The sequence below is a fragment of the Neomonachus schauinslandi genome, chromosome 7 (genome assembly GCF_002201575.2).
Source record: "Neomonachus schauinslandi chromosome 7, ASM220157v2, whole genome shotgun sequence".
Taxonomy (NCBI): domain Eukaryota; kingdom Metazoa; phylum Chordata; class Mammalia; order Carnivora; family Phocidae; genus Neomonachus; species Neomonachus schauinslandi.
Genome location: NC_058409.1, coordinates 24,442,410 through 24,585,812, shown reverse-complemented (window position 1 = coordinate 24,585,812; position 143,403 = coordinate 24,442,410). Strand labels below are relative to the sequence as shown.

Sequence of the window (143,403 nt, the reverse complement as noted above, 5' to 3'; positions counted from 1 at the left end):
CAGCTGCCAGTGAAATGGCAGCAGAATACTACGAGGTAGATGATATGAGCTGTCAGTCGTAAAGATAAAATGGCCAGTGATTTTACCAGCAAAATGAGTTTATTGGGGAATAGCAGAGGACTTGCAATCCAGGACAAGCAAACTATGGCAAACCGTAGGCAAGTCCAGAGAACAGAGGACAGGAGCTTGCTTTTATCGAGGGCAAGAGGAAATTGGGAAGGGCTGTGTTAAAGAAAAGTCCACTGGAGGAGAGTGAGGGTTCAAGCTGCTCATTGGACGACTGGGGCAGTTGCTATTGTGAGGCAAGAAGGAAATTTTCCTTCCTCCTGCTGGGATAGTCAGGTAAGCTTCTTCCTATTGAGGAACAAGGTGCTGGTCTCTGTGTAGGGGTCTGCAATTGATGATGAGTGGCAGTGTGTGGAAGCTCCCCCTTCGGGGTTTCCCAAGTCCATTTTAGATGCAGTTCCCTTTATTTTCTCAGAGCTGATATGGAAAGATACCCGAGATAAGTATCCAAGATACTTGGACTATAAACAAGGTACAGAACAGTATATATAATATGCTATCATTTATGTTAAAAAAGAAGAAAAGGGGGTGCCTGGGTGGCTCAGTGGTTAAGCGTCTGCCTTCAGCTCAGATCATGATCCCAGGGTCCTGGGATCGAGCCCCACATCGGGCTCCCTGCTCTGCGGGAAGCCTGCTTCTCCCTCTCCTACTCCCCCCACTTGTGTTCCCTCTCTCACCGTGTCTGTCTCTGTCAAATAAATAAATAAAATCTTTAGAAAAAACTAAAAAATAAAAAAGAAGAAAAGGAATAATGGAATTTTTTTGGAAACAGAAATGATCCATAATAGTGGCTCCTTTCTAGGAGAACTGGGTCAGAGAGTAACTGGAAATTTGTTATTTACTCTTTTGTGTCTTTTGAATAAAGTCTTTTTTTTTTTTTTTAAGATTTTATTTATTTGTCCAAGGGAGAGAGAGAGAGAACACACAAGCAGGGGGAGGGAGAAGCAGGCTCCCTGCTGAGCAAGGACTCAGATGTGGGACTTGATCCCAGGACCCTGGGATTATGACCTGAGCCAAAGGCAGATGCTTAACTGACTGAGCCACCCAGGCATCCCTTGAATAAAGCTTTTAAAATTGCTATGAATTAGGTAAGTAAGCATGTTTGAGAAACTGCAAGAGGAAGGTGCCAGGTGTACTCAGTGCTACAGATCAGAAGCAGCATCTTCAGCAGGACGTTAGCTGTATAATAGCGTCTGAAACACGGGAACTTGCAAGACAGTGGTCTCCCAATTAGTGGACATGACGGCTCTTCAAAGGTTATGCAGGAATAGATAGGTAATCAATTTCTAAGTCATCAATGTTCATATATATAATTTTTCAAAAAATAAATTTGTATGAGAACTTGCCTGCTCATTCTCCTTTTCCACTTCCCCTTTCCTCATGTGTAGAAGCCTAGACATTTTTCAAAATACTGGCGTTTGTACTAAGAAAGTGGATAGCTCTTAATTATTGGAAGCAAATTCTTTTGGACTTTTTTTTTTCCCAGCAAAATTGAGGAAGGACCTAATTGGCCTACCAATTTAAAAGTATTTTTTAGGGGCAAATGGGTGGCTCAGTCAGCTAAGCATCTGGCTCTTGATTTCAGCTCAGGTCATGATTTCAGAGTCATGATACTGAACCCTGCATTGGGCTCCATACTGAGTGTAGAGCCTGCTTAAGATTCTCTCTCTTCCTCTCCCTCTGCCCCTCCTCTGCCCCCCAAAATAATAATAATAATAATTAAAAATAAAAATAAATAAAAGTATATTTTAACGATACACCTTTGTGACTTGTGGACTACATCATTGGAGGTATTCAAACAGTGACGTTGCTACAACAAAACTCTGTTCCGATCTACCTATTTAGGTTAGGAAGGCTTCTTAGGTTAAATCTATAAAAATTAAATACAGGAATTGAATTAATGCTGAACCTTGTCACAACCTAGCAGTAAGATCCAGGGATACATAAACTAGAAAAACAATCAGTGTCATTAAGAGATGCATTTCCAATAAATTTACTTTGATGTGTAATAATTATTAAAATTTGTACTGTATTTCTATATTGTTTTACTTTAAAGATTTTATTTATTTGTTAGAGAGGGTGGGGAGAGGGTGAGAGCACACAAGCAGGGGGAGTGGCAGAGGGAGAAGCAGGCTTCCCGCTGAGCAGCGAGCCCGATGTGGGGCTCCATCCCAGGACGCTGGGATCATGACCTGAGCCGAAGGTCAGGTCAACAACAAAAAATTGTTGACCAGCTCTATCTGGTTCAGACGCTTAACCGACTAAGCTACCCAGGTGCCCCTGTATATTGTTTTAATCAATTGTATAGTAATATTGGTAATGGTGACTCAATTCAGAAGGTTTTTTTAGAGAGGGAGTGGGGGAGAGGGGGAGGGAGGGGCAGGTTATAACAAGAAATACTGGGCTCTGTACATGTCACGAAAGACAAAGTGTTTCTCCAATGTAAGACACTCTGGGGGCTAACTAAAGGGTTGGTCTGAGCTGTGTATAATCACTCTATTAACAGGACCTTTTTTCCCCCTCATGTTTATCAGCATTGGAGAAACTAATACAGAAAGGAAGACCAAGAAAAAAAGGTATGTGTGGCTTAAGAGTTTTATATGGATAATAAATAATACTAGTGGGAGGGATAGGAAGAGTGATTTAAAACAATAGTGATAAAGTTTGGATCTGAAGTCTCTCATTTGTAATTCATGATTAAGTATCATCCTTATTTCCTGATATGTTCCTCTCATTACCTGAGTGGAACATACTACCTTCATTTCTCCTTTTTCTCCGACTTTCCAGAGGCTTTATACCTGGAAATAGTAAATAATTTCTCTTAAAAATCTCTCTTATTATATTAGAATAGGAAATATTATTAGACTGGTAAAAAAAAAAAATTGTTGACCAGCTCTATCTGGTTCAAAGTAAAGATTATGAAACATTTACCATGCTACCTGAGGTTTAAGTAAACCCAGTTGTTACACTACAACTTTATTCTAACATTATTCATTCTGGAGCATAATGGAGTAGGAATGCTTAACTGCATCCAAGAGAGTTAAATTGCTAAAGTAGGAGACGTTGTGGTTGCCGCGGGATTTCTCCAGTTACGCAGTCCCCCGCAAGCAAAGCTTCACCGTGTGCATGTAGTTCGCCCATGCAGTTGCTTTTAACCATTCTGTTCCATGTCAGCTTCCCGTGCATATAACTAACTACTCGTTGTCTAATAGGTCTAAGAGTGTAACCAGTTCCAGTAGCAACAGCAGTGACAGTTCAGCCAGTGATTCCTCATCCGACAGTGAAGACACGTCTACCTCATCCTCCTCCGAGGACAGTGACACCGACGAAAGCTCCTCCAGTTCATCATCTTCATCCTCATCCACAAGCTCCTCCTCGTCCTCTGATTCAGACTCTGATTCCAGTTCTTCCAGCAGCAGCAGCACCAGCACGGAGAGCAGCTCTGAGGACGAGCCACCAAAGAAGAAGAAAAAGAAATAGAATTGCCCCATCGCTATTGGACTGCTGGACTGCAAACATTAATGTGATTCTCGAAAGAGAATTTAGAGTATGTTAAGGCCAAATAGATTAATCGGTCAAAATTTCTGGAGTTCAAAAGTTTCTAAGTGTTTTACATCATAAGAGCATAAAGAGTATTAATGGATTATATAAAAAATATATATATGTGTGTGTGTATATATATAAAAGACTTTTTTTATTTTAAGGGTAAATCTTGTTTTTCTTTTTTATCTTTAATATATATCTCTAAAACTTAAAGCTGAATCCAGTAAATCTGTTCTTGGGATGAAACTTATCTTTTCTCCCTGTGAAATAAATGCCATACTTTGTTATTTGTTAGTGCTATGTATCAGACATGTTTTCAGGATAATGCATCAGAATATCTGGCAGTGAATTTCTAATGCTTTTGGCTGTGTGTTATTATATAAGATTTAATACATTGTTACTACAAAATTAGGAGCGTTCCTCTTAATAACTCTGCCCTATTTTTATGCTTATGTTCAGAAAGTTATTCTGACTTCTTGTCCTAAATGAAAAGCTCAAGAAACCTATTAATATCTTTATACCTTTTGGATGGTACAAATGTCAAGTTATTGTGTTATATCATTCATTTTCTTCTGGTTCTTAGAGTTACTCTTTTTTTTTTTCAAGTAGGCTCCACACCCGGCGTGGAGCCCACTGCGGGGCTTGAACTCACAACCCTGAGATCAAGACCTGAGCTGAGATCAAGAGTCCAATGCTTAACTGAATAAGGCACCCAGGTGTCCTGTAAAGTTACTCTTTTCTGAGGAAAATCAATCTGGAGGAACCTAAAAAGGAACGAAAATTCTGAAACTACTTAGGAGTCTAATCTTGGTGCCTTTTGATAAATGCTATGTATCAGAAAAGAGTCATTTAAAAGCCTAACTTAAGGTAAAAGTGATATAAATATCTTTGTGTGTTATTACACTATAAAAGGTAGGAGAGGAAAAGAAAGGAAGAGAGGTAATTTTAACAGAAAATTAGGGCGATGTTGGTTGCCTTTTATTAAGCTTTTCTAAGCTTTCATAAAGATTGCCTTTTATCATTTTTGCAATTGTGGTATGATGGTTTATATGGCAGCTGGTCACATATGACACTCTACTGCGTAAATATAAATGACTTGGATTAATCTGGCGTGTTTACATAGCATATACACAGTTGAAATGTAGCATGAAAGATTAAAGAGAAATACTGCACAATGTTTCTTAAAAGTAAAATTCTCTGCTGTAGTGAAATTCTTTAGTTTTCGCATGACATCATTCTGTGATGTCTTTTAAGCTTTTTGGAAAGAGGTATCATTTGTAGAAAAATCTTGATTTGGGCTAAGTAATGGGTTTTTAAAACTATGAATGTTGTCTTTTTTTATATTTTTATGAGAAAGTAGTAGAAAATTGCTTTTGAAAAAATGGGCTTCTATTTAACTGTTGAAATATACGTAATAAATACTGTAAGTTTGAGGAGCCTGTAATTCCTTGTATGTTTTATAGAACCATCTGCTTTCAGTGATTGTAAATAAACTCTCAAAACATCATTTCAGAGGCTCCATACAGAACATATCAATTGACAGGTAGATTTAATAAATATTTAGGACATATTTTACAACGTTGGTCATCTCCGTAAGGGTTTTTTTAGCAGTTAAAAAACCTGGAAGAGAAACGTGTACATAGGTTGCAACACTTGCAATTAAATAAAACTCATCATTTGTGCTCACAAGCTTAAGCATCTATTATCTCTTTGCTGTTTTAATACGAGCTCTTACTCCTTTTGAGGGTAAGGACATTTAAGCAAATTCTAATTATTTTTACTATTCTCTTACAAGGTGTCCCCGGAGAAGTGCAGGAGGTAGGAATTCTATTCTTTACTAGTCACACAGTTCAGTCATAACAGAATCAATGGCAAAGTAGAGTCTAACTTGCACAGAGTTTTTTCCTGTCTTGCCAAAAAGCAAAAATGTGGAAGTTGAGTCCCCGGCAAATGTATTAAATGTCTTATTTCTCAACCACAAGCTTTTCAAGAAAAGTCATTAGATCATAGGTTTTTATTCCAAAACATTTCATTAGTACTTTATCCTGCAATTAAAATATGGTTATAGGCCACACGTTTAGCCCTGGTAATGGAAAAAAAGTACAAAGAAGGTATACTTCATAGTTTTACTTATTCTTTTAACTTTTTATTTTGAACTGATTGTAGGTTTACAGAAAAATTGCAAAAATGTTACTGTTTCCATATATACCTCAACCAGCTTCTCCTTATGTTAGCATCTTCCATAACCATAGTTCACCAGCTTTCCCATTCATGTCCTTTTTCTGTTCCAGAATATTACCCAGAAAACACAGTTACTTGTAAGTCTGCTACTGTCAATAACAGTTCCTTAGTCTTTCCTTGTCTCTCATGCCCGTATTACTTTGAAAGAATGTTAATCAGTTGTTTTGTTTGATGTCCCTCAATTAGGGTTTATTTGGTGTTTCCTTGTGATTGAACTGAGGTCATATTTTCTGGAAGAATATGACAACAATGAAGCTGCGTCCTCCACACTATCACAGGATTCCTAATGTCAGTGTGTCTTATTATTGGTTATGTTGACCTTGATTACTTGCTTAAGATGGTTTCTGTCACTTTTAAAGTTCCCTTTTTACTTAATAGGTACTTTGGGGGAGATGCTTTGAGGCTATGCAAATAGTTGCTGCATACTCACCCTCTAGTTTTAGTGGGTCTCGTCTACAATTATTACTGTGATGTTTTGCAAGTGGTGATTTTCTGTTTTTTAAATAAATATTATTTTATTTTATTTATTTGACAGAGAGAGCACAGCAGGGGGAGGGGCAGAGGGAGAGGGAGAAGCAGGCTCCCCGGCTGAGCAGGGAGTCCGATGTGGGGCTCGGTCCCAGGACCCTGGGATCATGACCTGAGCCGAAGGCAGACGCTTAACGACTGAGCCACCCAGGCACCGCACCACAGTTTCTGTTGTTGCTGAAGCTGTTCCACCTTTGGCTATGAGGAGAGCTCCTTCAGGATGACTCCTTTATTCTGTAAACAAATCCTCATCAGTTTTTTGTGTTTGTTTTTTTAGTATTTCCTTACTTTCTGGAACCACAAGATGTGCCAGACTTCATGTTCCACGTTCAGGTCTCCCTGACCCATCTTTGGAACCAACCACATCTCCAAGGGGCCCTTCCTGGTTTTTAACTGAAGAATGGTGTTCAGAATCCAAGATCTGGGTGTCTTACTATGTTTTATGCATTTGAATAACAGTGTCCTAATGTAGTTAGACAAGGCATGGAGCCTTGCCATTAGCTGGAGGAAAGAAGGAGTTGTCACCTTCAACCTTTCTCATCTACCTTTACTTTTACAGGACTTCCTCAGAAGCAATGCTTTCTCTGACAACAGATGGATGAGGCAAAGTCTTTAATTAAAAAGTGTCATCAGGGCACCTGGGTGGCTCAGTCAGTTGAGCGTCCTACTCTTGATTTCAGCTCAGGTCGTTATCTCAGGGTTATGGGAACAAGCCCCACGTCAAGCTCCAGGCTCAGCATGGAGTATGCCTGAGGTCTCTGTCCCTCTCCCTCTGCTCCTCCCCACACTCAGGTTCTAAATAAATAAATAAAATAAATATATATTTTTTTTAATTTGAGAGAGAGCACACAAGCAGGGTGGGGAGTGCAGAGGGATAGGGAGAGAGAATCTCAAGCAGACTCCCTGCTGAGCACAGAGCCCAACACAGGGCTTGATCTTAAGACCCTGAGAATACAACCTGAGTCCAAATCAAGAGTTGGCCGCTTAACTGACTGAGCCCCCCAGGGCTTAAAATCTTTTAAAAATTGTTATTATGGCCTCCTTTCCCCCACTATAATATATCTAAATTCAGAATGGGCCAAATAGCCATTTTCTGACACCAGACTCAGTTGGTGACAGAAAGAAAATGTCATATATGCATATGACCATACTGCCCTACCTTGGATTATGGTGCCTTAATCGAAAGAAGTTGGCCCAAAGCACTATTTCCAATTGTAATTTTGTATGCTGCCCTGCAAGTTTTTACACCCTGGGCAAATTGTGCCATAAAAAGATTTAGATGTGTGTGGGGGGGTGTGTGTGTATGTGTGCACATGCATGCACATGCGTGTAATAAAGAGGGACAAATGCATGATATAAGAGGAAAAGAGAAAACAAAGCCAATATGGTACCCGGGCCGCAGACATTCTTAGATGAATTTTTGGAGGGGGTACAGGTGGAAGTTGAAGACCTAGAAGTTGCCAGTGTTCTTAAAAAGTCTTCCACGTACCTTCAAGGGTATTTGTGCTTGCTCTTCAAGGTAATTTGTAATATCAACCATAAACATGAGTAGAACACCTGTTTGGAAGGTACTGTACAACGATGTGTAAATAACACTTCAACAGTGGTTTCCTTGGAGCTCACTATCTAGTTGGGGAGACCAGGCACACACACAAACATCAACAATGAAGAGGACTTTCAGTTAAATGTGGCAAATTGAACCCATGTGTTTATTACCATTCCTCCTGAAATCCAACTAAAATGGCAGAAAAAAACAAACATAAACCCGTAAGGCAAAGAGAAAAGGACAGGAGATGAAACACGAGAAATGACAGCTATTTTAGAAGCTCTAAAGTTGATGGAACAGTGGGTGCCCATGTAAACCAAGCAAGGCCAAAGTATATGCCAGCAGTGATGGAAAAGCAATACGAAGAAGCCGATTTGTGCCGCAGAACTCTGGAAAGTGTCCAAACTTGGCACCATACACTTGCCAGCCAAGGTGCAGGGAAGGCTTAAAGACAAAAACACTGCTGGAAACTTTATGTAAAAATCTGCGCCTCTGTGGGGGCGCCTGGGTGGCTCTGTCAGTTAAGCATCTGCCTTCAGCTCGGGTCATGGTTGCAGGGTCCTGGGATCGAGTCCCAAGTCGGACTCCCTGCTCAGTGGGGAACCTGCTTCTCTCACTCCCACTCCCCCTGCTTGTTCTCTCACATTCTCTCTCTCTCTCTCTCTCTCTCTCTCTCTCTCAAGTAAATAAATAAAATCTTGGGATGCCTGAGTGGCTCAGTCATTAAGCATCTGCCTTCACCTCAGGTCATGATCCCAGAGTCCTGGGATCAAGCCCCGCATCAGGCTCCCTGCTCAGTGGGGAGTCTGCTCCTCCCTCTGCCTGCCCCTCCCCCTGCTTGTGAGACCTCTCCTCTCTGACAAATAAATAAATTAAATCTTAAAAAAAATAAAAATGAATAAAATCTTAAAAGAATATGCACTTCTGTGCACTCCTATTCATCTGTCCTAGTGGTTTGTTTCATATATAATCCCTTTACTGCAGGATTTTACAAATAAAGGGTAATGAGCATGTGTGTTCAATCTGCCCTGATTAAAGAGCATTATGTTAATTTAAAATTAAATAAAGGGGGCGCCTGGGTGGCTCAGTCGGTTAAGCGCTTGCCTTGGGCTCAGGTCATGATCTCAGGGTCTTCTACTCAAGCCCCACTTTGGGCTCCCCGCTCAGTGGGGAGTCTGCTTCTCCCTCTCTGCCCTTCCTCCCTGCTCATGCTCTCTCTCACTCTCTCAAATAAATAGAGTCTTTTAAAATAAATAAAGAAAAAGATGGCTTCTGTACTAGGCAAATCCATAATAAAATCTTGGATCACAAAACACATAAGCCAATGCCCTTAGATATTTGCACAATCCCTAACTAGTTAGTTGTCTTGAAGGGAATTATGAGTATGTGGACAAAGGAGAAAACACTCATTCATGCAAAATTTAACAGCTATTGCTAAGTACCTGTCTCTGTCCTCCAAGAATTCACAGGCTATTAATACACAATTACAGATATTGCTTAAGTGATACAAAGAAGTTGCTGGAGAGCTTAGAGTCTGAAACAATTGCTAGGAAGAATTTGGATAATATGCCTTTCACAGGAGGTGTATTTGAGAAAGATTTGGTGGGCATGTTTGTGTGGGACACTGGCAGGGGAGAATGGGATTGCTGTATTCCCAAGGCTATTATATATCAGGGTAAGGAATTTGTATTTTAGGGGTGCCTGGATGGCTCAGTCGTTGAGCGCCTGCCTTCGGCTCAGGTCATGATCCCAGGGTCCTGGGATCGAGCCCCACATCGGGCTCCCTCCTCGAGGGGAAGCCTGCTTCTTCCTCTCCCACTCCCCCTGCTTGTGTTCCCTCTCTCGCAGTGTCTCACTCCGTCAAATAAATAAATAAAATCTTAAAAAAAAAAAAAGGAATTTGTATTTTATCTGGGAGGTGACAGGAGAGCCTCACATTCAAAAAAGTTAAAATCTTTTTAAGAATGTCAAGACTGGAAGTAGAGAAACCAATTGAGTGACTTGATCTTAAGAAAAAGCCAAGCCTCAAGTCTCCACTAAACCAAACTGTGACCCAAATTCTATAATCTCAGTTTGTTTGAGATGGTTTAACTTTACTTTTGCTTATTTTTTTTTTAAGATTTTATTTTTAAGTAATTTTTTCTTTTTTTAAAAAGATTTTATTTATTTATTTATTTATTTATTTGAGAGAGAAGAGAGAGAAACCGCATGAGAGGGGAGAGGGTCAGGGTGAGAAGCAGGCCCCCAGCTGAGCCGGGAGCCCGATGTGGGACTCGATCCCAGGACTCGGGGATCATGACCTGAGCCGAAGGCAGAAGCTTAACCAACTGAGCCACGCGGGCATCCCTACATTTATTGGTTTAATACCTTTAACATTAAGTTAAAAGAATGAGAGATACTATTGCAGTTGTTCAGAAGAGAAATGAGGATCACTCCTGGGGACTTTGTCATCAGAACCTTGACACAGCGACTTGTCCCCACCACTAAGTCTAGAAAGAACTCACCCCTTTATGGTAGAGTCTATATTGTGTGATTTTTGTGCGCTTGCTTATAATTTATGCAAACCCAGGATATTTACACACACCCAACGCATTAACAATGAGAATGGAAAGGAGGTAACAAATATTACAGAACTTAGTGATCAGTTGATTACAGTGGAAGGGTGTACATGGGAAAGTTTCCAGCCAGATCTGTTGTTTGGATAAATATTGAAACAAAAATATCCATTCTAGTACAACTATAACAATAATAGCAACTACAACCTTGACAAATATAAACTGACCCTAGCAATGGGAGAAAGGTCAAACAATTTTTATTAACATAATGGAATACTATCGTTTCTGATAGTATTTTTTACAGTGACTATAGATTTTTACAGTGACTAAATTGCTAGCAACTTTCATATTTTGGTGGTAAGATTATAGATGACATTTTTTCTTTCCTTTCCAATTTCTCTTTAAAACTTTAACATGGATGGAGCTAGAGAGTATACTGCTAAGTGAAATAAGTCAGTCAAAGACAAATACCATGACTTCACTCATCTGTGGAATTTAAGAAACAAAACAAATAAGCACAGGGGAAAACGAGAGAGCGAGGGAGATGAATAAGAAACAGATTCTTATCTATACAGAACAAATGATGGTTACCAGAAGGGAGGGGAGCAGCAGGATGCGTGAAATAGGTGGTGGGGATTAAGGAGTGCTCTTGTTGTAATGAGCACTGGTGATTATAATAAAAAACTTTTAAATACACTTTATTGAGGTGCATTGACAGAGTAATCTGCATATATTTAAAGTGTATAATCTGACCTATGTGCACACTCATGAAATCAACACCATGAAAAGATAATTAAACCTCATCCCCGAAGCTCCCTTGTGTCCCTTTGTAATCCTTTCCTCCCATTCCTCCCAGTTTACTGACCCCTTACCCCTCAATAATCCCCAGACAACCACAAATATAGTTTCTTTAACTATAGCATAACTTGTGGGGCACCTGGGTGGCTCAGTCGGTTAAGCGTCTGTCTTTGGCTCAGGTCACGATCTCGGGGTCCTGGGATCGAGCCCCATGTTGGGCTCCCCACTCAGTGGGGAGTCTGCTTCTCCCTCTGCCTCTGTCTCTGCCCTACCCTCCTCCCCGCTGGTGCTCTCTCTCTCACTCTCGCTCTCTATCTCACATAAATAAATAAATAAAATCTTTAAAAAAGAAACCCATAGCATAGCTTGCATTTTTTTATATTTTATATAAATAGAATAATATAGTATGTTTTTGGTCTACCTTCTTTCTCTCAGCATAATTATTTTGAGAACCATTCTTACATCTATCAACGGTTCCTTCCTTTTTAGTAATGATTCATATTCCATTGCAGATACATGAAATGTATTGATCTATTCATATATTAATGGACATTTAGACATTTAGACTGTTCCATTTGGAGGCTATTACAAATAAAGGTGTTGTGAACATTCACGTACAGGTCTTTGCATGAATATATGTTTTCATTTCTCCTGGGCAAAGTCCTAGGGGGGATGATTACATATACTATGAACCCTAAAGCAACAAATAAAATGACAAAACAGAGAGCTATAGCTAATAACCAAAGGAGACACATGGAATCCAAAAATAAAAAGAAAGTAAAAGAGAAAAAAGACAACAAAAATCAAATGGAACAATTAGACAAAAAATAAGATGATAGATTTAAACCTAATCACATCAATACTCTCATTAAATATAAAGGGTCTAAACATTCCAATCAAAGGGGATTATCAGATTGGATAAAAGAGCAAGACATGCTGCCAACAAGAAATGCACAAATAGATATGCCAACACTAATAAACAGAAAACTAGAGAGCATACACTATATAACAAAGTATATATCAGAAGAAAATATCACCAGGGCTAAAGAAGGTCATTTTGTATGATAATGTGGTCAATTCATCAAGAGGACATGATAATCCTGAGTATCTGTGCACCTTATATTAGATCTTGAAACTATACGAAGTAAAACCAATAGAAATAAAATGAGAAATAAACAAATCCATAGTATAGAGATTTCAATATCCATACTCAATAATTGATAAAACAAGTAGACATAAAATCAGGAAGGATAAAGAAAACAAACAACACAACCAATGAACTTGATATAATTAACATTTATGGAATACTCCTCCAACAATAGCAGAATACACAGTCTTTTCAAAGTGCACCCAGAACATCCACTAAGATATGTTTACCAAGGTAGCCCGTATTCTTGATCATAAATCAAGTCCTAATAAATAGAAAAGAATTTAAATCATGCAAGGTATGTACAAGGCACATCTGACCACAGCAGAATGAAAGCAGAAATCAATAACAGAAACATCTTTAGAAAATCCCCTGGTGAATGGAAACTGAATAATACATTTCTTTTTTATTTTTTAAAGATTTTATTTATTTATTTGAGAGCGAGAGAATAAGCAGGGGAAGGAGCAGAGGGAGAAGGAGAAGCAGACTCCCCACTGAACAGGGAGCCCGATGCGGGGCTCGATCCCAGGACCCTGAGATCATGACCTGAACCCAAGTCAGAAGCTTAACCCACTGAGCCACCCAAGTGTCCCTGAATAATACACTTCTAAACAACCCATGGGTCAAAGAACTCAAAAGGAAAATGAGAAAATATTTTTAACTAACCAAAGATGAAAGTAAAACATACCACGATTTGTGAGATGCTTCTAAAGCAGTACTTCAGGCAAATTTATAGCACTAAATATTAGGGGAAAAAAGAAACTTCTCAAATCCATGACTTTGGCTTGCACCTTAAAAAACTAGAAAAAGAAAAAAAAAATCTCAAAATGAGCAGGAGAAAGGAAATAATTAAGATCACAGCAGAGATCAATGAAATAGAAAATGGACAAACAATAGATAAAGGCAATGAATCCAAAATGATGGTTCTACGAGATTAGTCAAATTGATAAACCTCTAGCCAGACTGTTCAGGATAACATAAAGAAGGTACAAATTACCAGTATCAGGAATGAGAGAGATGACATCACTACGGATTCCACAGATATTAAAAAGACGATAAGACAATAGTATAATTTTATTCATTTAATAAATTAGTTGAAACAAAAATATTTGAAAGCCAAACTAACAAGTTTCAACCAAGAATAAACAGATGACTTGAATACTCATATATTTATAAAGATAAAGAATTTTCCCACAAACAAAACTCCATTCTTAAAGTGTTTTTATACTTTTTTTTTTTTTTTAAGATTTACTCATTTTAGAGAAAGAGAGAGGGTGTGTGAGCAGGAGGAGGAGCAGAGGGGGAATGTGAGGGAGGAGGGGAAAGAAACTCAAGCAGACTCTGGGCTGAGCGTGGAACCTGACGCAGGGCTGATCCCACGACCCTGAGATCATGAGTCAGATGCTTAACTGAATGAACCACCCAGGCACCCGTGGCTTGAATCCTTGTACACTTACTGAGACTTGTTTTATGATGTGGAGTATGGACTACCTGGGTAAATATACCTTTGTAGTGCACTTTGAAAAGAATGTATATTCCACCATTGTTGGGTGGAGTATTCTATAAATGTGAATTTACACAGGTTATGCATGTGAATAAAGACTGAAAATGAAATTGAACCAATATAAAAAATTAGATTTGGGTGTTCATTAACGGGTTTTTCACCCATGCAAATTGCTTAAAATCATTACAAACATATGAGAGAAAATTATGGTTTGGATTGGTATAACCAGCCTCTAAGATGGTTCCCAATGATCCACCTTTCCTATTATTTGTGCCCTGTAGAGTCTCTCCCCACAGTGAATCAGGGCTAATCTAAGTGACCAGTGGAATAATACAAAAGTGACTGTATGTGACTTCAGAGGCTAGGTCATAAAAGGCATTACAGCTTCTGCCTTGTCTCTTGAAACACTCACTCGGTGGCATGAGGATACACAGGCAGCCTTGTAGAGAGACCCCAGTGGAGAGGAACACGGTCTTCTAATGGACAACCAGCAGCAACCTACTGTCACGTCTGATGCTCCATCCCCAGTTAAGTCTTCAAATGACTACCACCTCTTCAGAGACCCCTAAGCCAGAGCCGCCTACCAAAGCCACACCTGCATTCCTGACCCACAGAAATTGTGAGAGATAATAAATGGTTACTATTGTTTTAAGCCACTAAGTTTTGAGCCATTTGTTAGGCAATAATAGTAATTTAAAAACCCTAATGCTCATATGTTTTAAAGTAAACATTTATTAAAAGACCACATTTAAGTTTTTGCTCAATGTTCATCTCCTTCGAGAGTTTTTTCCTGGCCAACCTAGCTAAAATAGTACCTGCACTCATTCTATCCCTTTTCCTTTTTTCCTCTTTGTATTTATACCTGAGAGTTGATCATATACGTGTGTGTATTTGTGTGTCTTGTCTTCACTAAAATAGAAGCTCCATGAGGATAGGGACTGTTTTGTTCACCTACTGCCTCTATGTCTAGAATGCTTATAATGCTATCTGGTAAATGATAGGCACTCAATAGATAATTGTTAAGAAGATGAATAAATAAATGATAAATAAGATCATTAATATTTTCATTTGCCTTAATCATTTACTTGGACTTCATTGCTGGGGTGGGGTGGGGGTGATGGGCATATGGAGACTATGAGCCATGAGCAAATTTGTGTTAACTACTTACTATTTGCATTAGAATCATTACAACAAAACATGTTTTATGAAATGAAAAATAATGTTTATACCTGTGTTTTTTGTTGATTCACTTCAAAAGGCATTGTGGTAGGCAGCCTCTAAAATGGCCTCCAATGACTCCTCCCTTTTGGTATTCATGTCCTTGTACATCCCTTCCCAGATGGAATAGCGCTGACTTATCCAACTAGTAGAATACTCCAGCCATTGATGTGACTTCTGAGGCTAGAACATAAATGATACTGAAAATTTTAAATGGGCTCTCTCATGACAGCTGAATTTCTTCACAAAAAAGAAAAAAAGAAAAGGAGACTATAACCAAAGTAAGTTCCTAAGTGAGTCATTTGCCATCCAAGCAAGGAAAGCCATTTATTGATGGCAGGCTCATTAAATCATGTGTGATTGCAGCAGTCAAAGAAATATAGCCAGAGAAAATAAACTTATTTAAGATTATTAGCCTTTCCATTAGAACAGTTGCTCAGAGTAGAAGATATTAAGACCAACATCAATAGTCAATTAAGAAACAAGGTAAGTGATGTCAACTGGTTTTCCTGGACTCTCTTATTTTTTTTTGTAATAGTTCTTGAGATGTAATCATCACACCATACAATTTACCCATTTAAAGTGTAATTCAGAGTTTTGCAACCATCACCAGAATAAATTTTAGAATATTTTTATCACTCCAAAAAGAAACCCTGTACCTATTAGCAGTTTTTACTCATCTCTCTCCTAACCACCCAGTCACTGGTAACTGCCAATCTCTTTCTGTCTTTAGATTTGCCTGTTGTGGACATTTCATATAAATGGAATTATATAATATGTTGTCATTTGTGGTTAACTTCATTCAATTAGCAAATATTTTCAAAGTTCATCTATCTATAGAATAGCATGCATCAGTATTTCATTTTTTTATTGCCAAATGATGCATATCCTATTGTATAGACATACCACATTGTTTATCCATTCATCCAGTTGGACATTTGTGTTGTTTTCCATCTTTTGGCTATTATGAATAATGTTGCTATGAACATTGTGTACAGGTTTCTGTGTGGACATATGTTTTGAATTCTCTTGTGTACATACCAAGGAATGGAATTTCTGGGACATATGGTAACTTTATGTTTAAACTTTTGAGGAAGTGTCAGTTTTCCAAAGCGGCTGTAGCATTTTACAATCCCAACGGCAATTTGCGAGTGTTCCAATATCTCCACATTTTACCAACACTTGTAATTATCTGTCATTTTTATTATAACCATCCTCATGAGTATGAAGCAGTATCGCATTGTAGGGTTTTTTTTAATGTTTAAATTTTTAAATTTTATTTATTATTTTTAAAATTTTATTTAAGTATCATATGATCTCACTGATAGGAGGAATTCTTAATCTCAGGAAACAAACTGAGGGTTGCTGGAGTGGGGGGTGGGGTGGGAAGGATGGGGTGACTGGGTGATAGACACTGGGGAGGGTATGTGCTCTGGTAAGCGCTGTGAATTGTGCAAGACTGTTGAATCTCAGATCTGTACCTCTGAAACAAATAATGCAATATATGTTAAGAAAAAAAAAAAAAAGAAGAAGAAGGTAGCGGGAGGGGAAGAATGAAGCGGGGGAAATCGGAGGGGTAGACGAACCATGAGAGATGATGGACTCTGAAAAACAAACTGAGGGTTCTAGAGGGGAGGGGGGTGGGAGGATGGGTTAGCCTGGTGGTGGGTATTGAGGAGGGCACATTCTGCATGGAGCACTGGGTGTTATGCACAAACAATGAATCATGGAACACTTCATCTAAAACTAATGATGTAATGTATGGGGATTAACATAAGAATAAAAATAAAATTAAAAAAAATTTTATTTAAATGCAATTTAGTCACATTGTGGTTTTGATTTGCATTTCCCTAATGGCTAATGATGTTGAGCATCTTCTCATGTGCTTATTGACCATTTACGTATCTTCTTTAAAGAAATGTTCATTCAGATCTTCTGCCTACTTTGGAAAAACTGGGTATTTGTCTTTTCACTTTCTTGATGCTGTTCTTTGATGGACAAACGTTTTTGTTTTTTGTTTTTTTTTTGATGGACAAACGTTTTTAATTTTTATGAAGTCGTTTATCTTTTTCCTTTCATTGCTTGTCTTTTGGGTGTCATATTCTTTTAAGTTTCCTAGACCTAATTCCAACAAGGAAGGGGTTCCCCCACACCCAACACCAAACAATTCTTGGACACCTGGTGGATGTCCAAGAATTCAACTCAACTCTGACACTATCTACCCCGAGACAGCATCAGATTCCACACATTAAGGGCTCAGTCCTACAAGATGCCTTCTATCCCCCATTCCAGATGCCAGACACAAGCCCCAGGCTATTACTTGTGCTTCTGACCGACCAGCTACAGATTGTGGAGGTTCTAAATAACCTCCTCCTTCAGTTCTTTTAATAAGCTAGAGCAGCTCATGGAACTCAGGGAAATAGTTATGTTTACCAGTTTATTAAAGGATATATATAAAGGATATGAATCAACATGCAGATGAAGAGATACACAGGTCGAGGTATGGGGTAAGCAAGCAGAGCTGCCACGCCCTCTCCAGGTATGCCATTCTCCCCCAGAAGCTCTCAGAACCAGTACTTTTGGGTTTTTATGGAGGTTTCATTGCATAGTGATGATTGATTAAGTCATTGGCCATTGGCTGATTCAACCTTTCTCCCTTCTGGGAGGTTGGGGAGTAAGGGGTTGGGGGTGGTACTGACAGTTTCAACCTTCCAATCACATACTTGGTCCTCCTGGTAATCAGCCTCCATCCTTAGGTGAATCCCAAAAGTCACCTCATCAATAAACAAAAGACACCTTATCACTCTCAACACTTAGGGAATCCCAAGGGTTTTGGAAGCTGTGAGCCAGAAACTGCGCACACAAGCACCAAATATATAAGAAATACAGTTGGCCATTCATATATAAATATACATTTAAATTATAAGTCACAATATCACACTATCTAATAAACCACTGCCTAATCCAAGTCTTAAAAACTTATGTCCATGTTTTCTTTTAAGAGTTTTATAGTTTTAGCTCTTACAATTAGATCTTTGATTCATTTTGAGCTAATTTTTGTGTATGGTATGAAGTAGGGGTCCAAATTCATTCCTTTGTATATGGATATACAGTTGTCCCAGCACTCTTTGTTGAAAAGACCATTGTTTGCCTATTGAATTACTTTGGAACCCTTGTTGATAACCAACTGATGATAAATATTAGGAATTATTTATAATTTCTCAATTGTATTAATCCATGTTGTCTTGACGCTTGATAAGCCCAGGGATGTTACGCCATACTGTCAGTTGTTTCTTCAAGGAATCAGTGTTGAGTTTGAAGTGACTGAAGAATTAGCCTCTAAGAGTAGTCTGAGAATATTTTCTTTTTTTTTTTTCAAGATTTTATTTATTTATTTGTCAGAGAGAGAGAGAGAGCATAAGCAGGGGGAGCAGCAGAAGGAGAGGGAGAAGCAGGCTCCCAGCTGAGCAAGGGCCCTGATGCGGGACTCGATCCCAGGACCCTGGGATCAGGACCTGAGCCGAAGGCAGACACTTAACCGACTGAGCCACCCAGGCGCCCTGTGAGAATATTTTCTACATGTGAGAATATTTTCAAAGAAGGTGAGAAAACACTAATTCAGTATAACCTGAAGTTGATTGGATAAGATGTGTTACAATTGATGGTACTAATACGTGGGGAGCAGGATGAACAGATTTACACAGTTTTTGAAAATGTAAGGTGTCTAAAGCCTTGTGGCCAACATTTGAATTTATCATGTGTTATTGAACGAACAGTGTCAACAATGAACTTCATTTGTTCCTCTGGACTTAACCATCATGAGTTCCAGGAATTTCTTTCAGAAATAAACCTGGATATCCTGACTCTGCCACACAGTAGTTTCATGGTTTAGTAGTGATCAAAGTATTGTTGTGATTGTTGGAGCTCAGGACACAGAAATTTTTTTAAATGATGGTAAAATAATAAAACGTAAAATTTAACATCCTAACCATTTTCACGCGTCCGTTTCAATGGTATTATGTGCCCATTGTCGTGCAACCATCACCACCATTGCCAGTATCCATCTGCAAAACTCATCTTGCGAAACTGAAACTCTATACCCATTTAAAAAAAAGTCCCCATTCTCCCCCTCCCCAAGCCCCTGGCAATCACATTCTACTTTCTGTCTTTATGAATTTGACTAGTCTTGGTACTCATAGAAGTGGAGTATTACAGTATTTGTTCTGTGACTGGCTTATTTCACTTAGCATAACGTTCTCAAGTTTCATCCAGGTTACAGCATATGTCAGAGTTTCCTTCCTTTTGAGGTTGAATAATAACCTCTTGTATGAATATACCACATTTTGCTTATCCATTCATTCATCAATGGACACTTGGGTTGCTTCCACCTTTTGGCGATTGCGAATAATGTGAGATGCAAGTTTTTATGAATGAGAACTGTCCTCCTCCACTGTTGAACACGAAATGGTTTGGAAATTAGCTTTTACTGAAGACTCAATAATGCTTCTTAATGAGTACAACCTAGAATTAGAAGGCACACTGTTCATATGTGAAGACTTTTACCGCAGCAAAGTTATTTAAGCAACAGTAACTTTTTTTGAAGACAAGTGATGTCAAATTGCTTCACACACTTCCTGTGCTGTCAAAAGTTACAAAGAGAGGGGCACCTGGGTGACTCAGTCGGTTAAGCGGCTGCCTTCGGCTCAGGTCATGATCCCGGTGTCCTGGGATCGAGTCCCACGTCGGGCTCCCTGCTCAGCAAGGAGTCTGCTTCTCCCTCTGCCCCTCACCCGCTCGTGCTCACTTGCTCTCACTTTCTCTCTCTCTCAAATAAATAAAATCTTTAAAAAAAAAAAAGCTTAAAAAAAAAGTTACAAAGAGAGGTAAAATGTGCATTACCACCCATGTTTGCTGCATATATCTTTTCTGAGCTCAGTGCCTACAGAGTTTTCTGGACTTCACTTCAGATATAAAGGAAATTTTCATATTTCAAAATCCACTTATCTGTGCAATTAAGGACCTCCCTTTCAATCTTCAGTTAGAGGTGATTGCCCTTCAAGATAATGATTTGCTCTAAGGCATATATCAAGAGAAGAACTTAGTGAAGTTCTATACATTTTTTCCCTAGAAATGAATATTCCTTTTTTTTTTTTAAGATTTTATTTATTAGAAATAGAGAGTGAGTGTGCACTCTGGAATCAGGACCTGAACCAAAGGTAGACGCTTAACAGACTGAGCCACGCAGGCGCCCCAAGACATGAATATTCTTTTTTTTTTTTAAAGATTTTATTTTATTTATTTGAGAGAGAGAGAGAATGAGAGAGCACATGAGAGGGGGGAGGGTCAGAGGGAGAAGCAGGCTCCTCGCCGAGCAGGGAGCCCGATGTGGGACTCAATCCCGGGACTCCAGGATCATGACCTGAGCCGAAGGCAGTCGCTTAACCAACTGAGCCACCCAGGCGCCCCAAGACATGAATATTCTTAATTAATATCATATGCCAACGGATATATATCAGTATCTGGTAGTACCTATCTGTGTGAAAAGGTGTTTTCCAAAGTGAAATAGAATTTCATTGCAGATCAGCATTAACAGATGAGTATTTGAAAGCACTTTTTTTTTTTTAATTGTAAGCTCTACACACCCAATGTGGGGCTTGAACTCAAGACCCCAAGATCAAGATTCACATGCTCTACCAGCTGAGCCAGCCAGGCGCCCCTGAATGCACTTCTGGTGATACGAAACACTAACTTTAAATGTTATCTTCACTCCCTGCCAAAAAAGAAAAATTGTTATCCTCATTAGTAGACTTGAATTACAAAGCTTACTCAATCACTATATTTTGAATTTTATCAAAAGAATTTATGGAAAAAATTAAATTATTGTTTTATACCTACATAAAATCCCCGATTTTGCCACTTGGCCTGCAAAGCCTAAACCATTTACTATCTTGCCTTTATGGAAAAGGTTTGCCAACTCTGGAGAGAAAGTGAAAGAGCTCAAGACCAAATCTGTATTCAGAAGTCAAGAAAAGGTAAAGGATCTCCTGCAAATGAGCCTGAAAAACAACATCCAGGGGGTTAAGAGGGAAACTCGAGGGTGGGGCATCTCTAAAAAATAGCAGAAGTGTTTCAAACCAGAGAGAATGGTCAGCGTTATTAAATGCCACTAAGGTAAAGACAAAGATTCAACTTTTGAATTTGGCAGCGTGGTCATTGTTGGTGTTCTTGGTGAGTGGTTTCAGTGGCATGGTGGTAGTGGACAAGACAGAGAGGAAAAGGTCGGGAAGATGAAATAATACATAAAAGTATTCAGCACTGGGGAGCCTGGGTAGCTCAGTCAGTTGAGCGATCGACTCTTGGTTTCAGCTCAAGTCGTGATCTCATGGGTTGGGAGATGGAGTCCCCCATCAGGCTCCACACTCAGTGGGGAGTCTCCTTGAAGATTCTCTCCCTCTGCCCTTCCCCCGCACATGCAGGAGCGCACGCACGCACACGAACTCTCTTTCTCTCAAAAAAAGTATTTAGCATCGTGCCTACCACAGAGTATATACAGTAACTATCATCAAAGCAGACATTGTTGGTGCCCCATCTGTCTTCTCTTGCCTCTATCATTTCAAAACTGTTCAGATGTTCCTGATTTTGTTTGCTTGAAGACTCTCTTGCTGCTGGAGTCGGCTCTGCTCACATGCAACAGGCTGGAGCTGCTGGTGAATGAACATCCCCAGGAGCGGCCTTCACCAGTGACCTACAGGAGTCGTTGTATAAATAGTCCAGCTCTCTCATCCCCCAGAGGGGGAACTCTGAGGGATGTGTTCTCCAGTTTTCTCCCCAGTCCCTAGTAGTATTAAAAGTGGGAAATCCTGGCACTTATGCAATTTGAAACAACTGCCCCCAGAAATTTGATTTGTCGTTTTGACACTTGAAATAACAGTGAAGATTTGGATTGATCATGGCCCCAGATGTTAATGGTCTCCAGCTCAGGTTGAAGAATAACTATGAAGTGAGACACTGAGAACTGAAACCATCTACATCCACAAGAGTACTGTCAGCATTAACATAATGTAATTATTTTATTGTCATCTTCAACATAGCTACAATTCCAGGAACATTTTAACCAGGAAGAGAAAAGTTGCAAGGAGCTTTCTTGTTCATTTCAGGAACTTCTTAAAATTCCATTTATTTATTTATTTATTTATTTATTTTTAAAAGATTTTATTTATTTATTTGACAGACACAGCGAGAGAGGGAACATAAGCAGGGGGAGTGGGAGAGGGAGAAGCAGGCTTTCCGCTGAGCAGGGAGCCCGATGCGGGGCTCGATCCCAGGACCCTGGGATCGTGACCTGAGCTGAAGGGAGACGCTTAACGACCAAGCCACACAGGCACCCCTTAAAATTCCATTTAAATGAACATCAGACTGCTCCGCTTTTCAGTAGGTGACTTTATTTTTTAACTTTTTTTTTCTCACAGTGCTGAATCTTTTCTATTTTTGCAGTAGATGACTTTAAATGACTGCGTACACTGTGATAAGCAAAATAGCGGCCCCCCCAAAGATGTCCATGCACTAATCCCTGGAAACTTCGAACATGCTATGTTACATGACAAAGGGAAATAGGGTGGCAGATAGAATTAAGCTGCTAATTCAGTCGACCTTAAAATAGAGAGATCTTTCTGGTTTATCTGAGTTGGCCCACAGTAATCACCAGGGTTCTCAAAAGTAGAAGAGGGAGGCAGAAGAGAAAGAGTGATGTGATTTAAGAATGTACTCACCCAGCAATTGCTGCCTTTGAAGATGAAAGAGGGTACAAGCCGAAGGAGGTGGATAGCCTCTAGAAGCTGGAAAAGGCAAAGAAAGGGATTGTCTCCTAGAGTGTCCGGGAAGAAACAGCCTTGCCAACAACCTGGTCTTAACCCAGCAAGATCTGTGTCGGAGCTCTGACTTATAAAATTATCAGATGATAAATTCGTGCAATTTTATTTTCATTTATTTATTTATTTATTTATTTTGAAAGATTTTATTTATTTATTTGACAGAGAGAGACACAGCGAGAGAAGGCACCCAAGCAGGGGGAGTGGGAGAGGGAGAAGCAGGCTTCTCGCTGAGCAGGGAGCCAAACATGGGGCTCAATCCCAGGACCCTGGGATCATGACCTGAGCCGAAGGCAGACGCTTAACGGCTGAGCCACCCAGGTGCCCCAATTCGTGCAATTTTAAGCCCCTAAGTTTGTGGTAGTTTGTTAGAGCAGCGATAATAATGAATACACTCTCCAAGATTCTTAAAAACACTTACTTTGCTGTGTCCACTAATCCTAACCTATTATGTCATGATTGTCACCAAATCCTAATCAAGCCTCCTGATTGAAGAGCCCCCTTAAACCAGACCCCAAAACCTTCCCCCTTGGAAATGTTACTGAGACTGTCAAAATACTGATCTCTGTTACCCGTAAATAGTAAATTCAGTTTTGCCTATCACCATATTGTTTGGGTGGTATTTTTTGGGAGGGGAATTTGACAATTGTTTTATCCATGTGCCTAGAATAGTACCTGCTATATATAGGTGTTTAATAAATGTTTGATTCATAATGAATGAATTATGAGTTTCTAAAGTAATATATAATGATATTTATGTAGATGAAGTTGTGACTTGGTATTTCCTAAACCTAGATGTGACTCTCAGAAAATAATTTTAGGGGCAGCTGGCTGGCTTGATCTTGGGGTTGTGAGTTCAAGCCCCACGTTGGGTACAGAGATTACTCAAAAATTAAATCTTTTTTTTTAAATTAATTTAAAAAAATCATAAATTTAAAGCCTGAATGAAACTTTGCACATAGATTTTTATATCAGCTTTATTCATAATCATTAAAAACTGGAAACTCAAATGTCTTTCAACTAATGAATGGATAAACAAGCTATGTTATATCTATATAATAGATTACTGCTCAGCAATAAAAGGGAATAAATTACCGATACATGCAACAACAGTGGATGAATCTCAAAGTCATTGTGCTAAGTGAAATAAGCGAGATTTAAAAGGCTACAAACTGTATGATTCCATTTATGTTATAGTCCGGAAATGGTAAAAATATAGGGAAAGAAAGTATATCAGTGGTTGCCAGGAACCGGGGTTGAGGTGAGGGGTTCACTACAAAGGAGAATGAGGGAATGTTTTGGTGTAATGGAAATGTATGTCCTGATTATGGTGATAGTTACACAACTGTACACATCTGTCAGAACTCATTAAGAAGGATGCATTTTATTGTATGAGAATTGTACCTCAAAAAGTGACTTTAAAAAAAACAGAATTCGGGCACCTGGGCGGCTCAGTTGGTTGGGCGACTGCCTTCGGCTCAGGTCATGATCCTGGAGTCCCGGGATCGAGTCCCGCATCGGGTTCCCTGCTCGGCGGGGAGCCTGCTTCTCCCTCTGACCCTCCCCCCTCTCATGTGCTCTCTCTCATTCTCTCTCAAATAAATAAATAAAATCTTTAAAAAAAAAAAAACAGAACTCAGGGTGTCTGGGCGGCGCAGTTGATTAAGTGTCTGACTCTTGATTTTAGCTAAGGTTGTGATCTCAGGGTCGTTTGATGGAGCCCTAAGACGGGCTCTGTGCTGGGAATTGAGCCTGCTTAAGATTTTCTCTCTTCCTCTCCCTCTGCCCCTTCCCCTTCCCCCTGCCCCTCCCCCTTCCCTCTGCCCCCTGCCCCTCCCCCTTCCCTCTCCCTCTGCCCCTCCCCCTCTGAAAAAAATTTTAAAAATAAAAAACTTAAAAACCAGAACTCTACTCAGAATTGCTACTGAACAATACATATTGAATACTTTAAAATCTTTCATGTAAATAAAACAATCATATATTTCTTTGAGGTTTTTTTCTCTTACAGCTATATGGTTATTTTTTACTATTTCTCCATTCTGTGCAGTTGACTTACATTCTAGAATATAAAAATAGAGACAGAAAATTCACTGTTAAATGGATGCATCTGATTAAATAAAATGATAAGAGTTTTAAAATGTTACCTATTGAGAAATACTTCTAGGATTTTTTTCTCTCATTGCTGATAGGGAAGAAAATTCTTATTCGCAGAATAATGCCATAGAAAAGTCTCCATTTTTTAAAAAAGATTTTACTTATTTATTTGAGAGAGAGACTGAGAGAACGAGTGGGAGGAGTGGCAGAGGGAGAAGCAGACTCCCCACTGAGCAGGCAGTCCAATGTGGGACTCCATCCCAGGACCCTGGGATCATGACCTGAGACCAAGGCAGATGCTTAACAGACTGAGCCACCCAGGCGCGGAAGTCTTCATTTTCTACCCTCAATCCCCCTTTTTTGTTTTTTAGGTAAGGTCCTCACTTTGTACTGAAAGGTTATCAGGTGCCTGGGTGGCTCAGTCGTTTAGCGTCTGCCTTTGGCTCAGGTCATAATCCCAGGGTCCTGGGACCGAACCCCACATCGGGCGCCTTGCTCAGCAAGGAAGCCTGCTTCTCCCTCTCCCACTCCCCCTGCTAGTGTTCCCTCTCTCGCTGTCTCTCTCTCTGTTAAAAATAAAGAAAAATCTGGGTGCCTGGGTGGCTCAGTTGGTTGAGCGACTGCCTTGGGCTCAGGTCATGATCCTGGAGTCCCGGGATCGAGTCCCACATCAGGCTCCCTGCTCAGCAGGGAGTCTGCTTCTCCCTCTGACCCTCCCCCCTCTCATGTGCTCTCTCTCTCAAATAAATAAAATCTTTAAAAAAAAATAAAGAAAAATCTTTAAAAAAAAAAAAGGTTATCATGATCCTTTACAGAACAGAAAGCATATCATCATTTGGTTAGCATTTGTTCCGAGTAACATTTATTCCAATATAAGTAAAGGAACTTCCTTGTAAAGTTTATTTAATATCAATTTGCATCTTGAAACTTCTTTAATTATTGGTTTTTTTTTTTTTTTTTTTTTTGACAGAGACAGAGATAGCGAGAGCAGGAACACAAGCAGCGGGAGTGGGAGAGGGAGAAGCAGGCTTCCCCTCGAGGAGGGAGCCTGATGTGGGGTTCGATCCCAGAACCCTGGGATCATGACCTGAGCCGAAGGCAGACGCTTAACGACTGAGCCACCCAGGCACCCAAAACTTGTTTAATTATTGTATAAAATGATAAATAATCTTCCTTTTACCCCTTTTCATCCCCACTCCCTCCCAATATAGCCTTGTAAATCTTCCTAAGCCAAATTTGAAAGAAAGCAAATAAAATTGGCACAACTTCTATGGAGGACAATTTGGCAATATCTATCAAAATTAACAATACCTTTTGATCTAAAGGTTCCAGTTGAAGAATTTATTGGTATCGTTGCCCTTTGCATGGTGTAATTAGTTATCAGTTGCTGCTTAGTTTGTGATAATATTGGCTTGGCAACAATCTAAATGTCCAGCCATGGGGATTGACTAAATATGATATTTGCATACAATGGAAAATTATACTGCCACTAGGAAGAATGAAGCAGTTCTTTATGTAGTGATATGTGATGATGTGTAGAAGCAGAAAAATGTTCACCTTTAGCCCAGAGAGGTGACCTATAGCCCGCATAGTTTAGATAAGGATCAAACAGGGGCTGACTGCTCCATTTTTAAAGGGTCTCATGACTGCCTGTAAATCTCACTGATAGTTAATATCCAGCCAAATGATAAGCACCAGAGAAATCTTCCAAAACTAATCTTACTAGTAGAAATTCGAGGAAGATGTTTATGATGTAATACTCCTTGCACACCCTTGAGCTCTAAGCAGATCACCCCTGGCTTCATACAACAAAAGTGCAGCTCCTTGCCCACAGCTCCTGTTCTCATGCTATAATAATAAGCACCTTTTTGCACCAAAAACGTCTCAAGAATCCTTGACCATTTGCTTGTGGCCCCACATCAATATGGAAAGATATCCAGGATATTTTAAGTGAAAAAAGGAAAGAACTTAACAGTATATATAGTATATTATCTTTCCTGTAAAAAGAAGTACAACTGTTTTTTTTTATTTTATTTTATTTATTTATTTGAGAAAGAACATAAGCTAGGGGAGGGAGGAAGAGGCAGGGAGCCCAATGCGGGGCTCAATCCCAGGACCCTGGGATCATGACCTGAGCCGAAGGCAGATTGCCAACCGACTGAGCCACCCAGGCGCCCCTGTATAACTGTATTTTCATGTTTATTGATAACATCTCTTGGGAGGGATACATTAGAACACGCATAAATATATGCTAAATGATTGCCTCCAGGACTATGGCAGCTGAAGGGCAGGGATGGGAGCAGGAATTCTTTTTCACTCTATTTCATCAGAGTGCTTTTTGAATTTTGCATTAGTATACTTCCTCATTTTATAGACATATAAAGATAAAATCTATACAGATATAAACAGTGAAGCTTAAAAAATAATAGGTGGTCAATTCAGAGTTTTAAAAAGAAAAAAATTATATTTCTATTGATGTTGGTGAATTACCATTTGTTAGGGCTGATGAAAGCATTTTCTTTTTTTTAAAAAAAAGATTTTATTTATTTATTTGAGAGCAAGGATGAGAGAGAGAGAGAGAGCGCGCAGGTCCACAAGCATGGGGGAGGTGTAGAAGGAGAAGCAGACTCCCTGCTGACCAGGGAGCCAGATGAGGGACTTGATCCCAGGACCCTGGGATCATGACCTGAGCAGAAAGCAGATGCTTAACAGACTGAGCCACCCAGGCACCTGATAAAAACATTTTCATACGCACATTCCTCATAATAGTTTATCACAAAGCTCCTCAAAAACCTTGAACCTTATCAAAAGCAATCTTCAAAATGCTTTTTTCAAAATTAGCAGAAAGTAAACAAAACAAAATAAGACAACACAGCTTCCTGAAGCTTCCTCACAGAAAGAAAACAGGTGAGAGGCAGGAGATTATAAAGTGTTTTTCAAATGATGAGCCAGAGGTAGTTTCTCTGAACAATTACCAAACTGGGTTCTATGAGACCCTTTGAAAATCCTGTCTGGTCTGTAACTATTATTTTACCCTCAATTAAATTATAGCTTGCCCTGACGGGCAGGATGTTAAGAGATGAAGGAAAGTGTTGAAAATGATATCCTGAAGAACAGTCTTAGTGGCAGAAAATGTTTCGATGACGAACAAAAAGGGCTGGCGAGGCTTCATGGGAGAAGCTCAAGGGAGGTTCCAAGCATCTTCCTGCAGTGAGTCCCTGGAGACTTCCTTTCTCTGCCGACCTGTTGAGGGCCGCTGGCCTCGGGGCACCGACGTCAGCACCGGGAAGCCGGTCTAGGGGGCTTCGGGTTCGGCCAGACCCCCGCCAGGGGCGGACGGCCTGACCCCCGTCACCTGAGCCCCAGAACCGGTCCATCCGGCTCGGCCCGTCCCCGCCCTTCCGAACCTCGGTAGCGGCTACGTGCACAGGAGGGTGTGATCTGCAGGCCCGGTCCTGCCCGACCGCCCTGCCCTGCGCGGCCGCGGGACCCAGGAGCTCGGGCCCAGGCCACCGGGGCCGGTGCTCCGCCTGTCCGGGGTCGTCCGACCCGACAGCCGCGCACGTCACCGCCCCCGTGTCGCCTCCCGTCACCGCAGGCCCCGCGGCCCCGCAGTCCCCCAGCTTTTCTGGCGGGGAGGGGCGAGGCGTCGCCACGTGACGCCTCGCCCCCGCCCGGCCCTGGTCACGTGGGTGGCACGGCCGCTGCGTCAGTCACAGTCCTGGCTGCGGGAGCCGAGTCGCCGTCGCCGCCGCCGCCTCCAGCGGACGGGGCGGGGATCCCGGTGCCAGGTCCTCGTCGGCCCGCCCCTGCCGCCTCAGTCGGCCGTCCCGGGCTGGGCCCGACCGTCATGGAGCGGGGCGGGACCTCCGCCTGTTCCGTGTGAGGCGCGTCGCCGCCGCCCCCGCCTGCGCCTTTCCAGCCCTCCCGAACCCCCGCCGCCGCCCGGAGCCCCTCGCCCTTGGCAGCCTGTCGCCGCCCCCCCTCCCCCCGGGCGGGCTCGTATGCGCGTCCGGTGAAGGTGCAGGCCCGGCGCCGCCGCTGCCGCAGCTGGGAGATGGTTCGGGCCTAGCGGAGCAGGGATTGGAGGTGAGACGGGCCGACGGAACTGACTGAGGGCCGGGCCGGGCCTGGCCGCCGGGTGGGGGTGGGGGAGACGGAGCACAGGGTCCGCCTGGGGGCTCGGGGAGACCTTCCAGGCCAGGGCTGCTCGATCCGGCTTCGCCCCTCTTCTTCCCGTTTCACCCCCCGCCCTCGGAAAAAAAAAATAAATAAATAAGGCTAACCCATCCTAACAAATATTCCCAGAAATCCATCGTTTCGCCGTTTCTCCTTTCCGCTTTCGTTTCTTAATTCGTTCCTGCCCTCAGAAAATTCCGTCGACTGATTTGTTACTTTTTAATACCCTCTTCAATTGGAAGTTATTTCTAGTTAAAGAGAAAATGGGCCTAGATTCTGGCTATCATTACCCAACTAGTTCTCGCTTTCCCTCTCGCGATCCTGCGCACGTCTCCCCCCCACCCCCACCTTCTCTGCAAAAAAAAAAAAAAAAAAAAAAAGGAAAAAAATTTTCCACTTTCGTCTAGCGAAGGGGATTAACTAAAAATGAGAAGGTGGGGGGTGTAATACTTGAATACCCCCCATAACTTCGCAATCGTTCTGTTATCCCGATAGCTCGTATTTGGATATTGATGTTTAGGCCTTTCCTCCAGCTTGCCTGTGCCCGGGGTTAATCTCGTAATTGACGTCAGTGCTTTGTTCCTTCCACTTTGCTGTTCCTTCCACTCTTTGAGGATGGATCATGGGGTATAGGACTTTGAGGAGTATCCTTATTGCTTTTTCTCTCACAATAGGTATCATTTATAGGAAGCTGAAAGTACAAATCTGAAATGCTCGTGTGTGGAGTTCAAGTAAGACGAAGAGTTCGATTTAGGGTTCTCGTAGTCAGTTGCAATTCAGAATTGTACGATCTCTTTCCTGATGGCCTTATGGAAATTTTAACCTAAGGCCAATCCCTTTTCCAGTGACCGGTATTTGTCTTGACGGAATCTAAGCTGTAGGTGTCTGTGAATAAGATGTTTGTAAATGTGACGTTTTAAAATATGTGTTGATTTTTTAGGACTCAGGTGTTAAAAGCTCAAAGCTTTGTTTCCATATTGATTCTGCAAAGCTTTGTAAAGTGCTTTTTTAAATTTAACTGTACTTTGACTTATCAAAATTGAAATATTTATGAGAATTTTCTTAATTTGGCATTTGATAAGGAGCCTTTGTGGCCTGCGAATCTGCTTGGAATCATCTTTGGTCATATGTGCATAAAGAAGTGTTGGCAAGTGGCCACTTGGTTTTTAACAAAGCTGGCTTCTTTAAATTTCTCAGGTTTATTTTCCTTATTCATCACTGCATCTTTCATTCTCTAAACATTTAAAAAAAAATCCTCAAGAAGTTATTTTTAATTATCTTTTAGAGTCACTACCTGGACGCAATATATGTATTTTTTTAATATCACCAGTTTCATTCAGTTTGTGGTGGCTTGCGTGCTGATGACTTTGGTTTTGTTAGCTCTGCAGGAACAGTAGGCAAATTCTACTTTAAATAAAATTTTGCGTCAAGTGGGGACAAGATAGCGTGTCTGTGAATGACCCAACCTTTACTGTCTGGTTAAAAAAAAAAAAAAATCTTAGCTATGTTAATTGGAAAGTGCTCTACAGTTTTGGGGTGTAAAGATGATTGTACAGTGCTTTGGTGAAGCTCTGTAATTAAGAATTCCTAAAGATATAATATTTTCATTCAGATTCACTTTCTACTTGTCAGATGACATATATTCTCTGTGTTCTTGAGTTATTGTATGCTGTTTGTAACAGTTGATACATTCGCCTTTTGTATTGTAATTTTCTTATAGGTCTCTTGTAGTGTGTTTAGAACACGAACTGTATATCTCTCCATATCCTCCCCAGTATTTTACACAACTATTAGGTTGAATTTGAATATGATATCCAACCTAAATTTCACAAAAGGGTAATCTAAAGAAAACTATGAGCAAGTGATCAGTATTTGAAGGGGAAAAGGTGACTATCAGCTGCAGAAGATGACAGAAGATGAAGCCTTCTAAAAGTTGTTTATTTTACCTGTTTTGAAGAGTTAAGGTAAATGTCATGGCTTTATGTGTACCTGAGAGGAACAAAGAAAACAGGTATTTCTTCTTTTGTGGCCATCTACTGGTTTAGAATGGAGTCCAAAATGTACGAGGCCTTCTCTTCATAGTATTTTTCATAAAGTCTGAGAGGTGTTCTTATAAGTATTGAAGACATACTTGGACAATGATCCAGAAGTGCAGTGTGTACTATAAAAGTTGATGACTTAGGTTTTATTTTTTTATTTTATCTCTATTCTCCAGTAGCTTACTATTAAAACTTTCCTTGTGTCAACTATACTCAAAAAAAATTTTTTTAACTTTCCTATATAAGGTACAGGTTTCCCAGCTTTTGAACTCCCAATCCTCATTATATTTTACTCATTTCCTTTTTCATTTCCTCTGATTAGTTGGAATGATTATGTTTGATTTCTGGGAGGGTGTGTGCCAGTCTTAGTTATTGTGAAATAAGGTGTAGTCAGTGATTAAAGACTGCTTAAAGCTAACCTCACTCTGCTTTTTCCTTTGCTTTAAGAAAAGCACCCCTACTTGAAGTAAGTTTTTATACTCATCTAGGTTGTTTGAAGTGATACTCTAGTACATGGAAGAGGATGTAATAAACATGACAGTTACTGAGTTTTGGCTGGTCATCTGCATTCCTGTTTGTCTTGATGTTCATTTTCACTAGCATCATATCCTAAGAATTTTAATGGTATTGGCATACAGAAAATATTAGAACCACTGAATTCATTTCCAAAATATTCCTGAAGCATTTTAACGTTGGGACTACTTATTAATTCTGTTTTTGAAGGAAAAAATATTAAACTCTACCTTCTTCAAATGGCTAAAATTCAAAACTCAAGAAACAAGTGTTGGTGAGGATGTAGAGAAGGAGGAACCCTTGTGTGCTGTTGGTGGGAATGCAAACTGGTGTGGCCACTGTGGAAGACAGTATTTCCTCAAAAAATTAAAGATAGAACTATCCTACAATCCAGAGATTGCACTACTGGGTATTTACCCAAAGAATTTGAAAACACTAATTCAGAGGGATATATATACCCCTATGTTTATTGCAGATTATTTGCAATAGCCAAACTATGGAAGGAGCCCACGTATCCATTGATATACATATATATGTATGTGTGTGTATATATATATGCATATGTATATATATCCATTCATATATATGTAGACGCACACATACACAATGGAATATTACTCGGCCATAAAAAGGAATAAAATGTTGCCATTTGCTATTTGCAACAACATGGATGGAGCTAGAGGGGATAATGCTAAGCGAAACAAGTCAGAGAAAGAAAATACCATCTGATTTCACTTACGTGGAAATTAAGAAGCAAAACAAATGAACAAAGGAAAGAAAAAAAAGACAACCCAAAAAACAGACTCTTAACTCTAGAGAATAAGCAGATGGTTACCAGAGGGGAGGTGGGTGGCAGGAATGGGTGAAATAGGTGAAGGGGATTAGGAATGCGCTTGTCTTTTTAAAACATTTTTATTTTAATTCCAGTATAGTTAACATATAGTGTACTGTGCAAGAGGAGTGCACTTGTCTTGATGAGCACCTGAGTAATGTATGGAACTGTTGGATCACCATATTGTATACCTGAAACTAATACAGCATTGTGTGTTAACTACAGTAGAATTAAAAAAAAAAAAAAAAGAATTGGTAGATACAACTAAAAAATATCTACCTGCTTCATCAGCTATACTTTATTTAAAAATTTGTAACCTGAGGCATGTTCTGAGGGAAGGCATTTCATGTAACTTTACCTCGGTTGGAGTGCCAAATAAACCATGGTGGTGGCTTTTAGGTGGGTAGACAAAGCTTATTATTGGGTACTATTTTAAACTGATTTTTTTCGATTATTTCCTAGGATGGGTAAAAGAACCTTGTGCATTGTGTTTCCAAAGTTATGTGTGTGTGGTAGGGGAAATCAGGGATTGACATGGATAGATTGCCCTAGAAAGCCAGTATGGTTTTGCTACCAGTTACTGTCGTGACCTATCCTGGGACTGTGTTGCCTGGAGCTTAAGGGCTAAATGGCTGTCATGATTTTGTTAAGTTAGAGATGCCTAGTGGGTTATGATTTTTCACTTTGACTTTGCTTTTCTTCTCATTATGGTAACACCAGTTTTATGGAGAGGTGAGTATAAGCCAGTGCTCTGCATTGACAGGCCTTCCCACCTCTTTGCAGTTGCTTCCATTTCTTCCATCTGGAATATCACTTTTCCTTTCTTGTTCTCTACCTGTTAAAATTTCATTGTCTTTTAAGGCCTGGTGCAAATACTGTTGCCTTCCTAAAGTTTTGCTTGACTGCCCTCCCTACTCCTTTGGCACCTAGCACCTTTGAATCCCTGCATCACTCTGTTATCTCTCTTATTTGTTTTGTTAACTATGGGACCATAGCCTGCTGGGTGACATCCAGCACAGTGTATCAGGGAAGACATCTTAGTAAAATAAAGACTGTTTAATACTGTTTCAATATGTATTTCTTAAAGAATAAGGATTAAAATAATAATCCAACCTTTCACTGAAGAAATTAATACTAATTCCTTAGTATCATCATGTATCTAGTCAGTGTGCAAATTTGCCTGATTACAGTTTTTGTTTTAACAGTTTGTTTGAATTAGGAGCCAAATGAGATTGTATCTTTTTGTTCTTATTCGTGTTTCTTTTCTTTTTTTTTTTTTTTTTTAAAGATTTTTTTTTTTTTTTTTTTTATTCATGAGAGACAGAGCGAGAGAGAAAGGCAGAGGGAGAAGCAGGCTCCCAAAGAGCAGGGAGCCCAATGCGGGACTCGATCCCAGGACCCTGGGATCATGACCTGAGCCGAAGGCAGACGCTTAACCATCTGAGCCACCCAGGCGCCCTTTATTCGTGTTTCTATACATTTGTTAAAGAAGCCATGTCTTTGCCCTATGAGAATTCTCACCATCCAGATTGTGCTGATTACATCCCTGTGGTTTCATGTAATATGTTCCTCAGTCCCTTTTTTTCCTGTATGTTAGTAGTTACATCTAGAAGCTTAATCTGATTGAGGCTTGAATTTTTATTTTTAAGTAAACTCTGTGCCCAACATTGAGCTTGACTTAAGGACCTTGAAATGAAGAGGCACATGCTCTACTAACTGAACCAGCCAGGCACCCTGAGGCTTGATTTTTTTTTTTTTTTTTTAAGATTTTACTTATTTATTTGACAGAGAGAGACACAGCGAGAGAGGGAACACAAGCAGGGGCAGTGGGAGAGGGAGAAGCAGGCTTCCCGCAAAGCAGAGAACCCAGGGCGGGGCTCGATCCCATGACCCTGGGATCATGACCTGAGCCGAAGGCAGATGCTTAACGACTGAGCCACCCATGTGCCCCTTGAATTTTTTTTTTAAATGGCAAGATTACTTCATGGGTAGTGTTGTGTACTTCCTCTACACTCTTTTTTTTTTTTTTAAAGATTTTATTTATTTATTTGACAGAGAGAGAGATAGCGAGAGCAGGAACACAAGCAGGGGGAGTGGGAGAGGGAGAAGCAGACTTCCCGCCGAGCAGGGAGCCCGATGTGGGGACTCGATCCCAGGACCCTGGGATCATGACCTGAGCCGAAGGCAGACGCTTAACGACTGAGCCACCCAGGCGCCCCTTCCTCTACACTCTTAAACCTTCAGCCTGGCTTCTCATCTTACCAGTGAAGTTGCTATTACCAAGGCCACCTGTGACTTCTGTATTTCCAAATTGCATAGTCATTGCTTACTCCTTTACCTCTTCTCTGCTAGCTTTTGTTTTGTTTTAAAGATTTTATTTATTTATTTGAGAGAGAGAGGAGAGAGCATGATCAGGGGTAGGGGCAGAGAGAGAAGGAGACTCCCCACTGAGCTGGGAGCCCAACATGGGGCCAGATCCCAGAATCCCAGAATTATGACCTGAGCTGAAGGCAGAAGCTTAACTGACTGAGCCACCCAGGCACCCTCTGCTTGCTTTTGTTAACCGTTTTCTCCTTGATACTGTTTTCTTCCTTGACTTTTATGATTCCCTTTTCTGCCTTTCTGCCTACCAGTTGCTTTTTTGCAGACTGTTAATTCTGCTAATCCCTTGATATCGATAGTTCTGGATTTTAGCCTTGGCATTCTTGATTTCACTCTTGTGGGTGATCTCATCCATTTATATTGCTTCAGCTACCATCTTTAAGTGTTTTGTGGGAACCAGAACTCTTTCATTCAACTGAATACCTCCCTTTAGATTGCTCGTAGGGACGTTGTTTTAGTTAGGAGAGTGACATACATAACTTAAGCAAAAAAGAATTTGTTGAGAACATATCAGGTATCCAGTGAATTCTAAGAAAGGCAATCAACCCATAGGAGGACAGCTGGAACTCAGGAACAGGTGGATCCAGGGGCTGCAGATGTGGTTAGGAATATCTCTTTAGGGACGCCTGGGTGGCTCAGTTGTTAAGCATCTGCCTTCGGCTCAGGTCATGATCCCAGGGTCCTGGGATCAAGCCCCTCATTGGGCTCTCTGCTCTGCGGGAAGCCTGTTTCTCCCTCTCCCACTCCCCCTGCTTGTGTTCCCTCTCTCGCTGTGTCTCTCTGTCAAATAAATAAAATCTTTAAAAAAAAAAAAAAAAGGAATGTCTTTATTGCTCAATAGATGCTCTTTGTGTGTTCAGTTAGTTCTCCCTTGTTACAGACCAACTTTAACACTTATTAATGTCTTTTGAGTTGTAAATTTTACATCTGTTACTATCAGAGACTGTCTTGACTCTCAATCCCAGTTCCAGGAAAAGGACTCATTAGGTTATATGTCCACCTCTGGACCACAGGGGGCTACACTGTAATAACATGCTCTAACTGCAGCATTCCAGAGAAGTGGAATAAAAGGCACTCTAAAACATAGTTGTCCCCCTCATTCATTCCATGGCTATTTAATACACACACAGCCCTACTTTTTCTTATATTTATATATTTAGTATTTTTTAAACATACTCTTAACTATCTGTATATACCAGCAAATACCCTCAACTGTTCAATGGAGACAACCCAAATTCTATCTCGCTAACACGTCCAGAGGTCATTGTTCTCTGAGTCCAGATTCGAAAGGTGATATCCTTCATTAATTGGGTCTAGATATGCTTTGTCAGTGTCTGAAAATTATGGGCTAAATACTAAATTTAATCATCCCAGACACAACTGATACACAGTTGTGGAAGAAAAAAACAACAAAACTAAAACTCTTAGGGAGGGGATGGGAGGGGAGAGGAAGGCATCATTGTTCCAAAACTAGTACCATATCTTGCTGGGCAGGTACAGTGTAAGGTAAATGTTAAAACCAGCCAGTTACATGGGCCTTCATTTGTTGACCTACTTCCTTGCAAATGGAGTGAGTTCTTTGGTAAGCCAAATGAAGATTTTCAGTTCTGTCAGCTAGGATTATTTTCCTTGTCTATTGTCTTAAGTTAAGGTTAACACTGAGGATATCTAGAAGGAGTTTTATGGGAAGGCAGTTATGTGTTGTGTTATGTATCCTTAGCACAAGGATCAGTAAACTACGGTTAATAGGCCCAGTGCTCCCTTTTGTATGGCCTGTGAACTGAAAGTGGTTTTTATATTTTTAAATGGTGAGAAAAAATCGTAATATTTTGTGGCCTGTGAAAATTATAGGAAAGTCAAATTTCAGTGTCCATAAGTAAAGTTTTAGTAGAACACAGATAACATACCCATTTGTTTCTGTATTGTTTGTAGCTCCTTTTGCTGCCACCATGACAGAGTGTGGTGACTGTAGGGCCTACAAAGCCTAAAATATTTACAATGTGGCTTTAAAAACGTTTGTCAACTCCTGTCTTAGCAGATCTGTGGTGGGTGCTTGGGTTTGAGGACTGTTTTAGGATTGAACAGTTAGTTACACAGTCCCTATTTACTGTGGTGGTAGTTAGGGTTTTTTGATTGTAGAATGTGTGTGTATGTGTGTGTGTGTGTATGAATAGATATAAATAAATTAAATATATATATATAGGGGCGCCTGGGTGGCTCAGTATGTTAAACATCTAACTCTTGATTTTGGCTCAGGTCGTGATCTCAGGGTTGTGGGATCAGGCCACATCAGGCTCCACGCTCAGTGGGATGTCTGCTTGGGATTCTCTCTCTCCCTCTCCCTATGCCCCTTTCCCCCACCCCATGCACTCTCTCTCTCTCTCTCAAATAAATAAATAAATCTTTTTAAAAATATGTATATATGTACGTATAAAGCAGGTGTGGTCTGGGCATTGGCTTAGCTTTAGTTAGGGATTCAGACTTCATTGAACCCTTCAACTGTAACCTGAAGGTAGCGTAAACAGGGGCAAGAATTTCCAGAAAAGCTGGGGGAGAGGTAAGGCTAGAAGCTGATCAGGTAGTTTCTAGAAGTGTTCATCATGTACAAATTAACTCTACAAATTAATCCTCTAACCCCCAAGTCTTCCACTTTTCCTGCCTTGGGGAAGGTAGCACTATCATTGCTTTTTCCAGAAACCTGCAACTTGTCCTTGATTCCTCTGTTTTACTTGTCACATCTGGCTGGTTCCAAGATTCTACTTCCTTAACATCTTTGAATCTAAACCCTTTCTCTACAATATCTACATTTCTAGTATTACTGCCTTAATCCAGGCTTTCATTTCTCACCAGGATTGATTATTCCAACAGCCTTCTCATTTGCTTCCTTACTTCTAGTAAAATGATCTACTCCACCCTGTATCATAGTAGTTTTTCCCTCTAAAATACAAGTCTGATTTCATCACTTATCTTCTTAAAACTCCTTAGTAGTGTTTGATTTTCTGTAGTATTCTTCTAACAGAGATTCTGCCAACATTAATGAGTTTTATGTTAACTTCTGAAGCACTCCTTTTAGCCAGCTACTCCCTTAGGAGTTTGTTGCTATGTTTAGATTTTGTTTATGATTGTGTGTGTGCCAAGTTATAATGCATTGTACTAATGATTTTGCTGTGGCTCAGACAAGGAGAGATGGTAAATAAAACTGGATCATGTCATGGTAGGTTGTTAATATAGGCAGGCCAAACCCAAAAGAACCCTGGCATTGTACTTAGCCTCATGTTTTCACTGTGAAATGTATCTGCTGGATCCCCTCTATATAATTAATCAATATGAAACAGTTTGTTTGCAGTATCAGTGTTTTGTTCCAAACCTCAGCAGTGATTGTATTAAACACACATTTATGTAGATTTCAGTAAGGTACTAAACCACAAATGGACTAGATTGCCAGAGTTAACAAGTGAGGCTTCTTTAAAATTGACATTTAAGGACTGCTAGCTGGTATGGTAGTATGTGGTTTTATTTCCCTAAACTAGGAAATAAACATTTGCAGTTTAAATCCATTTAGTATAACATATTTGTAAGCATTTTCTTCATTAGTATTATTGAAGTCCTGTTATAGAAGTGGTTTAATAATATAGAACCAGACCTGAGACGGCCTGTTCCAGGATGGAATACATCAGTGGTCTAGTTTCTACAAAATAACATAATCTGTTACATTAATGTTATTTTAAATTTGTTTTGTATTTAATTTTTAAAATTTCAGTTTTACAGTTGCATAAGAGCTATAAACATAAAGAGTTCATACCTAATTTTATATTTACTATTGTTAACAGAATAAAGTCCACATTCAAGATCTAGGAGATTGTGTTTTCTTTGAATAGTTTAGATCTGAGAAACAAACCCCACAGGTCTAGTCTGCTCCCATATATCTCTCCAGTCTTACCTTTTTTTTTGTACTCCCCCAACCCTATTTTCCAACTACACTTGATCTACCTCTTTTCCGTGTGTGTGCTGTGCTCTCTCTTCTGGTGGTTGCACTAGTTCTCTCTGCTTAGAACCAACCTCCCTCCCTCTCTTCCCTTCTTCCTACCTTACCTTCCTCCTTCCCTCTGTCCATTTTTCTCTAGTCAGACTAGCTGCAACCAAATCTTGGAGATGAGGGTTACTTTAATTTTTTTTTGTTTATATCCTTGGCATTAGCCCAGTGTCTGGCACAGTAAACACATTGGTTAAGTAATTGTTGAATGAACTAGAATGTTAATATGTACTTTATATATAGTATAGGTCTATACTGAAGAGATAGGTTTTAAAATCTGAATTGTTAAGCCTTCAGAATTCCTTCCGAATTCTGTTTAAATATGTTACAAGTCTGAATTAGAAAATATTTTGAGGGGTGCCTGGGTGTCACAGTCGGTTAAGCATCTGACTCTTTGTTTTAGTTCAGGTCGTGATCTCAGTGTCGTGAGATCCGAGCCCTGCGTTGGGCTCTGTGCTCAGCATGGAGTCTGCTTGCAACTCTGTCTCCTTCCCTTCTGCCCCTCCCCAATGTGCAGGCGCGCTCTCTCTCTCTCTTAAATAAATCTTTGTTAAGAAGTAGATATACTTTTTAATCTCACTCACAATTTGATCTTTCAAAGTAAATATTCTTTGTGCCATGATAAATAACTCAATTTATGAGTTTCTGTTCCAATGATTAAAGAGCAATAGCCTTAAATGGCCTTAACCTTCTTAAAGCAGTATTCCTGTTTACATTTTAGTAGAACCTTATTAACAGAATATAAGGTAGGGGTGCCTGGGTGGCTCAGTCGTTAAGTGTCTCCCTTCAGCTCAGGTCATTTTCCTGGGGTCCTGGGATGGAGCCCCGCATCAGGCGCCCTGCTCAGCAGGAAGCCTGCTTCTCCCTCTCCCACTACCCCTGCTTGTGTTCCCTCTCTCGCTGTGTCTCTCTCTGTCAAATAAATAAATAAAATCTTAAAAAAAAAAAAATTCTAACAGAACATAGGGTAGTTAGGACTGGGGCTGATTTAAATTCATAAGCTTTGAGCATAGGCTTTTTTCATTCAGTACATTAGCTTTTTCCCTCCCACATTTATTTTTTTATTTTTATTTTTTAAAGATTTTATTTACTTGACAGAGAGAGACACAGCAAGAAAGAGAACACAAGAAGGGGGAGTAGGAGAGGGAGAAGCAGGCTTCCTGCCGAACAGGAAGCCTGATGTGGGGCTCTATCCCAGGACCCTGGGATCGTGACCTGAGCCGAATAACGACTGAGCCACCTAGGTGCCCCCCTTCCACATTTTTTATAGTATTCTGAGGAACTAAATATATTTCAGGAAATCCAGGTACTTTGTTACCACCTGTCTTTCACATGTGCAAATAATGATGAAATTATTGAGGTAATTCCTTTTTAGTGTAAACTCCATGGAACCTTTGCTGTATAGTGTTTTTAAACTTTTGTTTAATGTGCTATGTGCCTTTTTAAGTAAAAAAATTGCTTTTATTTTGCAGTTTGGACTTGTATTATTTTCTTTTGGCTTCCTCAGGTACTATAAATCTAAGCAGCCTCATAGTGCTCTGTTGAACAGATAATTTCTTTCTGGATGTTGTAGACTGAAACATTCAGTTTTTACACCTCAGTTTGCCAAGTATGATTCTGAGATTTTACAGTCTAGCACTTACATTTGGTGAACATTTGAAAGTACAGGGTTTAAGTAAAAATAGAAATTGATCATTTCTGTACTTGTGTTTTTTTATCTTGAACATATGTTGTTTTCCTTTTAGATAAACTCTTGTAGAAAAATTCCTTTAAAAGCAACAGAATTCATTTAGTATCAATATTAATGCTTTTATTGGATTGATAATATATTCAATGCGGTAAAAGGAAGGCCTACTCTCTTCTTTTTTTTTTTTTTTTTAAGATTTTATTTATTTGAGAGAGAGAGAATGAGAGACAGAGAGCACGAGAGGGAAGAGGGCAGAGGGGGAAGCAGACCCCCCCCGCTGAGCAGGGAGCCCGATGTGGGACTCGATCCCGGGACTCCAGGATCCTGACCTGAGCCGAAGGCAGTCGCTTAACCAACTGAGCCACCCAGGCGCCCTGGCCTACTTTCTTCTTGGTACCAGATATAACCAAAAGTCTTAGGAAATGGGAGACTATCTGTGGGTAGAAAACGAGGGGTGACATCCTCTTCTGAAACCCAACTTTTAGTGAGTATTCCCACTGACTTTTTGACTCTTGGGACAGTAACGCTACAGTTGTGATCTTTATAAAATTCATCACTTGTTTTGAGTATCTGTTGTATGCCTGCCACTCTGTAAAGCACTGGAGGGGAAAGAGGGGTAAGTTCAAAGATACCTATAGTTCTTACTTTCTTAGAGGCTTATAATAAGGAGATGACTAGGGAGGGCAGATAGAATAGCAACAAATAATCCTAATGTAAGGCAAGTGTTAAGTGCCAAATGAGATACAAAGAAATGCTTTGGGAAGTAAGTAATTTTAGTGACGGAGGAACCTTGGAGGGCTTCTTGAAGGAAGTGGGATATGTGGTAAACTTTGAAATGTATGTATTTAGAAATGGGGAGAAGGAAGGACATTCTAATTAGAAGGACTAGTTTGAGTAAAGATCTGGATCTGAACGTGTGTAGGTTATTTTCAGGCTCAGGTAAACCCTGAAGGTGTTATAGAAATGGCTGAGAATTGAACTGTGGGCAGTTTTAAATCCTGGGATGAGAACTTTGGACTTAGATTTTTCATAGAGCTTGGAGTTGTTGATGACTTTTAAGCAGAAGAATGTCTTGAGTAGGTCTGTTTTATGAAGATATAAAAGTAATTATCAATGCATACATTACAGAAGTTTCCAATAAGAGACCTTTGTGGGTTTTAGATATTTGCGTGCTTTTAAAGTAAGAAGCTGAGTCAAAAGGTTGTTTTCTTCTTTATAAAAGGAACTGTAAGCTCTCAATTTTAACTATTCTCTCCGCCCATTTATTCATCTTCCAAGATGAAAATAGACTTCTCAATTTATTTGTCCATATGCTTTGGTAGTAACAATTTTTGAGACAAGTTTAAACTAGTTAAATTTCATTTACATGTATCTCAAATATTAGAAAAGCACAAGAAGTATATTTGATTTGGTTTTGATTCTAAAATAGCTACATGGCGTGTAAAACCGTGCAGGACTACTAGGAGAAGAAGCCTGTAGTATTATTATTGAGAGAAACATTATCTAAAGGGAGGCAGCTGCTTACAAGTAATGTGAATAGTCATGTGCTTACCCTTAAGTGTGAGCATATTTGTATATGTAATAAACATTTCTTTTCTTGAATTGAGGTTTAAAGTTGTCTAATATTTTTATTTTATTTTATTTTAAGTAGGCGCCACACCCAACATGGGTCTTAAAGCCACAACCCTGAGATTAAGAGTCACAGTCTCTACCAGCTGAGCCAGAGAGGTGCCCCTGACCACTGTCTAGTGTTTTAAAAAGAATAGGTTTATCAGTAATCAGTTTGGAAAATACTGTTTCAAATTAGTTACTGCACAGTTGAATGTCTGCTTGATAATGTAACATACATTGATCGTGGTACTGTTTGGCCCCTAAGGTGAGGAAATAAAGTTTTGCTGTATCAGCAAAAGCTTCGAGAGGAAGTGAATTGAGTTAGTTATAGAATCAGGTTGTATAGCTTGACAGGTGAGTAAAGAAATGTGTTTCAATTCTGGTTGATCTAAAATAATGCAAATGTTGGGCGCCTGGGTGGCTCAGTTGGTTAAGCGACTGCCTTCAGCTCAGGTCATGATCCTGGAGTCCCGGGATCGAGTCCCGCATCGGGCTCCCTGCTCAGCAGGGAGTCTGCTTCTCCCTCTGACCCTGCCCCCCTCATGCTCTCTATCTCATTCTCTCTCTCAAATAAATAAATAAAATCTTTAAAAAAATAAAAAAATAAAATAAAATAATGCATATGTTAAGTGTCTGCTGAATTAAAATTTTTTGCAGATGGTGTCTGATTTTAGTGTAATTATGAGTATTAGTTATTCCAATTTTGAAATACTGGTATTTTGTAGTATCAAGTAAAGACTATCATGATCTTCAGGTATTATTTTGTAGTAAGTGAGATAACTTCCTTTCTAACCAGGCCATGAGGTTCATTAGTTTACTTACTCAAGTCATTGTCCACTAGGTTATGTTTTAGGTATGCATTGCTGCACACAATACACATTCCCTGATCATCATCTAGTGGGAGAGGAAATATTAATGACCATCAAAAGAAGTGTATAGTTAATTGTGGTAAAGTACTATGAAGGAAAAGGGAGTTGTCTACATGAATTTCCTGAAGCTGAAAAGAGCACTACAAATTCAAATAAATAAATAAATAAATACCGACCGACCCTTGGTGGGAACTGGGAAGGGAGGGTCGTAAGATATAAAATAAATCTGATGAGATAGGTGGGAGTCACATCAAGTAGGAAGTCAGATCATTGCTTTGTAGGCCGTATCAAGGACTTAAAGTTTATCCTAACGTAAATGGAAAGCTTGTTAAGAATTTTTAAGCAGGAGGGGCGCCTGGGTGGCTCAGTCGTTGAGCGTCTGCCTTTGGCTCAGGTCATGATCCCAGAGTCCTGGGATCGAGCCCCGCATCGGGCTCCCTGCTCTGTGGGAAGCCTGCTTCTCCCTCTCCCACTCCCCCTGCTTGTGTTCCCTCTCTCGCTGTCTCTGTCAAATAAAATCTTAAAAAAAAAAAAAAAAAAAAAAAAAAAAAAAAAAAGAATTTTTAAGCAGGGGTTGGGTGACCCGATCTGGTTTGTGTTTTAAAAAGATCACTTTGGCTGCTGTATGAAATACGAATTAGCTAGAGAACAGGGGAACCAAGAATCCAATTAGAAGGCTGTAGCCTTTGTTCAAGCTGTAAAGTGATGACTTGTTTTGAACAGTGGCTGTGGGGAAAGTAGTAAACAGATAAATTCAAAATATATTTAGGGAGGGGACGCTTGGGTGGCTCAGTTGGTTAATAGGCATCTGTCTTCTGCTCAGGTCATGATCCCAGGGTCCTGGGATCGAGTTCCTACAAAGGGCTCCTTTCTCCGTGGGGAACCTGCTTCTCCCTCTGCCTGCCGCTCCTCCTGCTTGTGCATGCTCTCTCTCTCTCTCTCTCTCTCTGACAAATAAGTAAAGTCTTAAAAAAAAAAAAGGGCACCTGGGTGGCTCAGTTGCTTAAGCAACAGCCTTCAGCTCAGGTCACGATCCTGGAGTCTGGGATCTAGTCCCGCATCTTCCTGCTCAGTGGGGAGTCTGCTTCTCCCTCTGACCCTCCCCCTCTCATGCTCTCTCTCTCTCTCTCTCTCTCAAATAAGTAAATAAAATCTTTAATATATATGTACTTTGCATATATATTAATATATATATATTCAAAGAACATGAACAAACAGGTTCTTTATCTCAAAAGAGAAAGTGTGATAATAGTGCATATTTGGGTATTTTTATTGTAGGAATATAGATAGTATTTTTTTTTTTAAGATTTTATTTATTTGACAGAGAGAGACACAGCTAGAGAGGGAACACAAGCAGGGGGAGTGGGAGAGGGAGAAGCAGGCTTCCCGCAGAACAGGGAGCCCAATGCGGGGCTCAATCCCAGGACCCTGGGATCATGACCTGAGCCGAAGGCAGACGCTCAACGACTGAGCCACCCAGGCGCCCCTATAGATAGTATTTTAAGCCATGAGATTGAAGGGAAAGAATGTAGACTGAATCAGAGTAAGACCCATGGCTGAGCACAGAGAAGTACCGGTTTCTGAGAAGTTTGGTAGGTAGAATGTGAGGAGACAGAGGTGATGGGATAAGTGGGAGGGCTGGGGTTACAGAAGCCAAGAGTATATTAAGGAGCCAGCCTGGGTGTTTACTTCCTGCCTTTGATGCTGTGTTGCGGTCCAAGTTGAGTGAGCTTTGGAGGTATCCAGAGGAATTCCAGTGTTTGCTGCAGTAACCTCATCAGCCCGCCAAGAGGGTGAACATTTGACTTCCACTTGAATTAAATCGAATTAAAAAAAATATATTTTATTTATTGAGAAAGAAAGAGCATGAATGGGGGAGGGGGCAGAGTGAGAAGCAGACTCCCCACTGAGCAGGGAAGTAGAGAATCACCAAGAGTCCTTTTGAGAAGCTTGGCCATGAACGAGAACAGAGAAGAGATAGAGTGATATCTGGAGGAGAGATACAGGGTTGGGGAAGTCTTTTTATTTTTTTAAAGAAGAATATGCTTTTTTTTTTTTTTTTTAAGAAGAATATGTTTGAATGCTACTGGAAAGGATTCATGAGAGAGGGAGAAGTTGAAGTTGCTAGGGAGAAGTCAGTAATTGTTAAAGATCTAGGAGAAGATAGCAAAATGGGCATACTTGTTCTTTCACAGGAGAGAGAGAAGTTCTGTTTTTTAACCAGAGGAAAGAAGAGAAGGGATGCAGATACTGGTAGTTCGAGGAAAGTTGATGATTGATAAGAAGATTTCTCTCTTATCTTTTTTTTTTTTTTGAGAGAAAGGGAGGGGTAAGTGGGGAGGGGCAGATGGAGAGGGAGAGAGAGAATCTCAAGCAGGCTCCATCCTCAGTGCGGAACCTGATCCTGGGCTCCATCCCACAAACCCATACAAACCCATGAGATCATGACCTGAGCCTGTATCAAGAGTCTGACACTTAACTAACTGCGCCACCTAGGCACCCCTCTCTCTCATCTTTAATGTTCTATTTTTAGTCTTTGTCCAGTAAGACAAGGTCATTTGTGGAGTGCAAGTTAGGAGAGAGAGTCCTAGGACTCCATGAAAATATTTGTGAGGAATAGGAAAGAGCATCCATCTGCAAAAGATAGTAAAATTTTGGGAAGCTTTGAGGGCGTAGTTGAGAGTGAGTTATGAAAAATGATTATGAGAAATTCAGATAATATAGATACGATGAAGAAAGCACAAGTAGTATAGAATTATCTTTACTTCCATGTGTTTCATGACAGTATTTTATTTTATTTTATTTTTTTTAAAGATTTTATTTATTTATTTGAGACAGAGAGAATGAGATACAGAGAGCATGAGAGGGAGGAGGGTCAGAGGGAGAAGCAGACTCCCTGCCGAGCAGGGAGCCCGATGCGGGACTCGATCCCGGGACTCCAGGATCATGACCTGAGCCGAAGGCAGTCGCTTAACCAACTGAGCCACCCAGGCGCCCCCATGACAGTATTTTAAACCTAAAGGCTGTGGAAGTCTCATGACTGATGTTGGGGCAGAGGTCTTTCTCTGCAAAATAGTTTTGGGACCTGATGTTTTGTTACTAGTGGCTTTGATCTCCAGGTGTACAATCTTTGTTTCCCCGCCTTTTAGGAATTAACCTCTTCAGATTCATTGTGATCTTAGCTGAAGTCTCATTTAGACTTTTGGAGTTTAAATCATTTGATAATCTGGTAGTGGAATGGCTCTGTTTATCAGCAGTGTAGTTCTAAGACAATAATTGAAAAAAACCGTCATAATAGGTTCTGAACACCACTTGTAAGAAGCAAGTTAAAGGTCACATTTTACTTTTTAAACTTTTTAAAATAAAAAAATTTAAGGTGTGCCTGGGTGGCTTAGTTGGTTAAGTGTCCGACTCCTGATCTCAGCTCAGGTCTTAATCTCAGGGTCGTGAGCGTGGAGCCTACTTAAAAAAAAATTAAATTTAAAATGCTATAAACTAATACATGTGTTTATTAAAAGATTACAGAAGATAAATTTCTGGCTCATTGGGAATGCACATTAAAACTTTACTGTGTGCTTACTGTAACTTTTATTGTAAAAGATATGTAACACAAAATTTATTATTTTAATCATTTTAAGAGTATAACTCAGTGGCATTAAGTACATTCACAGTGTTGTGCAACCATCAACACTGTCTATTTACAGAATTTTTTTCATCATCCCAAACAGAATCTCTAAGCCCATTAAACCTAATTCCCCATTCCTCCTTATCCCCAGCTCCTGGCAACCACAATTTTACTTTCTCTCTGAGTTTGCCTTTTCTTTGAACCTCATGTAAGTGGAATCCTATAGTATTTGTCTTTTTCTGACTGGGTCATTTCACTTTGTGTAATATCCTCAAGGTTCATCCATGTTGTAGCATGTCAGAATGTCCTTTTTAAAGGCTGAATAATGTTCCATTGTATGTATATGCCACATTTTGTTTATCCATTCATCTTTTGATGGGCACTAGAGTTACTTCTTTTTTTTTTTTAAGATTTTATTTATTTATTTGAGAGTGAGAATGAGAGAGAGAGCATGAGAGGGGGGAGGGTCAGAGGGAGAAGCAGACTCCCTGCAGAGCAGGGAGCCCGATGTGGGACTCGATCCTGGGACTCCAGGATCATGACCTGAGCCGAAGGCAGTCGCTTAACCAACTGAGCCACCCAGGCGCCCACTAGAGTTACTTCTACCTAGTGATTGTTGTGGATAGTGCTGCTGTGAACATGGGCGTACAAATATCTGAGTTCCTCCTTTCAGTTCTTTTGGGTATAGACTTAGGAGTGTAATTGCTGGATCACATGAAATTCTGTGGTATACTTTTTGAGTAACCCCCAAACTCTTTTCCACTGCAGCTGCACCATTTTACATTCCCACCAGCAATGCACAGGGTTCTGATTTATCAACATTCTTACCAACAGTTGTTATTTTTTTAATTTTAATTTTTTGAAAATAGCCAAAAGGTGTGAATATGCAGTTCACAGAAGAAGAACTATAAATGGCTAAGTAACACACAAAATAGGTGCAATCTAACTATCAGGAAATTCAGTATCTAGCAGTTGACTGTGAGGGACTATCTGTGTGTGATTCTCCATTTTATCCCTAGCTCCTAGCACAGTGCCTAGCGATAGTAGATAGGCTCATATATTTGTTGAGTAAATGAAATTGGGTTTTTGCCCTCTTGGATTGGTGGCACAATTTAAAAAGACTCCAAATGCCTAGGATTGAAAATGTCATGATTAAAGTGCACAGTCTTGTATTTTGTTGGTGGGGTTGTCCATTGATACAGTCTTTTTGGAAAGCAATCTAGTGATGTACATTAAAAGGGTATAGCATGTACCCTTTGACTCCGCAATTCCACATCTAGAAATTAATCTGAAACTAAAATAGTTTCATATACAAACGTTCTGTAATGTTTGTAATACTAAATTCTGGACATAACCCAGTTATCTACTAGGTGTTTTCTGGTTAAATGAATACTATACAGTCACTAAAAGAATGAAAAATCGTATGTCTTAATGTGGAATTAAGTTCATTGTTTATTAAACTTATTCTTAAATAAGAATTGTATGTGTAGTAATTTTTGCATGTATATGACTATATATGACTCCTCACACTATTGTTTATTTCAAGGGAGTGAAATTATTGGTGACCTTTAATTTCTACTTTATATTAACCATATTAGAGTTTTTGAGAAAGAGTATTACTTTTATAGTTGGAAAAACAAAACCATTAATGTTTATCTCTTTTGAAAAATGCGTAGGTGGAAGAATACGCCTTATTCACATTTATAGAAACAGCCAAAACATTTACTGAGGGCCAAGAAAGAAGATACAGCTAAATAGGGAGACCTCCTATTTCTTGTGTATGAAAACTGCATATTCACATTTCAGTTTTCTGGTGTTTAGCTTGTGAGAGTGTTAGTTGTCACATTCTGATGTTAGTTGAGTTAGTTGTATCTAATTTTTATCTGTATGCTCAGCACCTAACAATTCTTTTTTTTTTTTTTTTTAAGATTTTATTTATTTATTTGACAGAGAGAGACATAGCGAGAGAGGGAACATAAGCAGGGGAAGTGGAAGAGGGAGAAGCAAGTTCCCCGCCGAGCAGGGAGCCCGATGCGGGGCTCGATCCCAGGACCCTGGGATCATGACCTGAGCTGAAGGCAGACACTCAATGACTGAGCCACCCAGGCGCCCCAGCACCTAACAATTCTACTTCTGAATTTACCCTAAAGAAATAATGAAGTGATCTCAGTCATATTATATATGTTGTGTTGCATCTACTTATTCTCATATAACAGCAATTATGGAAATTCCTCCAAGTTCATTGGCAAAGATATACCTCATTTGTTTTAATATACTATGGTTTGTTTAACTGTTAACTATTTTTCTCTTCTAATTATTTTCAGTTGTTTTACCACTAACAGTGCTTCAGTAAACATCTTTGTAGGTAATGGCAGTATAAGCCATAAGCTTATGAGGCTGCTGGGTTGAAGGGTTTTTATATTTTTTCTTTTTTTTTTTTAAGATTTTATTTATTTATTTATTAGAGAGAGACAGAGAGAGAGGGAACACAAGCAGGGGGAGTGGGAGAGGGAGAAGCAGGCTTCCCGCTGAGCAGGGAGCCCGATTTGGGGCTCGATCCCAGGACCCTGGGATCATGACCTGAGCTGAAGGCAGACGCCTAACAACTGAGCCACCGGGGAGCCTCCCTTTTTTTTTTTTCCTGAGTTTGAAATATCACTTCACCATTTTAATGAGTATGTCATTTTAGAGATTTTATTTATTTATTTGAGAGAGAGCGCGTGAGCACACAAGCAGGGTGAGGGGCAGAGGGAGAAGCAGACTCCTTGCTGGGCATGGATTCCAATGCGGGGCTTGATCCTGGGACTCCAGGATCATGACTTGAGCTGAAGGCAGACGCTTAACCGACTGAGCCACCCAGGCGCCCCAATGACTATGCCATTTTTGAAAAATACTTGGCTCTTACTGTTGTTATTAAATAGAACATTTTATTTGTTTTCAAATTATTTTTATTTTTTTAAGTAATCTCTGTATCCACTGTGGGGCTCCAACTCAAAACCCTGAGATCGAGAGTTGTGGGCTCCACTGACTGAGCCAGCCAGGCACCCCTAGAACATTTTTTTAAAGATTTTATTTATTTATTTGAGAAAGAGAGAGAGATCACAAGCAGGGGGGAGTGGGAGAGGGAGAAGCAGACTCCCCACTGAACAGGGAGCCTGGTGCAGAACTCGATCCCAGGACCCTGGGATCATGACCTGAGCCGAAGGCAGACACTTAACCAACTGAGCCAGCCAGGTGCCCACCCCTAGAACATTTTAAATAAGACATTCTTTTCTCATTGAATTTGATTTGTTACCTGTTAAAATCCCGTGTATCTTTGAGTTTTTTTCTGGCTTCTATTTTTCAGATCATTTTGTTGATTTCTGTGCACTATCATGCTATTTTGATAATGATGATTTTATAGTAAATATTAATATCTACTATGACAAATTCTTCTTGTTCTCTCTCCAGTGCTAAGTATATGTCAGATGCTTATTGCACATTTATTAAGTTAATAAATAGACTTAATATTAAATCTTGCCTTAGATAAATTTGGCAGGCCTCTTTACTTTAGGGAAACTGAAGCTTGGCATGTTGATGGTGTCCCTTGCTAGCCAAGAATAGTATTACACTTTCTCAAGTGTAATAAACAGTGACGTAGAGGAGGAGTTGAGAATTGGATGATCAGTTTGAACATGGAGATAGGAAGGGGCACATGTTAGACATGAGAGAAATACTTTAAGCCCTGAGAAGAGACAGTTTATCTGATAGTAAATCCCAAGGCTGAAAAATGCTAGAAAAGACCGATAGTACTCTACTATATAAACTTTCTCACCCTTTCCGTCTTTTATTTAAAAAAATTTCAAACCTATAATATAGTGTATGTCTATATTCCTTTCACCTGGATATACCACTTGTCAATATTTTTATTGTAATTGTTGCTGCTGCTCCATTATTCTTGTCTGTTTGTCCTCTCCCTCCTTCCTGCGCCCCACCCTCCCTGCATGCAAGCACACACACACACACTCTTCCTCTCTCTCTTTTTATCACTCACTATCTGCACACACTAGATCTATATTCAGATGGATGCTGAACCATTTGAGAGTTGCAGATCTGATGATGACATTTCACCCATGTATGTTTTGTACATCCTGAGAACCCAGAACATTCTCTTATATAACCAGATACAATTATCATAGTTCAAAAACTAAGCATTGATATGATTATCTGAAATACCATTCATATTCAGGTGTCCCAAAGTTTCCCTATAATGCCCTTCACAAACAGTTTTTCCTCCCTAGATACAGTATGTGTATCATGCATTGCCTTTAGTTGTTGTCTCTCCTTGAATATATAAGAATATAGAAGAAATCCCCAGCCTCTTTTTTTGTTTGTTTTCATGATACAGGCATTTTTGAAGAGTCCAGGCCAATTTTGCAGACTTAAGCTTTGTCTGCTTGTTCCTGATTAGATTCAGGTTAAATTTTTAGCGGAAAGAATACCTAGGTGGTGATACATCTTTAGTGTATCGCATCAGAAGGCACATGATATCATTTTATCCCATTATTGATAATGTTAAGTCTGATTGCTTGATTAAGGGTATTGTTTCCTGTACTTCTCTATTTTTTTTTTTAAAGATTTTATTTATTTATTTGAGACAGAGAGAATGAGAGAGAGCACATGAGAGGGGGGAGGGTCAGAGGGAGAAGCAGGCTCCCTGCTGAGCAGGGAGGCCGATGCGGGACTGGATCCAGGGACTCCAGGATCATGACCTGACCCGAAGGCAGTCGCCTAACCAACTGAGCCACCCAGGCGCCCTGTACTTCTCTATTTTAAAGATTTTTTTCTAATAGTCTGTGGGATGATACTGAAGATTCCATTCCCCCCCAACTTTTTGCCCAGTGGTTTTGGCATTTATTGCTGGGTTTTTTTTTTTTTCCCCATTGATGATTCTGGCCTCAATTATTACTTTAATGGTCACAAAAAAAGTGATTTTCTAATTCTTTTATTTCTTCTGCATTTATTAGTTGACATTCTTCTCTAAAGAAGGGCATTTACTCCCTGCTTTATTTCTCTTCATTTTATTTTTTTGCTATTATCACTCTGGACTCAGGGATTTGTGTTTTTTGGGGGGTTTTTTGTTTGTTTTTTAAGATTTTATTTATTTGAGAAGGAGAGAGGAGAGAGAGCGTGAGAGAGAGTGCATGTGCACAAGCCAGAGCACAAGAGCGTGGGGGAAGGAGAAGCAGACTTCCTGCTGAGGAGGGAGTTCCATGCTGGGCTCAATCCCAGGATGCTAGGATCTTGACCTGACCCGAAGGCAGCTGCTTAACCGACTGAACCACCCAGGCGCCCCTGTTTTTTGTTTTTTAACTAGGCTCCATTCCCAACACGGTGCTTGAAAACTCATGACCCCAAGATCAAGAGTAGCACGCTCTACTGACTGAGCTAGCCACACGCCCCCCAGGGATTCTTTTTTTGCTCATTTGGTTATATTCCATTCTTGTCTTTATTTTGATGCTCATGTTTCTAAAGCTGACTGGTGAGAGCACCTTCAGTCTGGTTCCCGTGCCCTTTTGATGTCTCCATCTGTTTTTGTGAGTTTTCTTGCTGTTGAAACAAGATGTTTTAAGATCTCTTCGGACTTCCTCTGCTGCAGCCTTGGAATGAACTATTTTTTCCAAGAAGTCCTATTCCACTTCAGTAGGAAATGATATTAGAAATCAGAATTTGGGGGGCGCCTGGGTGGCTCAGTCATTAAGCGTCTACCTTCGGTTCAGGTCATGATCCCAGGGACCTGGGATCGAGTCCCGCATCGGGCTCCCAGATCAGCGGGAAGCCTGCTTCTCCCTCTCCCACTCCCCCTGCTTGTGTTCCCTCTCTCTCTGTCTGTCTCTGTCAAATAAATAAAATCTTTTTTTAAAAAAAATCAGAATTTGGGTGCTGAGCGTGCTTCTTTCTTCTGGTGTGTTCCTGCTCCTAGACTCTTTCAGTGTACAGAAATGGAGACTGTCTGTTTCTCTCGATCGGTAGATTGATAGAGATTTTTTAAAATACAAGCATGTGTTCATAGTACTATTTCTAGCTCCTAATCCCCAAAAGTTATTTTTCTCCCTATTCCTTTGTATATTTGTATCCCTCATCTCTCATAGTAACATGCTTGGATCCTCAAAAATCTCAGTATACTCATTTGCTCCATTTTGTAGCAATGAAATTGCTACACCATTATGCTACACCATAGAATGTTGTTTGTAATAAATGTATCAACTTAACGTAAGTACTTGATGGGCACTTAAAACAATTTACCTTAAGTAGAAGGAGAACTCTCCTTTCTACTTGCTAATATTCTTTTAAAAATTATTTTTCTGGTAGTCCCACAGATTTTGTTTTGTTGTAGCAATTAGCTAATTTTAACCGAATTCTTCTTCATTATAGTAGTTGCAGATGTCCTGAGGGAAATGTTGTGAAATAGGTTTGCCTATACAACAAAGATATACCTCAAACTGACTCATTTAAATTTCATGTTAATTTTAGGGGAGCTCACATTGATTACTGGAATTATTGCTTTGTGGGAAACTTTGTCTTAGGCAGATACTAATGTTTAAAGACATGGGAGAAAAATGTGGATCTGATAAATTAGATGTGAAAATAAGGCAGATCAGAAAAAAATTAGAGAATAAGAGCTACAGCTGGGATATTGGTTCTTATAAGCAGTCATTTAATTTTGTTCTGCTTCTTGGCAGTCTTTTTAAAAGGAATATTCAGTCAGATGACTTTCATTGTTTAAGAATAGAGAACACTTTTTTATTGGATTATAGGAGGAATTTTATTGTGGGAATCAGATCTATTTCTACAATAAATGTACAAGTGTTTCTTTTTTTTCTGTAAAGATTTTATTTATTTGACAGAGAAAGGCACAGCAAGAGAGGAAACACAATCAAGGGGAGTGGGAGAGGGAGAAGCAGGCTTCCCACTGAGAAGGGAGCCGAATGCAAGGCTCAATCCCAGGACCCTGGGATCATGATCTGAGCCTAAGGCAGACGCTTAGTGACTGAGCTACCCAGGCACTCTGTACAAGTGTTTCTTGCATTATTTTAGCACTTTAATTAAATCATAGTTTAAGGAAGGCATTTCTTTTTTTAAGGAATTGAATTTAGGAAATGCAAGGAAATTAGTATTTAATATGCCCCTTAGACTCTTAGGATACAAATAACTTCACATGCAGCGGCACCATAGTTGCAGAGGTCTATCTGAAACCTGATTGTTAGTGATATACACTTACTAGTTGGTTCAAGTGTACTGGAGGATAATATACGTTCTTTGGTTTCACTCTCTGAATACCAAAGTATAGATATTTTCTAGTATTTATTAAAGAAGGAATCAAAAACTTTTTTTAAAAGATTTATTTATTTATTTTAGTGAGAGAGAGAGCGAGCAAGTGGGGATGGGAATGGGAGGGAGGGGCAGAGAGAGAGTCCCAAGCACAAGCGGGGCCAGATTCATGTACCTGAGCTTGGATGCTCAACCGACTGAGCCACCCAGGCATCCCGAAAGAATCAAATACTTTTTGTGCTTCTGTATGGTGCTAAGTACCAGGGAGACCAAAGAAAGCACATACTATTTCAATACCTCAAAATAGCTTATATTCTTGTCTAAGTTTATTAGAATATTATACATATAGAAAAAGCTGAAAATTCATTTGGAACAGAATATTTTTAAAATATTAATTGCTTTGATAGTAAATTTTTACTTTTGAATGTTTACTTGCACTGTTCTAACCACCTAAGAATCCTCAAGAGTATATTGGTTTTGCTGTCCATTCTTTTTTTTTTTTTTTTAAGATTTTATTTATTTAAGAAAGAGAGTGCACGAACAGTGTTGGAGGGGGGAGTGAGGAGGGGCAGAAGGAGAGGGAGAAGCAGACTCCGCACTGAGCAGGGAGCCTTACACAGGCCTCAGTCCCAGGACCCTGAGATCAGGACCTGAGCCGAAGGCAGATGCCTACCTGACTGAGCCAACCAAGCGCCCCTGCTGTCCATTGTGATTTTATAGTTACAGTTTCTTTCCAATCTTGATTTACTTTAATTTTCCGACTAGATTTGATTTATGAATCATAAGGCTAGAAATGCTCTACAAGTATAACCTGGTTTTTTCCTTCAGTCTCCACCAGGGCTCCCTGTGTCCCTGGCCCCTCTTCCCCCCAGACAAAACCAAGATAGATGGTTTACTCTAACTCCAGGGAAGAATGTTGCAGAGTCCCTGGTAATCCCTTATCCCAGGGTTCGACAACCTTTTTCATTATTATCTATTTAACCATAAGTCCCTGCCGCTATAAACAAGCTATCTTCTTTAGTTTGTTCTTAGTGAAAATACCACATGCTGTAATGTTTATAGAAATGACACCCTCATTTTCTCCTCCATTCCAAAAGACTTTCTTTTTCAGTACAGTTTCAACTACTATTACTAACCCAAGTTAATTTTAGATTCTATTACTGAAAGCCTCGGTTTTTGCCATTTATTGAGGTATTGATTGAAATATTACTGTATTTAGAGCAGAAATATCGTTTTTTAGGGAATCTAGAGCAACAGCAAAGCTGAGGTCAAACTGCCATAAGGATGGACACCAAGGAAGCTGTGTTTGGGACAAAAAGAAATCAAGATAAGGTAGATGCAAAGTAGAGAAAAGCGCTGGACCCCGGGGGGAGGGAGTGGTAGGTGGGAGCGGGTTTGTGCGCCACTGAAGGCAAAGAGTAGTTAGATTTCTGAAGAGGGGGCCGCAAAAGGCTTGTAGGAATCGTGATTTGGGCTGAAGTACGACCTTCCATCTATCTGAATGTTTAAGTTTTAACTGACTTTTAGCTAGCTGAATACTTAAAAATTGATAAGGTTAAGTGTTTCAATGGGGTGGATCCTAATACTCTGGGCTAGTGTTTACTATCTCAGTAGTCGTGCCAGACACTATTGGTATTAGTTGGTAAAACCATTACCAGTACCCAGCTTCAGCACTAATGCCTGCTGCTACTTGGAAGTCGAAAGGGAATCTCCGAATGAAGCATTAAACTCACAAAATGAGTACAGAGCATTTTAATTTTGATTTTCCTTTTTGTGATTGATACAAAGATTGTGTTTCTCTTCTTAGCAACATGAACCGTGAAGACCGAAATGTGCTGCGTATGAAAGAACGGGAAAGGCGGAATCAGGAAATTCAGCAGGGCGAAGACGCCTTCCCACCTAGCTCTCCTCTCTTTGCCGAGCCATACAAAGTTGTAAGTAGTCCTGTGAATGGTTTTCTCCCCCCAACAGTGTGACGTTTTTGCTTTTCAAGTGTTTAAGCTTGAATTTTGATAGTAGAAAAGAGTTACTATCATATATTCCATTTAACATTTTTCCTTTCCTCTAAATGAGAATGTACACTTTTGGGGTAAACTTGTCATTGGAGTATAACATACATACAGAAAGGTACACAAAACAAGTATTTTAGCTGAAAGAATTTTCACAACATGAACAACTTTATATAATCAGTACCCAGATCAAGAAACAGTATGATTAGCATCCTAAAGTCATCCTCAAACCCAAATTTCCTCCCTTACCCCTGTTGCTATCTCATATTCTTGAAAATGTGGTCTGGATTAGCTCAGACATTGATATCTACATCCCAGGCTCTACCGCTAACCCTGGGCAGGCATTTCACCTTTCTGAATTAAATTAAAATTTTGTAAATGAGTATGGATCGTCTACTGTTTCTTACGTTCTTTTGGGTATAATATAATGTCAAAGACAACTTTTTCAGAGATTCTTTTGTTTCTCCCTTGTTTCTTGCCATTTGCTTACTTAGTTTACTAAATATTTAGATTACTAAATATCAGTGACTGCTACTGTATTTGAATAAATGTGTCTTCAGTATCAGTCCGGTTCCTTTTTCTGTTTTATACTAAATTATCTTTCTGTTTTATGGGCTTAATGAACAATATCCAATTTAGATTAAAAGCTTGTTGTCAGAGATGTTCAGTAAAGTGGACCAATTGCTATTTTTGTAACTATCATTACTGTACTTGATTTGGGATTACATAAAACAATGATGTCACTTCTGATGACTAATGTGGCTGTAGTGGCCACAGATGTCTCTAATGTTTGATTTGGCTTTGGCTCATTTGATCTACCCTTACATTTTGAAGGCTTATACTGTGTATGATGGTATTGCAGCAGTAATGGCCATTGTTGGTTTACGGTGTGAGATTGAGAGTGTATTAGACTTTTTTCTGATGAAATATAAATATAACAACATATTCTAGGTTTACCCTGGTAACATTTGGTGTTTGTAGAAGCTATGAGATCTATAAAAGCCATTTTTTAAAAAGATTTTATTTATTTATTTGAGAGAAAGAGAGACAGCACAAGCGGGGTGGAGAGGGGGAGGGAGAAGCAGACTCCTCACCAAGCAGGGAGCCCAGCGTGGGGCTCGATCCCGGGACTCAGGGTCAGGACCCGAGCTGAAGGCAGACCCTTAACCGACTGAGCTACCCAGACGCCCCATAAAAGCCATTTTTTACAAGTTCTTAAGGATTTTCATTTAAAGGCAGTTACACTGACATCATTTATATGAGTGTAACATGATAACACGAAACCTGGGGTTTGGGATTAGGGATTAAAGGCATTTCACAAAAACTCCAGGAGTTTGGTCCAGAATCTTCAAATCATACAACCATTTATTTTGTAATTACATTGTAATGAGTTGGATTTGATTCCTGAACTTGATGTTGTCTACAAATTGCTATATATTTCCCCCTCTTGTTTAATAGGGGTCAGACTGATTTTCAAATGATCTAAAGTCTTATCAGTTCATGCCAACCTCAGAATAAATAGTGGTTTTGTCTTGATTTCCTGTTTAATGCAATCAGTAAGCTTACACTCTTTCATGTTTGTGAACGTGAAAGAATACTAAAGCTTGTGGATATTTTGGACTTTCTTATTATCCAAGAATGATTTTTAAAACCTACACTCTGTACCATTGACTTCAAAACTTGGAGTGTTTCTTGCTCAGAATTAATAGAATTAATATTTGAAACTTTATCAGTAGATTTTCCATTCTTAATTTGTTGTTGACTTTTATTAACTTAATTAGTCACAGTAACAGAAGGAATTAAAATTTTTTAAAAGGTCAGTTGGGTATAACATGTTTCATTAAATTTTTATTTCTCCTTTTAACTATAACATTGAACTCGAGGAATGAAATATTTTCCTACATTGCCAAAATAATGAGTGTTGGCTAATTTGCTCACCTAGAACTTAACTACATAAAGGCCCGTTACTTTTCCTGCTCTTCAAAAGATTTCTACTACTGTTTCAGTATATTTATTGGTGAAATTTGGATTTTTTTCCCTTCTGGAATCTTTTGTACATACTTCTCAATATCCTATAGAGTATTTGTGTTTTTGCATGAATGTTTTTCACTTTCGATGCATTTTTTCCACTATAAAAATTATATATCTGGAGTTTGCGTTTGAGATGTTAACCTTAAGGTATGAGATACGAGGCCTCCCTTTGAAAAACCCCTTTGCATTTGAAGTTTGGAAAGTCCATTTATAGAAGCGTCTTTTAGTTCCCGTTATACTAATTCTGTTGTTTTATTTTACAATTTTTTGTAGACTAGCAAAGAAGATAAGCTATCAAGTCGTATTCAGAGTATGCTTGGAAATTACGATGAAATGAAGGATTTCATAGGAGACAGATCTATACCAAAGCTTGTTGCAATTCCCAAGCCTACAGTACCGCCGACAGCAGATGAAAAATCTAACCCGAATTTCTTTGAACAGAGACATGGGACCTCTCATCAGAGTAGCAAATGGACTCCAGTAGGACCTGCACCCAGTACTTCTCAGTCTCAGAAACGGTCCTCAGGCTTGCAGAGTGGACACAGTAGCCAGCGGACCAGTGCAGGTGGCAGCGGTGGCACCAGCAGTGGTGGCCAGAGGCATGACCGTGACTCATACAGCAGTAGTGGAAGCAGTAATCGGAAAAAAGGCCAGCATGGGTCGGAACACTCCAAATCACGCTCTTCCAGCCCTGGAAAACCCCAGGCTGTGTCTTCATTAAGCTCCAGTCATTCCAGGTCTCATGGGAATGATCACCATAGCAAGGACCATCAGCGTTCCAAATCACCTCGGGACCCTGATGCAAACTGGGATTCTCCTTCCCGTGTACCTTTTTCAAGTGGGCAGCATTCAAATCAGTCTTTCCCACCTTCATTGATGTCAAAGTCCAGTTCAATGTTACAGAAACCCACTGCCTATGTGCGGCCCATGGATGGACAGGAGTCCATGGAACCAAAGCTGTCCTCTGAGCACTACAGCAGCCAATCCCATGGCAACAGCATGACTGAACTGAAGCCCAGTAGCAAAGCACATCTCACCAAGCTGAAAATACCTTCCCAACCATTGGATGTAAGTTACACATTTAGAGCCTTTTAAAAAATTTTTTAACTTATCCCATTTATTTTAGACAGAGAGCAGGGGGAGGAGCAGGGGGAAGGAGAGAGAGAACCTCCTGCCACCCCAAGATCTGGACCTGAGCCAAAATCAATAGTTGGCCACTTAACTGACTGAGCCACCCAGGAGCCCTTTAGAGCTTTTAATATTACGACTCTGTGAAGCAGTTTACTATGAAATTATAATTGAACTTAAATTTTGTCTCAGTTTTAATAAGGTATAGATAAGTTTAAAAATAAGACTTGTGATTAACTCCAAAGTGATCAGTAGACCTGTTAGCTTCCCCTGTTGGGCAGTAGAGAAAATGTCATTCACTGTTTTGAAATATTCAGATGACAGTTGTAGAATAAAAGCATGATCTGTGAAATCAATACCTTAGATTTCCTCCTTTTGATTTTATGAAAGAATACGTCTTGTGTTCTTTTTTTTAAAAAAATAACTTGTATTCTCATTGTGATACTCATGAATGCGATGTGGGCTGTGGTTCATTGTAGTGAATGTTGGGATTTGGGGGGGGGGGCGTCCATCAGGATGGTAATGTTGTGTGGTTTGGATGCCATGAGTTTTTTTTCTCTGTTTGCACTTAAGGGTTTGAGACAGCTGCTCTAGATTCATAGTGGTGGTTTGAAATTTACAGTATTTATAACTGCATGCCAAAGCATCAGAATAACTAAAGAAATTGAGTATTCACTGTGAAATAGTTTAAGTTTTATCTTTCAAAAGAAAAATTTTAGAAGTAGTCTTTGTACTTTTCATAGAAGTATGAAAATCATAGTTCATAGCTTAAAACGGTTGTGGAAGGGGTCAAGGGTAGGTGAAATGGTGTTTTAAGAACATTTAGACATTTTTCCTGTGGCCTTAGGAAACTCATTGTTCATGGCAGTTGTCATCTATTTACTCCTCTGAAGAGAATAGTGAAGTGGTTGGTTGTTCTTTCTTCAAACAACTTGATCCTTGGAGATAGACTTGAGTGCAAACTCTAGCTCTCCAGTTCCTGACTGTGCTTTAGAATAAACAACTTTGCCATGATTTAAGGAAACTGTGTAAAATGTCCATCATATTCCAGACAAGTATTCTTTCAATAATGCTGGTTTTATTCTGTTTGTTAGTTTATGTGAAGTAATGTATTTCAGTATCATGGTATATTTTGTATATAAATAAACTCAAATTTTTGACAAGTTGCTCCACCTGCAAAATAACATTTAAAAATTTATTTCTAATCTAAGTATAAGAAAGATAAGATTTTTCAAAACTTTTGATAAATACAAAGTTCTTCAAATCCTTGTACAGTTGGTGATTAAAATTTTTTAGAGCTTGAAAAATTTGCATTTAAGGAAATTTGTCAAAAGATTAATTAGTGTTGTGATTTAGAATAGTGGGATCATAAATAGGTCTTTAAATTTAATTTGTTTTCTAATAGTGTTGTTGAATCTGTGCAACAAATAATAAAAATCTAATAATAAATGACCCCAAATCTAATGTGTGTCTCTTTTCCTCTTAAGGCATCTGCTTCTGGTGACGTGAGCTGTGTGGATGAAATTCTTAAAGTAAGTTATTGTTGTTGTTTTAATACTTTCTGTCTTTTTTGTTTATGATCCTCTGCTATCTTCTTGCCCTCTTCCCCCCGATATTTCACAAAGGATCTGGGGCAGCAGATTGCTTACATGTGAAACCTCATTATGTCTGTAAAAAATAATTGACTCTGTTATGCCTATTTTCATACTTAGTTTCTGAGTCATTTGGTTTGTTAATAACTACCTGCACTCGAAGAACTGGTTTGGTTTGTTTTTCATTTTTAAGTAAAACAAATTCCCGTCATAATAGTTTGCCTTGAAAAGAGGAAGAAACCAAATGCAACAGTACTTTCTAAGGCTTATCAGTAATTACCAGTCAAACCGTTTCATTGAAGATAGCTTGCTTTCTAATTCATTTGTACCTACTGGTCAGTTCCTACAATGAAAGACCTCCTCCTAATACAGCTCACTTTGAGTGTTGGATGGAATATGTTTAAAACCGACACCTGACCAAAATGTGCATTCCTCTTCTGGGAAAAGAAAAAGTTGTTAGTTGGAAAAAGAGAAGGTCTAGTGGATTAATGAGTGACAGTGAGTGCTCTTGGCTTAGTAGAGAAAAACTGTCTGTCACGTCTTACTTGTACTTTCTGCATGAGCTCCTGATTTTTTTGTGTCTGTACCTGCATCTCACCATGAATCCTCCTTCTGAGAGACTACTTGCATTGCTACTCCCACTCTATTCTCTCCTCCTTTCTTCAGCCCAGCACAGTCTCTCATTTGTCTCAGTCATGTTGCTGAAGCTGTTTCTCTAAGCTCATGGTCTTTCCCTTCACTGGGGGCTTCATTTGAGTTCTCTGCTCTTTCTGCTGTCCTCAAGAATTTTTAGTTTTTCATTCTAGAAACCTCATTCTTCCTTCCTTGCCTGTTATTATGCTTCACTGTTTTTATTTCCATCCACCTTTCTTATCTCTCGTTCTCTGCCTTTTGGGAACCTTGGCGTCTTCTCTTTTCAACATGGGTCTTTTTTCTAGCTTCTCCATTTTTTTCTGCTCCATATTGATTTTCCTCCATTGTTATGGCTTCACCTGTTAACTCTTCAGTCTTTCTCTCCTCCTTGGCCTCCTCTGAATTGTGGTTTATTCTCTTGCTTCGTAGCTATGTGTCCATTTGTGTTTCTCCCTGCTTCTTTAGACTGAACATATCTAAAGGCAGATTTATCAGACTTCCTTCTCTTAGTAGTACCACCGTTCTCCTGTGCTTCTAAGTGTAAAATCCTAATTTTCTCTCATGTTCTATTTAATCACAAAACTGCATGTACAGTTTGAATTTTCCTTGAAAATGCCACTCCTTTATTTCCATTTCTGCCACCTTGAGCTTCAAGAATTGCAATCTACCGTCCTCGCTTTGCTCATCTGTCTTCTGTATTGCTACCAGATTCTCTCTTAATCCATTGTCTTCATAAGTTAATTTCTGTCTTAGACATTTCAGTGGCTCTGTCTCTAATCCCCATAGAAAGAATAGTGTCCAAGTTCAACGTTCTAGACCTTTTTCACAGGCCGGTTCTAACCTCTCTCGCTATTGATTCACCACTTTTGTCAAATTGGTTTCACTAAGCCATACGCTTTCTTGCTTTTTTACCTTTTTAAAGTAAACGTTCGTGAAATATGTTTCTCCTTTGTCTTTAGTCATATACAGATGGTTTTTTCTTAGAATCCCAGTGTAATCCTTCTTTCCCCTGTGTCAGACCATCAGATCACATAACTCTTTTGAATCTCATATAGCAAAAAAAAAGAATCTCATATAGCATATGCATTTTTCAGTTGCCATGTATATGAAAAGTGTAACAGAGCATTTATCTTTTCTCATTGAATCCTCAAAGATGCATGGCATTGTAACACCTGGTAGAATCTTAGATATTCTCACATTTGATGATCTCTTTGATGATACTGACCATTTAGTCTTCATTTTATATACATAAGGCTTGGCACATGGCCTTGGGTGTAACGGGTGCTCAGTCATTTAATGATGGAGTTAAATAGATTTGCTATAGAAAGTACTTCGGTATTTGAGGTGTAAAATGCCAGCACTGAAAACCTAGAGTGCCCGAGTTTCTGTTTCCTTTCCCTGTATGCAGTGCATAAGGAACTGCAGGTCCAAATTGCCTTCATGTTTTCTTGATCTTTGTAGTCATACTATTTCTAGGAACTCCATCATAAACTTAAAGAAGAAAATTTTAATCTAAAAATGATAACTGTTTCTTGTAAAAACAAGCAAGATTAATTCATGGTTTACTAATGAAGCACCTGTCATGTATCAAGCTCTTGGGATAACAGTGGTGATAATGATAGTGTTGCACCCTTTGAGCTGACATTCTTGCTGGATATTGGAAATAATCAACTATTTAATATTATTTCAGAAAGTGAAATGCTATTTAAAAATAAAGCATTGTAAGAAGATAAAGAGCAATTAACAGTGCAGGGGGCTGTTTTACAAAGTTCCAGTAGTAGAGACTGTACCAAGTGCCCAGGTCTCTTTCGAAACCCTTCTGTTGTTCTGTTGCCCAAGCGTAGCCAGAGATTTTTTTTTTTCATATATATTTTTTCATATACAAACATTTACTAGGACATAGACTATGATTTCTGTTTATCACTTACCAGTACGTTGTGGACAACATTCCATATCAGTAGTTAAATTCCTCATTTACTGTCTGCTTGGTGTTCCATTGTGTGGCTATCTGCTAATTTAATTATTCTGTGCTGTTGGATATTTAGGTTGTTTCCATTTTTGAAGTGTAGGCCCCTTGAACATGTATCTTTACCTAACTGTGTGGGTATAGTTACAGAGTAAATTCCTAAAAGTTAAACCACCCTTATTGTATTTTCTCAGTCTACCTAATGGCTTACTTTGAACTTTGAAATAAAACACTCCTTCCTTATTCTAAATCTGATATCTTTCTTTCCCCTGCTCCTCTAACATACACATTGTGATCTTATCCAAATTTCCACTTGAACATAGTTGGCATGTGATTAAACAGAAGGCATTGAATGAAATCATACTTACGGCCTTGCCTGTCTGTCTTCCTTTTCGTGTGCTTTTGGTATCTCTCTTCTGGTTTCCTCCACCTGACCAAAACTTCCCATCAGCGAATGGGCTCTGCAGCCAAACTTCCTAGGATGAAATTTCGTGTCCATTTGTGTCCACAAATGTGTGGCCTTTAATAAATAACTTCTGTGCTTCAGTTTCATCCTACATAGAGTTAGGGTAATAATGGTATCTACCTCCTAATATCATTGTGAGTACTAAATAAGTAACAGACCTGTAAAACAGCACAGTATCTGGCCCATTAAAGGTACACAATAAATGTTAGCTCCTTTTCTTATTATTACCCGCCCCTCCCGCTCTCACAGCATGCTTTTTTTCAGTAACATTGTACTGTGTACCTTGTATTTGATTACAGGCTTATTTCGGTGATGATTCACAGGTTTCATCATCTTAGCTCCAAGCTCCCTGAAGCCAGGCAGTGGATATTATTTATCTTATTTCCTGCCCCATAGTGCCTTGCACACAATTGTGCTTAATTAATATTTATTGATTAAATATGTATACTTTTGGAAGGACCTATCATGAAACCAGCATTTATAATACAAATCTGGTTTTTAGCTATGTAATTTTTATCCTTGAACTGGTTGAAAACAAACTGTAATAATTACATTTCAGGAGATGACGCATTCATGGCCTCCCCCTCTAACGGCTATTCATACACCATGCAAAACAGAACCTTCCAAATTTCCTTTTCCAACTAAGGTAAGTAAATAACATGTGTCTTTGATACTGTTAGAAAACTCTAAATGGCTTGACTAAAATCATATGAATTCAAAATTGTCTTGCCATTCTAGTGGGAGACAGACAATAAATATATAAGTTCAAATAGTGATCATTGCTATGAAGAAAACAAAACAAGATAATAGAATCAAGAGCGACTTGGATTAAGAGGTTCTTGAAAAAGCTTTGAAGGCAATCGGGAAGAGAATTAAAAGGCATCAGTGTTTCTTGCAACTGTTCTAGGCTGCAGGTGGTAAGCGCTGCCAGGGGGTAAGGGCTTCTCACGCTCTTGCCTGAGGACCCCCCCCCTTCCACTGGACATAGCAGCCCTACTGATGTGCTGTGGAAAGAGGTTCCTCAGACAACAGTTCCAAGTTCAACTACAATCAGCAGATGTGCTTTTCTTTTTTTTAACATTAATTTATATTTACATGAATAATAGAAGAATATATTCTCCTTGTGGAAGTTTGACCAGGACCTCTAATAATAGCCTTTCCCAGTGTTGCCTCTTCCATCTCACCAGAGCAACTTCCATGCATACCTTTGCAAGTCTTTTCACATGCATTTGCAGACATACATATGTGATCATTATGCGTAAGCACTCTCTGAATTTATTTCTGCCCAGATTTATTGTTCTGGATTTTTAATCAGCAACAGGCCTTAGAGATCATTCTGTGTTACTAAGTGTCGTAGATTACATATACAGGTATTTCGTTTCTTATATTTGCATCTATAGTATAAATGTATTTTAGTTGAATTATTTCCCTTTGGTATTTAAGTTGTTGTCAAGTTTTCATTTCCATAAACATTGCTTGTGTGGTATCTTTTTCATGCCTTGTGTGCATATGAGTTTCTTTTGTGTAAAGTAAGAAGTAGAATTGTTGAGTATTGAGACGGTATATTTAATATATATTCTCAAATTCCCTCTGTATCAGTTGTACCAGTCAGTACTCCCACTTATATTCCCTCTTCCTCACATGCACGTCACCATTTGTTATTTGAAGCACCAGTCTTTTGAGTGCAGAATGGCATTTCATTTCCTAGATTGCTAGTCAGGTTTGTCGTCTTTACACATTGTCATCCGTGTGATTTCTCTGTAGGTGAATTTACTCCGTAGGTGAATCTCTGCTCTTGGGGTTGCATCTTTCACCTAATGAGTTTCAGGAGGAGTTCTTTTTGTGTTGTTTTGTTTGAATTCTGGATTCTAATCGTTTCTTCTGTGTGCTACAAATACATTGCCCAGTGAGAGTCCTTTTAAGTATTACGGTCTGGAAGATTTTAATTTTGATGAGTAAGTAGATCGTTCTCTTCTATGAAGCTTTTACTTTTCAATGTCTTGTTAAAGAAGCATTTTCTTTCCCCAGGATCATAAGCATACCCTCTTATTTTTTACCTTAATGTAATTGCAATTTTGTTTTCTATGCTTATCTTTAGCCCAGTTTATTTTTGTGAATAATGTGAGGTAGGCATAGTAACTTTCTGCCTGTATGTGTGCCATCACCCTCTTTTCCTTCAGCCTTAATACGCACCTAGTAAATGTACAGTTGGAGTTTGGTAGGTGTATGCACCTGTGTAGCCACCAGCCCAGTCAAGAATTAGAATATTTCCGACACCGCCACAAGTCCCCTCATGTTTCTTTGCAGTCTGCCTCACCCCCACCACTGGCCCCTCATAATCACTGATCTGTTTTATGTCACTATAGATAAGTTGTGCTTTTTCTAGAATTTCATGTAAATGGAATCCATACAGTGTGTACTCCTTTTGTATATGTGTTTACCTTCTTTAGCTCAGCATCTACTTTTGGAATTCTTCCATGTTCATGAATGTATTGGTAATTTGTTCATTTTTATTCCTGAGTTCCTTTTTATTTGTGTTGTATGAAAATATCAGAATTTGTGTATCCATGTACCTGTTGATTAACATTTGGGTTTTTTCCAGATTTGGGCTATTAAGAAGAGAGTATCTATAAATATTCACTTACAAGCCTTTGTGTAGACTTAAGTTTTCTTTTTTCAAGGATAAATACTGAGCTCTATATGGTAAAAAGTAGAATTGCTCAGTCATATGTTGAATTCATGTTAACTTGATACTAAGCTAAAACTATTTTCCCAAGCGCACTACTTACTGTGGGTTTCATTTACTTTCTTTTAACTTCAGATGGAGGCTTAGGTCATTAATCGTAGACATTTCTTGTTTTCTGTATTTAAAACTATCAATTTCCCTCTGAGCTCTGTTTTAGGTATATCTCACAGATTGTGATATGTTGTGATTTTATTACCATTTAGTGTGTGCTATTTCCTTATTCCGTGTGTGACTTCTTCCTTGATCCTTGGAAGCATGTGGTTTCATTTTCAAATATTTGAGGATTTTCCACATATCATTTTATTACTGATTCTAATTTATTTATGTTCTTGTTAGAGAATATAAGCTATAATTTGTTTTTAAAAATTTAATGTTTTATGGCCAGTATATGAACTTTCTTGGTGACTGTTTCATGTACACTAGATAGAATATGTTCTTTTTTTTTCTTTTTTTTTTTAAGATTTTTTAAAGATTTTATTTATTGGGGCACTTGGGTGGCTCAGTCATTAAGCGTCTGCCTTCAGCTCAGGTCATGATCCCGGGGTCCTGGGATTGAGCCCCTCATCGGGCTCCCTGGTTGGTGGGAAGCTGCTTCTCCCTCTCCCACTCCCCCTATTTGTGTTCCCTCTCTCTGTCTCTCTCTCTGTCAAACAAATAAGTAAAATCTTTAGGAAAAAAAGATTTTATTTATTTGAGACAGTGAGGGCGAGAGCGAGAGAGTGAGCACAAGAGGGGAGGAGGGCCCGAGGGAGGGGGAGAGGCAGACCCTCTGCTGAGCAGGGAGCCTGACGTGGGGCTCGATCCCAGGACCTCGAGATCATGACCCGAGCTGAAGGCAGATGCTTAACCGACTGAGCCACCAGAAACCATAGAATATGTTCTGTATATATTAGATCAAGTTGGTCGAGAGTGATTAGTTGTCTACATTTTAACGGACTTTCTGTTCTATCAGCTAATGAGAGTGTTGACATCTGCACCTCTGTTGGTGGATTTGTCTATTTCCTCTGTCAGTTTTGTCCACTTGGAGTTCAGGTATTTTGAAGTTTTGTTATTAGGTGTGTTTAGGATTGCACTATCTTTTTGATAAATTGATTCCTCTTTTTTTTATTATGAGACGTCCATCTTTATATGTGGTATTAATGCTTATTCTGAAGTCTACTTTGTCTGATTTTCATGTAGTCACTCCAGCTTTCTTTTAATTTACTATTAACATGATTTAACATTTTCTTTTATTTTTAATCTTTTGGTGGCTTTATATTTAAAGTGAGTTTCTTTTAGGCAGCATATAATTTGGTCTTGGTTTTGCAGTTTGCCAATCTCTAGTATTTAATCTTGGGGTGTTTAAACCATTTTCTTTTAATGTAGTAATTGATATTGTAGGTTGTTTTTTGTTTGTTTTTGTGGGTTTTTGGTTTTTTTTTTATATTGTAGGGTTTAAATGTACCATTTGTTATTTGTTTTCTATTTGTCCCAACAGTTCTTTCTTTCTTTGTTCCCTTTCTTGAGATTCTTTTGGATTTTAATAGTATACCTCTTTTTTTTTTAATTGTAAAATTAAAGCTTGAGTTTATCAGAAGACTATGAGCATAAGCTCATAGTTCTGGCTTATGAATGCAGGTCCATTCATAATTTTTTTAGGTGACAGTTTTTTTTTGAGATATAATATACACACCATACAGTTCCTTCATTTAAAATGTACAATTTACTGGTTTTTAGTATATTCATAGTTGTGTAACCATCACCACAATTATTTTGGAATATTTTATCACCACAAAAAGAAACCCTATACTATTTAGCAGTCACCCTTCTATGTCCTCCAGCCCCCACCCTGGCCCCAAAGCAGTCACTCGTCTGTATTATATCTCTATTGATTTGCCTATTCTGGACATTTCATATAAATCAAATCATACAATATGTGGTCTTTTTTGACTGGATCTTTTACATCTAGCATGATGTTTTAAAGGTTCATTCATGTTATGTTGTCAGTATTTCGTTCCATTTTATGGCTAAATACATCACATTTTGTTTATCTGTTTATCAGTTCATTGACATTTGGGTTGTTTTCAGTTTGGGGCTATTAGGAAAATTGCTACTGTCAACATTAGTGTAGAGACATGTTTTCAGCTCTCTTGGTTTGCTGGGTCATTTAGTAACTATGGTTAATCTTTTGAGGAACTGCCTGATGGTTTTCCACAGTGTTTGCTACATTTTATCTTCCCACTAGCAGTGCATGAGAGTTCTAGTTTCTTCAAATCATGGCCAAGTTGTTACCCTTCCTTGGGAATAAAGCTGTTTCAGAGGGTGTGAAGTGGTTTATCATTGTGGTTTTTTTTTTTTTCTTTTTTAAGATTTTATTTATTTATTTGAGAGAGAGAATGAGAGAGAGAGAGCATGAGAGGGGGGAGGGTCAGAGAGAGAAGCAGACTCCCTGCCGAGCAGGGATCCCGATGCGGGACTCGATCCTGGGACTCCAGGATCGTGACCTGAGCCGAAGGCAGTCGCTTAACCAACTGAGCCACCCAGGCGCCCTATCATTGTGGTTTTGATATTAATTTCTCTGATGGCTAATGATGTTAAGAATCTTTTCATGGGCTCAGGGGCCTTTGTATATCTTATTTAGAGAGATATCTATCCAGATATTTTGCTGATTTTTAAATTGGGTTATTTGTCTTTTTATCATTAAGTTATAGTGTTTGTATATCTTATAGTCCCTTAGCAGATGAATGATTTGCAAAAATTTTTTCCCTTATTTTGAGTTTTTTTTTTTGTTTTTTTTTTTTTTTTTTAAGGTGCACGAGGGGGGAGAGGGGCAGAGAGAGAGGGAGAAGCATGCTCCCCGCTGAGCAGGAAGCCCTGACGCGGGGCTTGATCCCAGGACCGTGGGATCCTGACCTGAGTCGAAGGCAGTCGTTTAACTGACTAAGCCACCCAGGTGCCCCTCTTTTTGCTTTCTTGATAGTGTTTTTTAAGGTACACAAATTTTTAATTTTAATGAAGTCCAGTTTATTTTTTGTTGTTGTTTGTGCTTTTGGTGTCATTTCTAAGAAACCATTGCACAATCCAAGGTAATGAGGATTTATATCTATATTTTCTTCATTGAGTTTTATAGTTTTAATTCTTACATTTAGGTCTTTGATCATTTTGAGTTAATTTTTGTATTTGCTGTGAGATAGGAGTCCAACTCATTCTTTTGCATGTGCATACCCAGTTGTCCCTGCACCATTTGTTGAAAAGACTCTTCTTTTCCCACTGAATCTACTTCGTACCCTTGTTGAAATAAATTGACCTTAAATGTGAGGGGTTTTTTGTATATTTGAGAATATACAAATTCTTGTTTACTGATCTGTCTATCCTATGGCAGTGTCACATTGTCATGAGTACTATATAGTTTTGTAGTAAATGTTGAAATCGGGAAGTGTGTGTGTGTGTGTGTGTGTGTGTGTATGTGTGTGTGTGTGGTTGCTCTAGGGTTTACAACATCACGTACCACACTATTTCAAGCAATACATCATTTCATGTATAGGTTAATTGCCTTGCAACAGTTTAACTTCACTTCCGTGTTTTTGTTCTTTCTGCTTTTATCATACATGTTTCTTATCTATATGTTATAAACCTCACAATACATTATTATTTCTTACATTTTAAACAGTCAAGTATGTTATTTTAAGTAACTTTATTGAGGATTAATTATATTCAATAAACAGAACATATTTTAAGTTTAAATTTTATTTTTTGACTTGATGTGTAAACCTGTGAAACGCATCATGACAGTCAGTACACTTAACATATCAATTACTCCCAAATGTTTCTCTTAAAACATTTTTTTTTCAGGGTGGGTGCCTGGGTGGCTCAGTCGGTTAAGCATCTGACTTCAGCTCAGGTCATGATCCCAGGGTCCTAGGATAGAGCCCTGTATGGGGCTCCATGCTCAGCAGGGAGTCTGCTTGTCCCTCTGCCCCTGCCCCCACTTGTGCTTTTTTTTTCTCTCTCTTTCTCTCAAATAAATAATATCTTAAATTTAAAAAAAAAATTCCAGTGTAATGAACATAGCACGCCATACTAGTTTCAGGTGTACAATACAGGGATTCACCAATTCTGTACATTACTCAGTGCTCGTCATAGTAAGTGTACATACTCAAACCCTTTCACCTATTTCACCCATCCCCCCCCCTCCTCTGGTAACCATCTGTTCTCTTTATTTCAGAGTCTCGGGTTTTTTTGTTTATCCCTTTCTTTCTTTGTTCATTTGTTTTCTTAAATTCTGCATATGCATGAAATCATACGGTACTTTGTTTTTCTCAGACTGACTGACTTCATTTAGCATTATATTCTCTAGATCCATCCATGTTGTTGCAAATGGCAAGATTTTATTCTTTTTTATGGCTGAGTAATATTCCATTGTGTGTGTGTTTGTGTGTGTATATATATATACACACACACACACACCACATCTTCTTCTTCCATTCATCTATTGATAGGCACTTGGATTGCTTCCATAATTTGGCTATGGCAGATAATGCTGTAGTACACATAGGGGTGCTTGTATCTTTTTGAACTAGTTTCGTATTCTTTGGGTGAATACCCAGTAGTGCGATTACCAGAACATAGGGTAGTTCTATTTTTAATTTTTTGAGGAAACTCCATACTGTTTTCCACAGTTGTTGCATCAGCTTGTGTTCCCACCAACAGTGAATGAGGGTTTTTTCCCTCCATATCCTTGCCAGCACTTGTTGTTTCTTGTGTTTTTGATTTTAGCCATTCTGACAGGTGTGAGGTGAGATCTCATTGTGGTTTTGATTTGCATTTCCTTGATGATGAGTAATGTTGAGCATCTTTTCATGTGTCTGAGGGCCAACTGTATGTCTTCTTTGAAGAAATGTATGTTCTTGTCTTTTGTCCACTTTTTAATTAGATTATTTGCTTTTTGGTGTTATGTTGTATAAGTTCTTTATATATTTTAGATACTAACCCTTATTGGATATATCATTTGTACATATCTTCTCACATTCATTAGGTTGTCTTTTTGTTTTATTGATTGTTTTCTTTGCTGTGCAGGAGCTTTTTATTTTGATATAGTCCCAATAGCTTATTTTTCCTTTGTTTTCCTTGCCTTAAGAGACGTATTTAGAAAAATTTTGCTATAGCAAGTGTCAGAGAAATTACTGCCTGTACTCTCTTCTAGGATTTTTATGGTTCCAGGTCTCACATTTAGGGCTTTTATCCAATTTGAAGTTATTTTTGTGTATAAAATAAATATGGTGTGAAAGTGGTCTAGTTTCATTCTTTTGCATTGGTTTTCCCAACACCATTTCTTGACGAGCTTTTTCCCATTGCATATTCTTTTTTTTTTTTTTTTAAGATTTACTTACTTATTCTAGAGAGAAAGAAAGAATGTGTGTGCAAGTGGGGGGAGGGGCAGAGGGAAAGGATCTCAAGCAGACTCCCTGCTGAGTGCAGCGCCTGATGTGGGGCACAACCCCACAACCCATGAGATCATGACCTGAACTGAAACCAAGAGAGTCAGACACCCAACTGACTGAGCCACCCAGGCGCCCCCCCCTTTGCATATTCTTGCACCCTTTGCTATAGATTAATTGACCATATAATCATGGGTTTGTTTCTGGGTTCTCTTTTTTCTTCCATTGATCTGTGTGTCTTCTTTTGTGCCAGTGCCATACTGTTTTGATTACTACAGCTTTGTGTAGCATATCTTGAAATGGATTTTGATACCTCCAGTTTTGTTCTTTTTTAAGATTGCCATTTGGGGTCTTTTGTAGTTCCATATAAATTTTAGAGTATTTGTTCTAGTTATGTGAAAAATGCTATTGGTATTTTGATAGGGATTGCATTAAATTTGTACATTGCTTTCCATAGTATGGACATTTTAACAATATTTGTTCTCCTAATTCCATGAGCATGGAGTTTCTTTCCATTTGTTGGTGTTGTCTTCAGTTTCTTTCATCAGCATTTTATAGTTTCAGAGTACAGATCTTTTACCTCCTTGGTTAAATATATTCCCAGGTATTTTATTATTTATGGTGCAATTGTAAATGGGGTTGTTTTCTTTATTTTTCTTTCTGCTATTTCATTACTAGTGTATAGAAATGCAACAGGTTTCTGTATCTTGCTTTTATATCCTGCGATCTTATTGAATTCATTTATTAGTCCTCGCTTTTTGGTGGAATCTTTTACAATTTTCTATATATGGTATCATGTCATCTGCGAATAGTGAAAGTTTGACTTCTTCCTTACCAATTTGGGTATCTTTTATTTCTTTTTTTTTGTCTGATCGCTGTGGCTAGGACTTGCAGTATACTGTGTTGAATAAAAGTGGTAAGAGTAGACATCCTTGTCTTGTTCATGATCTTAGGGGGAAAGCTTTCAGTTTTTCCCATTGAGGATGATGTTCACTGTGGGTTTTTCATATATGGCCTTTATTATGTTGAGGTATGTTCCCCCTAAACCTGGATGTTGTAATTTGTCAGATGCTTTTTCTGCATCTTTTGAAATGTTCATATGGTTTTTGTCCTTTCTCTTGTTGATATACCCCAGATGTTTCCTTATGATCCTTTATAATGTCTTCCTGTAGTCTCTGCCCTTCCCATCCCTAGGCAACTACTAATTTGATTTCTGTCACTATACATTAGTTTGCATTTTTGAGAATCATGTGTAAATGGAATGATAATACATATATTCTTTTTGGTCTGGTTTCTTTAACTCAGCACAATTACTATTTTTTTTTAAGATTTTATTTATTTGAGAGAGAGAGCATGAGCTATGAAGGGAGAGGGGAAGCAGACTCTCCTCTTCCCACCACCCCGAGCAGGGAGCCCCATGTGGGGCTAGATCCCTGGACCCTGAGGTCATGATCTGAACTCAACCAACTGAGCTCAGCACAGTTATTTTGAGATTCATCCATATTGTCAAATGTATAAATCATTCTTTCTTATTGCTAAGTAGTATTCAATTTCATAGTTATACCACAGTTTACCCATTCACCTACTGATGGACATTTGAGCTCTTTCTGGTTTTTAGTTGTTAAAAATAAAGCTGCTGTGAATATTTGTGTACAAGTCTTTGTATGGGCACATGCTTTTATTTCTTATAAGTAAATACCTTCAAGTATAGGGCAGATGTACATTTAACTTTTAGGAAAATCTCATACTGTTTTCTAAAATGATTGAAGCATTTTATATTCCTACTAGCGATAGGTGAGAGTTTCAGTTGCTCCACATACTTACCAGTGTTTGGTATGGTCAGTCTTTTTAAATTTTAGGCCTTTTAGCAGCTGCGTAGGGGTGCTTCATTTTGGTTTTAATTGACATTTCTCTATGACAGATGATGTTGAGCACCTTTTCATGTATTTATTTGTCATTTGTGTGTCTTCTTTGGTGCACTATTTAAATCTTTTGCCTATCTCTTACTGGATTGTTGTCCTCTTCATTTTTTTTTAAAGATTTTATTTATTTATTTGAGAGAGGGTGTGTGTGAGAGTACAAGCAGGGGGAGAAGCAGGCTCCCCACTGAGCAGTGAGCCCGATGTGGGGCTCAATCCCAGGACCCCAAGATCATGACCGGAGCTGAGGGCAGATGCTCACCCAACTGAGCCACCCAGGCACCCCTGTTGTCCTCTTCTTACTGAGTTTTTGAGAGCTTATATGTTCAGGATGCAGGTCTATTATCAGATACAAGATTTATACATTTTCCCCCCAGTAAGTAGCTTCCCTTTTCATTATCTTAACTATCTTTTGAAGATGAGAGGTTGTTAATATTGATGAAGTCTAATTCATCAGTTTTTTTGTTTACAGATCATGTTTTTGGTGTCTAAGAAATTTTGCCCTACCCACATTCTCCTTTTTTTTCTTTTTTTTTAGACGTTTTATTGTTTTAGGCTTTACATGTAGGTCTGTGATCCATTTTAAGGTAATTTTTGTATATGGTGATAAGATATAGATCACAGTTTATTTTTTTTGTGTACAGATACCCATTTCCGTCATCATTTGTTTAAAAAGCTTGTCTCTGGGGGCTCCTGGGTGGCCCACTCGGTTAAGTGTCAGACTCTTGATTTTAGCCCAGGTCATGAACTCAAGGTCTTGAGATCAACTCCCCACCACCCCACCACCACCGCTGGGCTCCGTGCTGGGTGTGGAGTCTGCTTGAGATTCTCTCCCTCTTCCTTTGCCCCCCTCCTCCGCCTCTTAAAAAAAGAAACAGCTTGTCTCTGCATGGAATTGCCTTAGCAATTGCAATTGTTCACATATGTGGTGCCTTTCTTTTCTTTCTTTCTGTCTTTCTTTTTCTTTTTTTTAAGATTTATTTATTTGTTTTTAGAGAGTGAGTGGGGAAGGGGTAGAGGGAGAGAACCTCAAGCAGACTCCCCCACTGAGCACAGAGCCCAACATGGGGCTTGATCCCATGACCTGAGCCAAAATCAGGAGTCAGACACTCAACCAGCTGAACCACCTAGGTGCCCCTTGAGGTTTTCCAGTTTTATTGATCTTCTAAAAAACTGCTCTTTCTACTTCATTGTTTTTGAGCTTTGTTGCATTGATTTCCATTGTCTTCTTTATTACTTTCTTATCCTGCTTTCAGTTGGTTTAATTTATATTTCTTTTGAAAAAACATTGTATTTTTTTAATTCTATTTTTTTGTTTTAATTTACACTTCTTTTTTAAAAAATTCTGTTGTTTTTTTTTTTTTAAGATTTTATTTGAGAGAGAGCCAGAGAGAGAGCACAAGTGGAGGAGAGGGGAGAGGAGGGGAGGGGAGGGGCAGAGGGAGAAGCCGACTCCTCCTCACTGAGCAGGGAGCTGGATGTGGGACTCCATCCCAGGACCCTGGGATCATGACCTGAGCTGAAGGCAGACGCTTAACCAATTGAGCCACCCAGGCGCCCTTAAAAAAATTCTTAAAGAGGAAGCTAAGGTCATTGATTTGAGATCTTTCTTACTTTCTCATACAGGCTGTTAGTGCTATAAATTTTCCTCTAAGTAATGTTTTATTTGCAGACCACAAATTCTGAAATGTGTTTTCATTTTTATTCAGTTCAAAATATCTTCTGATTTCTTTTTTGATTTCTTCTTTATTCTGCAGATTATTTTGAAGTGTCATTTAGTTTTCAGGATATTTGGAGGTTTTCCACCTATTTTCTGTTACCTTATATATTTTCTCTTACTTGTGGCGTAATTTCGTTGTGGTCAGAGAATGTACTTTGGGTGACTTGAATTCTTTTACATTTATTACAACTTATTTCATGGCCCAGAATATTGTTTTCTATGGTAAAAGTTTTGTGTACACTTGAATATGTATTTTGCTGTTGTTAAGTGTTTTATAAATGTTGATTAGATCAACTTGGTTTATAGCATTAGTCAAGTTTTCTATATTCTTACTCATTTTAATTTAACTTGTTCTATCAGTTATTGAGAGTTATAGTTAATCTCCCAATTATTTTGAATTTGTCATTGTTCACTTCTTCATACTTTTAGGAGTTCATGTTTTAGGTGCATAAACATTTGGGATTGCTATTAGTTCTAGATGAATTGATACGTTTATTGTTATGAAATGACCCCTTTTAATCCTGATGATAATCTTTGCTATAAAATTTACTTTGTCCAATATTAATATAACTATCCTAGCTTTCTTTTGATTAGTGTACGTATTGTATTCCTTTTTCCATTCTTTATTTTTAACTTATTTGTGTTCATTTATTTAAAATGCACTTCTTGTAAGTAGCATATAATTTTGTCTTGCCTTTTTTAAAAATCCAATCTGATACTCTGCTCTTTTATTGGGGTATTTATTTATTTTGGGGGTGTACTTAGACCATTTATATTTAATGTGGTTATTGATAAACCACTTTAATGTGGTTATTGATATGCCATCTTGCCTTTTGATATCTACTTGTCCCATCTGCCCTCCCCCTTTTTAGCCTTCTTTTGGATTGAGTATTTTTTATGCTTGCATTGTAGTTTTGGCTTATTAACTTTAACTGTTTTATTTTATGTGTGCTCCAGGGTTTGTAGAATATGTCTTTGTCAAAGTCTTATTTTCAAGTAATATACCATTCTTTTCTGTTATATAAGAATCTTTCAACATTATGCTTTTTCTCCCTTCCCAGTATCTGTTCTATTGTTGCATACATTTTACTTAACATTTAAGTTATAAGCCCCACAATATTTATTTTTCATTTAGACAGTTTCTTATCTTTTGAAGACATTTAAATAATAGAGGCAAAAGGACTTTTGTCTTTCTTTATATAGTTACCATTTCTTTTGCTCTTTATTCCTTTGTGTTCATCCAGATTTCTGATTGGCATTTTCCTTCTACCTGGAGGACTGACTTTTAACATTTCATTTAATGCTTGTCTGCTTGTGATGAATGCTTCCTGCTTTTGTGTGTCTGAAATTTTTATTTTACCTTTTTTCTTAAGGTATTTTTGCTGGAAATAGAATTCTAGGTTAAAGATGTTGTCCACTGTCTTCTGGCTCGCGTTGTGTCTGGTATATAGTTTATTTTTAATTTTTTCCTTCTTTGTATATAATTTGTCTTTTTTCTTTCTGGTTGCTTTTAAGATTCTTTTTGTCTCTATCACTGATTTTAAGCTGTTCAGTTTTGATGTGTCTTGGTGTGGTTCTTTTCATCTTTTTTGTGCTGGGGTTATTTTTAGCTTCTTGGAACTTTGGTTTATAGTTACCACATTTAGAAAAAAGTTTGCTCTTATTTTCTCAAGATATTTTTCTGTACTCCCTTTTCCCCTTTTCTCCTTTACTTGAAGGGCTCCAATTACATGTATATTAGGCCTCTTGAAATTGTTCCATAAGTCAATAATGCACTATTCATTTTTTTTTTCAGTCTTTTTTGTTGTTTCATTTAGGAGTAGTTTCTATTGTTGTATCTTCTGTTTCAATAATCTTTGGTTCTGCAGTGTCTAATCTGCTGTTAATCTCATTTAGCATATTCTTGATCTCAGTCATTATGGCTTTCATCTGTATGAATTTGATGGTTATTTGTCAAAACATTTACTTACGAAGTTCTTACTGTGTTCCAGGTATCATATTTAACAATGTATTCTTTATTGATGATGCATTTTAGTTAGAAAGCTGAGGGCAAAAGAATGATTACAGAGGCACAAATTATACTGGAGCCAGTGAGCTTCTTTTGAGGCATTGCCTATAAAAGGGAACAGAGAAATGTGATCCTGCCAAGAAGGGTATAGTGATGTTGTCAGGTGAGTATTTTTATAAGATGAGAGTGTTTTATCATATATATATGCTGATCATAATGTTTTAGTAAGAAGGAAAAGCATATGATACATGAAAGATAGAGGGTACCCTTAGGAAATCTCCACAAGAGAGGTTGAGATTCAGTGCTCAAGTACAGGATATTGACTTCAGAATAGTGTACAGTTAGCTCATTCTTTGTCATTGGAGGGAAAGCAAATGAGGTGGGTATCATTGGAGATAGGTTAGTAGATTTTTCAGTGATAGTTTGAAGCGTACTGAAGCTTTTGACTGCCCTTGTACATATTCAGTGTATATTTGAAACAACTCCTGGCGGTGTTCTAGGTGCTTCGGAGGTATAGCATTGAATCATTTGGATGTTACCCTGTTCTAAGATTGGTATTTAAAAAAGCAATTAGAATAGTATGTGCCAATGCCTAGAATAGTTCCTGGCACCTGTGGCTGTTCAGTAAATGTTTGTTTACTGAATTTGTGTATAAATACTCAGGTAATGCGTTTAGATATTTGGTTTTTCTGAAACACTTCAGTTAGGTACTTAGTGATCATTGCTTCAGTTGGGTTGCTTTTACAGGTTGGGTTTTGGTTTTTTGTAGCTCATCTCATTCTCTGACTTTTGAGTGAATATACCTTCATGTGTATTTTAGTTTAAAACTTTATACAGAGCTTTACTAGGTATTTATTCCCTGTGTGTGCTGACCATATGAACTGGGTCCACTGAGAGGACAGAGAAGGGAGAAAATTTTGATAGGGAGTTTGGAGATGACATCCTAAAGATGATGACAGTAACTGGGCTTAGAAGGAGAAGTATAGGAGTGCCAGAAGCACATGGGAAGGTAAGGAGCACAATAAGGATTTCACACTCATTAGCAGGTCTGAAAGAGCAGTTCACATGTGACTTGTGGTGGATGAGAAGTTGAGTTTAGGAATATGTTTGGAGAGCTGGTTTAGTGAATCCATTGTCATTCACTTAAACATCCTTGATCTGTCCTATTTTAAAACAACACAATACATACATACATACAACAAAACAAATAAATCCCTCTATTCCGTGTGATTCTCCAGCTAGTCCTCCTCCTTAGAGTTAAACTTCCTGAAAGAGTGGTTAATACTTAATGTCTGTTCTTTCCTCAGGCACTCCTCAGTCTAGTCTGATTGATCTTGCTTTTACACATGATACCTCACCAAAACCATTTTCATTATGACCACTAGTGGCCCATTTTGTCAATTCAATCATTGTTTTTCATTTTTTATCTTCATATGGCTTCTCATGAGCATTAAATACTGTTTTAACCTATTTCTTCCTTGTCTCCCACTATATGTTGCTCATCTAGAGTTACCTTACTTCTCTGACTTCTTTTTCTCCTCTATCTTTGCCTCTACCAATAAATTCAAGTTTTCCAGGCATTGTGCTCGGTGCTATAAAAGAATACAAATGAAGAAATGTGTTTTGCCTCAGTCTGCCCAACATTTCATTGTGGAAATAAAATAATACAAAAGAATGAAAAAAATTACATATTAGTGTTTGTGTGGATGCATAGTTATATACACCATGCTTAGACCTAGAATTGTCTTCTCTTTATATCCTATTCCCTTTACTTAGATGTTCTACAAATTTTTATCTTAATAAAAATTTTTTATCTTAATTCAGATACATACATCCAGCTGCATAGTTGACACTTCTTAGATGTTGAGTTTTAAGTGCCTTTGAGACATCTTCCAGGGAGAACTAGTGATTCTCCCTGCTAGTTCCCAACCAAAAAGCAAGAGAAAACAAGCATGATCCTCTTTGACTGTTTCCTGTCTTAGTGAAGCTAGAAAAACCTTTTTGGAATTATCTTTGGCACTTCCCTCTCTGTCATACCCAATAAACTGTCACCAAGTCCTAATGCTTTTACCTCCTTTAATGTGTTTTAATTCCATTCATTTTTCTCCGTCTTTATTTTTACCACTATGGTAAGTCAGTGGTCTCCAAAGTGGAAAGCATTTATATACTCCAGTGTTGTGTGTTTTGGAGATTGGGGGCAGGGACGGAAACGGGTTGAAAACTTTATTCTTATTTTTTAGTTCGAAAAATTCTCTATTTTTAAGTCTAAGAAAACAAAATCAAAGTAGTATTGTTTCTCTTGATCTGAATGGCAGATGGTCACATTTTATTTCCAAGGTATTCCAAGAGAAGTTTAGGTCTTTTCATTATGGAAAAGTTGGTAGAATTGCTTTCATTCATTTGCTCTTACTGGCTCTAGCATATTACAGTTTTAAATTGGATCAGTTAAGATGATTTACAGATCTTCACTGATGGACAAGTGGCTTAAAAGATATACCTGCAATGAAGCTACTGAGTGAAAATAACACTAAAATGCATTTCTGAGCAAACAAGAAAATGGCAGAGTTGAGTTTTTTCTTCTCCTCGTATGAGCTCTTAATCTGTCACTGTACAAAGTAGAAACAAGGATGCCCTAAGCTGAAAAAAGAAGAAAACATCCAGATTATCAACAGTAGTTTGAATATGCATTTATGTCATTAACCTTGCTTTTAGTGTATAATGTATCTTGGGATACTAACTAATGAAACTATGAAAGCATCATGTATCTTGGGATACTAACTAATGAAACTATGAGAGCGAAATACTCTCTGGTATTTCGAGTTGTGTGATAATTCAATTCAGTCCTTAAACATCCAAGTTTAGTAAATTGTATTAAAAACCTGTTTTGAGAGTTCTCCCAGTATTCTATACCTTTGTCTAAAAACTTGGTCTTTCTGGGCGCCTGGGTGGCTCAGTTGGTTAAGCGACTGCCTTCGGCTCAGGTCATGATCCTGGAGTCCCGGGATCGAGTCCCGCATCGGACTCCCTGCTCGGCAGGGAGTCTGCTTCTCCCTCTGACCCTCCTCCCTCTCATGCTCTCTGTCTCTCATTCCCTCTGTCTCAAAAAAAAAAAAAAAAAAAAAAATCTTTAAAAACTTGGTCTTTCTGCTCTACTGAAAAATGAGTAAAATCCAGTAAAGAGAGAATATACTAAAATGCATTTCTTTGTCAGGAAACACGTTTGAGGTAGGCTTAGAAAACATAGCTGAAGATTCAAGAAACAAATATTAGAATAAATCATTCATTGTACAAAGTTAGCTATAATGAGGTGGATGAAAATACAGGTGCTTCTAGCAATCTCAATTTATAATTTTTTTAAAAGATTTATTTATTTATTTTAGGGGGGGTGCATGGTAGGAGGGGCAGAGAGAGAGGGAGAGAGAATTTCAAGCAGACTCCACATTGAGAGCGTGGAGCCCGAAGTGGGGCTCGATCCCAGGATCCTGAGATCATGACCTGAGCTAAAGGCAGAGGCTTAACCAACTGAGCCACCCAGGTGCCCTCAATTTATGATTTTTGTTAGATTCTTTTCCAGTTAAAAAACACTTGAAGAGCTACTTCTTTGTGCATCACTCAAAGAAAAAGATAACAGAGACAATATAATCCCTCAAGTATAATGTAAATAATTTAACCTCCTTCCTCCTTTTTTCATGGATAACCTATATAGTACTCCCAAATCTTTTTACACTAACACGGAAGTTCATATCTTTTATTTTTAATCAGCATATGCTGGTTGCTTTATTTAATTTTTCACTTTACAAAGAAGACCAAAATCAAAACCTTTGAACTTATTGTACTTACCAACCTGAATCAAAGAATCGCTACAATTCTAAAATAACATCAATAAATCCAGTATTATTCTTATGAGCTTCAGTAGGCTATACTGAAACAAGGTAAAATATAAATATCTTACTCGGTACTTAATTTGAAGTGTTGCCACTGAAATCAGTTACAGATGTTTATTCTGCAAGATGCTACTATGAAGGTTACAGACTCAAATGCTGATAATGGTTGTTCAAAATTAAATTTATGGAATATCCAGAAAATAGGCTGAATTAGAAACTCTAGACAGTTTTAAAATACTCATGATCAACAAATTTTTAAAGACATGGAAAGCTATTGTTTTCATGTAAATTGGAAGTTTTAAAATCATTTCCCTTTAGTGCTTTCAATTGTCACTTGGCCATAAACCAAAGACCCAAATAATTTCAAATGATCACAGATACTGTTTAGTCAAAAATTCTCATGTGTCAGTACTTTTAAGGTTGTGTACATCAAGTTATAGTAAAAAGAGGACTATAAACAACACGCAGCCCCTCTATTTTCATGAACAGACAGCAAAATAGATTACAGTAAACTGAGTCTATATGCCACCATCAAGTGTGGTTCTTTCATTAGTTCACTTTGTGATGGGTCATTAAGAATATCTTCAAGGGCGCCTGGGTGGCTCAGTTGGTTAAGCGACTGCCTTCGGCTCAGGTCATGATCCTGGAGTCCCGGGATCGAGTCCCACATCAGGCTCCCTGCTCGGCGGGGAGTCTGCTTCTCCCTCTGACCCTCTTCCCTCTCGTGCTCTCTGTCTCTCATTCTCTCTCTCTCAAATAAATAAATAAAATCTTAAAAAAAAAAAAAAAAAAAAGAATATCTTCAAATCCGGGGCGCCTGGGTGGCTCAGTCGTTAAGCGTCTGCCTTCGGCTTAGGTCATGATCCCGGGGTCCTGAGATCGAGCCCCACATCCGGCTCCGTGCTCCGTGGGAAGCCTGCTTCTCCCTCTCCCACTCCCCCTGCTTGTGTTCCCTCTCTCACTGTCTCTCTCTCTGTCAAAAAACAAATAAAATCTTTAAAAAAAAAAAAAAAAGAATATCTTCAAATCCAACAGTCCCATCATTGCCCCTCAAAATATCCAGTGAAAGGTTTGAGCTTTGAAGAACTGGAAGACGCTGAACCTGCTGCACTGCCTTCATTTCCCTTTGTAATTTTAGTGGAGCAAACAGACCCTGGATGCTTCTCAGTGTGGCAAAATTCATTTTATCTTGGTTGAGCTGGAAATTTTTTCTTGATAATTCAAGAGGATGACTGGGCAAAAGTTCATTTTTCACACAAGGAAGACCTTTTCGAAGAAGATCATGACTTTCAAAAGGTCCCGTGGCTGAAAGTTCAGTAACTAGAATACTGTCCTTTAGCTGAGATCCAAGTCCTCTGGCATTCATTTTCACTTGCTATGTGAACAGCTTCTCAGCCCCGTTACTGTCAGCCCGCCCTGCTGCTCACTTCCCCGTATGTTTTTTTTTTTTAAGATTTTATTTATTTATTAGAGAGAGAGAGCGCGTGTGCGCTTGCATGAGCAGGAGTGAGGGAGGGGTAGAGGGGGAGGGAGAGGAAGAGGAAAAAATCTCAAGCAGGGCTCCATCCCAGGACTCTGAGATCCTGACCTGAGCTGAAAGCAAGAGTCAGATGCTCAACTGACTGAGGAACCCAGACGCCCCAGAAGTTCAGATCTTATACATTAACTTCACTGGTTGTTTTGTGACATGAGTTATCTCATGTAAAAATGAGTTATACCTCACCCCCAACCCCCCTTCCTCTCCGTCTGTCCCGCAAGACTCAAATTTTACTGAACAGATATGGTTATATATATATATATTTTAATATAATCTATAAAGTCTGCATGCTTTATGATCTAGCTTTTCAGGTCTTGAGTCTCATTTCTCACCACCCTTCCTTCTGTACCTTTTGCTCCCATGGACTGCCTTTAAGTCCTCCTGTCTTTTTTTTTTTAAAGATTTTATTTATTTATTTGACAGAGAGAGACACAGCGAGAGAGGGAACACAAGCAGGGGGAGCGGGAGAGGGAGAAGCAGGCTTCCCGCCGAGCAGGGAGCCCAATGCGGGGCTTGATCCCAGGACCCTGGGATCATGACCTGAGCCGAAGGCAGACGCTTAACGACTGAGCCACCCAGGCGCCCCCAAGTCCTCCTGTCTTTTCTGACTTTATACATGCTGTTCTCTGTACCCTGAACACTTACCTTTCCCAGTTTACTTCCTACCTATATCAGGTCTTAACCTGAACGGTACTTGTTGTTGTTGTTGTTGTTGTTGTTTTAAAGATTTTATTTATTTATTTGACAGAGAGAGACACAGCGAGAGAGGGAACACAAGCAGGGGGAGTGTGAGAGGGAGAAGCAGGCTTACCGCGGAGCAGGGAGCCCGATGCGGGGCTCGATCCCAGGACCCTGGGATCATGACCTGAGCCGAAGGCCGACGCTTAACGACTGAGCCACCCAGGCGCCCCTGAATGGTACTTGTTCAGGGAAATCTTTGCTCATTTTCCTGGCTAGATCTGTCTGTCTCTCTTCGTCTCTCCCCCTCTTTCCCTCTTTCTCACTCACACATTCACTCACATGCTCACACACATACAATTGTAAGCTCTTGCCTTTCGTTGTACTTGCCACAGTTACCATTTTACCTTTATGTGCATGAATAGTTGCGGAGATAGTCATTGACATTATACGGATGAGTGTTAAGCTCCATGATTATGAAGTCCTTGTTTTTGCTTATCATTCTGTTTTTCCAGTGCTTAGATATATGAATGGATATCATGTCAAAGAGTTTGGGTTTCATTCCTAGGAAAAACAAAGAGCCTTAATTGAAGGCTCTATAAAAAAGAGTAGTGATGACTCATACTAGGATTTGGGCTTGAGGAAGATTAACTAGAGACTATAGTTGAGTGAAGGAGAAAGATTAGAGCCAGAAAGATCCATAAGATGGCCTTTGTAGATTAAAAAATGTAAGGGGCACCTGGGTGGCTCAGTCTGTTAAGCATCTGCCTTCGGCTCAGGTTGTGATCCCACGGTGCTGGGATTGAGTCCCACATTGGGCTCCCTGCTCAGCGGGGAACCTGCTTCTCCCTCTCCTTCTGCTGCTCCCTCTCCCTCTGCTGCTCCCTTTTCTTGTGCCCTCTCTCTGGCTCGCCCTCTCTCAAATTAAAAAAAAAAAGTGAGGACCTGAAGTCTTGCAGTTAGATGGAGAGAAGAGATTTTGTTGCATTCAGTATATGTTTTGGAATCCACTAGCATTTGGAGACCAGCAGACTATTGTCAGAGGTGTGAGGAAAAGGAGAGATGACTTGAAAGTTCAGGCTATTAACTTTTAGGCCATTTACCAGGTAAACGAGTATAAGATAATTGGCAATTCAAGGGGGTGGAGGATTATTTGCATCTTTAACACAGTTCACAGGCATGACCTTGGCCACTGCTCTATTTATATTTTTTTAAATAGCTTTATTGAAATACAATCCACATACCATGCCTTCCACCCATTTAAAGTGTTCAATTATATGGTTTTGAGTATATTTATAGACATGTGCAACCATCACAACAGTGAATTTTAGAGCATTTTCATCACCTCAAAGAGAAACTCCCTCTTCTTCATCTATTACCCACTTTCCCTTCGTCTTCCTCCCAGCTCTATGGAACTACTCATCTTTTCTTTGTCTCTGTAGATTTCCTTTTCTGGACATCGTATGTAAATTGAATCTTACCATATGTGGTCTTTTGCAACTGGATTCTTTCACTTAGCATAATGTTTTCAAGGTTATTCCAAGTGTAGCATGTTCGTCAGCTGATGGATGTTCAAGTTGTTTTGAGCTTTGGGCTATTGTGAAATAATGCTGCTATAAACATTTGTGTACAAGTTTTTGTGTGGACATAATGTTTTCATTTCACTTGGTTATATACCTAGGAGTAGAATTGCAAGGTCATACAGTAACTATATCTTTAACCATTTGAGGAACTTCCAGAATGTTTTCCAAAGCTAGTTGCACCACTTTACATCCCCACTGGGCTTTCATTTTCTCTGCATTCTTGTCAACACTTGTTATCTGTGTTTTTTATCCTAGTTATCCTAGTAGGTGTGAAGTGGTGTCTCATTGTGGGTTTGATTTGCATTTTCCCCATGACAAATGATGTCAGACAACATCATTATTGACCATTGTTTATCTTCCTTATAGAAATGTCTGTTCAGATCCTTTGCTCATTTTTTCATTGGGTTGTCTTTTTATCATTGAGTTGTAAGAGCTCTTTCTCTATTGTAGGTAGCCGTCTCTTAACAGATACATGATTTGCAGATATTTTCTCCCATTCTTTGGGTCGTCTTTTCAATTTCTTGATGGTATCCTTTGAAGCACGGAAGTTCTTAATTTTGCTCAAGTCCATTTTATCTATTTGTTTCTTTTGTGTCTTATGCTTTTGGTGTCATATGTAAGAGTTCTTTGCCAAATCCAAGGTCATTAAGGTTGGACTCTAAGTTTTCTTCTAAGAGTTTTGTAGTTTTAGCTCTTACATTTAGGTCTTTGATCCATTTTGAGTTATTTTTTTAATACCATCTGAGGTAAGCATCCAAATTCATTCTTTTGCATATGGTTGTTTAGTTGTCCCAACACCATTTGTTAAGAAGACTATTCTTTCCCTGTTGGATGCTCTTGGCACACTTGTTGAAAATCAGTTGACCACATATGTAGGTTTACAGTGCTGTTTATTGTTTGTTTGTTTTTTTTTTAAATTCATATTATGTGGATTTCTTCTTCACAGATGGTTCTGTCATTAAAGTAAGATTGTGCTTATTTTTAAGAAGGCTTTTAGGGATGTTTGTATAATTTTAATACTACATTGTGTACTACAGACTTAACCTAGAAAAATGCACAATTTGCACATGTGAAACAGGTGTTGTGATCATGAAAGTTGGGTTTGGAAAGCCGTGTTTCTTTCACTGACAGTGACATTTGGGCTTCCTTTTTTACTGGTACTTCCTGAGTGCCAGACACTGCACTAGTAGTACGCAGCTTACAAAGACTACAGGACAGGCTTTTCCTCAAGTTGCTAATTGTCTGTAAGATATTGGGAGCAGGAAAAGGAAGGTAGTAAAATGATGTGCGAATACTATGTGAGGTTTTTAGTTCATAAAGGTGGTGTCTTTTGAGTCTATATAGGTTATACAGCTATTTTCACTCTAGTGTAGGTTTTTAGTTTGTTTGTTTGTTTATTTTAGAGAGAGAGCACATGCCCGTGAGCAGGGGGCAGGGGCGGCTCCCAAGGAGAGGGAGAGAATCTTTTTTTTTTTTTTTTTAAGATTTTATTTATTTGACAGAGACAGCTAGAAGAGGGAACATAAGCAGGGGGAATGGGAGAGGGAGAAGCAGGCTTCCCGCCGAGCAGGGAGCCCGATGCAGAGCTCGATCCCAGGACCCTGGGACCATGACCTGAGTCGAAGGCAGATGCTCAATGACTGAGCCATCCAGGCGCCCTGAGAGGGAGAGAATCTTAAACAGGCTCCACATCCAGTGCAGAGCCTGACACAGGGCAAGATCTCACGACCCTGAGATCATGACCTGAGCTGAAACCAAGAGTCAGACACTTAACAACTGAGCCACCCAGGTGCCCCTAGTATTATTAAATTTTTTTTAGTTAAACATTTTCTTTCTTTTTTTTTTTAAGATTTTATTTATTTTTTTGGCAGATAGAGACACAGCGAGAGAGGGAACACAAGCAGGGGCAGAGGGAGAGGGAGAAGCAGGCTTCCCGCTGAACAAGGAGCCCGATGCGGGGCTCGATCCTAGGACCCTGGGATCATGACCTGAGCCGAAGGCAGATGCTTAACGACTGAGCCACTCAGGCGCCCCTGGTTAAACATTTTCTTAAGACCAAGAATCTTAAATTGAAATCATTTGCTTTCCCAGGGCTCTAAATTAGGATACGAGTACCATGGATGCTGCTGAAAAGAAACGAATAATAAAGAGGAGCTATTAGGTAGCTTGATGCTTTTTGTAGTGAGCTTTGGGAAAGTTCATTATTGTGACCATATAATTACTGAGGCTGATCATATGTGATTGTTAAATTCTTTCAGTGTGTTTTCTTTTATGCATTCTTAGGAACTCAACAGGATCTTTCATTGAATTAGCTGGAATTGAATAGTTGAATTTGAAACATTTGTCACTACCAACCGTTCTCTTAATGCCACTGTATAATTTTATGTTCCTTTTTCTTAGGAATCTCAGCAGTCCAGTTTTGGCCCTGGAGAACAAAGTGAGTATTTCTTTTCCTCTTGCTTTTCAAGTTAAGCTTTTTATTGAGCATTCATTTCTCACGGTCACATCACATATTGCTTTTACGATTCCTTCACATGCTTTATCCCAGTTTTTATTATCTGTTGATTAGTAATGAGTTAAACCAAGTCTTGGTTTAAATTAAATTAAATTAAAAAATGAAGAATTATAGATTGATGGTGATTAAAATTAACTATTTTTATTAAATATTTTAAGTAGTAGTTCAGAGTTCATAAATTCAGTTTGATGGGCACCTGATAAACCCAAGAGCCATTCTTCTGTCTTCTTTTCTCCTTTGTGAAGATAATTGGTTCTGCGAGAGTTAAATTATAAGCAAGTAGGGTTGTAGCTTGCCATAGCTCTTCTCTTCCTGTGTCTGTGTTTATTCATTCTTGCCAGGTCTTTAGGTCTGGGAAGAAAGTCGGCTGTTGCAGAACCCGCTTTCACCTCCTGTCTTTTGGTTTCTGAGAACTTGAAGGAACAATAGCCTTAGGGAATTTTTTTTTTTTAAGATTTTATTTATTTGACAGAGAGAGAGCACAAGCAGGGGGAGGAGCGGGCAAAGGGAGAGGGAGGGAGAAGCAGGCTCCCCGTGGAGCAGGGAGCTGGAGGCGGGGCTCGATCCCAGGACCCCTGGGATCATGACCTGAGCTGAAGGCAGATGCCTAACCGACTGAGCCACCCAGGTGCCCCAGCCTTAGGGAATTTAAGTCTGGTCCCAAGAGATGATGGCTGTATGAATTGATAGTGGTACGGTCAGGAACCTTGGAAATGTGTAGGCTTCCCCATATAGCTCTATAACAAAATAAATGGTCTTTTTGCCAAGAGCAGTAACTTCTTTAATAAGTAGATTTACACTGGTTCTGCCTTAAAGCTATAGTTGTAGGAAAAAGGGACCCGCCATTATTGATTGTAGAAAGCAGCTATAGGCCAGAAAGTTTCTATCTTAAAATCTTTTAAGATTGTCGCATCTTCAGTTCTTTCCTCCTTCCGCCATAACTGACTATTGGCAAATGGGATCATAAGCTGCTCCTGCTCTTTATTACCTGTGTTTTTCACTTAATTTATTTTAGAGCTGTGTCTGTATCAGTATAAAAACTCTAGCTCGTTCTTTTTTTTTTTTTAGATTTTATTTATTTATTAGAGAGCGAGCGAGAGAGAAACAGCATGAGAGGGGGGAGGGTCAGAGGGAGAAGCAGGCTCCCTGCCGAGCCGGGAGCCCGATGTGGGGCTCGATCCCAGGACTCCGGGATCATGACCTGAGCCGAAGGCAGTCGCTCAACTGACTGAGCCACCCAGGCGCCCCTCTAGCTCATTCTTTTTAACATGAAAATTGTTTTACATTGTATGAACATACCATAATTTATTTAACTAGTCCCCTCTTGATAGACATTTATTTATAGTTTTTGCTGTTACAAATCATACTACCATAAACATCTGGTGTGTGTGTGTGTGTTTATGTATTTTTCCAGATATACCTGTAAGGTAAATTTTTTTTCATCATAATTGCTGTCAGTGGATATGTGCATTTCTAGTATCAGTAAGATAATATTACCAGATTGCCTGCCAAAAAGATTATACGAGTTTATAGTCCTATAGACAGCTTCTGAGCATGCCTGTTTCCACCAGTATCTCGTATTTATTGGGCTTTAAAATGTTGCCAGTTTGTTGGAGGGACGAACTCTATCTCATGGTGTTGATTTACATTTCTTTGCGGGTATACTGATACATATTTTACAATCTAAATAGCCGTACTGTAGTTGTTAATTTCTGCATTCTTTTTGTTCTAGAAAGATACAATCCTTCTTCTAAAACTTCAAATGGACACCAATCTAAATCGTAAGTGTATTGCTTAATAAGTTTGTCTGTTTTGCTAAAAGTCTGTCTGTAGTGTGTATATACTAGCACAATGCTTAAATATGTGTACTTAATCTTTTAAGGAAGGGGTAGGCAAGCTTATGTAAAAGGCCAGATAGTGAAATAGTTTAAGCTTTAGGGGCTTTAGATAGTTTTTGTCCCAATTAGTCAGCTCTGCCATTGTAGTATGAAAGCAAATATAGACCATGGGTGTGGTTGTGTTCCAATAAAACTTTTTTACAAAACAGGTATTAGTCTATATTTAACTTGTGGTCCATAGTTTGCCTATACCTCCTCTGAGATTACAGTTTTTTCTCATCTCTTAGAGATGTGTGTATTTGTGTTTGTGGGTAGGTTGATAGTTTGTTTTTAATAAAGAAGACTGAACAATACAGGATTCTTAGTAAGCCCTCCATTTAACTGCTTTGTGTAGAATATTAAGTCAGCATAGCTTGTACTGTCTTTAAGTTTTCCTCCTTCTATAGGTAGAACCAGGAATATATGTCAAAATGTAATTAGGCTAATATATTGGATGATAATAAATTCCAGCTTAAGAAGGAACTGAATTCCTGAGACCACAGGTTAACTCACTGATTAAAACAAAATTCTGAAGCAGCTGTGGCCACAATGCTAGCTTTCTAAGCTATAACCTGTAATCTGTATTGATAACCTCAGCCTCTTATGCTGAACAAAGGAAGAACTGAGAATGAACTTATACGAATGCAAGAAATCCCCCTCACTGCTTAAAGAATTGAAATTATATTCATATTTATCATATTTATTCATATGCAAAGAACTGGTAAAAGCCTACCATATATGTGCGAATCAGTTTGGTTGCTGAGGGAACAAAAGCATGCAGGACCTTGAGCAGTCTGGTAAAAGCTTTGACATATCCACGTGTGTGAACAGGTTCATTGAGCTGCCATTATTAAATCATAAGGGCTGAGAGAATTCAGAGTAAGTACATTTCCTTACAGGATATCAGTCATAGAGATGCACTAAGCCCTTGTCCAAAAGAAAGCTCTTTTTTTCTGTCCCGCTTAACTGGGCCAGCCTTAAAACACTTTTCATAATTCTGTAATCATCTGGTAACTTTGTTTCAAGGTGATCTTTTAGGGGATAATCTGAATTTGGGGTCAGATATAGAAACTCAGGTTAAACTTTGAGGGGAAAGTATTAGTAGTTATTGGAGTGAAAGAAGATTTCCTTTCCACTGATTGGAGACTGTCATGAAATTTTAAGAAAGGTAATGGAACTACTCAGTAATGAGAAATTAAACATTTTTCTAGTGGTTTTCCCTAAGCTTTGTATTAATTTTTGCTCTCCTGTAAAAAGGCAAGGAATATTTTATGGGTCATTACTCGGATTCTTTATTTTAATGTTGATTTTATGGCCTTAAAGAAAATTTAAATCTGTAATCTTACTTTGAAAAATGAATTTCAGAAACTATAGTTTACGGAATGTGTGTGTTTTTTTAATTGATTTGAACTTTAATCAAGGAAGATTTAGAACCTGGAGTTTATTTTTACTTCATACACGGTCATTTCTGTTTTATAGCTAAGGTTCTTACCCCAAATTGTTACTCCTCCAGAGGGCAGTCATCTTTCATAGCAAGGCGTTTATGAACTAGCGCTTTCATTTTGTGTTCTGGTTTTCACAATTATGAAGTTGTATGAATCTCTTCGTGGAATATGAGGGACAATGAAAGAGAATTGCTGATACTTTCATTTTATCTTCCTTCTTTTTAGGAGTTTTATCTCTCTAGTGGACTGTTGGGTATGAGTGTGGTAATTTTTTTTAATATGAATGAGTGGGTATGGATGCAATTAGAGAAAAATAGAGATAACAACTGAGTATAAGAGTTTGTAGAAGGTGGCTTATTTTATTAGAAAAGAAGGTTACATGTTTTACTTATGGAAAAGTGAGAGCTTTTGAAATGTTCACTTCCTCCTTTCTCAGTTTTTACTCCGGATGTGAAGCACACCAGAGTAAGACTTACTGGTTCTTTTCTTTGTTTTTTAATTAAATCTATGGCTACCACCATGATTATTTCTAGAATGATTCATAGATATTTAATACTCTGGTGTGCCATGATACACTGTTACAGAATTACTAATTCTTTCTGCCTTTTCCCTCTAGTATGTTAAAAGATGACTTAAAACTAAGCAGCAGTGAAGACAGCGATGGGGAGCAGGTGTGTCTACTGCTTTATGAATTTGCCAGTATCATACAGTATTGGTTTGCATTGTATTTTATAAGAATTAGAATTGAATGATACATATATGATTCATTTATTTAAAATAAGTTCCTTACTGCTTTTTGACAGTGGAATGTTGTCATGTTCTGCTCTGTGTTTAAAACTCCTTCTTTTTAAATTGGCTTTTCCTTACTACTTTTCATGGATCAGAGTGTACTCATGAAACGTGAGATTGTTGACAAGAAAAACTTTTAACAAAGCTTTTCGTCTTAGCCTGGCAGTTATTCTTTAGGTAACAACAGTGTGTCCTAAGTGTTAGGTGAACATTGATGCATGCATTAGAGCTGCTAGTGTTCTGTGAAGAATTCAAATATTGTTCACATTAAGCAGATAGAGTGCTATTTATTCATTCATATTTCCTCTCATGTTTTACTTTTAGGATTGTGATAAGACAATGCCAAGGAGTACACCAGGAAGGTACGCATCCTTTTATTTTTTGTTTTATTTGGAGGGGTGGGGGTCACTTGATAGCATTGTAGTAATATAATAATTGACCTTATAAAGTAAATATTATTGTAATGGCGATTGGACAACCTTGTAAATTAACTAAAGATGATTGAATTGTACACTTAACATGGGTGAATTCTGTGGTATATAAATTATACCACAGTAGAACTGTTTTTAAAAGGTAAGTGCTAATGGCTGAAGAGCATATTAGAAACTTTTTTTTTTTAAGGAAGTATTTCAGTTATAAATGATGTTCTGGATTCATAGAACTATAACAGCATAACAAACAGTAAACATTTTAAATAAAGTTGGTTGTCAGATTTGGGTGTTTTCCTGCTGTCACTGTAAAAAACAAAAAAACATTTTCGGTCATTTATATGTTTTATCTCTTTTTAGTAACTCTGAACCTTCACACCATAATAGTGAAGGAGCTGATAACTCCAGGGACGATTCTAGCAGCCACAGTGGATCTGAAAGCAGCTCTGGATCTGACTCAGAGAGTGAAAGTAGCTCCAGTGACAGCGAGGCAAATGAGCCGTCCCAGAGTGCATCTCCTGAGGTGAGACGGAGGCAGGGGTATCTTCTGTAGGCCTCGCACAGCCCCTGGTGATGGCCAGTTGAGACCTGTTTCCAATATAAATGGCGAAGGGAAAGAAGGTTAAGAAATTGAACTGTGTATCTTGGAGGAAACTTAGATACTTGAGTTTCCTTGTTATTTGAACAAACATTCAGTCTAGATTAGGAATTATTTGAGGTCATATTTCAGGTCCCTAAAATACTGGATTGGTTTAGTTTGGGCTTTCTTTTTATATCTTAGCATGGTAATTCATGTTATGTAGTTATTGTGACTAAAAGGATTCCTATATTATATAATTTTTACTGTAGGTTGATAAAATATGGTTGAAAATCTCTATCAGTACCTACATCACTTGTTTACTTTTTGGAATTAAGCATAGCCATGGTCATTTGTAATTTTACCTTTGAAGTTGGGTTCCTGACAGAAATCTTTTTTTTTTTTCTTTTTTTTTTTTATTGTTATGTTAATCCCCATACATTACATCATTAGTTTTAGATGAAGTGTTCCATGATTCATTGTTTGTGCACAACACCCAGTGCTCCACGCAGAACGTGTCCTCCTCAAAACCCACCACCAGGCCAACCCATCCTCCCACCCCCCTTCCCCTGACAGAAATCTTTAATGTTTAAAGGCCATTGTAACATCAGGCTTATCTCCTCATTCAAGGGATGAGAGTTCTGAGAGCCAATAGTCAGCCCTTTGCTTAGTTCAGTCAGAACTCTGAACAGCAAATGCCTTTGTGGTCTTAGACGTTGTGCTTTTTCCTCTTCCTTGAGATTGTTAAGGAGGGAGAAAGCTTCAGGATTGACAAAAGCATATTTATTTCTCTGTTTTACAGCCTGAACCACCACCAACAAACAAATGGCAACTTGATAATTGGTTGAATAAAGTGAACCCACATAAAGTGTCACCAGCTTCTTCTGTGGACAGTAACATCCCATCATCTCAAGGCTATAAAAAGGAAGGCCGAGAACAGGGCACTGGGAATAGCTACCCTGATCCAGGTGGACCTAAAGAAACTAGTTCTGCTACTCCTGGACGGGACTCCAAAACTGTCCAAAAGGGATCAGAAAGTGGGCGAGGGAGGCAGAAGTCCCCTGCACAGAGTGACAGCACAACACAGAGGAGAACTGTAGGCAAAAAACAACCCAAAAAGGCTGAGAAGGCAGCCGCTGAAGAGCCCCGGGGAGGCCTGAAGATAGAAAGCGAAACCCCTGTAGACATGGCTACCAGCATGCCCTCCAGCAGACATAAAGCAGCCACCAAAGGCTCCAGGAAACCCAATATTAAAAAGGAGTCCAAATCTTCCCCTCGACCTTCTGCAGAGAAAAAGAAATACAAGTCAACAAGTAAATCTTCCCAGAAATCAAGGGAAATTATAGAAACAGATACCTCATCCTCAGATTCGGATGAAAGCGAGAGCCTTCCTCCTTCCTCACAAACTCCTAAGTACCCTGAGAGTAACAGGACTCCCGTGAAGCCCTCCTCAGTGGAGGAAGAAGATAGCTTTTTTCGGCAACGAATGTTCTCTCCTATGGAAGAGAAGGAACTTCTTTCACCCCTCAGTGAGCCTGATGACAGGTATCCACTTATTGTGAAGATTGACCTGAATCTCTTGACCAGAATACCAGGAAAGCCTTACAAAGAAACAGAGCCACCCAAGGGGGAAAAGAAAAATGTGCCAGAAAAGCACACAAGAGAGGCTCAGAAACAAGCCTCAGAAAAAGTTTCCAACAAAGGCAAAAGGAAACATAAGGTTTGTAAAGAGTTTTTGTTGTTTTGTTTTTAAACATCAGAACCTGAAATGCCGTGGATATCTCAGTAAGCCAGAAAATACCTGGTTGAGTCACAGCTATGAGAGAACATAGAGGTTGAGCCTGAGACCGAGGGGAGGCTACAGACCAAACAGTCTCTTGAGGACCACTGAGCCTCTGCCTGTCTCCTTTAGTTTCTAATCCAGTAAGAAATGAGCCAGTGCTTCTGCTCATCCCAGGACCCCGGGATCATGACCTGAGCTGAAGGCAGACGCTTAACCATCTGAGCCTCCCAGGCGCCCCTGACTCACCAGTTTTGACACATCCTTAGGAACATCACCAGTCCTCTGTACATATCTGTGCCTCAGCTTTTTTCCCTTTTCAAACACCCATGTCTGCAAGTTTAGGACTAAACACATCTGCTCACACATGGCCAGCTCTTGTCTTTAAATTCATCTGGGATAATTTTTTTTTTTTAAGATTTTATTTATTTATTTCACAGAGAGAGAGAGACAGCGAGAGAGGGAACACAAGCAGGGGGAGTGGGAGAGGGAGAAGCAGGCCTCCCGCTGAGCGGGGAGCCCGACGCGGGGCTCGATCCCAGGACCCTAGGATCATGACCCAAGCCGAAGGCAGACGCTTAACGACTGAGCCACCCAGGCACCCCTCATCTGGGATAATTTGAATTTAGAGTTGAAGCTTGGTATATATTCAAGGTCAGCCTTTTTAGACCCAGGAGATGTGAAAACCCACAGATGTCTATGATTGGAGGATAATGGACATGTCTAATGAAAAGAGCTGAACAACTGACATGTATAGACAGATTCTTTGGGAAAAAGAGCTTGATCTTTTAGCTCTAGTGAAAAATTTGTAGAGGAAAGTAAATTTTAATGATTTGTATTGAAGAATAATATGCTTTCTCCTGATACCTATGTGTGAATATGATTGTATAACACCAAAGAGGTGAGCAGGTGGACAGATAGGTACCAGAATAGTTGTACCAGGTAGAGTCAGAGCAAAACCCCAATCCCAGCTGACCTTGAGAATCTCACATCAGAGGATAGGAAGAATAAAACATTTCTTAAAATGAAGTGAGCTGGGGCACCTGGGTGGCTCAGTCGTTAAGCGTCTGCCTTCAGCTCAGGTCATGGTCCCAGGGTCCTGGGATCGAGTCCCACATCGGGCTCTCTGCTCGGCGGGAAGCCTGCTTCTCTCTCTGCCACTCCCCCTGCTTATGTTCCCTCTCTCACTGTGTTTCTCTCTGTCAAATAAATAAAATCTTTAAAAAAAAAAAAAAATGAAGTGAGCTGGAGGTCTTTCCTCTTTTTCTTAAGGCCACAGTACAATGTGCAGACAATGATGTGTATTTGAACAAACTAGAATAAACCCCCCCCTTTTTTTGACTCTTCAAAAACTGAAGATACTTAGAAATTTCAATTTATAGAAAACTGAAGCTTACTACTTTCAGTGCTATAGCTAGTGAGTTTCCATTATTGTAGTATAGGGAAGTTTTTTCGACTGGTAAGTTTAGGGCTACTGGCCCCTATAGAGCTACCATCTCAGATTGCTGGACTTTGTTACAGGATTTAATTCATAGAATTACATGAAGTAAGAGCTTATATATGATGGACTCTGCTCTTTAGAAAACTAAGGTGCTTATGGAATTAAGAATTGGTCCTTTTGTGCTTGAAAAGTATTACATATTCTTTTTTTTTTTTTAAAGATTTATTTATTTATTTGAGAGAGCGAGAATGAGAGAGAGTACATGAGAGGGGGGAGGGTCAGAGGGAGAAGCAGGCTCCTCGTTGAGCAGGGAGCCCGATGCGGGACTCGATCCCGGGACTCCAGGATCATGACCTGAGCCGAAGGCAGTTGCTTAACCAACTGAGCCACCCAGGCGCCCGAAAAGTATTACATATTCTTTATTAGATTTTATATAATATAGAAATACAATATAGAATGCCCTTTTTACTCTTTTGTTTAAAAATTGTACAATATATATAACTTAAAATAGAAAATCCCCTTCTTCTAAAAGAATTGCACCTTACTTCTCCTCTTCTCCACATTTCACTGGCATGTTTTATTCCTCCTGAGTTTTTTTATGTCAACACGTGAAAGTCAGATTTTGATTTTATAAAATCAGAATCAAGTCCGGAAACTTGGAATGATTTTTGAGATTCATGGCTTTGGTAAAATTGTCAGGGACAGTTCTTGAAGATGAAGCAGATAGTACTGAGAGGAGTCTCAACCAAGGGTAATGAAGGATGTAGATTCTTTCGTCTCATGTTTTTATGTGTCCACTTTCAATCATTTGTGTAGGGAACAGATTCTTTTGTTATGGCAGAATGTTTTGGATTCTTGGGCCTCAATATTTAAAGCAATAGGAAAACTTAGAATCAGTCAGGAAGGTAGCTTTGGCAATTACAGACAGGCTCATAGCTTTTGTTTCAGCAAAACATTTTTCACAATCATTAGGCTTGGCTATAATAAAAAATATGGACAGTGGGGCACCTGGGTGGCTCAGTCGTTAAGCGTCTGCCTTCGGCTCAGGTCATGATCCCAGGGTCCTGGGATCGAGCCCCGCATCGGGCTCCCTGCTCCGTGGGAAGCCTGCTTCTCCCTCTCCCACTCCCTCTGCTTGTATTCCTTCTCTCGCTGTGTCTCTGTCAAATAAATAAATAAAATCTTTAAAAAAATAAAAATAAAAAAAATATGGACAGTAACAAGCGAAGATATGGAGGAGTTAGAATTTTCGTACAGTGCTGGTGGGAATATAAAATGATAGGTAGCTGCTTTGGAATGCAGTTTTGGCAGTTCTTCAAAAAGTTAAACACAGTGTTACTGTGTGACCCAGCAATTCCACTCCATTCCACTTAGGTATATACCCTAGAGAAATGAAAATATGTTTACACAAAGACTTAGACTTGAATGTCCACAGCAGTATTATTTATATTAGCCGAAAAGTGGAGACAACCCATATGGTCATTAACTGATGAATGGATAAATAAAATGTGGTATATGCATACAATGAAATACATTCAGCTATAACCACGAATGAAATCCTGATACATGCTACAGCATCAGTGAACCTGAAAAATATACTAAGTGGAGGGAACCAGACACAAAAGGCCACAAATGTGATTCCATTTATATGAACTGTCTAGAATAGGCAGATCCATAAAGACAAAATATATAGATTAGTGATTACTAGAGTCTGGACTGGAGGGAATGGGGGGAGTGCCTGCTGAAGGGTCCAAGGTGTCTTTGAGATGATGAGAATGTTCTAGAATTGTTTGTGGTAATGGTTGTACACCTCTGTGAATATACTAAAAGTCATTGAATTGTGAACTTTGAGAGTGGATTTTATCGTATATGAATTATATCTTTTTTTAAAAGATTTTATTTATTTATTTGACCGAGAGAGACACAGTGAGGGAGGGAACACAAGCAGGGGGAGTGGGAGAGGGAGAAGCAGCTCTCCGCAGAGCAGGGAGCCTGATGTGGGGCTCAATCCCAGGACCCTGGGATCATGACCTGAGCCGACGGCAGATGTCTAACGACTGAGCCACCCAGGCACCCATGTATGAATTATATCTTAATTATAATTTCACAGCCCCCCCAAAGTCATTAGGATGAAAAGATGTCACCTAAAAGACTGTAGGAAATGTGTTTCAGTGTTTGGGCTCTGTTTATCTAAAATAGGAGACTTCTGGGGTGCCTGGGTGGCTCAGTCATTAAGCATCTGCCTTCGGCTCAGGTCATGATCCCAGGGTCTTGGGATCGAGCCCCACATCAAGCTCCCTGCTCCGAGGAAAGCCTGCTTCTCCCTCTCCCACTCCCCCTGCTTGTGTTTCCTCTCTCGCTGTGTCTCTGTCAAATAAATAAATAAAATCTTTAAAATAAAATAAAATAGACTTCTTCTCAGCCTTGAAACTCCGTTCACTGAACATTGTTTAAATGAATTATTTCACTTCACATTTATTTTCTTTCTGAAACTAATCAGGGATGAATTATTAAGGGTGACTCCTGCTGGAAACTGAAATAAGATGAATAAAAATCAAACGTAGTAGTTGCTTTTTTCTATTTTTCATCCAGAACGAAGATGATACCCGAGCCAATGACAGCAAGAAACCCAAAACGGAAGACAAGAATTCAGGTCACAAGCCATCCAGCAACAGAGAGTACGTCCCCAAAACATGTTACATGTGTGTTAATATGTGTATGTCATTTGCCATTGGGTACTTTCTAATGTGCTCTTAGATTGTTCCTTTCAGTGAACATGTCATATCCATGTATATGTGTACATACACCAACTAGTAGAGGAGGGAGCTTTTGCTATTAGCTAATTGCAATGGAAAGTTTTAAGAGTCAGTCTCTTCTTCCTTTCTTCTTTTTGTAGTGGAGTAGGATTGAGTACAGGATAAGAATTAAAGTTTTACCGTTTTCTGGCTAGATGACAAGCTTATCTGTATCTGGCAAGAGACCGGTTTCTAACTTAGGAACTTCATATCTTCATCATTCATCTTCTCATTTATGTAACTAGTATTTATTGAATACTTGTGTGGCAGGCCAACATTTAGGCACTGGGTATACATACAGCCAGAGGGTGGAAAACAGGTAAGAGGCCTGTCCCTATGAAATGTACACTCTTGTTTTGTAAAAATCATGTGTCCTGATACTTAAATAGGGAGAAACAAATTTGTCTTGAAAGCAGGCAGAAAGAAATAGAAAAAAATCCATCACCACCATATGACTGTGTTAGAGAAATGAAGGCATTTGTTTGATTTGGCAGGTCATCTAAGCAAAGTGCTGCAAAAGAAAAGGATTTGTTGCCTTCTCCCGCGGGGCCCGTTCCTTCAAAAGATCCAAAAACAGAGCATGGCTCTCGGAAGAGGACTATTAGTCAGTCGTCTTCTTTAAAGTCAAGTAATAATAGCAACAAGGAGAATGGTGGCAGCAGCAAAAACAGTTCCTCCACATCAAAGCAGAAGAAGACTGAAGGGAAGACTTCCAGTAGCTCTAAGGAGGTCAAGGTAAGGCGTTGGGGGTCTGAGCCTTTTGAAAAGCAATCTCATTGCCATAGGAATTCTCTAAGGTGACATTGTGCTTTGACGATCTTGTAAATCTCTCATTAAATTTATAGGCCTGTGCATTTTTACTCTCAGAATGTCATAATCTTGATAATAAACATAGGCAGTTGATCTGAGACCATGAAAGCAGTACTTCACCTGGCCACGTGCATATTAAGACAGAAACCCATAATTGGGAAAGTTGGTTTGGGAAGAAAGTAGTCGATTATGATCTAATTATAAATCACTCCAGTTCTTATGATTGAGTTGTCTGTGGTTTGAAATTGGCTTTGGATTTTTTAGAATTAGATTTTACAAGCAAGTATATTACATAAAGTGATAAAGCAACCAATCTGGCTTTGATTCATGAAGAAGGGAAAATTCTTTAGCTGAGCTAGTACTGGAACTATTCCTGGAGCATGATCATAATGTAGGGGACTATTCTTCATGTTCATGGGTGGAGAAATGGATCATAGAAGCTTTTTCAAGGCTGTACTTTATTAGACTTTGACCCTCACTTTATTTACCAGGTTATTTGCATTACTTTCTAAACTGTTTTGATCAACGAGCAAACTGACAAGATTAAGAAAATACCTAGATTTTTAAGAATATAAGACACTGGGTTGTTATTTGTGACTTGAGTAAGTGAAGGTTTGAGAGTTGAAAAAATTGACCATTAAAGGTAGTTACTCATGTTTATTAAATGTGGCATTTTAATTAAGTCTTTAAAATTGAGGTGATTTTAATTGTGAACAACGGCCCAAATTGAGATACACAGATGGCTTTTTCTCCAGGTGGACACCCTTCCGTAATAGTTTAGAGAGTTAGTTCTAGTGTTCTTAAGGAACCTGACTGTCCTCTTGGCCTCCTTCACCGTCCAGTTTTGTGTCTCCCTGCTAACTGGCTCTTTCTCCATTTTCCATACTTCACCTGTAGGTTTTGAGGCCTGAATGCTTATTTCTTGAAACCTCATATCATTCTTTTCTTAAGATTGATTTATTTGTGGGCACCTGGGTGACTCAGTTGGTTAAGCGTCTGCCTTCAGCTCAGGTCATGATCCCAGGGTCCTGGGATCAAGCCCCATATCAGGCTCCCTGCTCAGCTGGGAGCTGAGCCTGCCATTCCCCATGCTTGCGCGCCCGCTCTCTCTCTCTGTCAAATAAATAAATCTTTTTAAAAATGTATTTGAGAGAGAGAGAGTGTCTGCCTGAGTTGGGGCAGGGGGAGAATTTCAAGCAAACTCCCCGCTGAGCACAGAGTACAATTCGGGGCTTGATCCCACGACCCCAAGATCATGACCCGAGCCGAAATCAAGAGTCAGAGGCCTAACTGAGCCACCCAGGCGCTGCCCCACCGCCCCGCCCTACCGCCTTTTTAAATGTATTCTTTAAGTGAGGTCACCTGTTCATTTGGTTGTGTGATCTCATAGGTAAAACTATGTGGCTCTTCTTTACTGGTTTGTCAGATCCTTGAAAGCAGGGATTTGTATCTTGTTTTTTCTCCATTGTTTAGCTTACTGGGTAATCAGGAAATATTTGTTGGATCAAATGTAGTTATTTGGTACTCTGTTGTTATTGACAGAATATAAAATATAGGCCCTGGCCACTTTGATTTCAAGATCTTAGGGCTTTTAACAGTTGTTAAAATCATTAATGTTAGTCTTGGCAATTTCCAGTTTAAGCAATTACATATGGGTTGATTAAAGAAGAATCTGTAATTTAGTTGGAAAATACGCTTTTTCTTATTTTAGCTAAAGGAAAATTAGATAATATGGAACAAAATTACATATAATTTTTATTTTGTTTTTCTACATATTCGCTTATATTATCAAATATTTGAAATATGTTGGCATAAAGTTCAGTCTCTTAATATGCTTTTGATATATGTGACATCTTTACTTATGTTTCCCTTTTGTTCTTTTTTATTTTTTTAAAGATTTTATTTATTTATATGAGAGAGAGAGCACATGAGAGGGGGGAGGGTCAGAAGGAGAAGCAGACTCCCCACTGAGCAGGGAACCCGATGCAGGACTTAATCCTGGGACTCTAGGATCGTGATCTGAGCCGAAGGCAGTTGCTTAACCAACTGAGCCACCCAGGCGCCCTCCCATTTGTTCTTAATATTAGTTCTCTGTGCCATTTCTCTTTTTCCTTGATCAGTCTCATCAGAGGCTTATTTGTTTTACTTGTCTTTTCAGAAACTAGCCTTTGTTTTTGTTGATTCTTTGTGGTTTATTTTTGTTTTCTATTTCATTAATTTACAGTCTTTATGATTTCCTTTCTTATTCTTTATTTTTGCTTTGTTCTGTTTACTGACTTTTAAAAATGTACTTAGCTCATTAATTTTTATATTAGTTTTAAGCCTTTTTTTCTTTCTTTTTTTTTTTTAAGATTTTATTTATTTATTTGACAGGGAACACAAGCAGGGGGAGTGGGAGAGGGAGAAGCAGGCTTCCCGCTGAGCAGGGAGCCCAATGCGGGGCTCGATCCCAGGACCCTGAGATCATGACCTGAGCCGAAGGCAGACGCTTAAGGACTGAGCAACGCAGGCGCGCCTTCTTTCCCTGATATAAGCAGTTAAGCTGTATAATTTCCTCTAAATACTGCTTACGTGCATCCTAGAAGATTTGGTGTGTTTTTATAACTCCGTTTAAAATATTTTCTAATTTCCAGGGTGATTTTATCTTTGACCCAAGAGTTACTTAAAAGCATGTTAGTCAATTTCCAAACATAGTGAGATTTGCTAGTTGTCTTCTGATTAGTGTTTCTACCTTAATTGCATTGGGGCTGGAAAGTAATCTGCATGGTAGCAGTCTTTTGAAATTTGTTAAGATTTACTTTATGAGAGTATAGTATATGGTAGATTTTATAATGTTCTGTATTTGCTAGAAAAGAATGTGTATTCTGCATATATTTAGACGGAATCCATGTAATTCAATTAGGTTAATCGTGTTTTCAAATCTTTATGCTGATATTTTTGGTCACTTTGTCCTCTTGTTCATTTTTCCACAAACATACAAGATTTGTCTATTTCTTCTCTTAGTTCTGCCAGTTCTTTTTTAATTGAGATATACTTGATATATAACATATTAGTTTCAGGTGCACACCATGATTAAATATATGTATATATTGTGAAATGACCACTACAGTAATTCTAGTTCACCTCCTTCACCACGCAATAATTTTACATATCCCATGCATATAACTTTTATGTAAAAAAATGTGTTAAAATACGTAGAAAGTTTTTGAATGTATCTTTAGTAATTTCAGTTTTCCCTCAGTAAATCTAAACTTAGGCAATTGTGGAATTACTTAACAAAACATAGAGGGAAAGCTGGCCTAGTAATGTTACATTCCATCATAATAGGCAGGAAGCCATTTCAGAAACATGTGAACTTTACCATGAAGAGTGTAGTATTTTCTCAAATCCCAGGGCCTTTATTTTCATTTCTTGAGATAAGCTGTATTGGGTAGAACTGAAAAGCTGTTACCATTTGAGAAAAATGGTTTATGGTTCCTTTTCAGTAGATTTTTAAACACAAGCAGTAAAATTATATATTAATTGGGTTTTTTAATGTTGACACATCATTTCGTAGGATAAATTCTGCTTACGTACAGTGTTTTATTGTAGGGAAAATGTGTAGAGGGAAGCAGTTGGGAAGATAGGCTCACAGTCCCCGCATAAAGGGCTATGTTGAGAGGAGGTAGAATTAGGTTTAAGAAAGTGGCTAGCCTTTTAAAATGTGGCAGATCTGGATTTAAAATCCAAATTCCAGGAGTGCCACTTAAAAGTTGTTTGAACTTGGGTGAGTTACCCTCCTTGACATTGCTTTTTATTCTGTCCCAAAAGCTGTATACTTCCATAAAGTTGTGGAAGGATTAATGACTGTGCTAAGCGCCTGGTAAGTAGTAAGCACGTAGTAAGTGTTAGATCTTATTATTGCTGTTTTCATTGACCAGTAATTATCAGTAAATTTTGTCTTAAGCAGTATTCCTATTCTCAGAGTAGGTGGTATCTTCCTTATGTTTTAACTAGTGTCTAGTTCAGTGCCTGGTACATAGTAGACCTCTACTATTAGAATGAATATTTTTGGTTATATAAAATGGACCTGTTCTGCAAAAAAGGCTTTTACATTCTGAAATTTAAAAATTTTGTAACAAGGAAATTAATTACTGAAGGCAGCGGAATTTTGTTTCCTTTCTACTAGTGGCTCAGAAGATACTTTCAAATCTCAGGAAACAAACTGAGGGTTGCTGGAGTGGGGGGTGGGAGGATGGGTTAGCCTGGTGGTGGGTATTGAGGAGGGCACGTTCTGCATGGAGCACTGGGTGTTATGCACAAACAATGAATCATGGAACACTTCACCTAAAACTAATGATGTAATGTATGGGGATTAACATAAGAATAAAAAAAAAATTAAAAAAAAAAAAAAAAGAAGATACTTTCAGTTTAATTTTAATCACCTCAGAATTTTCAACATACATACTTTTTCAGTATTATGTATTTTCAACATTATATATTTTTCTGGTCAGGAAAAGGCTCCAAATAGCTCCTCTAGCTGTCCTTCATCTACACCAACTCCTGATGCTTCTAAGCCTCGGAGAACAAAGCTTGCCTTTGACGACAGGTGAGAGAAATGGTTTTTTATGCATTGGAGAAATCATTCCAGTCAGCATATAAGAAACTCATTTAAATTCCCATCAGTGATCAGAAGAATTCCTACTTGTGTTGTGCTCCATAGAACATTCAGATTTTAATTTGAAAGACACCCTACTAGTCCAAGTATTGTTCCTTTTAACTGGACCTCCATGATTCCTGGGGCATGTGAGTAATGGACCTTCAAGTAGAACCTGACTGCTGCTGTACCACTGTTTAACATGGGGGCTTTCTTAAATAAGTGAGAGCAAGTGTTGGGGTTTTTCCTGCATTTTGTTAAAAGGCTATTTCTCTTACCCACATTCCATTTATTCCAAATCTTTCAAACAACTTGGGAAAATGAGCATTTAATATTAGGGAGCTTGATTTCTGTTTTCCTAAATAGAAAATTTGTCATGAGTTGGCCAACACAGTTTATGCTCTTAACCCAATAAAAACATTTGTCAGAAAAACTGGAACTGGATGTTTAGTAATGGGTCATTTTCTGAGGGATGCTAGAGACTAAAATGAACAAGTAATATCTTATGAAAATATTTACTATTTTATTTACTATAAAAATTTACATTGCAGAAATTATTCAGCAGACCATTATTTACAAGAAGCAAAAAAACTAAAGCACAATGCCGATGCATTGGTATGTAAACATTCTCACATTTGTTTATGTAATCAAATGAACTTAAATTTTCATTTATTGTTTGTTCCCATAGTACCTCAGTGTATCTCTCATTACCTTTATTCTCCTTTCTTCAGTCTGATAGGTTTGAGAAAGCTGTATACTATCTTGATGCTGTGGTATCTTTCATTGAATGTGGGAATGCATTAGAGAAAAATGCTCAGGAATCCAAATCCCCATTCCCTATGTATTCAGAGACAGTGGAGCTCATCAAGTAAGTGGGAAAACTTGGCTGCCATGTCATTGGCACTACTACTTCCTTGGTTCATCTAGGAAGGGGCTGATACAGCTGTGTACAGTAAAACTGTGAAGGATCCTAATCCTTTGTTGTCCTGGGTTAAGGAGAACTAGATACTTCCGTGGGTATTTTTGCCTTTGTTTAGGTTGGGTTCTAATGTTCTGAGGACTAAAGTCCTAAGATCAAGATGAAGTACTGTGTTTTGTGTCATTTGTTGCTTTAACTCACAGATACACTATGAAGCTAAAGAATTACTTGGCCCCTGACGCTACAGCTGCAGATAAAAGGCTCACGGTACTTTGGTAAGTGTTGTGTTACAGCCTCTGCTAGATGACAGGCTGTTCCCTAAGAAATTATGCTGTTTAGGGGCGCCTGGGTGGCTCAGTCGTTAAGCGTCTGCCTTCGGCTCAGGTCATGATCCCGAGGTCTTGGGATCGAGCCCCGCGTCGGGCTCCTTGCTCAGCGGGAAGCCTGCTTCTCCCTCTCCCACTCCCCCTGCTTGTGTTCCCTCTCTCGCTGTGTCTCTCTCTGTCAAATAAATAAAATCTTAAAAAAAAAAAAAAGAAATTATGCTGTTTATGCCCTTCTGAAAGCTATCCTTGAATCGACTTTTCATAACCCAGGCATAAATCTATTTTTGATGGGTAAAGTAGAAAATAAGTCAAAATTCCTACTGAAAGATTTTTAGTTGTTGTCAGCTTCTGATCCATGGTGCTCATGGCAAAAGCCTTGGTAGAGTAGGACTGACCGTAGAACTCCCCATGTCTCACATGGTCCCTTTACCAGGCTCTTTCGGTATCCCCCTCCTTATTCACATATCCTATACCTTCCCTTAGGGAGCAAATGTTTAGCTTATTCGGAATAAAGAATGTGGCTTGTTGGCTTGGTCCCAGGGAGATATTATCAGATTGTTAAAAGTATTTACTTTACCTGGCACTGGCTTTAACAACTAGCAATGTAGCTGTGGATAAACTGACACGGTCTTTTTTGTCATGGAGTCTAGTATCTAGTGTGAGGAGACACAGATTAATCAAATCGCCACACACGTATATGAATTCAGTACTTTGTGGGGTTTTTTGGTTTTTTTTAATTTAATTTTTTTAATTTTTATTTTTTTTAAAGATTTTATTTATTTGAGAGAGAGAGAATGAGAGAGAGCACGAGAGGGAAGAGGGCAGAGGGAGAAGCAGACCCCCTGCTGAGCAGGGAGCCCGATGTGGGACTCGATCCCGGGACTCCAGGATCCTGACCTGAGCCAAAGGCAGTCGCTTAACCAACTGAGCCACCCAGGCGCCCCTGTTTTTTTTTTAAAGATTTTTTTTTTATTTATTCATTCGAGACACAGAGATAGAACATGAGCAGGGGGAGAAGCAGGCCCCCCGCTGAGCAGGGGGCCCGATGTAGGGCTTGATCCCAGGACCCTGGGATCACGACCCGAGCCGAAGGCAGATGCTTAACCATCTGAGCCACCCGGGTGCCCTGAATTCAGTACTTTGAAAGAAAAGTATAACAACTCTAAGAGAGTAGAGTGTAGAGACACCCAGCGTTCAAGTAGAGGGAATATGTGCAAGGGCTAGATGGTGGCAAGAAACTGGGAGCTGTCAAGGAACTGACTAAAGCAACTCCTCCAGAGACTGGGGAGAAGTGAAAGTGACTGGGAAGGTAAGCAGTGGCAAGGCTTTTGCGAGCCATGATATGGCTCCCATGTGTGGCCTCAGAGCTGTCCTGTGCATAGTTGAGTTTCCTAGTTTTTGTTGTTGAATTTAAGATATTTATCATTTGATCTAGGGATTCTGTTCCTCAGTGATTTCTTTGAATACATATGTTATAATGACATGTTGGTGTCTTGTGGGTGAGGTTTTGATTCTTGGATGGTCAACAAATAGGAGACTAGTCCTAAGTGTCTTCCCCTCCTTTGGGTGTGTACCATAATCAGAACACATCTTCCAGTCTTGCCTGGGGGTTAACGTCGTTGACCTTATGCCACAGTCTGTTCACGTGAGCCGGTCGTGTACTCTTGCGCAATACAAAAGTTGTCTGCAGATGCGGCCAGAGTCTGTTGTGCTGCTAAATAAGCTGCCCTTTTCTGTTGGCTAGCCTGCGATGCCAGTCTTTGCTGTACCTGAGGCTGTTCAAACTGAAGAAAGAAAATGCTCTCAAGTACTCAAAGACACTGACGGAGCACCTGAAGGTAAGTGTGGAAGGGGGGAAGGTCCCCGTCCTAGGAGACAAGATTTGTCATCTCCTGTCGCAGCCCCACAAGTGCCTCTTCCTGTTTGGCCTGCCACAGCAAGCAAGGAGCTACTGTTGGTGAACTTTCAAATAGAAGTTTGAAATTTCTTGGAAAGTTTTTTTTTTTTTTTTCAAAGATTTTATTTATTTGCGAGAGAGAGAATGAGAGAGAGCATGAGAGGGAGGAGGGTCAGAGGGAGAAGCAGAGCCCCTGCCGAGCAGGGAGCCCGATGCGGGACTGATCCAGGGACTCCAGGATCATGACCTGAGCCGAAAGCAGTCGCTTAACCAACTGAGCCACCCAGGCGCCCCGGAAAGTTTTTAAATGTACATGTATCTGATTGTAGAATCTATGTAGTCATATGCAGTAGCTCTTACGAATATTTCAGTTGATGTATCCTCTTTCTGTCATGAGACCTAGTTTCTACTTCGCAAATGGCCTTCTGTTTTCACTACCACCCTTCCTTAGACTGTTAAATTAGTTTCCTAAAATGTCTGTGTTTTTTCACCACACCACCACATAAATCTTAAAATCCTGCCCTGGTTCTGAGTTCGAACCCTTCAGTAGCTTGCTGTTGCTTGCCAGGTCAGGTCTAAGCTTCTTACCCTGACCTCAAGTCATCGAGGTCTCTTTCTCTTGTTCCTTACCTAAACCTCTGCTCCAGGGAAACCGTATGGGTCACATCTCTTCACAGCCTTTGCACGTAGTATGACACACCTCCTGTCTGTCTGAGTGTTATTCATTCTTTGTCCTTCCATTTAAGTCTTCCAGAACCCCCAGCTCTCACCTAAATAGGGTCTTTCTGTTGCACGTTTACACACACACATATTCTCTCGCTCTCATGCTTGTATTTTGGGTTCTTAAATTTGTAAAGCTTCTTAAGGAGCAGTTCTGGCCCAGTATGCTTTTGAATATGTTTAGTACTTCAGAAGTAGTGTTTTTTTAATTACATACGTTTTATTTTTTCCACAGAATTCTTATAATAATTCTCAAGCACCATCACCTGGCTTGGGAAGGTAGGTAAATTTTACTCTATAAAATATTTTTTGTGACAGAATGATTTATTTTTGTGTAAAATCAGAATGGGTAGGGTCCAGTTCCAGAAATGGAAAGATGACAAAAAAAAAATTAAAACCATCTCTAATATAGTATTTTTTAAAGTTTTCGTTTTTTCTCTTTATTTTTTACTAAGTTGAAGGTATAATGAACACAGTCTTAGAAGGAGTAGACAGAGGACATTTCACCTGAGAAATCTGGGTTTTTTGTCAGCACCCCATCCTTCTCAGAGTTTAATAGTTAGTTGGGTTTTTATCATTGAGTTTATCTTTATTTTACTCAAGTCTTGACACTGACAGAAATGAATAACAATAGCGTGATTGGGGTTTCTCCTCCATCCTACATCACCCCCCAGAAGGAGGACAATTACCCTGACAGCTTCTGTTTTGTAATTTTTTTCTGCTCAGGTATTATTTTTATGTTAACTGACTTTCTGTCTTTGCTCTTGTGTATTTTCTGAACCAAATTTATAGCGCTAAAAGTGAAGATAAAAAAATATTCATAACAAATCGCTTTTGTCCCCCCAACTTTTACTTCATTTTCCTTTTTTTTTATGGTGTTGGGCACTTCCACAAATTTTAGTACTGCTGAAATGAACCTCTCAGATTTCAACATGTGTTTCCTAAGAAATATTTAATTGACAGGAAGTTTGAGATAATTGCAGTTGATTGAAAAAGCTGTACCTCTTTGTCAGCTTTGAATAACTTGGTTAAACTAGGAAAGTACCAGAAATAATGGCGTTCAAAATAAAACGTTCCTATCTACTACCACAGTCTTCTTGTGTTAAGTTGCAAATTCCTCCCAACTTTCTACAAAACAACTTGAAAAGTACCTAATTACCTGCCAGAATAGATGGAAAGTGTGTGGAGCTGGGAGTGAGGTGATCCAGCTTCTAAGCCTTTGAACTGCTGCTTTCCAGGTGTGTGACTTCCTCAGTTCTTTGCCGTCTTTTGTTCTGTTACCATTCATTAAAACAAAGAGTCCAGATATGATTCACCATGGGCTTTCGTGAGCTAAGTACTTACTTAGAAGAAACTGTACTTCTCCGGGAACTCTTCCAGTTTAAAAAAAATCTTTAAATTTTAAGAGCCTTCACGGATGAAGAGCCAGTAGAACATTGGTTCCTTCACGTTCACCATATTCACATGAATAAGCTTTCTGTTTCCCTCTGTGTAGCAAAGCTGTTGGGATGCCTTCCCCTGTTTCTCCAAAGCTGTCGCCAGGCAATTCCGGAAATTACTCTTCTGGGGCCAGTACTGCTACAGCAAGTGGTTCTTCAGTGACCATTCCACAGAGGATCCACCAGATGGCAGCCAGCTATGTTCAAGTTACGTCCAACTTCCTCTATGCCACGGAAATTTGGGACCAAGCTGAGCAGCTTTCCAAAGAGCAAAAAGGTAGGAGGGTCTCTGGAGAAACTTGGAAGGACGAAATTGTTAAAAGAGCTTTTATGATCTAGTTAAATAATGTCTGATCTGCATTTAGTTTATTATGTAGTCTAGAGCTGCCAGTAAAGTTTCCTAATCACCACTGCTTACCAGTCATACTGAATGTACTGAGTTTGGTCAAAAATACCTCTCACTGTACCCGTGACACACACGAAACTAAAAACAGCTTTTGCTCTAGGACATGGGTGCTTTTGTTCAGGCACAGTAAGTGCAGCTCCAGTTATGGAAGTAATAAAATACCTGTTCTATTTTAGGATGGTTCACAGTAAATTTGGCTTAGGCATAGGATTACATGCAGACATCTTGTACATATGAGATTTAATATAAGAAATCACATGCAGGGGCACCTGGCTAGCTCAGTCGGAGGAGCGTGTGACTCTTGATCTTGGGGTCATGAGTTCGAGCCCCATGCTGGGTGTAGAGATTACTAAAATAAATAAATAAATAAATAAATCTTAAAAAAAAAAAAAAAACATTCATACTGGATTTTTAGGTGAATTGGAAAACTTGTGTGATAAAGGAGACCACAAAATAAATTAGTTTCTAGCATTCTTCAGTATTAGGTTATTTGAAGCTTTGTACCTTAAGTTTGTTATTGCCCAAACTAAGAACATTGATAATTACAAAGTATTTAAAAATCCTAGGGAAGAATCCCTATATTGTACACCTGAAATAAATATAACACTATATGTTAACTATACTGGATTTTATTTTATTTATTTATTTATTCTTTTTTTTTTTTTTTAAGATTTTATTTATTTATTTGAGAGAGAATGAGATAGAGAAAGAGAGCATGAGAGGGGGGAGGGTGAGAGGGAGAAGCAGACTCCCCGCTGAGCAGGGAGCCCGATGCGGGACTTGATCCTGGGACTCCAGGATCATGACCTGAGCCGAAGGCAGTCGCTTAACCAACTGAGCCACCCAGGCGCCCTTTATTTATTTTTTTAAAGAGCGTGCACGCACACAACGTGGCACAGGGAAGGGAGAGGGGCAGAGGGATAGGGAGAGAGAGAATCCCAAGCAGGCTCCACGCCCAGTGCAGAGCCCAAAGCAGGGCTCGAACTCATGACCGTGAGATCATGACCTGAGCCAAAATCAATAGTCAGACGCTTGACTGACTGAGCCACCTGGGCACCCCAACTATACTGGATTTTAAATTAAAAAATAAGTAAATAAAGGATCCTAGGGAAAAGTACTATATAAACACCATCTTATTTTTGTAGTTGTTATTAGCAAATGTTTGTGGGCAGCAGCTATTCAGGTAGACCCTTTGTAGAGAAATACTACACTAGTCAATCAAGTATCCTTTTTTCAGAGTGTTTTTAAATGTTTGTAGTATAAACAGGTAATCAGATGAAGATGAAAGATTACTATCCCTAAAGAAGGATAATGGTGGGAGAAAGCAGAAGAGGAACCCCAGCATCTAACATAGAATTGTGTCTCTGAAAACCTAAATCTTTCCTAAAATTTTAAATATTGTCACTATTGCTCAGGAAAGGTTACAAAGCAGAAATTCTTATTAAATCACTCCTGCTTTACTTTCCATTTTTCTTCCTGATGCCACTTTTCTAGCCTCGTTTTTTCCTTTTTAAACTTTTCTTTCTCCTTTCATTTTTACTTTTTTGTGTGGTACTTTTCCAGTGTTGACTAAAGGAAAGATAATGGCATAATGATCCCTGTGCACCTTTCATTCAACTAGCGACACAACATTTTCCTAATCTTGTTTCACCTCGCTCGCTCTCTGAATCATACTTTTTTCCCCCCTCTGGAGTATTTAAAGCATTTCCCCTAAACATACTTAGGTGTATGCATCCTTGGGTGATAAGGATTTTTCAAGAACATGATCGTCATGCCGTTAACACAGCCACCAAAATTAACAGTAATTCCTTTCTGTCAGGTCTGTCATCCAATTTTACTGTTGTTGCAAATGTGCCTTTTTTTTTTCTTTACTGTTTGTTTTTAACAGGACCCAAACATTCCTTCATCTGTGTTCGAAGTCTGTCTCCTTCCAGTTTTTGGTGTTTTGGAGGGTGGGGCACTGTGCCATTTATGTTGAGGAGGAAATGAGTCCTATTATGGATTTGACTGATTCCTTCCTCTTGGTATCATGTAGCTTGCTCCACTGTCCCCCTTATTACCTTCATACCCACAGTTACATTTTGAGACTTGATTAGATTCAAGTTCATTATTTTAAATAACATTTCATAGGTGGTGCTCTAGGTTTTCTATTATATGATATTATTGAAGCATTTAATTAATGGTTATCTCTTGTTTAGTGATATTTGGATTTGACCATTGATACCATTTGGGTGGTTTCAGCCTGACTCAGTTTGATGTAAGATTCCCTGTTAAACTTTAACTTAGGTTTTAGCACCCATTGATGGTCATTACTTACATCCATTATTCCACTAGGAAATAGGAATTTTCAGGGCACCTGGGTGTCTCAGTAGGTTAAGTGTCTGGCTCTCGATCTCAGCTCAGGTCATGATCTCAGGGTCATGAGTCCAAGTCCCACATTGGAGCCTACTTTAAAAAAGGGCAGGGGGAGAGGAATTTTCTATTCTGATATTGCACCTGCATTTATTATCTGGAATTCTATACAGAAGAACCTTTTCTCCTCTTCTCTTTGATTGCTTCTTGAATTATTTGAGTAGGCCGAGGTGTTTATCATGAGAATGACCCCGTTTTCTCTTCATGTATAAAAACTCCCCTTTCTGTCTGAGACCTACATCCCTCTCTCTCTCCCAGATTGCATCGGGATCAAATGTTAGGACACTGTCGTTCCTTCCTCCTCTCTGCACCCACCTCATGTGCAGATCAGCTTTTATTTGTTCACGTAGGAAGAATCCTTTCATTTCCATCCTTTGCATTCTTAAGCTATACTGTCTAAAACGTGGGATAGTTTATCAGTTTGCATGACATATGATTACAGCAGGAAGTTTGTCGTAAATGTCTAACCTCACAGGAGCTCTTATGGGGAACAGTGCAAGGAACTTTTTTGTATCACTTGCTTCTTACACAGACAGTACAGAGAGACTGTTTTGAGTAATAGTAGAATGTAGTACATTGTCTCCATCTTGTCACGTGTACTGCATACTAGTAATTGATAATGTCCTTCAGTGGAATTGTGCTTTTATGTATAACACTTAATTCCTAACCATACAGTCTGTTTGAAGCATTTCATGACTTAGGGAAAATAATAGAACTTGAAAGACAGACTGTGGGATGGTTTGTTCTAAAACGTGGATGCTCATCATTGTAGTGCAGGAGGGAGAGTGTTTTTTTGACTTCATTTGACTACTGTTTTATAATATGGCTTAAAACTTTTAAAGCAGTGTTTCGGGAGAATGTGTACATCATTTAATGACTGGTTTTGGTTTCCTAGAATTCTTTGCTGAACTGGATAAAGTGATGGGCCCTCTCATCTTTAACGCGAGCATCATGACAGACCTAGTTCGATACACCCGGCAGGGACTGCACTGGCTTCGCCAGGACGCCAAGCTGGTATCTTGAACTGAACACATCCTCGTTGCCTCTGATTTTCTCCACAACACTGTGTCACATCACGAAGGAAAACTGCCATAACATGCCACCTAGTCGACACTAAGAATGAGGAATGGTTTTCTCCTCCCTGGTTCATGTGTTGTTGTTATTTATAACCCAAAGCCATGATGTCAGTTGACCCCTTTAATATTCCCAATATGAAAAGTTATTTAAGTGTTTTTAAATCTGCAGCACATTGATAAGACGGTTTCAGTGATCTGTAAGAAGATTGAAATTCCAATTGCAATTCATAACTAATCAATTGAAATTGTATTTATTTTAATTTTTTTAAGTTCCCAGATTGGGGCTAGTTTAAAACTTAGTTATTTCTGCCTATAAATTTACTCTGTTGAACATTTAGCGTAAATTTAAGGTAGGCATTTTTATTTATATACTTGGGGAGCTTTGTTACCTAATGTCTTTTTGTGGTAGCTCTTCTGAGAGTAAGAATTGGTTCATCTAGATTATGGACATGTTCTTTCTGTACCTGCTACCTGATATTATTTTAAATCTTAACTACAATTTTATTGCAGAATTTATGCTTAGTATTAAGGATATTCTTCTACACATGAAAAATCATTTAAATATGAGAAGATGGCATTCTGCAGATAGAAGATGAAATGTGTCTGATTTGGTATGCATTATTTCAAGAACTGTGAATGTGTGTTAATAACACTATAGCAATCACAAGGTGACTATAGCTTGCATTTAATGCATTACAAAAGAGGGCAGGCAAACTTTCTAGGAGAAGGGTATCATATGAAGAGTTTCATAAAAGGACAATCTTGAACTTCATGGATTTGATTAAAACCATGTGTTCTTTTTTGTTGCTAATAATTTGACGATTAATTGAAACAGTAAGTTACTGTGGAACAAAGGATGATCCACCTCCTGAGGGTTGCTGCCTATATCTCTTTCAGTGACTTCAGAATTCTTATTTGTAAAATGTTTTTGCCACACTAGATTGTGATGCTCTCCTGGGAGCATGCAGTGACTAATGCGGGAATGGGCTGGAGCTTTGCTGTGGGTGCTTTTGCTATACAATTTAAGGTTATAATGCCTGAGGTAGAGGTGAAGTTCTCCTTTTAAACTTGTCTTGTACTGACTCCCTTTGTATTATGAAGGCCCTCACCAATGATTTATGTTTCTGATGGGATCAGAAAATTCGCACTAGAAAAGTACCTAATTTGGTTCAATGTTACCCCCCGTGGGAAGGGAAGGGGAGCAAGGGTAGAGCTTAAGCCAGCTCTGTAAGAGTTGTATATCAAAGTACCTTTCCCTGTAAGGTGCACATCGGAGTCAAAGGTGAGAAATGTACCCTCTATCATGCCCCTATCATGTCTGGTGTGCCTTAAATCTTACCTTTGAATGAAAACTCTATGGATTGTTTACAAATGAAGTTTTACACTAGGACCAGATCACCCAGTATGGCTGGTCTTTGGCAGTAGTCACGTTAAATTCTCTTTCTTTTTTAATCTTCCTTTAGGGTCACATAAAGATGAATTTATTTCAGAAAAGCTAACGCTTTGGTACATGACTTAGTCTAACTGGGTAATGGCTGCTCCAAAAAAATTGTTTGTCATTCTCCCCATTCCAAAAATTAATTCATCCAATCAGAAAAAAGGATTGCCCTGCTCTTTATAGATGATTGCTAAGGTTTGAAGTGGGAAAGAAAGGATAGAAAATCTCCCAAGCCCAGTGGTGCAGTGAATCCTCTGTATTTGAGCTTTTTTTACGCTTATTTCTGAAGCTAGTGAACCTTCGTTGCCCTGTGGCTTCGTATTTACAGAGCTTTTGAACTGTTCTCTACCTCAGGTTGTTTTTGCATGTCGCTGGGGATTGGAATCTAGAAATTATGCTGAATTTAATCTTTTTCTCTTGGAGAAATTGCTTCTGAAATCTTTCTGACTTAATCTTATTAGTATGTTATCCTATGTTTTAGGAACAGTTTTCCTTTCGAGGACAACTTCTCAGTGATTAGGGTAGTTATTTGGTAAGAAACTTGCCCCTGTTAATCAAGTAGAGGTATGTCCTGTCCTCTGATTGCTCTTACTCTGATTCCTTACTTGGCAGTGAAGTCTTAGAAGTGGATAAAGCTTTCAGCAACGGCAGCCCGTGGGGCACCTCTGAGTTCCAGTGCATTCTGATCTCTTGTGTGTCCTGAAAGGCAGCAGGAGTGTTTCTGGGGTCACACTGATACTTTGTTAAAACATAGTTTCCTGCATGTTTTATGGTGCTGTTCTAAGTTAATTCTCTCTCTGAAACTGTGTTAATTCTTTGGAAATGAATTTTTCAAGCTTTTCAGTGTGGGCAGGGATTTTCCCACCAGGTGGTAATGGGCAATGGATCAAAATCCTGTCCTAAATAATTGAATTTTCAGTGTCATAGTCTGTGGAAACACACACTCCCTTTCCTCTGTGTCCATCTCCTCAAAAGTTGTCTGTGTCTTCATCTGCTCCAGCACATACTTTGGACTCCCTTTATAGGCCACCATTCCTCCTTCCTCAATAGGTGTCTTCAGTGTTCTCTAACCATTTAAAACTGAATTTGACAAGTGGCTAAAAACTGACTTCGTCTGAGACTTGTACTTAATATATAGTTAATTATAGATATAGCAACTCTTTAAAAAAATCACTCTGTCGACTGCTTCTTAAGACCACACTGTATGCCAGGAGGCAGCAGCCTACACCCCCGGTCTCTTCACGGGCAGCCGGTGAACAGTGGATGAGGTTGTCACGTGGTGGTTTTGCCCGGCCTGGGCTGGGCTGTGGGGAGCTCTCGCCTCCCAAGTGATTCAGCTGCCGCAGTCCGGCCCGGGTCCGGTCTGGCTGGGGAGCATTCAGCCCATTTCTTGCCTCAGTGCCACCTTTTCCTGAGCAAGTAGCCAAGAACTAACTTTATAAGCAGTGAGTACTCCAGATAAATCTTCAGCTGTAGTTGCTGAGGAGTGGAGAAGGCTGACCATCATGATTTAATTCTCCAGTGCACAAGCAGTGTAGAGTAATGTGTGCTCGTGCCCACACATGCCTGTGCTCTGTCTGGCTCCCCCGCTGCTGGGCCCCTGGGCGTCTGGGCCGCACTTTGCATTCACTTGTGGCTTTATTAGATTCACTGTTGTTGTTGTTTTTAATTGTTGTTTGTTTCTTTTTATTAAAGAAAGGTTTAATCAGCTAAATCAGACAAGCATCATTTTGTATTTAATGACAGAAACTTTGGGAACTTCTCTTCATTGAGTGAGCTTGTATTGTGAAGCAAGTACCTACAGAAGGCACCTGCTCTAAGTGAAAGGTCTGGTTCTGGAGGCCGGCAGCGCTCTGGAGTTGAAGGGCAGCCAGTGGTCGCTCCAGTCAGTGAGTCAGTGATGCCTAGTTGTGTAGAGGGGAGGTACACTGTGCACTCTTCTAGGTGTGAGGGTATGCAGCTTTGGATTTTAAAATTATGTACACATACACACTTTATATATATGTATGTATGTATGAAAACATGAAATTAGTTTGTCAAAAATGTGTGTGTTTAGTATTTTAGCTTAGTGCAACTATTTCCACATTATTTATTAAATTGATCTAAGACACTTTCTTGTTGACACCTTGAATATTAATGTTCAGGGGTGCAATGTGTATTCCTTTTAGATTGTTAAAGCTTAATTACTATGATTTGTAGTAAATTAACTTTTAAAATATATTTGAGCCCTTCTGTAGTATAATAGGGCTCTTACAGGGTGGGAAGGATTTTAATTTTCCAGTTGCTAATTGAATAAAATGGCCTCATTATGTATTTTGAATTATAGGAGTTTGCCTCTGGGTCCCAGGAACATCTAATGGGAATGACTGTTTTAGGCAGATTGTGATGATTTTTTTTTTTAAGCTAATTAAATTGGGAAGCAAAGCATTTCACATCCATGTAGACTCCTATCACCCATATTCCCTAATTATGTGGAGCACAGATTTCATTTTGATTTCACGTATTAACGTGTTGGAGAGGCAGACTTTTTTCCAGTAATAAATAACACTGCACATCTAAGGTTGCTATCGTGTAAAATAAAGAGAAGAGAGATAAGTATCAAATGATTTCGAATATGTAGAGGAAGAGGCCAAGTTGGTCATGTTCTTTGCGTGCTTCTCTTTCACATACTCCGTAATGGAGAGATTCAGTTTAGACTTCTAGACCTTAGAACCAAGCTGACAAGTGACAGGAAGTAAGTTACTACTAATAGGTAAAGCACATGCTGATTCTCTTCATTGGAACCTCATGGTTCATTAAAAAGAAGTCACTGTCTCTAGAAAAGCAGTGGAAAAATACTTAATCTCTTCCTTTTGATGGAATCTGGTCACAGAATAAGGCATTTACAGTTAAGTCCGAACCGAGTGTTCTAGATGTTTACGTATCCTGAAATAGCAGCCCAAGGTAGTCATTATGGAATGAAGTTGACTTTAGGAATGTCAGCATTGACCTCTCCGTGCCACCATTGCTCAGCTAAGCATAAATTGCCATTCTTAAAAAAGAAACCAAAAAAGCTCTCTAAATGAGCATGGGGAAGAAAAGCTCCCACCCAGAAATTCTAGTAATCTGTAGTTTTTGACCTGTTACCGCTTCCACGTGGGGTTTCTTTTCAGCTTTTAACCACTGGAATTTTCTACCTGCTATTGTTCCTCTCTGGAAAATATCTGTTTGGAAATGCTGCCTTTCAAATTTCTGCCATGGTTATCCATACCGTTGAGTTTGTTGTTGTTGTTCAAGAAGTGTCCCCATTTTATAACTTTATGCACACACCTGGCAAATCATTGACATGAGCATTCAACAGTACTGGGGGTGGGGTGGGGCAGGCGGGGCTCACCACCAGAGCTGGCCCCATTGGCAATGCCTGAAAAGGCACTCCTTGGGAGGACCAGGTGTGAGGTTGGTTAGCACGGTTATGAAAATTTCTATCTAGCCTCCGTTTTGAATGGTTTTAAGAAATTTTGTATATGGAGGATGGAAATGCTTATATATTTATTGAATCCTTTTATCTTATTTGAAATTAAAACCGGTGAATAACGGTTTGATATTTGGGGAGGGTTTTGGAGGGGAAGTAATGCCGCTGATAAATTAAAAGCCTTGTTGATTTTGCAGAAAGGTACTGTTAGTGTCTGATAGGATGCCTTTGTTTTTGTACATGATCCACATCTTTGTTTTACATTTCTTTTATCCAAAATATTGAGGCATCTGACATTTTCAACCAAAATTTCAATTACATACTGTGATTTTTATTTGTTGCAATACATTAAAATTTCAGAGGTACTTTGGGGCTCAAAAGCTAGGATTTCTAAGTATGTGCATTTCACATAATAAAGCTGTTAATGGTGAGCAAAGTATTATATACTAACTAGATTTTTCCACATCTGTATAGTATATTATATGTATTTTGTGGTATTGAGATTATAGAAAGTTTAGAGTGTCAAACATGCGTTTAATGTGTATTTTTAAACAAATTTATGGCAATTAAAATATTTGGAGACAAGGGTATCACATTTCAATTTGTAAAGATCTTTTTAACTCTACTGTGTCATTAAGATGCTTTGTATAATGCCAAACCATAGCTGGAGAAACTAAGTTTAATAAATATCAAATAGATTTTCTGTATTAAAGTTTATAAACACTGTGCTCTTTAAACTTCTTCAACTCTTACTTTGCCTTTTCAGTGTAATTTCTGCTTTGTACATTAGTGCCCACTGCTACTCTACCTGAAAAGTCTGGACCCCCAGTCCAGCTCTCATTTCCTGATTACAGAAACTCTGAACTTGCTGGCCATGCGTCCTTCTGCATAGATCACAGTTCTCCCTGCTCCAGCAGAAATCTCAAAAGAAGTCTTTTCTGCTGTTCTTGGGGGCTTGGGCTTTTATTGTTTTATTAAACTAGATTCTTCTTCCAATTCTGCTTTCTGTTCAGTCCTAGACAGACTTGGGCACATCATCAGGTCGCAAATGCCAGCACTGCCCATCTCGGACACCTCACTGGAGAGTCCTGACACGGAGTGAAGGGCCAGGATCCAGGGCCACAGCTCGTGAACTTGCCAAGGCTGATCATGTGGCTGTTAGGAAACTTCCCGTCTTTCAGCCTCTCATCGTGTTCTTTGTTTCTTAAGTGTTCACTTTCACTGCACTTTGCAGGTTGAAGAAGTCTGCTATTGGGCAATGCTGGGATTTTTTCTGTAGCATACAAAATGAATCCTTTTCAAACCCTCAAAAGCTTGAATTCCAGACTATGAAAATTTTGAGACATTTAATAATATACATAGAAAAATAAACTCTAAACTGACAAGTTTAATAATGCTTATCTACATAACATTCTAAGAAGAAACGGAGACCAGTTTAAAGCATACATCTGTCTTTAAATATTAAAAATACAAGACTGCTTCACTTAAGTGTCTCCAGCCAAAATGCAGTTCATCAATATTCCATAGAACGGAGCATTGTTGTAGGTGAGCGCTGTCCTCTTTTCCCCTGATTTGCACATCATTCCTGGGCCACACTTAGGGAACAGCGTCTTTTTCTAAAGGAAAAGAAAAGGTGGTTTTTAGACAAAGATCTAGCAGTGCCCAGAGCCAGCCACCTCTTCCGCATTTCCTTCCTCTGCTTGTTCTATCCAACCTCAGGGTAAACTGCAGAAAGCAAAGGCACCACTCTTTCGTGGTACCTGTGTGGAGCTGTTCTTGGTTCTTGAATCCTGAGGGATTCTCCAGGGAGCTCCGGGCTACAGCCCAGGCAATCGCCTATTCCACTTTTATTCTTAGGTAAGTGTGTGTGCTGATCTTTCCTCGGCCCTGCTCTCAAGTTTGTGGAATACCTGCACAACATCGTGATACACTCGGAATCGTCCCGGCAAGAGGATCCAATGGGCCTGAGGGAGACCCCTCTCCAAAACGGGGTCATTCTCCGTAGCCTTCTCTTCGTTGAACTCAGTTCCAGTATGGGGGAGCCATCCACCTGTAGGGCAGAGACAACCTCAGGTATCGAAGCGTTGATCCCCTTCTGCACACCTTGGGAGAATGATCACCCCCAGGACGCTGTAGACTCGAGGGCAGAGGGACCCTTCCTCAGGGCTGAGTCCCGTTCTCAAGTTCTGCTTATGATTTTCCCACCAGCACAATCCCCGCACATCCACTTCCTACCTGGTTCAACAGCAGCAAGCAGATCATGAGCACTGCAAAGAGTTTGAAGTGCCACATCTTGCCGGAGGGAGGTTGTTGGAGCCTGGGATCCAGCAACAGTTCCCACTTGCTTTTATAGACTGAAATTCACCTCCTTTATGGTTGCCAGGTGAGATGGGGCAAAGTTTGTATTTGCAGTCAGGGTCGATTTAATAAGTTAATGTCTACCAGAGGAATGTGCTCAAGGCCTGCCTTTCAGGCACGTTGTATTTACTGATCCCTCACCTGGACTTTATGTTGCTGGCTTGGACCCTTTTACCAAAAGTCAGCACCACCCTCTCCTTCCCTTTGAAAGCCATGTGAAGCCACTGAGGGAAACCAGGCACCTAGCCACATTTTGATTCCAAAATAGCTCAGTGAGATCACTGTAATCAATAGAAGTCTCATAATGAGGTCTTCGCGTTGACCCCTCTCAGCCTTGTCTGGGAAAGAGGCACCAATCTATTGTGTTACAGGCAACTGGATAAGGCCCTCACCTCCCTTCTGTGGGAGGTTCTTCAGCAGGTGTGATGTAACAGTGCCCCAGATCCCCCTTTTGTATAGATGGCCTGCCCTCCTAGTTACCTGCTCCAGATCATCTCCCTAGAAGATTGGACCCAGCTGTGGCAAGTTCAAAGTCTGGCCTACCTGCCTTCTCCCAGAGGAAAGGCAATCAAGACTGATGTGGGACTTACCTGAACTTGTGGGTGAATTGAATGAATGAGTATAGGTTTTTTTGTTTTGTTTTTAAAAATTGTGAATGAGGAGTTAGCAGGGGCTCCTAAATCAGTGGGATTGCTTGACGATGGTGACAAATCACACTGCAATCCCTGAATTCTGGGCTTTCCTCGCGGTAGTTGACTGGGTCCCTCTGCGGGGCAGAGCCTTCCAGAAGCCTCAGGGGAGCAGCCTAGGGCTGAGATATCGCTAAAGCCCAAAACATCCATCAACTTAAGCAGAACTGCAAATTGCTAGAACAAGAAAGGGCATGTACCTAAGTCGCGAGGTGGTGTGGCTACTCATTAAATGATTTGGGGGAAAGGTGTAACTTTTGAGTAAGATTTATAGGACTCCAGATCTTCCTATGACTGGGAAGGGTGAGCCAACAAGACAAAGGTAACAAGATTATTTCTCTGACTGGTGTCTCCGTAAAAACGTGGCTGATACCTCTTCCCAAGGCCCTTACCATCGTCGGAGGTCGGATATTTGGTTTGAACCTGTCTGTTCCGCGAGGTAAAGCGGAGGAGATGAGGCACAGCTGAAGGTAGAACAGGACGGTTGCCAGTCCTCTCGTCGGGAGAAGACGGTGGTGAGGTGGGCCTAGGAACTGGGACAGGGGGAGAGGGGGGTGTGACTCCACAGATCTGTCTGTCCTGGTTCTGGGCCATTAAGGACCATAGAGCCGAGCCCAGAGGGAGACATGGCTGCTTGCATGTTAGGAACATGGAGAAGCAGACTAGTCAGGTGCTCCTTCCCTTTACCCCTGAGCTGGGATGTTGAATCACCCCCACGTAGGGGCTTAACTAGGAACCTTTGTGGGGTGGGGAAGAAACTATGTGATGACCTAGTGAACATTGGGTAAGAACACAAACCCGATTAGATAAGCTAGAGACTGAACAACGTGATGTCCTAGAGACAGTTGGGTCTGGTGTGGCCTCAGTGCCAGCCTGCTCTTAAGAGAGGGATATGCCAAATGGGATTTGGAAACTTCTAGTTCCAAACATGGGTACTTTCTCCTAATCCTCCATATCTACCTTCCTGTGCTCCAAGCAAAATCAAATTAGCCTTTTGTGTTAATATATAGCCAGTACCCTAGCCAAGGAAAGGGCCTGAGGCTCCAGTGTGCCTAGGGGAAAATGTACCATTCGTCATCATGAATGGGACAACACTGCAGAAGCCTTTGGGGTTTGAGCCTCTATCTTGTGTGCCACCCTCCTCCCAGAAGGAAAAACCTGTTAGTTACTGCCCATGGAAGGAACCACTGTTAGGAAAAATATTTCTTTCGTTGTTGTTGTTAGAGGCAGAGGGAGAAGCAGGCTCTCCGCCGAGCAGGGAGCCCGATGTGGGGCTCCATCCCAGGACCCTGGGATCATGACCTGAGCCGAAGGCAGACGTTTAACCGACTGAGCCACCCACCCAGGCATCTCAGGAAAAGTATTTCAACATATGTCTACGTTACCTTCGTCATTGTTTTAAATCAACCATGGAGCAAAAGTCAAAGTTTTTTTTTTTTAATTTTTTTTTTTAAGATTTTATTTATTTGCGAGAGAGAGAATGAGAGACAGAGAGCATGAGAGGGAGGAGGGTCAGAGGGAGAAGCAGACTCCCTGCTGAGCAGGGAGCCCGATGCGGGACTCGATCCCGGGACTCCAGGATCATGACCTGAGCCGAAGGCAGTCGCTTAACCAACTGAGCCACCCAGGTACCCAAAAGTCCCAAGTTTTAAAAGCGAAGTGGCATGCAGACGGCATCAGCTGAGGGGGACAACAGTCGTCCACAGCCATCCCACGGCCCTCGAATAGTTGTGAAATCCTATTCCTGAAATTAATAAATGTAAAAAATTTGTGAGTTCTCTACAGCCAAGTCTTTTGCTGAATGAGTAAACACACAACTACAATGCCTTCCTCCAGCAGAAAGGTCTGAGCAGCCTTTACTCATTTCCGCCATAAAGAGAACGCCTGGCCGGGAGGCAGGAGCAGGGGGTCTAGGGTAGCTGACCACAGCCCGGCCCCTTCCCTTGGAGCTTTAGTCTCTTGTTCTCCCAATGAGATGGGAGTAGATCTGAGGCCTCTCAGCCGCTGACATTTGGGGGTTCAAATGATTAATTTACAGGAAGAAAATGAGAAGCTTGTTTGAGAGCTTCTAGCTTGGTAACTCTACTACAAGTCCCAGGGACTTTCTGCCGATGAGCTACGTGCACAGGATGCAATGGGAGAAAGAGGGTGTAGCCACACGAGCAGTTGGAAACACATTCCAGGGGGAGAGGAGACCATGAAGGCCCGGAAGTAACTGGAGACTTTTTTGCTGTCCCTGAGCAGGACGTGCCTAATAAAAAATGAAAGACTCTGAAATGGAAAAACTTCCAGGTAAAACTTCAAGGGTCAAAGTGTATTTGCTTTTCTGCCGGCTGTACCTGGCACCAGATAGGCCTGCGTCTCCGGGACTTGGTTGGCAAACCGGAGTTCACTTTGCCACACTGTACAGCGCAGAGATAAAAGCCCTGGTCGGGGCAGGGCCCTGCTGAGGAGAAGGGCCAAGTGAGTAAGTGGCTGTGCCCCGGAAGCAGATGAAGGCGCCACACCCAGGGCTGGAGGCTCCACGTGGATGGTCACAGGCAGTGGGGCCCGCCGCAGTGGTCCCTTTCTTCCTTGAGAGACTTCACCCCAGTTTTTCTTTTCTTTGTGGACTTCGGCAGATAGAATGGTCCCTAAAATCATCCCAGATCCCCTATCACTTACAGGAGCACTGAGCTAGACAGCTCACCACGTTCCAGCCCCCCACCTACCTCAGCACCCTGCTACACAGGGCTCCCTGCCCCCCAGCTTAGAGGTCAGCCCTTTGGTGCGAGACAGCCTGACGGCAGACTTCGTAATTTTCTACAAAGGCGGAAGCTCAGCAGGTAAAGGGGCTTGCTTACAGCGGGGTCTTCTCAGAGCACTCCTGGGATAAAAAGGATGCAGACGAGACGCGGTGCCTGGTCGGAGCTGAGAAAGGGTACATTTGCTTTTGAGCTGTTATCTCCAAGGAAGTCAAGGAACCAGGAAGAAATAAAGTCTTGGGGTAAAATGAAGCCAAGAAGATGGGAGAGGGTAGCCATCTCCCCGAAGCTCGGGGCTAGTCAGAGGGAGAGACCGATGAATGGCCTGTCAAGACAGTGGTTCTGCCCTGGTGCCCGAACCTGTTGAAACTATGCAGTCAATTAAGCATGTGCCTTCGGCTCAGGTCACGATCCCGGAGTCCCAGGATCGAGCCCCACATCGGGGCTCCCTGCTCAGCGGGGAGTCTGCTTCTTCCTCTGACCCTCCCCACCCCCTCAAGCTCTCAAATAAAATCTTAAAAAAAAGGAAAAACTATGTGGCGTGAAGGATGGGTGGTGCATTCCCATCTTCAGGTCCACAGCTTCATCAAATTCTCAACAGCCTATGCCCCAAACATGCAGCAAACCCTCGGAACAAATACAGACGAAGAGCCCAGGAAAACTGGGCTCCACCATGTTGGGTGAGGCAGGAGTTTCCATCGTACAGGTGTCCTTTGTTAAGCTTGCCAGACTCCTACAGATCACTCATTCCACCATTCCCACAACCCTGTGGTTTTGTATTAACACATCATCTTACCGACAAAGCGGTCAAAGCTCAGGAACGCAGGTTTCTTCCTTGTATCATACAGTGAAGCAGCACAGGTTAAAGAGTATGGGGCCTAAGTTCACCAGACTCAGAGGTTCTTTATCCTGCCTCCCAATCAATACAATTTATATTACCATTTGTTTGTTTTGAAGTATTTTAACTTCAGTTCCTAACAGACAAGAATAATCATTAGAATAAGAAAAAAAAACAACCAGAAACTGAACCACACTGTGAAAGTTGCTGCTCTAGACAAGCAGCAAGTGTCTTTAGAAGTGAGGAAGTTTCTGGAAATGGAGCAGGGAACCAGAAGCATAACACTACCAACACCTACCTCTACCATCTCCTGGTGAAGGAAAAAAGGCACCTTTCTACTAAAAAAGATAATTCAAGGGGCGCCTGGGTGGCTCAGTTGTTGAGCGTCTGCCTTCGGCTCAGGTCATGATCCCAGGGTCCTGGGATCGAGCCCCGCATCGGGCTCCCTGCTCCACGGGAAGCCTGCTTCTCCCTCTCCCACTCCCCCTGCTTGTGGTTCCCTCTCTCGCTGTCTCTCTGTCAAATAAATAAATTAAAAAATCTTTAAAAAAAAAAAAGATAATTCAAAGGCTCTAAAACAGGGGTAAACTTTTCAATAAAGGGCCAGAGAGTAAATATTTTAAGCATTATGGGCCATATGTGATTAAAGCCCACCACTGGCAACCTGGTAGACACAGGCAGTTTAGCTCTAGAGGCCAAGGGGTGACCTCACCCCCTCCTTTTATAGCTGACTTCCTTCCCCTCAGGCTAAGGAAGGCCTGTCTTAGCAGGGAAAGGCAGTCTAGGAAAGCTTTAGGAGCAAAAACTTTAGTGCCAGACTCCACCATTCATTAGCTGTGTCATTTTGGTCAAGTTACTCTCACTGTGCTCCTGGGTCCTCATCTGCAAAATGAATGCAATACTACTACTTACTTCAAAGGTAGTTCTGCAGTTTACAAGTACTTATTTGTGTAAAGGGCTAAATACCTGACACACAGTAATTATAATATAGTTACCAGATCTTATTATTATGGGAGGAACCAAGCCCACAGTTCATGCCACCCACCACTCATCAGCTGCAGGAGTAACTGCCGCTAATTTCTTATACGTTAGAGAACAAGCACTGAGCCCAGATCCTTCACCAAACTCGCAGACTAGCCAAACTGTTCAGGACTCATGCTAGGAAGGGGAGTTCATGAACTTGAGCATCAGCAGTCACACCAAGGACTTGCTCACAAAAATGCAAAATCACAACAGTGCAATCCATAAGAAGTTTATTACGTCTTCAAGTCTTCAAGACACTACAGTGTAGACTCCTCTCCCAGAGAAGGATCCTTCAGACACTGGGAACCACTATCCAGATGAATGGCTCATTTGTCATTTTCATAGGCAGCTGGATTCTTCCTCTTGGATTTCTCAAATTCCTGGGTCCCCCATGTGTAGACAAGGTAAAATCCTACAAACGCTTTAAAAATCAAAAGTGAGAGTAAGCATCGAGCCCACGGAAGACCCCAGGGTCCCAGGCTTCTTTTCTGACTCACTGCAGGCTCTGCCCTACTGTCTCTAGTTTCCAAGAAGCCACTTTTAAACCAGACGATCAAAGGTTACATCATACACCCATTTTGCAGGTGACCAAAAGAAAGGGCCATCCCAGGAAAATCTGTCACCAAACCTTCCCTCTCTCTCCCCAGTTGCACATTTTTTTTTTACATGTTAGAGATAAGTGAGACATAATTCAGTAACATATACTTCACCATTTAACACGCCAGTGCACACTTCTGTGGGGTTTTTTTTGTTTGTTTTTTTGCCAATTCACAATGCCGTCCTGCTATCATCACTATCTGGGGCATATCTCACACGTAACAGTTCATCGCTACGAAGTGGGTAAAGATGACCTCGGAGGGAGACGCTGGAATCACACAAGTGACCTTGGGCCGGTCGTTTGTGACTCAGTTTGCTCCCCTGTAAGATGGGGAAGATACACTAGCGCAAGGGCTTTCACGAACACTGAAGCATGAGAAACCGTGTGTGTGGCAAGTAGAGGGAGCTCCCTGAGGGGCCCGCTGTCACTCGGCGTCTGACGGAGTCCGGCCCCCCAACCGGGCCAAGGCACTCACGGGGCACGACGCGAAGCACGCACGCCCGCGCGCGGCGCAGCACGTTGGGGATGCCCTTGCTGAAGTAGTGCGGGAAGGCGCGCTGCTCGAAGGGCGACAAGCTGTAGGTGATCACATGCCGCATCCGGGTCAGATTCCCAAACTCGCGGCCCATGGTGGCGGCGGCGCCTGCAAGACCGAGGGTGGACGGGCGCTTGCCTCAGTCCCGGGACGCGCCGCCCCCGACCCGAGACGCCCTCCCCGGAGCTCCTCATCCTTCCGGGCCCAGGCGGCGCCCCCACCCTCCCAGGGACCCCCACGACCGCGCGACCGGACCTCACTCCCGCGCGGGGTCCACCTCGCTCTCCACAGTCGCGGGAACCAGCGGCCTCCGCCCGTCACTTCCGCTGGGTTTGGACGCTGGTCCGGGAGGCCGTGAAGTCACTTCCGGGGAATACCATTTCCGGCCGTCTCCAGGGGGAGGCGCCGTTGCTCCCCCTTCTGCGGGGAAGTGCCCTGGCCGGGGGAGGGAGGGGCGGGGCCAAGCGCGGGACTCCCCGCCGGAACGGGCTTTGCGGCCGGGGGGGCGCCCCGCGAGGCCTTCACGCCACCCCTCAGCCTCCTGTCACCGCGGGGAGGGGCCGGCGCCGAGGGGCGCAGAGAGGTGTAGGGAAGGGCCAGCCGGCGAGGGCCTGTGGAGGGCGCCCAGAGGCCGGAGGAGGGGCCGCCGCATGCGGCCTTCGACGCTCCGGTCCGAGCGCTAAAGGGGTCGGTTCTTTTCAGAACATCAGCGACCCCGGTACCAGGATCAGAGACGTGCATCTGGGGCTTCTCTCGGCCGCCGCGGTCCGAGAGTCCACGGCCGGGGCTTAGACTGTCCCCGGGGAGAATAAAAACGTTTCCTCAAGTTGCGCCCCAGGAGGAGTCCCCAAGGAATGGGCAAAGAGTTGCTAACCGGCCGGGGGTGGCGGTAGGAGGGACGAGGCCACCTCCGCAGCCGCGGGCTTGCCACCACCTGCCCCCCAGGTCTGGCCGGGGGCGCGCTGCGCAGCCGGGTAGGTCCCGCCGCCCTCGCTTCCCCACTGCCCCGCGGGCGTTCTCGGCGTTTCCGAAAGCACTTTCTGCGGAAGGCTGCTGCGGGCCTGGCCTTTCTGCCTGAAGCAGAGCGTCTGTAAATGTTTTGTTCGTGGAATTGCCGGCCATATGTGATGTCGGAGTAAGCTGTCGTTCAACAGTTGGCGTGTGTTTTATGGAACCCTGCCTCCTAGCCAGGGGCCAGGGAGTCTTGGCAGGCAATGAACTTGAAATTTGCAAGCATACCTCGGTTTCATCAAGCTAGGTACTGCACCGACTGCTTTTGAATCTCGTACCATGAGTGGGGGTTGACTTCCTTCCAGCATGGTCTGTTCGCGGGTGCACTGGAGATGCCCTCATTTCAGGCTTTCATGGCGCACCTTTGTCTCGTTTTCCTAAAACATCATCTCTAGCCTTGCCTCAGCTCCAAGAACTTAAGTCCTTATACCAAGAACAAAAACACCCTAGCAAATTAAATTAAAAATTAAAATTAAAAAAAAAAAACCCTGCAAACATCTCCAAACCTTTCAACCAAAATATATATAGATGAATGTGCAGACCAAAGGATCAAGATATTATATTTAAAAATGAGTAAGGGCGCCTGGGTGGGTCAGTCGTTAGGCGTCTGCCTTCAGGTCGGGTCAGAATCCCAGGGTCCTGGGATTGAGCCCCGCATCAGGCTCCCTGCTCTGTGGGAAGCCTGCTTCTCCCTCTCCCAGTCCCCCTGCTTGTGTTCCCTCTCTCGCTGTGTCTCTGTCAAATAAATAAATAAATAAAATCTTTAAAAAATAAATAAAAATGAGTCAAGGTTAAAGGTGATGTCCTTTTTAAAGCATATTTCAGTATTCCAAGTACATATTCCATAGGAAGCTCCCTGAGAACTGGGCAACCGAACAGTTCTCTGCTCTCTGGAATTTCAATGCCAATTGTGACTTTTTCTCACTCCCAAATCAACATGCAGTAAGTAATTATTCTAAGCACCTGGAAGTGGGAGCGGTGATGAGGATGGAGAGGAAGAGTGAACCCAATACACTGCATATCAACAGATCTTATCATCATGAGTAGCTTTCCCACTTGCTTTGGAAGGTTCAGCAAGCACCTAAGGAACGTTTTAAGAATCCTAATCTCAAAAAAATGGGTGGTTTTAAGATCATTTCTCAATTCTCTTGGCCTTTCAGCTTGCATAACTAGTCCATTGGCCTAACAGTAACCTAAGAGGTTTTAAATAAATGCCTCTTCAAAAGGGAGAGGGGAAAAAGGGGGAGAGGAAAGCTAAATAACCAGATGCATCTGTATCTAATGAGGACAAATTGGATAAATGGGACGTTATCAGCTGATAAAAATTATCTTCAGCTAGGCATCCTTGAGGTCTGATTACAGAAGTGACCCTAGCCTACCCACACACCTAAAATTTATTTAAGAGATTGACCCAGGCTCTTCCTGGCTTTTAGCAAGAAGACTGGTAGGGGGAAATGTATCCCTTGCTAGTTCTTTCAGGCCATGGCGCTTCTTAGCAACTTCTTCCTTTGGTTTTTCTGCTTTTCCTGGCTGTGTTTCCCTATTAGCCTTGGTTCTCAGGCTTCTAGAGGAGAACCTCAAACTGCAGCTGGTGCTGAGTTGGAATCTGAGGCTGAGCCTTGGTCTTTGTTGCGGCCTCTAGATGGAAGAGACAGATCTGGCTTCCTTTCTCCTCTTTTCAAGGTTCTGTATGATGGGCAAGGTGGCACTCCGAGGCTGCAGCCAGACTCCAGAGCTTTGCGCTACATGAAGAGGCTCTATAAGGCGTATGCTACCAAGGAGGGGATCCCTAAATCCAACAGAAGTCCTCTCTACAACACTGTTCGGCTCTTCACATCCTGTGCCCGGCACAAGCAGGCTCCTGGGGACCAGGCAACCGGTGTGTAGGAGCAGATTGGTTGATGGGTGGTGGGAAGCTGATAGACCTGTCTGTGTTTCAGTTACAGAATGGAGCTGGGCCTTGCTCTTTGAATTACTCTTTATTTTGCATGATACTCAGTATCCACACTGAAACAAATCTGGTACTGGACCTTACTGTTTCTTTCTAATGCACTCATGGATTAACGTGGGCTCATAGGGTAAAGTTCAGAGCTACAAGAGACTTAATGGCTCTAAAGACTGAGCAGAGTGTTGCTGGAGGTCAGAATCTTGTCCAAAGTCACAAAATCAAGACTGGAAACCTGGTATTTTGACCTCTGTTTGCTTATGATTCCCATTCTATTCGTGCTGACCTGGAAATGTGTCTGAAACGCCTCCTAGCTACTGGTGTATTGTGTTAAATAGGATGTTTTTCCCTTGTTTGTTGCTTTCTGTGAGAGGCCGACTGAAGACCGCATTTGGAACAGTAGGTCCTCCCAACAACAAAGTGTTAGTCATCAATCTGACCCAGCACCTTGGAGCCCTATGTGTGTGAGAGAAAGGAGCGGTGCTTTAAAAAACAAACAAACAAACAAACAACCTAGGTTCACTAGCTCACGACCCAAACCATTCTAACCCAACGGGTCAGCTGTGGCTGTTTAAAACCTTTCCTTCTTCCTTGAGGTCTTATTTTATGAGATTGGTTTTAAAGCTTCCATTTGTCATCAATCTCAAGTGTTCCAAATTAGACCATTAAGATCTTTATTGACTCTGTTCATTAGGGCTTAGAAAGTGTTTTTAACAAGGTGGTAAGCGTATTTATTACAGTTATCTCTCCAGAGACTATCCAAGAGGAAAAATAGTATTTACTAGCTTCTTCTATGTTTGCAGTCATTTACTGAGATTGGGAAACTAGAGGTTGGGAAATGTAATGATTCTCCGTTGTTTTTATTCACCACGAAAGCTGTTCAGAATTTCTGGTGATAAAATAGCCAGTTGTACTCACTGGCAGTTAATTATGGTACCTATCCCCAGTATTTTCTCTAAAACCACCCCCCACCCTTTTTAAGGCTGGAGGAAGTGGGGAAAGAGAAGGGAGAAAATGCATTATGAAGGATAAATGCCTTGATCTGACTTGCTATTATGTTTTTGTATTAAAGCACTACTGGTGGGTTGTTTTTCTTCTCAGGATCTGTTCCATCAGTGGACCTGCTGTTTAACCTGGATCGTGTTACTGCCGTTGAAAACTTACTGAAGTCAGTCTTGCTATACACTTTCAGCAACTCCATTTCTTTTCCCTCTGCTGTTAAATGTGTGTGCAACCTGGTGATCAAAGAGCCCGAGTCTTCTAGCAGGACCTCCCATAGAGCTCCGTCCTCATTTACCTTTAACTTACAGTTTGAATTGAAAAAGAAATACACATGGTTTGAAGTTGATGTGACCACTCTTCTTCAGCCTCTAGTGGCCTCCAACAAGAAAAGTATTCACATGTCTGTAAATTTTACCTGCGTGAGAGACCAGGGGCAGGATCCTTCAGCTCAGGACAGGCCATTTAACGTGACCCTCCAGGTGCCCCCCTCACTGCTTTTATATCTGAATGACACAAGCGCTCAGGCTTATCATGGGTGGTGTTCCCTTCGCTATAAACGGAGACCTTCACGGAGTGCCGACCAGAACAGGGGTCTGTCCGTCTGCCCCCAGGGAGAAGGGTCGGCTGAGGGTGTAAGATCTCCTCGTCACCGGAGAGGTCAGGAAACCATCAGCTTGCCATTGAACAAGCCTCAGGCTCCAGCTTCTTTGAATCTGAGTGAATACTTCAAACAGTTTCTTTTTCCCCAACATGAGTGTGAACTCCATGACTTCAGGCTGAGCTTCAGCCAGCTGAAGTGGGACAACTGGATCGTGGCCCCGCCCAGATACAACCCTCGATACTGTAAAGGGGACTGTCCAAGGGCAGTTGGACATCGGTATGGCTCGCCAGTTCACACCATGGTGCAGAACATCATCCACGAGAAGCTCGACTCCTCGGTGCCAAGACCATCGTGTGTGCCTGCTAAATACAGCCCTCTCAGTGTTTTGACCATCGAGCCAGATGGCTCAATTGCTTACAAAGAATATGAAGACATGATAGCCACTAAGTGCACCTGTCGTTAATGTCGGGTTCTCTAAACTAAAACCTTGAGCCTCTTCAGCAAGGGAAATACTGTGTGCCTCTCTGTGCCTTCAAGGGAGAGCTCGGTGTCGAATGGCTATAATGGGCTATGTGTTGTGTACGGAGGTGCCTGTGTAGATTCTGTGACATCCATCAGTGTAAAGTGGTAACATCTGCCTTTATTTTCAAATGTAAATGAAATTAATTTGGAGGGCTTCAAACTTTTTTCCCTGAGCGATTTTATTTTTCTTTTCATTGGGAGTCTGGTTTTTCACGTAAGAAAAAAATCTTAACATAAATCTTGGATGGAATTGCAGCTCTGAATACAGTTCAGAGTGCTATAGTTTTATTTAATGGAAGAATAAATCCCTCTAGTGGCATAAATTTACCATGTGTGTGCTTTTTTTTTTTTTTTTAAAGGATTGCTCTTAAATGGTCTTTGGGGGGAGAGAAGTATTATAATCTATAAGCTAGTCTTGGCTTAACTTTTTAGTTAAGAGAAGTTAGCTTTTCTACCTAAAGCCTGGTGAAGGACATTTACTGGGACTGGAAGCACGTAACCTGTGGTATTAGTGTGATGGGTGCACCGTATGCTAATTCAGCTCTTCGGGTGGCATGGGTAAATAGAGTGACTCACATCAAACAGTATAACATTTGTCCCATTTATCTAACGGAAATTGCCTTGCAGATTTTTACAAGAAAATGCAATGTTCAAGATTTTTAGAATATTTTCTCCTCTATGTATTTAAAACCTCTGACCCTATGGAAGGAAGTCAGGGAACATTTTTTCCTCTTTTCGTTTTTGTTTGTTTTTGCAGATTTCCGTCAGCTCCCATCGCTCTGCCCCCACAAATTTTTTCCAGGTGGATTTGGGAGTGTTGCCATCAAACGAACCTGGCAGTGATTAGGTTACATTACAGAACAGGCCTGGTTTGGGTAGCAGGGCTTATATGTGAGTTTTCAATAAATGCTACCTTGGGAGAGCCCTAGAGGTACGGGGTTAGGACTAATGTAGGGATGCCTGTTTCAACGTTTCTAACACCCTAATCTACAAATCAAAGTAACTCCTAAATGTGAGATGTACTTTTCATTTTTTTTTTTCTTAGTTTTATTTACTTGAGTAAACTCCACCCAACGTGGGGCTTGAACTCAGAACTGCGAGATGTAGAGTCTCTTGCTCTTCGAAATGAGCCAGCCAGGCACCCTGTACTCCTCATTCTTTTTTTTTTTTTTCTTTTTCTTTTAAAGATTTTACTTATTTATTTGACACAGAGAGAGAGCACAAGCAGGGGGAGTGCCAGGGAGAGGGAGAAAGAGATGCGGGGATAGATCCCAAGACCCTGGGATCATGATCTGAGCAGAAGGCAGACACTTAACGACTGAGCTACCCAGGCGCCCCTCCTCATTTTTGTAAATCATCTTTTCTTAGTGGTTAGTGCTTAGTGTCTAAGGAAGCCAGCTGGGATTTTGATCGGGTTTGTTTTGAATCTGTAGATCAGTTTGGGGAGTATTGGCATTTTAGCAATGTTAAATCTTGTAATCCATGAGCATGGGAAGTTTTTCCTTAGATTGAGGTCTTCTTTCATTGCTCCCAATAATGTTCTGTACTTTTCGAGTATAAGTTTTGCACTTTTTATTGTTAAATTCTAAGTATTTTATTCTTGATGTGACTGAGAATAGAATTCTTTTTTTAAGATTTTATTTATTTGAGAGAGAGAATGAGATAGAGAGCATGAGAGGGGGGAGGGTCAGAGGGAGAAGCAGACTCCCTGCCGAGCAGGGAGCCTTATGCGGGACTCGATCCCGGGACTCCAGGATCATGACCTGAGCCGAAGGCAGTCGCTTAACCGACTGAGCCACCCAGGCGCCCCGTGAGAATAGAATTCTTAATTTCCTTTTCAGTTGTGTGATGCTATCTTGCATACAGATCACAAGCCTGCACATACTGACAGAAATGCTCTTCTAGCCGCTCCAAAAACATTTTTAAGAAAAATGAGCCTGGAGGTTTCAGTTGTTAAGCGTCTGCCTTCGGCTCAGGTCAGGATCCCAGGGTCCTGGGTTCGAGTTCCATGTCGGGCTTCCTGCTCAGCAGGAAGCCTGCTTCTCCCTCTCCCTCTGCTGCTCCCCCTGCTTATGCTCTCTCTCTCTCTCCCTGTCTTTCTCTCTGTCAAATAAAATCTTAAAAAAAAAAAAAAAATGAAACTGTAACAAAGGGAGAAGTTTTAGGTGGCCCAGTTTCCAAGTAACTTTGCCATCTTGTTGTCTAACCTGAAGGAGGCCTTATTCTGTTGTAAATGAGGCTGCCAGTCTATGAGATGGTGTTTCAAGGGTTTTGTCTCGTCTTCTGTCATTCTTCAGGGTAAAAAAATAACTGGCCTGGAAAGGGCATAAATAACCATGGTGATGTGCAATTGAACTTACTTGAAGGTAAGTCTCTCTTAAAGACAGCTGTTTTCAAATGGACCACATGAAATACGTATCAAGTTGGTGTACTCCTCGAAATTCCAACTAAACTGAAATTTTCTTCCCCAAAACAGGAATTTGCTTTACTTTTTTCATGGCCTAGTTCTGTGGTTGAGTATGGATATGGTCTGCAATCTGAAGGTTTAGGAAAAAAGAAAAGGAGTTGTTCTGATGGAAGTTAAGTATTAGGGTCAATGCCAAAATTAGGGGTAGAAAAAGTTCATCTTTACAGGTAACTTCTAAAGTTGACTTGTGTATCGTATTTAGATCCTACAATTGTGTAGTGATAGCATGAAGAACTGTAAGTTTGGCTTCCCTGTTATTTTGGGTTTTTTAAGCTTTACTTGTTAATCTAGTTTCTTCATTCATAGGACAGTGTTAATATTAAGGATGATAAATCTTCTAAATTTAAGCTTCAAAGACTCTTTTCTGCACGACAGAGGAGGATATACTAGTCTCCCAACTGCCTCCTCCAAATGAAACCTGTTTTTCTTTGGTTACTCTTAGAAAAGCTGCCACTTCAGAAAAGAAATGAGAAAGGACAACGGTGATTGAAATCTGGAAATTCAAGGATGAGGCTACATGTGCCTTAAAGAGATGCATTCAGCTTTGGTATTTAGTTCAGATGAGATAGGAGGTCACCTAATGGGATGGGTGCTTTAGTATGCTAAGGAACAATGGGGCATGTCAAGAGCTGGTTTTACCTTCAGCTGTGAGTTTCCTGCTCGTTATCTGTTTAAATCAACTCCTGTGTTAAATTGAATACTTGGTGTATTGAACGAACCAGGTTCAAGCGCAGAAGCCACTGGACTTGGTTTAGAGCTCAGTGTAGACGGTCTGTGGGGAAATGTGGGGTAAAGGAGGAAGTGTTCATGGTTACATATTGATAAAAGAAAAATGCTCAGAACTTGATATCAAAATTTTAAGTAACCAATTTTAATTTGTAACTTTAGGATTGTAAGTTATAAAATGATAAGTGAAATTAAAATACTTATTCTGTTAGAGGATGTTAGTCCCCAAAACATTTCTTAATATCTCATTGGCTGAAGGGATTGATAAAATAGAAAAGCATTCTGTTTTATCCATTAACTGTTCTCTAAATAGAAATACAAGGAAAAAATCAACCAGGAGATTCAGACACTTCATCCCTTTTTTTTTTTTTTTAAGATTTTATTTATTTGACAGAGACACGGAGAGGGAACACAAGCAGAGGGAGTGGGAGAGGGAGAAGCAGGCTTCCCGAGGAGCAGGGAGCCCGGTACGGGGTCGATCCCAGGACCCTGAGATCATGACCTGAGCCAAAGGCAGACGCTTAACGACTGAGCCACCCAGGTGCCCCCAGATACTTCATCCTTGACCAAAATTGATAAGTAGGTACTCTTCGTGTGTACAATTACTTACTGAGGCAGTTGTCCTTCCCAAAGCACAAATTTACTAGTTAATGTTTGGAAAGGGCCCTAATAGGTGAGACCAAGGCTATTTCAGTAATTAAAGAATAGGATTTTTTAAGTGGTCTGATAGTATTTCTTTGTCCTACTTCAGTGTGTAAGGCAATTTCTAGGGAACAACTGCATAATATATGTGGTTAAGGGTCAACTGCATTTTGGGCATTTTATTGTTTAAGACGAAGGGCTGTGTGAACAGTTTAGAGTCGGTGTCTCTCCCTATTGGAACGCTGTGACACTCAGTGGTAGAGGGTCACAGCCGGTGCCTCGGTCATTTTGGCTTTCTCAGAAATAATTAGCTCACTGAATAAATATTTATTGAACACCGACTATGGGCCAGGTGCTGTGTGTGGTTAAGAACGGAGTCTGATGTTCTCGGCTGCAGGAAAAATGTATCATGTACCGGAAACAGAGACTTCCTTTATTTCTCTAAATTCCAAGAGAGCTTTTGTCACCACAGAATATTCATTGGAAGAATACATTTTGGGGTGGTACTACAGAAGCAGGCTGAATAGTATCTGTAGATTAGAATTTTTAAAAATAAACTTTATTTTAAGGTAATTGTAGATTAACATGCAATAGTAAGAAATACCAGAGAGATCATGTTTATCTTCTTGTTGCAAGGATACTATCTTGCAAAACTGTGGCATACTATATCACAATTAGGATACTGTCATTGATAGAAGAGATTTTTTTTTTTTTTACATTGAAAACTACTTGGTCAAGGGAAATGTTCATCCTAATGACAAAGTTTTGCTAGATCCTGGTACTTTGTGAAGTTAATATTCTGATATTATTTAATGGTTTAATATTTTTTTCATCTGCCATTTCACCCCTACCCTTAAAACTTTGAGCCCTTTAAACTATAGTTTTATTAATTCAGTAAGTACCTATTGGGTGTACACCACACGTTAGATACTCTTCTAAGTGGTGTCATAGTGGTAAAGAAGATAAACATGGTACTTGTTCTCATGGAACTTTATATCAGTGTGGCGAGACAGACAATATACAAATACCATGAGCAGCCATATCCAGGAGCTTCTAGGCAGAACAGAGGTGAGCATGAACTTGTGTTCTAAGAACAGAAAGAACTGGGTGTGACTGGCAAGTAGGAGAGGAGGAGGAGGAGGGGGTGGAGTGTCGAGTGGAGTAGGGGGACGTGAGATGGAAGAAGCAGACAGACCATATAGATGATAAAATACCTTGTTAGGCCAGCACAAGGGGATTGGCTAAGAGGCCGTGGAGAATGTTAAATCAGGGACTGGAAATGGTCGGATTCTTTTTTTTTTTTTTTTCTTTCTTAAATATTACTCTATTACATGTAGAATTGTTTAGTAGAAACTAGTCTGAGGGGCACCTGGGTGGTTCAGTTGGTTAAGCATCTGCCTTCTGCTCAAGTCATGATCTCCAGGATTGAGCCCTGCATCGGACTGCCTGCTCAGCAGGGAGTCTGCTCCTCTCTTTTTCTCTCTCTCTCTCTCTCTCTCTCTCTCTCTCTCCCCCCCGACCCCTCCCTACTGCTCGTTCTCTCTCTCAAATAAAATCTTAAAAAAAAAAACAAATGGTCCGAAGCCTGAAGGCCCTCTGGGCTTTAGGGGGCTGTTGTCAGGGTCCAAGGGAGAGATGATGACTTGGATAATGACAGTGGAGAGGGACATGCAGAGAGGTGAAGAACCTGGCATGTATTTCGTGTGTTCTTGCTTTTGTTACTTGGCAAATCTCTCTGAGGTTGTAGGATGGCAACCTTTTAGAGAAGAAACTCTGGTCCCTGCAGTGAAATGAAAGGATAAGACTTCCCCCATTCCCTGGCTTCATATTCCCATCCACATGAACTGCATCTGAATTACAATTTTTCTTTGTTCTGTTTGCTTTCTTCTTGCAAATTTCTTAGGAGTTTAATTAGTGTGGGGGCAGCTGGGTGGTTCAGTTGGTTAAATGTCTGCCTTCGGCTCAGGTCATGATCTTGGGGACTTGGCATGGAGCTCCAGCCCTGCTCAGCGGGGAGTCTACAGTCCCTCTCCCTCTTCCCCCCTACTCGTGAGCATGTGCGCTCTCTCTCTTAAATAAAATCTTTAAAAAGAAAATATTTTTTTTTAAAAGTTTTGTTTTGGTCTTTGCCTTTCATGTTAGAGGCTTTTCTAAAAAATCTTACATTGCGCATCTATAAGTATATGGCCCTAGAAAGCTGTGGGAATGTCTGCGTGAGGGGGCTGGAGGTGTTAATTAATACGCTCTTGGGTTTGCAGCTCCCAAGAGCTTCTATAGGTTTCTGCACAAAAGAACTACTGTATCTTTTGATGGGAGGAAGAGGGGACAAAATACAGACTTAGCGGCTGGTGGTTTTAGATATCAGCAATGCAAGGGGCTATGAGCTTTTACCTAATCTTGTTATTCCAATCTGGGGACTTTTCCCCCCTATCTCTACCACACCTGGAGTTGACTGCTCTAGAGCCTCTTTGATTCCATACTTCTACAGAATTAACCCTCCTTCTCAGTTGGGGCAGAGTTGGTCACCTAGCTGCTTGGGGTGGGGGGGAGTGTATGTTGGGGTCCAATTGTTGTATCTACAGACTCTGTCGATACCCACTTAGAGTCCTAGCTGGCACCGTTGGCTTCCATGGTACGTGGCATCTTCATTTCCTGAGATTTCCCCGGCTTCTGTGTGCTCCTCCGGTAGTTTCTTGTTGATATCCCACCCATAGCAGGTTTAGGTTTCCTTTTCCATGAGCTCTGCTCACACTCGAGGCCAATTTCCACCTCCCCCAAATTTGTTCACACTCATCTGCTAAACTCTCCTCACCTGATCTTTGCCTTTAGGGGTATGTTTGATAATCACTTGTTCTAATGGCAGTGGAGGGGGTAGCAAAAGATGAAGGCATGTGAGCAGTGCTCCACCTCAAGAGGTACTTCTTCAAGGCCCGTGTGCAGTTCAAACATCTGCTTAGAGAAAATGGATTAGGAAAGTCGAAGGGGAGCTTGGGTGGCTCAGTCGGTTAAGCATTTGTCTTTGGCTCAGGTCATGACCTTGGGGTCCTGAGATTGGGTTCCACATCGGGCTCCCCACTTAGCGGGCAGTCTGCTTCTCCCTCTCCCTCTGCCCCTCCCCCTGCTCATGCTCTCTCTCTCTCCCTGAAGTAAAATCTTTTAAAAAAAAGAGGAAACTGTAATCCCTTTGTAATCTGCAAATGTGTTCTCTGATGGCTTGCTTAAACTTCACCTTATCCTTGAGGTGACCGTCAGGTTAGTTTTAGGTAAGGAAAGTAGACATACTTCTAAGGCAGGAGAACATCCAATATTTGGACTGCATGCCATATTTAAGATTAAAAAAAAGTACCTCATTAGATAGTATTAAATAGTAAGACCAGCCTGCTTGCCAATAAGCAATTGGAAGTTTTGCCTCAATGTAGAAAAGTGGAGTTCAGTTGTACCTTTAAAAAGGGGAAAACAGGGGCGCCTGGGTGGCTCAGTTGTTAAGCGTCTGCCTTCGGCTCAGGTCATGATCCCAGGGTCTTGGGATCGAGCCCCGCATCAGGCTCCCTTCTCCGCGGGAAGCCTGCTTCTCCCTCTCCCACTCCCCCTGCTTGTGTTCCCTCTCTCGCTGTGTCTCTCTCTGTCAAATAAAATCTTTAAAATAAAAAAAGGAGGGAAAACAGTTTAAGTCAAAGGTTAATGTGCCCAACTTCTATTGCATCATTTGCCAGGAAAATTTGTGCTGTAAACTTAGTAAATCATTGCATGGTTAGAGAAGAAAATGATCAGGATCACAGGCTGTCATTGTGTCCGTGCCTTGACCATTGTCACTTTCTGAAATACTTACAAAGGGCTAATGCCAGCTTGTGGAGAGGAAGAAATCTTGGACTAAACTGATGGCACACAGGGAGCTTTCCCTGGAAATGAGGGGTTCACACCTTCGTCTTTTTCAGCTCTTTCTCCAACAGCACTACCGGCAAATGGGGGCAAAAAAGATCCCCAGCAGAGCAGCACTCCGTTTATTACCACTCTTCGAGATCCTACTCGAGAGAGAGAGAGAGAGACTTGGTAGGCCCAGGGAAGAGAGGAATGAAAACCATGAGCCCTGGAACCACCCTGGCTATACCTTGGGGCAACTGAGCTAACGTCTCTGAACCCACTTTCCTCATCAGTAAAATGGAGATAGTGTTGTTGGGAGGATTCAATGAGTTAATAGGTGTAAAGAGCTGAGAACAGTGTCCAGCAAATAGATTCTCAGTGCGTGCTGCTTTTATTAGTACCGTAACTAAGATGCTCCGAAGTTGCACTGTCCTAGTCATTAGCCACACGTGACTACTGAGCATCTAAGATAGGGCTAATCAAAATGCAAACGAGCTGTGAAGGTAACATACACAACAGCTCTGAAAAGACTCGGTATGACAAAATATAACAGAACATTTAGATATCTTACATGTTGAAGTGATAACTTTTTGACATATTGGATCTACTTGGATATATTAAGTATGTATATGCATTATAAAAATTCATCTTCAAAAATTTTTAAATGAGCCTATTAGATAATTTAAAACTACATGTGTGGCTCATATTCTCTTCTTCATAGAATTTCACTGTGAACCCCATACTGACATTGTCTCCCAAGGTAGAGCTCATGACACTTCTAAAGTACCCCCATTATGTATTTATTACTTCATCTGATACATTTCCCTCCTATTATGCAGTAGCTTTCTCTTGACTAATTATACTCAAGTGTACTTCTTTTCCACTCTTGAACGGCCCAAGCATGGTGGAATCGCTGATTGTAAGAGAGGGATCCCAGTTCTCTCTGGTAAAAACAGTTTGAGGAGAGAAGCACAGATTGAGATACATGTGAAACCTGCTTTAATTTTCCGCAGCTACCTTTGGAGTACAGTCCTTGGCCTGACTGTCTGCCCCATCCGAGTCAAAGGAATTGATGTACCATAGAAGTCTACCTACCAGGAGCCTACTGTGCCAGAGTTCTTTTTCTTTCATGAAGCTCCACTCATGAAGTGGAGAACCACCATGTAGACACACAGGTGCTGTCAGGATGGGACTTGATAGGTCCTGACAATAACTTAGATATTTTAATGATTTCATCAAGTCAGATCAGAATTGGTTAACGGGGAGCATCAGGCTATACACTTGTGAGCAGGCTCCTTTGGTATTACAGCTAAAGATTCTTTGTAAAATAATTAGATTTTAATTGACCCTCAATAGGAATTTTTAAAAGTCATGTGACCTCCATGCATATGAATGTCAGAACATGTAGCTCTGGGTTCTGATCACCTGGGTTGCAAGATGCTTTTAGGTCTCTGGGCAGATCTGTATTCTGAACTAGTGGATAAAAGAGTCTAAGAATATGTGACCTTTCTTTCTGCTTTCATTTTTTTTTTTAAAAAGATTTTATTAAAAAATAAAAATAGAAAGATTTTATTAGAGTGTGCGCACACCAGAGAGCATGTGTGAGTGCGCGCAGGAGCAGGGGGGGAGGGGCAGAGGGAGAGGGAGAGGGAGAAGCAGGCTCCCCACTGAACAGGGAGCCTGACGTGGGGCTGGATCCCAGGACCCTGGGATCATGACCTGAGCCCAAGGCAGATGCTTAACCAACCCAGCCACTCTGGCATCCATCTTTTTGCTTTTAGACGTTAACACTTAAAATACCAGTGTGGTTAGAATGCTTGGAGGTTATCTCTTGTTCTGTATATGAAGATCTTGAGCAAGAATTGGCCAGTGTCAGCAACAACTGTTAACTCTATGTGTATATATGCGTATATCCATACATACACATACAGAGGGAAAAGTTCACATACTATAAAATTCAGCATTATAAGCTATATATTTAGTGATTTTTAGTCTACTCACAACTATTACGCAACTATCACCTCTATCTAATTCTGTAACATTTCCATCATTTCCCCCAAAAACTTCGTACTAATTAATACTCACTTCCCATCCTCCCTCCTCCCAGCCTCTAGCAACCTACTGATCTGCTTTCTGTCTCTGCCGATTTGACTGTTCTGGACATTTCCTATAAAATAGAATCACAATATGTGGTCTTTTTGTCTGGTTTTTTCCATTTGGCATAATCTTTTCAAGGTTCATTCATGTTGTAGCATGTATCACTCCTTAATTTCTTTTTATGGCTGAATAATACTCCATAATATGGAAATACAACATTGTTTATACATCTGTTGAAGGCCATTTGGGTTCTTTGTACTTTTTGGCTATTATGAATAATGCTGTTATAAACATGTACAAGGCGGCACCTGGGTGGCTCAGTCGTTAAGCATCTGCCTTTGGCTCAAGTCATGATCTCAGGGTCCTGGGATCGAGCCCTGCATCGGGCTCCCTGCTCAGCGGGAAGCCTGCTTCTCCCTCTCCCACTCCCCCTGCTTGTGTTCCTGCTCTCACTGTGTCTCTCTCTGTCAAATAAATAAATAAAATCTTTAAAAAAAAATGAATAAACATGTACAAGTTTTTGTACGAACATGTTTTCAGTTCTATTGGTTATATACCTAAGAGTAGAATTGCCGAGTCATAGGGTAACTGTTTAATTGTTTGATAAACTGACAAACTGTTTCCAAAGCAGCTGCACCATTTTACATTCCCACCAGCAGTGCATGAAGATTCCAATTTCTTTATGTTCTTGCCAACATTTAATGAACCTCTTTTTGATTCCTGTCATTTTAGTGGGTGCTAAGTGGTATCTCATTGTGGTTTTGATTTGCATTTGATATTGAGCATCTTTTCATGTGCTTATTGGCCATCTGTATATCTTCTTGGGAGAAATATCTATGCAAATCTTTTGCCCATTAACAAAAAAGCTGGATTATCTGTCTTATTGTTGACTTGTAAGCCACTAAGGGTATTAAGGTAAACATAATTTAGATAAAGCACTCACTGCTCCAGGAAGACCAGATGGCTGCAGTTTGGCTTTATTTTTAATTCTTTGCAGGCATGTGTTAAGTTTTTGAAAACAACCATTGTTTTTTTTTTTCCTTTTTTTTTTTTTTAAGATT

At 40.1% G+C, this 143,403-nt stretch overlaps 6 protein-coding genes across 7 annotated transcripts in view; 3 read left to right on the top strand and 3 right to left on the bottom strand.

Annotated features, from left to right (window-relative positions):
• ZCCHC10 (zinc finger CCHC-type containing 10) overlaps positions 1 to 3,827 on the top strand; it is a 21,098-nt gene extending 17,271 nt beyond the window's left edge. The window contains exons 3-4 of the mRNA XM_021701982.1: positions 2,601 to 2,642; positions 3,279 to 3,827. Coding sequence (XP_021557657.1) covers positions 2,601 to 2,642; positions 3,279 to 3,546 — 310 coding nt within the window. The 3' untranslated portion in view covers positions 3,547 to 3,827. The remainder of the gene's footprint in view (positions 1 to 2,600; positions 2,643 to 3,278) is intronic.
• Positions 3,828 to 28,837: 25,010 nt separating this feature from the next.
• On the top strand, positions 28,838 to 119,405 carry AFF4 (AF4/FMR2 family member 4). Of its 2 annotated transcripts, XM_021702031.2 has the most exons (21): positions 28,838 to 29,197; positions 55,997 to 56,123; positions 58,503 to 59,297; positions 60,845 to 60,889; positions 64,574 to 64,660; positions 87,907 to 87,943; positions 89,754 to 89,802; positions 91,960 to 92,014; positions 92,457 to 92,494; positions 92,921 to 93,083; positions 93,940 to 94,857; positions 98,951 to 99,036; positions 99,648 to 99,888; positions 104,457 to 104,551; positions 105,151 to 105,214; positions 105,331 to 105,467; positions 105,722 to 105,793; positions 107,589 to 107,682; positions 108,697 to 108,740; positions 109,957 to 110,177; positions 113,614 to 119,405. In XM_021702031.2, exons 2-21 carry the CDS (start codon positions 56,001 to 56,003, stop codon positions 113,739 to 113,741), a joined length of 3,492 nt encoding a protein of 1,163 aa, XP_021557706.1. In that variant the 5' UTR covers positions 28,838 to 29,197; positions 55,997 to 56,000; the 3' UTR covers positions 113,742 to 119,405. The 2 variants fall into 2 exon arrangements, with proteins under 2 accessions (XP_021557706.1, XP_021557707.1); XM_021702032.2 differs by lacking the exons at positions 55,997 to 56,123; positions 58,503 to 59,297; positions 60,845 to 60,889; positions 64,574 to 64,660.
• Positions 82,211 to 83,074, bottom strand: LOC110591136 (proteasome maturation protein-like). The gene is made up of 2 exons (XM_021702033.2): positions 82,735 to 83,074; positions 82,211 to 82,296 (listed from the first exon to the last, which is right to left on the bottom strand). Exons 1-2 carry the CDS (start codon positions 83,072 to 83,074, stop codon positions 82,211 to 82,213), a joined length of 426 nt encoding a protein of 141 aa, XP_021557708.1.
• A 613-nt stretch (positions 119,406 to 120,018) lies between the features above and the next one.
• Positions 120,019 to 121,200, bottom strand: LEAP2 (liver enriched antimicrobial peptide 2). The gene is made up of 3 exons (XM_021701993.1): positions 120,919 to 121,200; positions 120,594 to 120,733; positions 120,019 to 120,299 (listed from the first exon to the last, which is right to left on the bottom strand). The coding sequence occupies exons 1-3, from the start codon at positions 120,973 to 120,975 to the stop codon at positions 120,263 to 120,265; spliced, it is 234 nt and encodes a 77-aa protein (XP_021557668.1). The 5' UTR covers positions 120,976 to 121,200; the 3' UTR covers positions 120,019 to 120,262.
• Positions 121,201 to 126,550: 5,350 nt separating this feature from the next.
• LOC110591028 (cytochrome b-c1 complex subunit 8) lies at positions 126,551 to 127,814 on the bottom strand. Its single transcript, XM_021701922.1, has 3 exons — positions 127,724 to 127,814; positions 127,409 to 127,576; positions 126,551 to 126,756 (listed from the first exon to the last, which is right to left on the bottom strand). The coding sequence occupies exons 2-3, from the start codon at positions 127,560 to 127,562 to the stop codon at positions 126,662 to 126,664; spliced, it is 249 nt and encodes an 82-aa protein (XP_021557597.1). The 5' UTR covers positions 127,563 to 127,576; positions 127,724 to 127,814; the 3' UTR covers positions 126,551 to 126,661.
• Positions 127,815 to 129,961: 2,147 nt separating this feature from the next.
• GDF9 (growth differentiation factor 9) lies at positions 129,962 to 132,717 on the top strand. The gene is made up of 2 exons (XM_021701992.1): positions 129,962 to 130,358; positions 131,526 to 132,717. Exons 1-2 carry the CDS (start codon positions 129,962 to 129,964, stop codon positions 132,488 to 132,490), a joined length of 1,362 nt encoding a protein of 453 aa, XP_021557667.1. The 3' UTR covers positions 132,491 to 132,717.
• The last annotated feature ends 10,686 nt before the right edge of the window (positions 132,718 to 143,403 follow it).

Bases quoted from the DNA above. Each gene is read 5' to 3' on its own strand.
- LEAP2 (XM_021701993.1), bottom strand. From the start codon at position 120,975: ATGTGGCACTTCAAACTCTTTGCAGTGCTCATGATCTGCTTGCTGCTG. The intron at 120,734-120,918 runs GTAGGAAGTGGA...TCTGCCCTACAG, and splicing joins GCTTGCTGCTGTTGAACCAG to GTGGATGGCTCCCCCATACT. The intron at 120,300-120,593 runs GTATTCCACAAA...CTTTTCCTTTAG, and splicing joins TGTATCACGATGTTGTGCAG to AAAAAGACGCTGTTCCCTAA.
- AFF4 (XM_021702031.2), top strand. From the start codon at position 56,001: ATGAACCGTGAAGACCGAAATGTGCTGCGTATGAAAGAACGGGAAAGG. The intron at 60,890-64,573 runs GTAAGTTATTGT...ATTACATTTCAG, and splicing joins GTGTGGATGAAATTCTTAAA to GAGATGACGCATTCATGGCC. The intron at 94,858-98,950 runs GTTTGTAAAGAG...TTTTTCATCCAG, and splicing joins AAGGCAAAAGGAAACATAAG to AACGAAGATGATACCCGAGC.
- LOC110591136 (XM_021702033.2), bottom strand. From the start codon at position 83,074: ATGAATGCCAGAGGACTTGGATCTCAGCTAAAGGACAGTATTCTAGTT. The intron at 82,297-82,734 runs TTGAAGATATTC...ACCCAGGCGCCC, and splicing joins CAATGATGGGACTGTTGGAT to TTGAAGATATTCTTAATGAC.
- GDF9 (XM_021701992.1), top strand. From the start codon at position 129,962: ATGGCGCTTCTTAGCAACTTCTTCCTTTGGTTTTTCTGCTTTTCCTGG. The intron at 130,359-131,525 runs GTGTGTAGGAGC...TTTTCTTCTCAG, and splicing joins TCCTGGGGACCAGGCAACCG to GATCTGTTCCATCAGTGGAC.
- LOC110591028 (XM_021701922.1), bottom strand. From the start codon at position 127,562: ATGGGCCGCGAGTTTGGGAATCTGACCCGGATGCGGCATGTGATCACC. The intron at 126,757-127,408 runs GTGAGTGCCTTG...TGATTTTTAAAG, and splicing joins CGTGCTTCGCGTCGTGCCCC to CGTTTGTAGGATTTTACCTT.